Raw genomic sequence first — 137,559 nt, forward strand, 5'->3', positions numbered from 1 at the left:
ATGAAAGGCACGATATATAAATGCAAGTTGTTAATACATTATAAACTAATTAATATAGGCTAGTGCATTCAAAAAAATTCTGTTCTTTGAGGGAACAGCTTTCACTGTCACTGAAATTAACTGATTGCTCCCAACAATTAGGTTCAATAACAGCTGCTACACAGTGAGTGGACTGAAACTGTGATGTGAACCAAAGGTATTTGATGAAACGAACATTTGGGTAGGTCAGAACTAAAATGGGAACCTATAAAAAGGATGTGTTGGACATGTCATGTTTCTGGCAAGAGGTTGTTTCAGGTTATGCTGCCTGTGACAACTGCCTTCAGTGGTTCCACTTCAAGTGTGTACATTGAACAGATTGAGGAAAACGTTAGTGAAGGGAGCCTGACGATGTAAAACATGTAATTATACAACAGCAAAATTACATTTGTATAGTGCCTTTCACATCGGGAGGACGTCCCAAGGAGCTGGACAATCAGTGTTTTGGACCCGAGCTGGGGATTGGGGAGGGTGGAGACAAGGGAGGGGAAGGGGGGTGAAAGAAGGAATGGTCGAAGAGGAGGGTCTTGAGACGGGTCTTGAAGGAGGCAAGGGAAGGGGCGAGGCTGAGTGACTGCAGGATGCAGTTCTAGAGGGTGGGGGCAGAGTGGCTGAAGGCCCACCCACCAATGGTGGGACGGGCAAGGCAGGGGACGTGAAGCAGGCTGGAGCCCACTGAGCGGAGGGAGCAGGCAGGTTGGTAGGGGGTTAGGAGGTTGCAGAGGTAGGGGGGAGCAAGACCATGGAGGGTTTTGAAAGTGAGGACCAGGATCTTGAACTGCATCCTCTGTGTGATGGGAAGCCAGTGGAGTCGGGCAAGGATAGGGTCACGGAGCCTGGTGTGGGAGAATACACGGGCTGCAGAGTTGTGGATGATCTGCAGCCTATGCAGGGAGGAGTTGGGGATGCTGACAAGCAAGGAGTTGCATAGTCGAGCCTGGATGTTTTGAATATACGTATGAGGATCTCGGCAGCCTGCGTTGTGAGGCATTGGTTGAGCCGATCAATGTTGTGGAGGTGGTGGAAGACAGAGTGGGGCATGGCACAGATGTGGGGTATAAAGGATAGTTGAGGGTCAAACAAGATGCCAAGATTCTGAACTGGCTTAGTAGCGCGGAGGTGCATGCTAATTATAGAAGTTAAAAACCCAATGGAATACATGTTCTTCTGCCAATAAGAAATAATACAACGTTCAAGTAAGAAAATGCCCAAAACACCTATAACAATCTTAAGTCAATCTAAATACTTTGTTTATACATGATCCTCCCTAATCTATTACTGAAGTTACTATTTCTTTCCTGTAGTATGTGCCTGATCACTTGCCTTGTACAGTACTATATACTGAAGATCACAATGTTATTAGTTAAAGGAGGTGAACAGATGGTCAAGTGTTTTCGGTTTAAATTACTCTCCCAGACTGACACGTGATGTGCTATACAAATATTTTCTACCTAAAACTAAATATCCTTGTGTTTGAAGGATTGTGAATATTTTCCTATTGGAATCATGCTCTGGACTATTATAAACAGGAAGAACTTGCATGTATCCTGGAGTGGCTCTATTTATTGCAATGGCCTGGGAGTCCAATTAGAGTAGTTACTAGTCGGGGGGGACAGTGCTATCTGGATATTAACGCTTTAGCAGAAAAGTATGTTTGAATTGGTTCCTGACAGAATTGACCTGGATAGTCAAGGTCAATTTCCTAAATCACTTTTGCTCCCTTTCGAAGGAAAGCATCTGATACCACAAAAATAGGACTAATATCAGCCTTGTGGCATGTGGGCGCTGCTGCTTGTAACCACTCACCCTACAGCTGTTGAAGTGCCTTCTCCAGCCCCCTGTCATGATGCTGCCAACCTCTCATTTGCTGGCTAACAGGTTGGGCAATCGCCTTCCAAGCTTTTTGGAAATGCCCTTCTGTAACCTGCAGATCCAGATAAGCATCAAAAGAGGTTTGATGCTTGTTTTACACAGCAAAACAAAAGAAAATCAGAAACCAGTTCTGTGCATGTCGAGAGCACCTGCCTTTGACTTGAAATAAGCCCTGTAGCTCAGTGGTTAGAGCACTCGCAAGTGAGAGACCTGAGGTCAATTCCAGGCAGGGCAAAACCTTGGGCAAGTTTCCTTACTCCACACGCCTAATAATAATCCCTCCAAAACCAAAAACAATAATAAATTGGTCATTTTCAATCTACGACTGTTTGTGGGGCACTGCTGTGCGCAATTGGCTGCCGCGTTCGCCCACAAATATACAGTCAATTCACTTTACAGTGTGTTCTGTGAAGCGCTTTGGGACGTCCTCCCGACGTGAAAAGCGCTATATCAAATGCAAGGATTATTATTATTATTATTATTTTAACCCTGTGTTAGATCACTGGTTAATCCGCTTTCAAACGTGCAGTTGGACACATCATTCATTCAAAATGGGATTGACGTGTTGGGGAGGCTCCAGAGAAGATCAAAGAGGATGATCTGGGAACTTTCTCTGGAGGCAGCAACAACAACTTGCAAAATTCGTACTCACACACCCACACGCTTAGCATTTATGTACGTGTTGCACACCATTGCTTCTTCCCTGGATCTGAACAGATTGTAGCAGTCCCCCCCCCCACCCCCCGCCCTCCGTTCTGCTGTTAAGTTATTTCACCTAAAATAAAGGCAAACAGTCCACAACGTCGCAATACTCGGGAGGTGGAGAATATACGACAAGTTGTGGTTGGTTGGTTGTTGTTGTTGTTTCGGGGTCGTGTTGAGCAAACCCACTCAGTCACTTTAATGACATTATAAAGGCTTTATGATTAACCCTGGTTGTGGGACAGGGACCAGTGGCGGGGGCTCTGATCGGCCGTTTGCAGAAGAGCAAGCAGCCCGCAAACAGCCCGCAAACAACAGCCACGTTCTCAGCAGCTGCCACCGAAGAGCGGCTGTTGGAGACGGAGTGAGGAGGGGCGAGAGAGGAAAGACAGAGAGAGAGAGAGAGAGATAGAGAGACATCTTGTGTATTAGAGGATTGTGCAGTGTTATTGGAGAGGGAGAGAGGGAGGGAGGGAGAGGAGGAGGGATAAATGAATGAATGAATGACGTTGAGGGCGTTTCACAAATTACAAATTGCACTAAAATTAAGATTATTGCAAAGAGGCAAATGACAGGGAAGTGAGTGAGTCAATCAGTCAGTGAGAGAGAGAGAGAGAGAGTGAGTGAGAGTCAGTCAGTGAGAGAGAGTGTGAGTGAGAGAGTCAGTGAGTGAGAGAGAGAGTCAGTGAGAGAGAGTGAGAGTCAGTCAGTGAGTGAGTCAGTCAGTTAGAGAGAGTGTGAGTGAGAGAGAGTCAGTCAGTGAGTGAGAGAGAGTCAGTGAGTGAGAGAGAGTCAGTCAGTGAGAGTCAGTCAGTGAGTGAGTGAGAGTGAGTGAGAGTGAGTCAGTCAGTCAGTGAGAGAGTCAGTCGGTGAGTGAGAGTCAGAGAGCGAGTCAGTGAGTGAGAGTGAGTGAGTGAGAGAGTCAGTGAGTGAGAGAGTCAGTGAGTGAGTGAGAGTGAGAGTCAGTGAGTGAGTGAGAGTGAGAGTCAGTCAGTGAGAGAGTCAGTCAGTGAGTGAGTCAGAGAGCGAGTCAGTGAGTGAGAGTGAGTGAGTGAGTGAGAGAGTCAGTGAGTGAGTGAGAGAGTCAGTGAGTGAGTGAGAGTGAGAGTCAGTGAGTGAGAGAGCGAGTCAGTGAGTGAGTGAGAGAGAGTCAGAGAGCGAGTGAGAGAGTGAGTGAGTGAGTGAGTGAGTGAGTCGGTGTTGGCAGACGCGGTGGAGGGGATGATCCTGTCTCACTGGACGTGACGGAGCTGAAGCCACTTGACTGAGCCGAGGCCGGGGCTTGAGGGATGATCCCGGGTCACTGAGAGCCCCTCCTGTGGCTTCTCTCCCGGCTGGACCCCCCCTCCCCCGCCCTCTCTCTCTCTCTCTCTCTCTCCCCCTCCGCCAACACCCCTCACCCGGAGACATGGCCTATCGCCTGCTGCTGAGCGGCTGCCGGGCGGAGCGGAGTTTGCTGTGTGCCCGGCGCTGCTCGCTGCCCGCCCGCCTCCTCGCCGGCTGGGCGGCCGCGGGCCCGGGCCCGGGCTCGGGCTCGGCCGCGGCCGCGGGGCCTGAGCTCGGCCGCCGTGGTCATGGCAACCGGCCCCGCCGGGAGCTGCCCGCCACCGGCCTGCGCCGCCACACCGGCCCCGCGGGCCCGGCCTCGGTCAGCGGCCGGACTCCCACCCTCCAGCCCGGCGGAGGCGGCTTCCCCCCCGGCCCCGGGCAGCGACGGGACGACGCCGAAGAAGGTGACCGGACGAGGGTGACCTCCAGCCCCGCTCCCGCCCCCGCCGGTGCCCGGAGGCTCCTCACACTGGCTTACCCCGAGAGGTGGCCTCTGGCAGGTAAAGCTTTCATTGCTTCCCCCCCCCCCCAACCAGGAAAAAAAACACAGTCACTTCACTTTACGGCGTGTCCCTGTGAAGCACTTTTGAGACGGCGCTGTGTCAAATCCGAGGATTATTATCAATGATTATTATTATTGTTGTTGGTGTTGGTGTTGTCGTTGTTGTTGTTGCTGCTGCGGCGGCGGCCGAGGTTGGCTTTCTCCGGTCCTTTCCGTCCGCGCTCCTCTCCCGCTTCTTGTTCCCTTTCGGCGAAGGCGAGCGTTCGAACTGTTGGTTTACATCCCCAACAGATGTAAGAGTCGACTGCGAGTCCAGTCAGTGTCTGTGTCTGGTCAGGGTTACTCCCTTTTCTCTCACTCTCTCTCTCACTCTCTCTCTCTCCCCCCACCCCCCCACCACCCCCACCTCTCAGTCCAGAGGCTGAGAGCTTGTCCCAAAAAATACTTTTAATCAAAAGAATCTGCGTGTGAAGTTACTAAAAATGCCCCTCGGCTCTGCCCGCCAATGCGTTTCCACTGACACGGGTGTCGTTCGTTTTCCCGGTGACTTTTCAAAAGTTGCAGTTTGGGACCTGGATGCGGCGGTGGTTGGGGCAGAAGAAGAAAAATGCGGGGGATGGAAAAACACCCAAGTCGCTGCAGCGTTGGCCCCTTTGCCAAAAAAAAAAAAAAAATTGTTATCAGTAGAGGAGGAATGGTGATGCGCCCATCATAGATTTGCAACACAACCAGACCTGCTCCGTAGATTGTTCGTTGTGGACACACCTATTCCAAACAAAAATTCACGGAATGCCTCAACAGTTTGGGGTGATTGGATCCCAGTTCCAGTGTGAAAACGTCTCACATCTGCAACCGTACTGATAGCGTGCACTCTCTCCTCGATCTCGTCCCGTTTCTTGATGCTGATTCTGAACTTTTACAACCAGAAAAAAAATGTTGTCCACTCTCTTCAATCATTCAGAATCGCACCGTCAGTGGGAGGCCAATGAACAGTTTCTCCCCCCCCCCCCCTCCCTGAATAGTGGTGGATTACACTGTGTGATGGTCCGGTATTGCTTAATTTTTCAAAGATTCCAAGCAGAGAGTGAATAAGTAGTTCCTGTCTATAATGTCATAATAATAATCCTTGCATTTGATGTAGGACCTTATCACATCTTCGAGTCGTCTCAAAGCGCTTCACAGAAGGATAATCATTGATAATAATCCTGTAAAGTGAACTGACTCTATACTTTGTGTGTGAAACTTTACAGTATTTTTGTAGAGCCCATACTATATTTTTCAGTGGCCCATGAAAGTAACAAATTAATCTCCCCTTGTTTTTCTCTTTTCTCCCAGTTCCATGTTTGTGTCCCTCTGGCGTTATAGCCCTCCTCTCTACGGAATTTACGTAATAATCCTTGCATTTGATATACAATTGAGAAAACGAGTTTGCTCTTGTTCTCTCAACTGTATGTCAAATGCAAGGATTATTATTTATTTTTAATAATTACAAGAAAACTTGTGGAGGCATGGCAATCACAACTTTCATTGGAACAGTGAAAGTGCCGCCATTTAAACTTGTGCACCATACTTCTTTTAAATATTTGCTGTGGAGAGCCCAGCCTCTGTAGAGATCTTATAGAAGCGTAGATATTTTCAGTGTGGAACAAAGCCATGTGGCCTGCCGCATTGTGTTTGTACCACAGTTTTTTTAAGTCCCGCTTTTTATTAATCCCACTTTCCCATCCCATTCTTTATGTTTTTACTACCTTAATTTGCTTTCTCCCATAATATGCTGACCTGGTAAACTGGTGAGAACATTGACACATTTTTGTCCTTGTTTTCTGGACTAAAAGCAATGGTGTTTCATTGGTGGCCCGGGTTAGCCAGAGTTTAATAGATTTTACTTAGAAAAATATGGGTTAATAAACAGCCAACCCGGATTTGTTAAAGGAAAATCATGTCTAACAAACCTGATAAGAGTTTTCTTGTTGAAGTTGTATTTCTGACTGGAGGGAAGGTTGCAGTGGTATCCCCCAGGGGATCACTGCTGTTTTTGATCTATATAAATCAATGTTTATTCTTTGCTCATAACATTGCATTGTCAGACCAGTAACAATTCAATGTTTACCCCATAATGCTGTTGCACAAGTCAATGACGATACCCTGTAGCATAGATTTGCACAATATGAACTCATGCTTTAAAATAATTATTGAATCTGTCGTGTACTGGTGAGATGCAAGTTTGATCACCTACTTGACTGAATTCCCAGTCTTGGCATCCTTCCCTGGATCCATCCCTCTTCTCCAGCTACCGCCCCATCTCTAACCTCTCATTCCTCTCCAAGGTCCTGGAACAAGTTGTCGTGTCCCAGCTCTGCTCCTTTCTCTCTCGCCATTCCCTCTTGGAACCCCTCCAATCCGGCTTCCGCGCTGCCCACAGCACGGAAACAGCCCCGGTCAAAGTCACTAATGACATTCTGAACATCTGTGATCAGGGCTCTCTCTGCCTCCTTGTCATACTTGACCTCTCTGCCGCCTTCGACACTGTCGACCACTCCATCCTCATACACCGCCTCTCCATGGACCTGCCCTTGCCTGGTTTGATTCCTATCTCTCTCACCGTCTCCACCGTTGCCTCTTAACGGTTTCTCCTCCAGCCCTCGCACTGTCACGCCTGGTGTCCCCCAGGGCTCTGTCCTTGGCCCTCTCCTCTTTAATATCTATATGCTCCCCCTTGGTGACATCATCCGCAGACATGGGGTCAACTTCCAAATGTATGCGGATGACACCCAACTCTATCTTTCTGCCTCCACCCTCAACTCCAGGACCACTGCTGTCCTGACAGACTGTCTGTCGGACATCAAGTTTTGGATGAGAGCAGATTTCCTACAGTTGAATGTGAACAAGACTGAGGCCCTCCTGATTGGCTCACACCAGCGCCTCAGCACCTCAGGCTCTGGCAGCATCAACCTCCATGGTTGCTCACTACAACTCACCAAGCCAGTCAGGAACCTGGGTGTCTTGTTCGACCCTCAACTGTCTTTTCTTCCCCACATCCAAGCCATGACCCACTCTGCTTTCCCTCACCTCAGTAACATCGCCCGACTCCGCCACTGCCTCACCCCTCAGGCCATTGAAACTCTTGCTCCTGCCTTCATCACCTCCAGGCTCGACTATGCAAACGTCCTGCTTGTCGGCCTTCCCAACTTCTCCCTCCACAGGCTGCAGATATTCCAGAACTCTGCAGCCCGTGTCCTCTCCCGCACCAAACTCCTTGATCCTATCTCCCCCACTCTCACCCGACTCCACTGGCTCCCTATCCTTCAGAGGATCCAGTTCAAGATCCTGGTCCTCACCTACAAAGCCCTCTATGGCTGGGTTCCTAATTACTGCAAGGTAAACAGAAGCGTTTGGAGTAAGGAAACTTGCCCAACGTTCAGCCCTGCCCGAGAATCGAACTCGGATCTTCTCGCTTGTGAGATGAGTGCTCCAACTACTAAGCTACACAGGACACCATGATCAAGGGAGACCATCAATGCAATTCTAGGGATCATACTTTAGATTACAAATTAAATCAGGATTCTTTATACCTGCTGTCATGATTCAGATGATGCTATTCTGAAAAATCTGGGAGTTCTATTGCCCTGGCTACCTCTACCTGACCTATATTTATTGTATAATTGACTGATGCAATAGAACTTTGTACTTGGCTAACTTTTTATCTAAATGTTACTGTATCATAAACTTCATCATGTGGTTATTGCCCACTTAACTGTTGCATTGTTAAATAAATGAAGTAGATCCACTGTGTCCTGGGAATCGACTCCCCTCAGAGGTCCATGTAAATGCCCAATATGTAGGTTGGCCATTACTCCATTCCTTATCTCAGTTGACCAGAGGGTCTGTCTTACTGAGTTGTAATGGATAAGAGTTGTACCTTATTCTGATGCAATTGTTCTCTTTCTTTTAGCTGCTGTGGGGTTCTTGGGTGTTTCCAGCATTGTAACCATGTCAGCGCCTTTCTTTCTGGGAAACGTTATTGATCTCATTTACACGAATACCACAGGAGGGGATTTGACTGGTTCTCTGACCACTTTGTGTGCCATGCTGAGTGGAGTTTTTCTATGTGGAGCCGCTGCCAACACTGCCCGTGTCTACATAATGCATATATCAGGTAAAAAATGAGGGCAAGGAGAAAATTCAATCGTATTATCCAATAGGAGTGTGGGGGGGAGGAGTGCTGGTAATGGGAATTCAGGAGAGTTTCTTTGCAGCTCAGAGGACTCCAAGATTACATGCCTTACAATAGAATATTGCAATTGAGTCAATCCTGTGGCAGACTGGGTAGTCCGGTTCATGGTTAAGGGAGGTCTGCAATACTCTAAATTACTGTTGATAACGGATCAGCCAGCCTGATCATTTTAAACCAGGTGATGTGTTTCTATCCATGTCAGATATCCAGCTGATCAAAAAAAGTTCATTGTTTAATCAATTATTTTCATGTAACGTGTTTCATACAAATAGCCTACCACAAAATGATGCTTAGCAAAATACAATTTTCATGGTAAAAGTGAATTACTGTACTTACAATTAAATAGTTAGTGTGAGCGTACTTCACTTTACAATGTGTGTTGCACAGGATTAAATAGATGACTGATCTGTTTCATAGTTTGAACCCAGTTTCAATGTGGCACAAAGCTGCTTAATTAGCATTTATTCTGATATTAAAACATTTTAAAAGTAGTTAAAGCTACAGTAACAATCTCCACCACCTGAAAACTGCATTAGGCACAGAAAATACCTGCATATCTGAAGACTGCTTTTGCACAATGGACTCAAATGGTATCAAAGATTGCTATCTATTATGGAAGAATTGCGGGGAGTTTCATAGCCTCACATTCTTTCAGTGTTTGATGCCAGCTGCGCTAAATGTACAGTCAGGTTCTTGAATGAACTCCCTTTTAGAAGACTACATGTATGTACATGTATGGTTCACTCTCCTTCAAGTCCCGCCTCAAAATCTTCCTCTTCGACCATGCCATCGGTCACCCCCCTTCCCCTCCCTTCTCCTCCCCGACCCAAGCTTGGTTCTGAAATTGCTGTACACTGTCCAGCGTCTTGGGACGTCCTCCCAAAGTGAAAGGCGCTATACAAATGTAATCTTGTTGTATTGTTACATTTTATTTTTACATTGTCTATTTTGTACTGTTGTCTATTTATTTGTTTTTTAGTCAATAATATGTTGTTTTCCGTCAAATTTAATTCTGCTTCTTTCCTTTGTGTATGTTACAGAACAACAAATAATCAAACGTTTACGGACATCGTTATTTTCCTCCATCCTGTGCCAGGAAGTTGGATTCTTCGACAAGTCCAGCACAGGAGAACTGATAAACCGTCTTTCATCGGACGCTGACTTGCTTGGACGGTCAGTAACTGTGAACCTCTCTGACGGACTAAGAGCTGTAGCTCAAGCAGCAGCTGGTGTTGGCATGATGGTGGGTAAAGTGGGGAAAAGAATAAACGTAAATAATGACAATGACCCATATTTATCAAATTTCTGCAATATTTAACTCCTCACTATTAACCCTATTTGTCTCTTTTTTTAAAATTCAAATAGGCTTGTAATGCTCATGATGCAGCTTGCCACAGGTATTTTATTATAATTGTGCAAATTAAATCTTATTTGAATAACTTGAGGGCAACAGCCTTTTCTGTGCTTTATCTTCAATGTTATGTTTTAAATTTAACTTTCTTCCACAGCGATGGATATGCAAAATATGTGTTTTACTTTGATCAACTTTCAAGTCTTGTATGTGGATATTTTCGCTGGGACTTCCTATTTTATACTGTTGACACTGGGTGTGTACTGGCTTATATGTATGTTCAGAAGCTCATTTTGCATTAGTGCTTGGATTGACTTGGATTATGTGTTAAAAAACTTAATTCATTATTAGTTCTGATTCCTCTTCAATGTCGCATTAAAAATACAAGAGTGTACATGGTGTAGTGGTAATAAGCAATATAGCGAAAAAACAATTCTACATAGATGTATTCAAGGGGAAGCTAGATATACACATTAGTGAGAAGGAAATCAAAGGATATGGGAGGAAGTAAGGAGTGGGTAGAGACTCGTGGAGTATAAATGTTGACACTAGGAGAGTGAAATGGTCTGTTCTTTGACGTAGGATCACCTTTGTGATTTCTCAAATCATAAGATCTCTTTCAGACTACAATGGGGAATGACCACCTATGGTGCTTTGCATACCAAATTCACAGTAGCATTGTTGATGTGCTGGAAACTGACTGCCTGTCTCCTTGGCTACAGGAACATGAGGAAGAAGGGGAAAAAATTAAATGGGTGGGAAATAAAGATTTAAAAAAATTAAAAAATCAAATGCAAGAATCGTTATTATGCTGATAATTATTCTCTGCTAACTTTAAAATGTTTTCTTTGCAAATTTACTGTCATTGAGACTCTTACTACTGGGAAAATGTTCAGCAACATATTTCTTACTGACATCTACAGCATGTGTACAGAACAATGCTTAGAAAACCCATGTGATCCACAAATCCATAAATAAAACTTGACCACATTTAGCCTTTTACACAATATAATTTGTAATAAATCCTATTTATCCGATTGTTAATGGGATATTTCTAGTGCAGATTAACTTCCATGTTTACCTATTTAATAGCAGTCTTTATTTTCTAATTAATTATATTTTGTAAAGCGCTCTGTGACTTTCAATTTTATGTAAAAGATGCCATTTAAATGCAAGATGTTGTTGTACATTGGAAGTCAATTCTGTAAATCAAATTCAAAGTATACAATTCAAAAATGCTTTTTGGTTCCAAAATTCTTGTTTTTTTTTGTTGTTTTAACAGTTCTACGTATCTCCACAACTCGCCATGTTTGTCCTTGGTATTGTGCCTCCTTTGGCTCTCTTCAGTGTGTTTTATGGCAGATACATTCGCAAGCTGACTAAACTGACACAGAATTCACTAGCAGGTGCAACACAGGTAACTTATAGCAAGTGCTCTTCCAGCTAAACTAAAGATGTGTAGAGTATTTAGTAGACATCAGATTTAATACACTAAGGTCAACCGAGATTAGGAGTTGGGACAATCCTGATCTCGATGATGGTTTATCGTGTGTCACTTAGTTCAGAACTCCGCCGCCTGGATTCTCTCCCGCACAAAACTCCATACCCCCATCACACCAATCCTTGCCAGGCGCCACTGCCTCCCAATTACTGAACAAATCGATTTCATGATCCTCTCACTCATTTTCATGTCCTCATGCCCTTGCACCTCCCTACCTATCCGATTTGCTTACTGCTCCACCAAATACCTCTGCTTGGCCAGCTCCAGCTTCTTGTTTGTCCTTTGTCCCCTCCACCATCGCTGGCCGTGCCTTCAGCCACTAGCCCGAAACTCTGGAACTCTCTCCCTCAATCCCTCCGCCTTGCCCCCTCTCCCCACTTTCAAATCCCACCTAAAGACCTTCCTTTTTGATTGTGCTTAGGGTCACCTCCTCCTGCCTTCTCCCCATGGCGTGGTATCAGCCTCCGCCACTGTTAAGCCTCCAGGACACTACCCCACATGAAGGGCTGTAACTCAGTGGTTAGAGCACTCACCTCACAAGCGAGAGACTTGGGTTTGATTCCCTGCAGGGCAAAACCTTGGGCAAGTTTCCTTACACCACACACTTGATAATAATCCCTCAAGAAAAAAAATAATAAATTGGTCACTTCAATCCATGACTGTTTGTAGGACACTGCTTGAGCAATTGGCTGCCGCGTACTATCATTGGTAATAGTAACATACAGTCAATTCACTTTACAGTATATTCTGTGAAGCGCTTTGAGACGTCTAGAAGATGTAAAAAACACTATATCAAATGCAAGGATTATTATTATACTATATAAGGGTCCTATATAAATGGAAGTTGTTGTTGTTGAGAGATCCAAGCACTCAGTAATGCTGAATATTTTCTTCTGTAGCTTGCTGAAGAACGCATTGGAAACATAAGGACCGTCCGAGCTTTTGGCAAAGAAAATGTTGAATTAGAGAAGTACACTGAAAAGATCGATTATGTAGTGCAACTGGCCAGAAAAGAAGCAGTGGCACTGGCAGTATTTTTTGGAGCTGTAAGTACAATATTAAATTATTCTATAGCTGCGGACAAAAGGGCATCTTCCATTGAATTTTGGCACCCCTCATAAATAGCTGAAAACTGCATGCCAACAGTCACTGTGAAGTTAAGAATGTTTACTCCTAAACAGATAATATCGCCTGTGTTTTTATATTCAAGGGTGGAGGAGGTGGGTTGTTTTAATATAGCTTCTGTTGTAATTGCTAGGTCAGAATAGTTACTGAGTTCTTTTGGAGTGGCGAGTTATCAGGAATTTACTGTTTTTGGTTTCCTTTTAAATGTTATGGTTGGTGCACTCTCCCTGGAGGGATGCACGCTGCTTGCCTAATCCCAGGTGTTTAGGCAAAGGATAGCAAGGAACCAAGATTTAGTTTGGGCATCTTAGAGTGTGCATTGCTGGAATTTGACCAGCTAAAACCTCTTGCTTACTGCTGGTCCATCTAGGATCACCTGGCCCGTTTTATCTTGCAGGGTTAAATGGACCAGTTGGGTGTAAATAATCTGAGTAGGAAATCGTTGTACCATGGTCTTATTAAACTCAAGTCAACTATTTTCCCTTGCAGACTGGATTAACTGGAAACCTTATTATCCTCTCTGTGCTATACAAAGGAGGTCTGTTGATGAGCACTGCCCACATGACCATAGGAGAACTCTCCTCTTTCATGATGTATGCCTTTTGGGTAGGAATAAGTATCACAGGTACATTTACTGATTTAAAGTCCATTTTATATCATTCTAGTCCATAAGTATAAAAGCCTCTGAGTATAAAACGTTCTAAGAAAACTTTCTTTCAGTGACATGATGGGATTCTTTTTTTAAAAACACAGAAATATCCTTTGAGTTATTTGATCAACATATCGGAAACACTCTGATCAAGGATTATGTGCATTTTGACCCAAATTAATCATTTTTACAGTTCATGAGAAAAATTGCTCAGATGTGGATACCATTATAATCATTGGTAAGCAATTAGATTAATGTGATGATTCTGTATACTCCGGAATCAGGGTACTGGCATATGGGATGGTTTCACTAACACCAGCTACAATCAGTACCACACTCAATTGGTTAGTTTCGATGTAGTGTTAACTGCAGACTTAGCCAGCCATTTAAGCATATGCAGGTCACAATCGAGCCGAATCTGTCTTCATCCAACCTGCACATATTCCAGCAGGGTTAAAGAGTGGAGGCCTTGGCCACCCTTCTAACCTACGAACACTTAAACCAATTGTTATGGTCCTACTGCTGAGATCAGCTAACTAAGTACAGTATAGAGTTGAGCAATCCATCATCAAGGATCAGGGAACTGGTGAGTGCTTCTTACGTGAGAAGAGGTAGATCTATTCCGACTCTGCTATGACAACAACAACAAGATTTCATTTATAGAGAGTCTTTCACGTCGGGAGGATGTCCCAAGGCGCTGGACAGTTGGGTCGGGACCCGAGCAGGGGGGAAATGGTCAGGGTGAGGGGAGAGAAGGGAGGGAGCGAGGCAGGGGTAGAGAGTCAATGAGGCTAGTTAGGTGATCTCCAGTCAGTCTAGGGTGGAACTTGAACTCTGGTTGTAGTTTTACTATATTGGTATTGTCATTACTTTGCCGTTTATACTGGTTAGATGTTCTCTTTGCTTTTTCAACTTGGGTTCCACCTCTTTGGTGTTTGTTTTACACAAGAATTGTGCATTATAAATGTATTTTGTTTACTTTGTCAGGTCTAAGCTCTTTCTACTCCACGTTAATGAAAGGTCTAGGAGCTGGAGATCGGCTGTGGGAACTGCTTGACAGGAAGCCAGCGATGCCACTTAATGGTCAGTCACACAGTTCATTTATAAACACAGAAGTCGCTGGGAACACACAGGAGGTCAGGCACCATCCATGGAGAGAGGAAAATGAATTAACGTCGCAGGTCAATGACCTTTCGTCAGAATTAGCCTTAAACGTTAACTAATTTTCCTCTCTCCATGGATGCTGCCTGACCTGCTCTGTGTTCCCAGCAACTTCTGTGTTTATACCAGATTCCCAGCATCTATAGTACTTTGCTTTTTTTCCCCACACAGTTTATTGATGTTACTTATCTGATGCTTTGAACAAGGAACAGTTATGGGGGAAGTTGCAAAAGACAAACTTAACTGTTTAACTGTAATTCATTCCATCATAGTCAAGAAGTGCATTTAGAAGTCTTTCATGCAGCAAGAACTGTTAGAAACAACACAGGCTAAAAATTGAAAGCAAAATATATGTTGAAATCTAAGATGTGTATGGATCATTCTAATTCTTTTTTTCTCTCTTTGGTCTTCTGGGCCACTCGCGTTTCGCAATACAGTGTAAGTAGGTTGCTCTCAGAACTTTCACAATACAACTCCGAAACTAATTGTAGGAGACTTCTGGATTTGGGTATTTCCTTATCCTGTTTTATATTAATTCATTCTTCAAGGGAAGCTTGGCAGCATACCAGTATTTCCTTTTGAGTACTACATTTTTTTAGTCAGCTGACACCATGTGGAACCCCATCATCAGGCTTAAGAGTATCCAAACCAAACTTTAGTTCCATGCATCCCACCTACATATGGAAATTCTCAAATATTGGAATAGAATGCACACACTCCCTGAAGGGATGCATCCTGCTTACCTAATTCTGGAGAGTATTAGGTGCAGGTTGGCAAGAGGCGAGACTTGGGGATCTGTGTGTGTGTTGAGGTACTGCTGGAGTTTAACCAGTTAAAACTGCATATCGTGCCATTGAAAGTGCTGTCTTGCAAGCTCTCCAACTCCTTGTACAGTTAGGACCATCCTACCCGATAGGGCTTTGGCTTGCGTGGTTAACAGGAGCTCACCTTGAAGCCAGTTCAGCTCCAAGGAAATCTTGTTTACCTCCCTTTCTATTCCCCCTCACCCCCACTTACTAAGGAGAATTGAGGACAAAATCACAAGCTTCACTACAAGAGAATACACTTTACTACTTTACTTTTACATTTGTGTAGCTTGTTCTTCAACAAGAAAACTACATGGAGAAAATGTGAGATGTTTCATTCTAGGGTAGATTAAGAGCATCTTCCCTGCCTATCAAATTTCATCTATATGAGTCATAGAGTACTATTAGTGGTGGTTATGTAGAAATGCATGGCTCTGCTCCTGTCCTTCCTAAGGTGGGAAAGTATGTATTGACAAGTGGGATATGAGAAGAGAAGAACATTATGTACTCTACAACCTCTATCTAATTGAAATGATTTATCTGAATTGAGTCTATAGGTTATAATTAATGTCTACTTTTGTTTTGTTTTAGAGGGTATAGTTTTGCAGTCTGATCAGTTTAAGGGAGCTATCAAATTCCTCGGTGTCCATTTTGCATATCCAACCCGTAAGGAATCGCCAATCTTTCAAGGACTAGACTTGTCTATTCCAGCGGGTTCTATAATGGCAGTTGTGGGACCCAGTGGCTCAGGGAAATCTACATTGGTGTCTCTGTTACTACGATTATATGATCCTACTTCAGGTACGTTATATTATAACACATACCATGCAATCAAACAATTGATGTTCAGTATATATTAGCACACATTTTAAAAATCTAAACAATAAGATTAGTGATTTACTTTCAAATACCACCATTTGACAAATATTATAAAATAATGGTCCTTGCATTTGATATAGTGCCTTTTACGTTGGAAGGCTGTCTCAATACACTTCACAGCACTGTAAAATGTAGTGACTATTTTGTTGGCAAAACCAGCAAGTGATTTGGGCACAGCAATATCCTGTAAACAGCTACCTATAACTGCAACACTGTAACAATCCATAAATATAATTCATAAAAGTGCACCCAGATAGAAGAATTACTGTCTGCTAAAATATTGAGATTTTAATAATTTCAAAAGCTTTGATTTTTATTTTGCTTTTGTTTCAGGTGCCATTACTCTTGATGATCATGATACCAGAATATTGAATCCGTACTGGTTAAGGAAAAACATTGGTACAGTGAGCCAGGTATGTACAACATAGACACAGTTTTATTATTCAGATTATGTTGATAATTGTTCAATGGATTTTTTTTATTGCCTTATTAGGAGCCGGTTTTGTTCTCTTGTTCCATTGCTGAAAACATTGCATATGGTGCAGTTGATCCCTCCCAGCTATCTATGAAAGACATTGAAAATGCTGCCAAAATAGCCAATGCTTTCAACTTCATCGAAAGCTTTCCTGAGGGATTTGAAACTGTTGTTGGGGAGAAAGGCGTTTTACTTTCAGGTAGACTATAAAGCTTGCAATTGAAATTATTGTTGCAAGAATTTGTGGATGAAACTACTTTAAAAAGTTACAATAGAAAGTTATTTCAATTTGAGCTTTTGCTAATTTTGTTTCCTTGTCAGGTGGCCAAAAGCAGCGGATTGCTATTGCCCGGGCTCTGTTGAAGGTAAGACTGTTGATAGCTGGTGAATTAATATTTTGAAGGACTTTCCTTAGTGGTTTTAGTGGAGAGCATGACTGAAGGTAGTAGGTAGAATTTTAAACATCTGAAATGTAATTTTTTACTGTGCAAAATGTATTACAGAAATAATCAAAGAAACATGTCAATAAATAAAATGTTTCAATACAGCTCATTTAATATTTTTATACCATTTTGTTGGCTAGTCAGTGCATTTTAATGAGATTAAAACAAATTGTAGTTTCATTTTTTAAAAAAGTGTTTAAACTGCAATTTGCAGAAGGTCTTTACCAATGCTAAACCAAGAGAAAGCTTGATGGCATGCTCACTGTGTATCTCTGCAAGCAAACACTAAAAAGTTAATAATGATTTTAAAAATAAATTTGAGATGCTTTGACCCGGAAGGTAGAATTTCACATTCAAACAGTTCTTCATCCCAACTACAAATTGGTGTGAAATGGATTTACCGTAATTGTGTGAATAATTCTTTATCCTGTTTGTTTCTAAACTATCAAACTCTTTGGCACCTTGTTAATACTATACTAAAGATAACAAATATCTTATTTAGCAAACTATTGGGAGATTTCAAATTACAAAATAGTAATCAACTTAAATTACTCTATACCCTAATTTTCATGTATTTCATGTAATTCAAAGTGCTTCACAGAATTTACTGTAATGTATTGTCACCGTATTTTGTGGGTAAACGCAGGAACCAATTTGTGCACAACAATGTCCTACAAATAGCCATAAGTGAATGACCAATTTAATTTGGAGAATTGTTGGCCAGGATACTGGGAGAAACTTCCTTCTCTTTAGTAGAGATCTGTAACGTCCACCTGAACAGGTTGACAGGATCTCAGTTTAACGTCTCGTCCAAAGGATTGCACTCTCAGCATTGTCTTGGAGTATCAACACAGACTGTCTTGACATGGTGCTTGAACCCTCAAGCTTCTGACTGATAGTTTAAAGTTCTACCAAGTGAGCCAGCCTGACTTTCAAATATTTTGGAAGTAACTCATTCTGATGGTCATTGTATATTTTCAAAAAGGAAATGTCAGAAATCAAGAATTATTCAAGGCTACTAAGCACCTAATTATTTTTCAAAGCATATTTAAAACTTATAAATAAAAGATAAATTCTTAATGTAACATTTCTTTCTCTGCCATTTAGAACCCCAAAATTCTGCTATTGGATGAAGCAACCAGGTAGGACACTGAAGCCTTTATAAACTTGGCTCTGAAATTAAGATGCTTCGGACTCAGATACATTTGATAGTACTCTGGGCCGCTACCCTGTGTGAGAAGTGCTATATTAATGAAAGTTGTTATTGTTGATAGTCATTGATGCAAACATTTTCTTTATCGACGTAAATCAAAAGCCTTCCAGTAATATGAAAATCAACTGAAATAACATTGTGTGAAATGTGCAATTAAATCAGCTCTGGCTAAGATGAGTATTTTTCAATGTACACTAAATCCTCAGCTAGCCAGACCAATGGGTGTGGGAGTGGCGGGGGAATGATCTGGTCCAGTGAGCTGGAATTTCCGGCTAAGGGAAATTACAATGTCAGCACTTGCCTTTACTGACTTTGTTCACGGCCGAAATATGCCAGTAAATGCCGGTACCGACATTGTAATTGTTTGAGTCCCACAAGCAAGAGAGAGTGAATAAGCTATCTTCTGCTCGCAGGATTTGAATTGAGTCAGTCCATATCCCTGCCACTGAAGGCCAGCGAGGACAGGGTGTGGGTGGGTGGGTCTACACACACATGGGCCCACTGAATTTAAAAAACTTTCATGCCTGGTCCAGCTAGTTATGAATTCTGGGCACCGGGCTAGGTAAGTCTGGGTGCAGACCTGGTACAGAAAGTGGTCCTGAGGTTGTTTTGGGGATAGTGGAATGACTTCGTAAGATTTACAGCTATATTGGAGTCGAACCCATTTCAGCATTGCAAAATCATAATTGTGGAATGAGTTTACCAACATTTGTCTAGCTTCAGACACATTCATCACATTGTAACCACAGTATTATTGTTTAGCTCATTATAAAATGTGCTAATGTTTATTTTTAATCCCACCTTTAGTGCACTGGATTCAGAAAATGAGTACTTAGTACAACAAGCATTGGATCGATTAATGGAAGGGAGAACAGTGCTGATCATTGCGCATCGTCTCTCAACCATTCAGAACACAAATGCTGTTGCTGTTCTTGACCAGGGCAGGATAATTGAATGCGGCACACATAAAGAATTGCTTGCAAATTCCAATGGATTATTTCGAAAACTTGTGGAGAAACAAACATTTTTACAAGACAGTCAAATGGTTGCTTTGAATGCTTAAATGTGCCTTTGATTTTGTTTACACATTACAATTGCATTGCTGTTGAAGGATGCAGGTTTTAAATCTGTAATTTCCACACACTAAAGTGCATTCCTGATCTGAATTGTCTGGAGGTCCTTAACAAAGGCCAGGTGCTTACTTTAGGGAAAAAAATTGAACGATAATTCCAGCCACATTTTGGAGGCAAGTTACAATGTGACATCAGGAAAGTCCTAGGATTGTTCCCCTTCTTGGTTGATGGGAAAAGCATGGTGGGTGGGGGGTGCACACAGAGAATCTATGAAGGTGAAATAAAACTAGAAAGGAAAAACTTGAATGACCCAACATCTTCTGTGGAGTATTAAGAATTCTTTTTATATTTAAGGATTTATTGTAAAGTGCTGGAGAAATACATAAACTTTTTCAACATGGTACAGATTTTTGACAGGGCACTGGATCCGCCTGACACTATATTGTGACATAACGGCGATGTATAGACATTACTGTTTTTTGTTGAAACTGGAAAAATAAGTTTAGAGAATATGTACAGGTATGTTAATTTTGTGAAATTTAGAAGGATATTAAAATGTTTATTATTCAGTGAAGAAAATTTTAAACTATGAATATTGGTTGTTTATATATAGATATGTATTTTAAGTTTCTACAAAGACACTTTAATCCTCTGTGGTCTATAATAGCATTTTTACACCAAATAAATATATCCACATGTTTAAATTCTGAATGTGCCGTGAATAAAGTAATCTGTGGTTTGAAATTCCTCCAATTTTAGTGTAATCTTCAGCTTCAGTAAAAGAACAGAAAATGATTAGTAAAGCCGTGAAGACTGGTTTCAAAAGATAATCTTGCAGATGCTGTTTTCAGGAGGCTTTCAAAAACAGGGACAAAGCAAAGTGAATTGGGGAGGAAGCCAATGTTGGACAGGTAAGGTGGGGGACGTGAGAAGCAGCCTGGTGCCCACTGAGCGAACGGAGCGGTTGGGTTTGAGTGGCACATAGGTAGAGTGGAGGGAGAAACAACAACAACAAGATTCCATTTATAGAGCGCCTTTCACGTCGGGAGGACGTCCCAAGGCGCTGTGAGTATGAGGAAATCTTGATCTGCTGGCTAATTGGGGTGGGGGGGAGGCAACAGAGCTTAGTGAAGATGAAGGGAATGGGTGATAGGCCTCAGAGCAAAGACATTGAAGTGAAAACATAAGCGCTCCCGAGATGCTACCCTGCATGACGGGAGCTGTAAAAATGCAAGCTGTTAATAGTATTGGTTACAATTCATAATAATATTCCTTGGGTTTGACATGGCACTTTATCACGTTGTTGACTTAAAGCGCTTCACGGAATATAGTGTAAAGTTCAGTGACTGTGCTTTAGGGTGAACGCGGCAGTCAGTTTGTGCACAACAATCTCCCATAAACCACCATGGATTAAGAGCAATTTTATTTGGGGGATTGTCGGCCAGGACGGGGAGAAACTCCTTTCTCTTTTTGAATAGTGCCAATGGGAACCTTTATCGTTCACCTGAACAGGCAGTCGGGACCTCGGTTAACATCTCACCCGAAGGCCGGCACCTCTGACAAGGCAGGGTTCACCCGGCCCAGCACAGCACTGGTGTCAGCTAAGTCGGTCATATCTGTTGTGAATAGACCTAGATTCTCACTTTGCTTCTCTAACCTGGTCACACTGCGCTCTCTCTCTCGCTCTCTCTCTCTCTCGTGTCTGCTCCCTCTCCAACAAAATACTCACCATCCAAAAAACCTCATGGTCGACGAAAACATCGACATTTTTCTCCCTCGCTGTAACCTGGATGACTCCAAGCGACACCTTCCCCCTACAACAACAACAACAACAACAAGATTCCATTTATAGAGCGCCTTTCACGTCAGGAGGACGTCCCAAGGCGCTGCACAGTTGGGTCATGACCCGAGCATTGGGGGGAAATGGTCAGGGTGAGGGGAGGCCACCCCACCCCTCACCACCCCAGCTCGGGTCTGTCTGTCTGTCTGTCTGTCCAGTGCTTTGGGACGTCTTCCCCCCGACCTGAGAGGCGGTTTACAAATATAATGTTGTTGTTGTTGTTGACGCCTCGCGGCCACGGTTCGAATCAGCGGCGCCGTCACCACAGCAGCCCTCTGGCCGCCAGCCAATCAGTGATGCCGTTCCATGAACGCGTGCGAAACAGAACCAATCAGCGGCGCTGGCGCGGCATCGGGCGGCGGGCCGCGCATGCGTGCAGGAGCCGGGCAGAGCGAGCGAGCCAGCGCGCGCGCGCGCGGGCGGGCGGGCGGTTTGAGACGAAGCGGCTGCTGGGGCTGCGGGTTCGCTGTCGGCGCCATGTTCTCCCCGCGGGCTGCTTCGGCCGTCAAAAGGCCCCACTCGGGCTCGCTCGGCTCCCCCATGAACCGGAGCGGAGGGGCCTTCTCGGCGCCGGGACGGAGGAGCGCGACTGCGGCCGGCGCTTGTGTTTACTCCCCGGCCTGGCGCTGCTCCCTGGGGAACCGGTGAGTGCGGGAGGCCGGGGCGGCGGGACCCCGGAGCAGGCCCTCCTGCCAGAGCCGCACACACCCGGGGGGGTGAAAACCTCCCAGTGCAACAGCTCCTTACGTTATCACACACGTCTCTGCTGCCGGGTTTGTGGGGGTCCAGAGAAGAAACTAACCGTTCAGTGTAACGCATATGTACTTGGGAAGCCCTCCCCGGTCTTGCTCCCCACCTTCCTCTGCGACCTCCTAACCCCCTACCATCCCGCCCGCTCCCTCCGCTCAGCGGGCTCCGGCCTCGCCCGCCCCACCATTGGCGGGTGGGCCTTCTGCCACACCCTGCGGTCCCTCTGCCTGGCCCCCCCACCCTTGCCTCCTTCAAGACCCATCTCAACACCCTCTACGATCATGCCTTCGATCACCCTCCTCCCCCCCCCGCCTCCACTCTCCCCGATCCCGACCCCCGGGCTCGGGTCCGAAACACTGACTGTCCAGCACCTTCGGGACGCCCTCCCAATGTGAAAGGCGCTACACAAATGTTGTTGTTGCTGTATGTAGCATCTTTCATTGTTGTACATTGAATTTATGCAGCAGCTTTCAAACCTGCAGCAAATTGCATTTATATAGTGGCTTTCACCACAACCACAACAACTTGCATTTATATAGGAATTTTCACGTCAGGAGGACGTCCCAAGGCACTGGAGAGAGGATGAGTGCCGTGCAGAACCAAGTGCCTTGTGTTGATCACCCTCCCCGCAATCCTTGCCACCTCCACTGATTCCCAAAGGATTGACTTAAGGAGTCTTGTTCTAACCTTTTCGAAATTCCTTCTGCTCTGCTGTTGATGTTTGATTCAACATTGCATTTACATACTATAGCGACCTGCACACAGGATAGTGTCTCATGGCGCTGTTACTTGTAATGTGTTTTTGAGGTTTGCAGTTTCTGCATTTTAAGCAACTATTTATTATCCAGTAGGGTAGTCTTACAACAGGTGGGATAAAAGGTGTATGGGTGGTCACTCAACTCCTACCCCCATAACTGCCTCTGTTTGATTATTTTGTGCCTTCAGTCTCCTACCTATGTATATCTACTGGATATCAATAATAATAATAATCCTTGCATTTGATATTGTGCCATATCATGTATTCAAGGCATTCAAAGTGCTTTATTCAAGACAATCAAAGCGTCTCACAGAATATACTTAAAAGTGAGTTGACTATATATTTTGTGGGTGAAATGAGGCAGCCAATTGTGCCAATTTGTGTCCTACAAACAGTCGTGAATTTGGTGAATTTTTTTTAAGGGATGATTATCGCCGGAAAAGTGATCTGCCAGTCGACTAAAGGTGGTATCAACTATCTCAGGAATTTGCATATGTAGATGGGATCCAAGGAACGATGTTTGGATACTCTTTAAGTGTGGTGATGGTTTCTGCATGCTGTGCGCAATTGGCTACTGGTTTTGCCCACAAAATATACAATCCACTCACTTTAAATTTTGTGTATATACTGTATATTTACTGTACACCCTGTGAAGCGGTTTGAGATGTCTCGAAGACCTGACAAGGCGCTATACCAAATGCAAGGATTATTATTCTTATGTATATGATGCTATATAAGTGCAAGTTGTAGTATTTGAATACCAAAATGATTACTGCTAAAGTTTAATCAAACTAGGCCGTTGTCCAATATTGTACAATACAGAGAGGTACAGAGGAGTGGAAGGGATTTAAAAAAAAAGATTATTAAGATGAGTTACGCTTTGAACACTGAGCTGTGAGAAGAAGCTGCAGTCTGTGTTTCATTGGATAGAATGAATCAGTTGATGTGATTTACAACCTATAGTGATTAATTAAGTAAATCTTAGGGAAAATTGGTATGTTTTTCACTTACCTGTCACGCATAGCGGTTGTTGTCTCAAATGAATCATTTAAATGGAAATCTGGTCCATTCCTTATGACAATGTGAAATGGGTATGCATTTTTTAGTAAGCTGAAACCTAAAGTAATCTAGTTTGAGGTACACTTGGAGAAACTGAATGCTTCTTTCTCATTCCTACATCCTTATTTTCTCAATCTGCTTTCTTTCATAATATTGGTTTCAGAATTGTGACTTGTAAGTTTTGATGAGCATTATTTCTTTCAGGTCAACTCTAACCCCAAACAGAACAGCACAGTACCAAATGGTTAGTGACACTGTGAATTATGATATCAGGAGTTTTGGATCTTCTCTTCCTGTTAAAGTTATGGAAGCTTTAACGCTAGCTGAAGGTAATTTTTGTTTTTGACGCAATGATACAATGGTGTGTTGCATGAAAAAAAATTATTGCTCCTTATTGCCTCAAACCATCTCAGCAATTTTTGTCAAGTGTAATGATGGTTTTTATAGGGGAACATTGCAGTCAGTTATTCTTTCCAGTTTCTTCCTAGTTTTCTGGCTATAGTAATATTTAAAAGGAAACTATTTTCTACCATTTTGTCCTACAATCCTAAAGTTATAAAAGAGATGGATATGTTTTACTGTGACCTTAGTTGTACATTGTTAATGTCTTGCTCTTTAGAACTGCTTGTTGGAGGCATTTTGACAATTGCTGAGATGTTTTGATGTATAAAGATCAACTAATATGTTAGTTATTTTGGAAGGTAATTTATTTACTTATTACAGAAATGAAGCCATTTTAGTATGAAAGTATACAAATGCAGAAATTACTAAAGTTTTTTTATATATCCTTTTCTAGAGGATGAACCAATAAGTGTTAAAATAAGTGAAAGTGGATGGACATGGCTAGTCTCTGGTGAAAAAGTGATTTTCTGGAAGATTGGACAGATGTCTGTTACTAAGGTAATAAACTGCACTACACTTATTTTTCTTTGTATAGAAAATGGTGAATTTTATTTTAATTTTTCATGAAAATTTGATAAGTCAAGGAGCGGAATGAGAGGGTGCTGGTTCAGGGTTGCACAGCGGTAATTTCAGGACAGATACCCAGAACTAGAGGATAATTGACAACTGGAGCAGATTGCCAGTTTAGAATAGCTGTACTGATGATGATGATGGTGGAGTATCAGCTAAAGGCTGATCTAGTGCATCACATACTCTTCACTTGAGAAGTGAGAGTTGGATCTCCGCGGCCTATACCTCAGACTTACCAAACCAGTGTGCAACCCAGGTGTCAGGTTTGACTCACATCTGGTCCCTGACCAGGATTGCCTTCTTCCACCTTTGCCATTGCCCACCTCCAACCATACCAACCTCCAGATGGAGCTGAAACACTCGTTCATATGTTTGTCACGTCCTGACTCGTCTTCTCAAATGCCCTCTTTGCCGGCCCCTGCAGCTCCACTGTGCACAGGATCCAGCTGATCCAAAACTCTACCGCCCACATACTCATACGTACTAAATTCTGTACCCCCATCACCCCAGTTGTAGCCAGGCTCCACTGGCTCCCTATTCCTGAATGAATTGATTTCCAAGATCCTCACACTCGTTTTCAAATTCCTTCATGCCTTGACACCTCCCTACCTCTCCGACCTGCTTACCTCGCAACCCACAACCCACTGCCTCTGCTTGACTGGCTCGGGTTTTCTGCATGTCCCTCGAGCCCTCCGTTCCACAATTGGTGGCTGAGCTTTCAGTCACTACAGCCCAAAACTCTGAAACATTCTTCCTCTATCCCTCCTCCTTGCCCCGTCCTTCCCCACCTTTTCGACCGTATCCACGATCAGTGTTGCGTTTCGGAATGCTACCCTGTGTGAAGGGCGCTCTATAAATCAAGCTGTACAAATAGATCACCAAAGCTTTTTTCTATCCACCCCCTACAAAAACATCTACAAGGTTCTGAAATAATAGTCATTGAGCAATATAAACTGTTAACTTTATTGTCAGAAAGTGGTTTGTGGCCCATTATTCTTGGCTTCTAGATTGTGTTTTTTCAAAACTGTTTTAGAAAGGAGGAAATAAATAACATTTTAATGCAGCTAAATACAAAGCAAAAGAATTGATGCAAGGAATATAATGTCTCATTGGAACAGTATCTTTAAAAGGATAGTTATTATATGTATGCTTGCATAATAAAACATTTTTGTTGATTCAACTTAATGTTTTTTAATCCAACAGCTGTCTGTATGTAAAGAGTTGCAGTTACCACCCAGTGAATGTCTGTTTGTAGCAGATCTAATCGCTGTATCTTATCAGAATGAAAGCAGTTCTGTACAGGTATGTGTTGTTGATTTATATTAAAAGTAATTGGTGGCAATGGGTATGCCTAACTTTATTTGGAACTACAGTAGCTATTTATTGCATTTTTTTTAACAGCAATAACAAAATTACATTTGTATAGCACCTTTCACGTCGGGAGGATGTTTAAATATCTGAATTACAAAAGTATATCAGTAAGAGCAACAAAACTTTGCACAATCTTAAAATAGATCTTATATAGAACTATAGTCTTTTCATATAGGTATTCCCCCATATGTTTAATAGCCTATAAAATACCCTATATCTGAACTATCTTGAGTAGCTTGCCTTTTGCTTCTTGTGAGTTATGGGATTATCCTAACCCAGTGAAATAAGTACACATCCTCAATGTAGATCTTGAGTAGTTGGATTAAAATGCCTTTTCACCTTCCTTCATGATATGTTACTTAAGGATATTATCAATCATGATTGAAATGGTCTAATGGTTTCTTCTTTGCATTCTTTTACAGTCCTTGTCCGTCATGGCAGCCTCCAGAGAAGGGACAGTACGATACTGGCCCAGCCTAGCACATGAAGGATCATTCACAGAGATAACTGTTGATTTGGGTGGAAATGAGTGTGAATTTTTGATTGCTATAATGGTAAGTCATGGTTCCAGCAATCATTAAAGTAAGTGTTTGAAATAAATCGATCCAGCTTATTTTTTGTAATATTATGTTAGTTTTATCAATAGCAACATTCTTACATTTCTAGATTTATTTTCAAAACTTGGGGGATGTTCAATTATTCAGAATGCTGGCATGGGGTGTCCTCCTGATGCAAAAGATGCTGTGTAATTGCAATCTGTTGTTGTTGTCTTTAGCCTCCCTACTCGCATGGGGAAGGCCTTGCAAGGCCAAATGTGGTGACGTATGATACTCAAGGAATATAAACACTGGAATGAACTGATTCAACACAGACCAGGAATGAAATTGTGAACCTTCTTGGTCTGTCTGGTTCATTATCTCTGCTCTGCATTTGCTCTCTATGAGCGTTTCGGGTCATAAATTTTTGCCTGAACCTTTGAATCTCATTTAGCATATTCCAAATGCTTTGAAACCTAGCTAACAATTCTATGTTTTCTGTAATTCTAGGGAGGTGGATTTATTTTGGCTTCCCATAGCAACCAGTTGTTGCGATTAACACCAGATAGTTCAGGCAAAGTGAGTCAGCGTCCTGTGCAGCAGAGTCAAGGCATGCTATCGGGATTAAGTCGCAGAGTCTCATCACTTTTTGGTATTTTGACACCAACTTCAGATGTTGTGGTAAGATTTTACTATACTACAGATCTACACAACGCTGACTGGAATATTTCTTAATGTATTTTAATATATTTACATTATTGATTTTGTTCCCATAAGAAAATCTATCAACTTATTGCAATAATAAAAAAAATGTTTTATAAGTATGTATGGACTCCAATTATATAATGTATTTAATGTATTATGTGTTATAAGGTGAAATTAACTCTGGTAAATTTACCTTCCCCGTGACAGCTGAAGAGTATATTGTGGGATGAAGAAAATGAGTGCCTGTATACACTTACTTCTTCCAGTCTGAATAAATGGGAAGTGGATGAAACATCAGAGCGACATGTTCTCAGTTGGGATTTAAACAGAGGTTTGAAGGAATATCTGGCAGATGCAATCTGGGTAAGATGTAATGTCAGAATTAAGACTATTTTAATTTTATGTGAGTCATGTGCTCCGTTTGATTCGCTCCGTTGTTGATGGGCAGAATCTCTGCCGTGCCTCCTTCCTCCTCACCTTCAAAATTCACATTTGAGACCCAGTAACTGTGCCTCCCCCCCACCACCCCAGCTCAGACTCCCAGTTATCCATGTGATTTTGAAATGTTCCCACTCTTTTGGGATTTTGTGTTTTCAACCTTTCCCCATCTCTTCCTAATTAGAAGGTCTGAGCTCTTTCTAAAATCTACTACCACCTCCCACCCACCTCCAAATCTAGTACTTCATGTGGGTTGGCAGTATTCCAGAGCACTACTGATACATCACTGGCTGGACTTGGAAGGGCAGACCAGTCACTGAAGGCAGGAAATCCTCCCACTCAACTCCTGTTAACCCTGCAAGTCAAAGCCCTAATGGGTGGGGTAGCCCTTGGTGGACAAGCAACGGGAAAGCTTGCCAGACAGTGATATCAATGACAAGCTATGTGATTTTAGCTGGTTGGACTCCAGCAAAACCCCAACACACGCTCTAGGGTCCCCAAGCCTTGGCTCCTACCAACATAAGCCTAATGCTTTCTGGAATTAGGTAAGCAGGATGTGCCCCTCCAGGGAGAGAGTGTGCATTCCATTCCAACAATCTATCTCTGGAGTTTCCACGTGTAGGTGGGATGCAGGGAATTCTGAGTTTGATTTCGATACTTCTAATCATGGAGATGGGTTTCTGTGTCTGTCAGACATCCGGCTGACCCTCTCCCCCTCAAATAAAAAAGCTTAAATGAAGCGTAATTGCTGACTTTATGTTTTATGCCAACAGTTTAGCTCCCACTGCCGGTCACTGGCATGACTTCTGAATTGTAGTTTGTTTTATGGGGAGATGAAGGAAATTACTGTTAACCTTGCACATAAAGCACAGTGGTGATTTTTAAAAAACTTTTGTTAAATTTTAGGGTTTAGATGAAAATTTTGAAGCTGTTAAGGCTGGAGTCAAAGTTCGTTATCTGGATTTGCAGCTGAGCAAGTAAGTTATTGTGTATTGCTTTTTAATTGATGGGCAACATTCAAGTTTGAGCTAACTTTTCCATAGTAGACATTTCCATATTCTCTTAATGATGAAGGAATATCTGGAATATTAAGAGAAGAATGATTAGTATGATACCTAAGATGATCGATTCAGTTCTCATTTTCCATTGCCAGGTGTGTCACCTTGGCACAAGATCAGTCCCAATGATTGAGGAGAAAGGAAATTGAGGAAAAGAAATTTAATCATAGAATTATACAGCACTGAAGGAGGCCATTCAGCCCATCGTGTCTGTGCCAGCTCTTTGAAAAGTGCTATCTAATTCAGTCCCACTCCCTGCCCAGCAAACTTGTCCTCCCCGTAAGATTTGCCATTTTGTACAAATGCAACTTAGAAATGTCTCAACAGTTACGACCATCTTCAATTCCTTCCTCAACACAAAAGAGGCAAATTACACACACATGGTTTCAGATAAGTTTACTAACTGCAAAGAACCATTCAAAGCACTGTGTAGTTTTCTTTCTATTTGGGAAAGAGTAAGATGAAGAATAGCTCACTGTGAGAGTCCCGGCAAAATTGCTTTCTGTATATAATTGTGGAACCACTGACTTAGTGGAACCACTTGGGAGTTACAATACAATATAATACAAATTCAAATTTATATAGCGCCTTTCACATTGGAGGATGTGGCAAGGCGTTTGACAGTGCTGGCTTGACAGTGTTACAAGCATATTTGACATTTTGAGGGCTTTGGTGTAACTCCCTATAGTAAGTAATATTTAAGTCCAGCTTTACCTGTTTCAGCTTCGCTTGCAACCAAACGATCCAATATGGAATGTAGATTGACACACGGACAGACATTTTGTCTTTATTAGTATAGATAGATTATTATATAAAATTATATACATAACGGGGAGGGAGAGGGGGAAGGGCTAAACCCCAGCCCCAGGTGAGGCCCCAACTCGAGCCCCAGGCTTCACCCTCCCCGGCTGGTTGTTGCTAGGCCGTGGTGCGGAGGAACCCGGAAACCCCGTGGCCTTAACGAGCAAACTCCGACATGGAGCCGCCCAGGAGCAGCAGGAAAAGCAGCCGAGCGGCTGCCGACAACTCCGCTCGAGGCAACTCCCACCTCACTGCTGCCATCTTGTTTCCGTCGCTTGGCTTTGCCTTAGTGCATGCTGTGTGCTCCGTGACGCATGATGCCACAGCGCCACTAGGAGTCAGCGCGGCCACCAGGTGTAACTGTAGTGTACATGTAACTGCCATACATGTGTGATGAGATTTTATTTAATATAACTTATCAACGATAGGATATCCCCGAAATAAATATGCCCGTGACACTCCCCCATGCAAGACCTTTACGCTGAGGTATAAATCATGTCTATGTCAATTGGTTATTGATTCTTAGTGGATACACAGATACAAAGACATTACGTCTTTATTAGTATAGATAGATGACTAGAAAGGCCTTGCATATTAAATCCCCCAAATAAACTTAGTTATTCGCATCATTGTTGCTGGTTGGACATTGTTGTGCACAAGTTGGCTGCTGCATTTGCTTACAAAATCCATTCACTACACTTTATAGTGTATCCTAGAAGTGTTTTGATACGTTCTTGCAGTGAGAAAAGTGCTGCATGAAATACAGGGGTTATTTATTATTATAGTATTATTTATTATTATAGTATGACAATTTTTTTAAAGGGAACCTTTATGTTAGGAAACTTTTTGTCTTTAAATTATTTTACTTTTTTTTTAGGGATGGTCTTGTGATTTTAACAGCGACATGGAATTTGAGTGATGAGCCTTGCCTGATCTACTATACTTTAACCACTGTCCAGGATACAGGTTATCAGATATCTGATGACATTAGATTGGAGGTCACTGAATATGCACCAGAGTATCACGTAATGTAAACTTTGTGCTACTATTGTAAAGGACAAAATACTCTCTCCATTTGGTTCTAACAAACTCTCAGTAAAGTTGGCATATGTGTTATGTAGTATTGGAAATTAGGATTGCATCCTCAAGGTTGTACTACAGTTATTATTGTTGCTTTTAATTGATTGTACTATACAATTAGAATTTTTCAGACTGTATGACAATTGCTTCCGAACAATTAAACCCAATGAAAAATTAAATGTTTAATTCCCCACTATAGATAAAACGTCACTTGCTTTTTTCTTCACCCTGCTCCATCAGTCAGACTGAGAACTGATGACTTGTTCATCAAGAGATTAGGGCCTCACGTCATATGGATTCTTCGGACTTTCCTCCATACTTTTCTTTTTTGGAGATGTATTTTAAGACCTGAATTCAGAATTTAAAAAATTGCAGAAGCTAATGGAAGAAACGGTATTTGTAAGTTTGAAGGAGAGGTTTATCTTTTAATGCACTTTGTATTGTATCTGAACATTGTATTGGAACATATTCTCTGTCAAATGACGATGTTTGACTAATCTTGGATTACTTCCTTTAGCCAGGTGAAGACCTACCATGCAGTCGATTTCTGATACCTGAATTTTCTAATCCAGCTGCTTACTTGTACTCTTCTGATATAATTTTTGCATGCTGTACTGGAACTGGGAGGAGCTCCCTGCCACAGGAAAAAATAGTATTGAATACACCAGGTATAGTTTTCCTTGAAACATTTCCAATGTATAAAGCATGACCAAATTTGATTTGAAATTCGTATTCTATCATATTGACATGCTAGTTTGAAAAAGATGCTTCAGTGCAAGCAGAGGAATTGGATCCAGGTTGGACATTGGTGTCTTAACAAGTTGGTGATTCCAATTATTTCTGAATTTAACCCTTAGACCGTCGACAGGTCTGTGAGCAAACTGGTTCTGTACTCTTAATGTTCTTGCTGGGTCATGGATACAAATATGGTCTAATGAACCTATTGTCCTGTATATAGGAGTCCTGTAGCTCAGTGGTTAGAGCACTCGCCTCGCAAGCGAGACCTAGGTCCAATTCCCAGCAGTGCAAAACTTTGGGCAAGTTTCCTTATTCCACACGGCTGATAATAATCCATTAAGAAAAAAACCCAATGATAATTTGGTCACTCAATCCATGACTGTTTGTGGGACACTGCTGTGCGCAATTGGCTGCTGCGTTTCGCTCACAAAAAATACACAGTCAATTCACTTTACAGTATATTCTGTGAAGCTCTTTTGAGGTGTCTCAAAGACATGAAAAGCACTATTATCAAATGCAAGGATTATTATTAGGTTTCTTGCTGTACTTTCTAGCTTTTTGTTTGTTCAGTCTGTTCTGTTCTCTTCACAGAGAGTTCGCACTCAGAATAGTGTTAGTGTTGGTGATTCTGGGACGGGTAACAGAAATGTCAGTGATTTGAGGGAAAAAAGGGTCCAGTCCTTTGCGGCCCAAACCTTAAAATATTGCGAATTTTTGAAGTGTATTAATTAACTAAGTGATTTGTAATAGTAAGTAGCGTACCCTGTATGGAAACCTGGCAAACCTTATGATTCCTTGACCTCTGGGATTTTCTCATTGGTTTTACAGGTGATGGCATCTTGGGTGCTGGTAGCTGTGCTGGTTCACCAGTCATCTTCTGTAGAAATAGTGGGCTCCTTGCTATTGGTCCTAAAGAGAGTGTATCTACATTGCCTGAAAACATCGAAGATTCACTGGCCTTGGCTGCTTCTGAGGCAGCACTTGAGGTATGCTTCCTCCAGTTTCACAGTATTAGGTTTAATTGCTTACATATTTAATCCAAATGTTTTTAGCTGTAAAATTTTAATTTTAATGTAATTATACCAGAACAGTGTAAACTGCTTCCTTCCTGGAAACTACTGCCAAACGTCAACTAGTAATGCTTTAGACAATGTTAAAAGTTGACCAATTAAATTCTATCTTTTCCCACTTGTTCCCCCAATATTTTGCATTTTGGATACTGACAGTGCTCCTTGTAGCTGTTGCATTATTGTTGATTTACTGAAACATAAAGTCTATATTTTGATTGAATGTATATTGGGATTAAATTTAGTTTTTTCTTCCTTTAAGAGTGATGCAGGGCAATCCTCTTCCAGAATGGATGTTGTACCACACGAAGATAAAACAAAGCTGTTGAAAACTGCATTTGTGCTGTTTTGTAGGTAAGGTGAATGCCTTTGGTCAGAGCCATGACCCGCTCTGCCTTCCCTCACCTCCGTAACATTGCCCAACTCCGCCACTACCTCACCCCTCAGGCTGCTGAAACTCTTGTTCATGCCTTCATCACCTCCAGGCTCGACTATGCAAACGTCCTGCTTGTCGGCCTTCCCACTCCTCCCTCCACAGGCTGCAGATAATCCAGAACTCTGCAACCCGTGTCCTCTCCAGCACCAAACTTCGTGACCCCATCTCCCCTACTCTCGCCCGAATCCATTGGCTCCCTATCCAGTTCAAGATCCTGGTCCTTACATACAAAGCCCTTCATGGCCTCTGCGAACTCCTATTCCCCTAACAATCCGCCCGTTCCCTCCGCTCAGCCGGCTCTGGCCTGCTCCATGTCCCCCGACCACCTGCCCCACCATTGGCAAGAGAGCCTCTGTCCCCAACCTCTGGAATTCCATCCCCCAGTCACTCCGCCTCGACCCCTCCTTAGCCTCCTTCAAGCCCCACCTCAAGACCCTCCTCTTCGACCATCCCATCAGCCACCCCCTTTCCCCTCCCTTCCCCCCCCCAGCCCCAGCTCGGGGTCTGAAATGCTGTACTCTGTCCAGTGCTTTGGGACGTCCTACTGACGTGAAAGGCTCTATACAAATGTAATCTTCTTGTTGTAAGGCATGTTGTAAGGTTCAAAATCGTGATGCTAATTTCAGATGCAGGAGAATCCTGTTATAATACCTTTCAATACTGTGCTACATCACTTGTATAACACTTGAATTCTTTACTAAATAACATTTCCAATAAAAGTGGATCATTTATTCATATTGTGTGATGGTTTTAACATAATGCAGTAGTGCAGCCTCATGTTTTGGTCAACTTTGCATTTTAGACCAAAATCCCTGTTTAAAACTAATGTGTTATGTACACTGGAGAGGTAGATTGAAGCTGATTAGGTTTTTGTACACTGTGTTAAACTGAAGAGAGTTTGTTTTTCTGATATAACATAATTTTATTGGTTTAATGACAAATATTGAACCCATTCTGCTGCTGGTCTAAGCATTCCTTTGTTTATTTTTTCGTAATTGTGACATACAGAAAGGATGTCATTGGTGCACAGACCATGTTGGAAGACATGTTTCCAGAGGAACATGATTTGGAACAAGATGAGGACCTTAACAGTGCTGTGGCACAGATTAGCCTTGATTTGATAAACGATTATCCTGCATGTGACCCACGGTGGGCTGAGTCTGTACCAAATGGTAAGTAAGGTTTTGCCTAGTTTTACAGGAATGTTTGGGGAAACGATGTGTCTTTTCAAAAACAACACACCACATCAATATCCCCAGCTGTCTCTGCACACTGCATAAGATATCTATATCTGTACCTTCACTATATCAGTTACACAAATGGTTTCTTTTGCGACCAATTGGATATAATAATAATCCTTATATATATATTCCAGAAGCACATTCTACTTGTGTTGGGATAGCAAAACAACATACTTTTTATTCCCAAAAAATCATCATTGTATTTCTACTCTGTCATCTCTTGCTTCTTTCAGTGACATTAGTGTTCTGAGAATGATGGACAAACTTGATTTTCATGCTGTCTTTTTTTTGGAGGTGGGAATGAGTGTTTGGAGGAGTACACAATTAGGTTCCATTACATTATTACTACTGTAGAAGGAAATATTTTACTCCAGAAACAGTTCATACAGTTTAGAAGAACACATTGTAAGGTGATTATTTGTACATTTACAGATGGAGGTCAATTTAGCAACACCTCCCTTCTGCTCCTTCACCAGCTGGAAGATAAATTGAAGGCATATTACTGTTTCATGGAATTTCTTCAGGAGGTAAGTTGTGTTCCATTCTGTAAAAACAAAATAAAATAAATTCTGCATTTCTATATTAATTTCTTTAGCAAGAAATTGCTTTGATTATCACTACACTTGGACTTTAGTGTTTCATGTAAAATAGGTTACATGGAATTATGTAAAAAAATTATAACCCAGTCACTGGTTATTTGGCCCAAGTAGTCTGTACCAGTGTTCATACTCCACATGAGCTTCCATCCCTCCTAATCTCTTTTCCCATAACCCTCTGTTCCCTTTTCCCTCGCATATCATTGTTTCCTCTTAGATGTTATAAATATATCAATGGTTTCTTAAATTTCTTTTACAGGTTGGATTAATTAATCGTCTTGGCACGGTTATGGTACGAGGAATGCCAATGGCAACTCGACTTCTGCTTTGTGAACATGCTGAGAAGCTTTCTGCTGCCATAGTACTTAAAAACCATCACACCAAGTTTCCAGATCTCGTTAATGCTGCTATTATCTGTGCTTTGAGCAAACAAAATGAAGGTGTTCCACAGAATCTGACTCCAGCAGATGTATTCTTTAGAGAGGTTTGTTTTTTCTTGCATTTACTTTCTGTAAGGTTATTGTTTTTCAATGGTATGAGATGTAACTTGAGCCGATTTTATTGTAAAATACTGTTGAATGAACTATTGCTTAGATCTGTGTCTTACATAACTGTAAGATGTCTGTAACTGTTTGTGATGTCTTCTGTTAATTATTTACAGCATGAGATAAAGCTTGGTTCTATCTAATCTTTGCATTTGTTGTTGTGCATATAATGTTAAGATGTTTTAAAGTGTTTTAGAAAGCAAACATAATTGTCAGGTAAGGAGAATAACATTTCCAGGAGTTTGGATATACCCTTTGAGATTATTATATTTATTCTTCAGAAAGTATATTATAGTTCAGTCCTGCCTCCTGCCAAATCTATTCTTTATTGTCTTATTGTTGGGTAATCTGTAGACTTGGATTACAGTAGGGCAGGAACTCATAGCTTCAATTTACTCAGATTACCTGTGAGCTACAATTTGCTTCATTGCCTATGGCTAATTCTTCATGTCTGAAACGAGTAGTGGGGCATAACACAATACAAAATTACATTTGTATAGCGCCTTGAGAAGAGGGTGATCGAAGGCACAATCAAAGAAGAGGGTCTTAAGATGGGTAACAAGTACCAGTGGTGTTGAGGGCCTTGAAGGTGAGGATGAGGATTAATAAGTAAGGTGGTCAGGAGCCCAGGAAAGATGCTTGGAGAGTAATAATAATAATAATAATCCTTGCATTTGAAATAGCGCTTTTCACGTCTTCTAGACATCTCAAAGCGCTTCACAGAATATGCTGTAAAGTGAATTAACTGGATATTTGTCGGCGAAACGCGGCAGCCAATTACGCACAGCAGTGTCCCACAAACAGACGTGGATTGAAAAAATGACCAATTTATTATTGTTTTGTTTTGGAGGGAATATTATTAAGCGTGTAGAGTAAGGAAACTTGCCCAAGGTTTCGCCCTGCCTGGAATTGAACCCAGGTGTCTCACTTGCAAGGCGAGTGCTCTAACCACTGAGCTGCAGGACTCCACAAGTCTCCATACACTTGACAGATTAGCGTACACAACGCCAGGTTAATGTGTCACCTTTTTACTGACTTCTGAAGTACATTATTCTGAAATGCACCCATTTTATAAACTATTGTCCAATTTCTGTACAGGTATCACAAATTGACTCTGTATTTGAGTGTTTGCTTGAAGAGGAGGAGCACTTTCTGGAAGAGACTCCATCCACCTCTCTGGAGTGGGCTCAAACAGTTGTAAATGTAAACCACGTCTTGAAGGTATTGCTATTTTTTTTAAAAAGAAGACATTTAGTTGCTGCAGTGTATGTGTTCAGTTTCTCTAGACGTTGTACCTAATCTACGGCTGATTTGGGAAATGGTAGATGCTGAGCAGAAACTGGGTGATTCTCTCAGATGGAAGGAAAATTGTTAGCCAGTACACTGGGAAAAATTCCCTTCTCTTTTTTGAATAGTGTTGAATGGGACTGTTAATGTCCATCTGAACAGGCAGATTTGATTTGACATCTCATCTGAAGGTCAGCAACTCCCAACAATGGATATTACTGCACTGTCAGCCTGGACATCAAACTCAAATCCGAACATAGGGCTTGAATCCACAATCTTCTGATTCAGAGTTGAGTGCAACTAAGCCTGACTGACATGTAGTTGATGCGTACCAGCACATATTTTGAATATAGAGTAACTGTAATGCTCCTGACTGTGCTCTGGTAACTCAGCACAGGATGGACGCTTCATGGTTTGCATAGCTCAGTACAACACAATGCTGTATATTTATCTCCAGAGTTATGTGAACTACCCTCAGCATATACCCACCAATTTGGGGATATTTTAAGACATTTGGATTCTTTTGGTTCCGGTACAGGATATGTTGCAGGCAGCTGTCCACTATCGACATAATAAATGTTCCCTCTACAAGTCTGGAGCAGAGGTGGAAACAGAACCTGAATGTGTTCCTTGGACAGGTAAGGAAGACGGCATTGACACGTTTGTACATTCTGCAATGTATTTAAGAATTATTCCTTGCCAAATGTGTATCCTAGATTACAATTTACAGCTTAATCTTACAAGCATCTTTTTACTTTGTTCATTGTTTACATACTTTGTTTTCCTGTTTATATTGTAAAGCTTTCAGTGGTCCAGGTGGAATACGGAACGTGATTGTGCGGCAGAATGATATCATTCTAAAAAAGGTGTATCCCCATGTGGACACTTCATTGCGGAATACTCTCCTGGAGCAACTAGTAGCCCTGCTTGATTTCTACCTGGATGGCTATGTGTGTCAACTCAAGTCTGTCGACAAACCTGATAGCCAGGAAAGATACAGTAAATTGGACATGGAATATACGCAAAAACGCTCAGACCTTCTATCACCTTTACGTATGTAGAAAGAATTATTGTTTTAAAGTTTTCTATAATTGCATTCAAGTTTAAGTGGAACTTAGATTCTGTGACATTGGTATTTTGATACAAATGTATGATTTGGGCGACCAGCAGCTTACAAACTGTCAGCTTCCTGGTTTGGATCTCATTCCGGTTTGCTGGTCTCAGCCATGGCTGCATGGGGAGGTTAAAATTGCCCCGATTTGGGAGGATAATATCAGCCGGGTTTACTGGTCTTAGTCTGTCCTCAGCACCCTCTGCTAGTATGCATGTTTAGCAGCCAGGTGGGGACAGGTGAGGCTTGGCTATTGCTGCCTACAGTTGTTTGGTCTGCCAATACTCAACACCTTTCAACAACATTGCCAAAGGAAATCATTTTCAATATTATTAGCTTGTCAGTTGTATGACAACCTAGTTTCTTAGAACTTCAAAATCAGATAGTAGTTTTTTTTATTAAACTGCCAGATAAGCTTCAGATGAGATGTTGCTTCCAATAATGGCTGTAATAAACACCTCAAGAACACATATTGCAGAATTTATGCAAGTATTTCAGGGTTCCAGCACATTTGCTCACAAAATACACCCACATCACTTAAAGTCAATCCACTTGACAGTATATCCAGTGAAACGCTTTTGAGATGTCTTGACAATGTCATAAAGCACTAAATCAAATGTAAGGATTATTATTCTCCCCACTACCTCACATGAAAATGATGGGCTTGTCGTGCCCCTAATGATGGCACTGACTAAATACTTTGTTACTTTCAAAGAACATTCTAACAATATGTGAACTGCACTTGAATTCATAAAAACTAATCATAAAATGAGATCTTAAAATCTTATTTTCTAGTGGGGTATCTCATCTGACGCTTATAGCTTGATTTTCTTTCATATTAATAAATATAGCAACTTTAATTTTATGTTTTTAGTTTCTCTTGGACAATACCAGTGGACTGCTGCACTGGCAGAGAAATACTGTGACTTTGATATTTTGATACAAATGTGCGAACAGACAGACAACCAATCCAGGCTACAGCGTTACATGACCCAGTTTGCAGATCAGGTAGTTTTTCCTCTGGTGTTTACGTTGACCTTCAATATTATCTTGGTGCTGTATATTTTATATTTGTGATGTACAGCAAATTATGTGTCATCCTGCTGGGAAAATACTTACTAAGCTTCTAGCAAACCTGTAATGAAACATTTTTGCTTTTTAAAAAAATCTCATCAGAGTAACACAGCAATATGTAGAGCACCACTTCTGTACAGTTTTGAGCAGGCTTTTGATTTCCCATTTCAAAATTTGAGCCTGTTTATCGCTGTCATTGTTATATTTTCTCCTACTCTTCTGAGTGAAAGAGGGGAAAGTTGGAGGGGTTTGCTCAATGCCATTTTATGTGTTTTGTACACGTGATTTAACTTTGGAGTGATGTTTATTTTGTCAGCATGGGCAGTCTTTTATGTTTATTGACGATCATTCAACACATGTGGCTACTTGACTGACTCCCAAGTGAGTACCATTGACCTCTTTGGTGACCATCATAACACGTGGATCTTAAAAATGAATCACAAATGATGATGAGCCCTGATCATTTATTTATCCATCATTGCACAAATTTTGTTGTTCATGTATCTATTGTAAAAATAGAATACACATTGGAGGCCATTAAGCCAAGTTCTGGGTGATCTAGTTTGCATCTTGTGGATTATGCAATCATAAATCTGATTTTGTATTTGGAAACAACAACTTGCACTTATATTGCACTTGAAATAAACTTGCAATCCGGCTTATTTTTTTCAAGTATAATTCAGAAATCCACGCAGTTCAAACGCTTATTTTGTTAAATCATGGTGCATTTAAAAATTGTTTCAACTTGGATCAATACAAAGAGAGGAGAAGCTAATGCAAGTGCCTGGTTTCACAGAATTTTTCAGACTTCCTATTTCGATGGTATATGGAGAAGGGAAAACGAGGGAAGCTTCTGTCGCCACCAGTCTCCCAACATGCACAACTCGCCAATTTTCTTCAATCGCACGAACATCTTAGTTGGCTTCATGAGATCAATGTCCAACATTTTGAAAAGGTACCTGCTTTTTCTGTTGTGATTGACTGACCAAATATATTCTAGAAATTTACTAAATTTACACGCAGCTGTTCTGAATGTCCTCTTCTGGTAAATTGAATTCCTCAGTTGGTCTGTCTTCAAATTCATTTTTTTTTTTCTGTGTCAGTCTTTGGCATCTTACTGGAACCAATTATTTTTTCTTGGTTTAATGGGATTTAGCATAAATAAATAACATGATAATCAGAGGGATAATTTTGGCGTGCTCATTAGAGGGATGAAATGCAGGTCCTATTCCACACTTGATTCTCAACTTCTGTTAGATGGATGTTTCCCACAAAGGGAAATATTCTTGTCAACTTGGAGCAATACTGTTTTTGGCCTTAGCTGGAGTTATTGCATGGTGTAAAGGAATCAGAAGAATACAAAAAATTGGTTCCCTCAAATCTCAGCTCTAAAATGTTTGCTTGTTTTGGGTTTTATCTAATCCAGTGAACTCCATCTATGATGAGAATGCATTTACAAATGCGAGTGTAAATTAATTTAATTCTTGCAGGCTCATGAGACATTATTGAATTTATCAAATGTGGAGGTGCGTTGTTTTGCAAAGAAGAAAACCCTCCTGAGCCTCAGTAAACTTTCAGCATTTGCTTCAGATGTCCCTGAGGACTTTTTGCAAGAGAAGATGGAGGGTAAGATCTGGGTAGTTAATGTACTTTTGCTATTCCTGAAAGAGGTCTGGTTGTTTAATATCATGTTTTTTACAATATGGTTTCTCTGTTGTATATGATTTACAAGAGACTTGAAGCAAACTTGATTTATTCAGAGTTTCTTGTAACTCTATAGATGCAATCCGTAATTAGCTTTCAGAATCTCTGCGCATCTTTGCTTCTCAAATTTTCAATATTGCCTTTAAATATTACTTAATTTTTATGTTACTTAAATATTACTTAAATAAAGTTTCACTTAGTGTGGTAGGAATTTCTAGTTTGTTTTAGATATGTTAACATTAAAGTGAGTCAGCATGTTAATACTTGTGAAATGGAAAATTTGTATCCTGTTAGAACTATCTGTTCTATCGGTAGCTTGTCCTGAGTCTTTTTGAAATATTTTAGTGATGTGGTCCGCCCCAGGCTTGGCACTGAATTATCAGCTTAGACTATAAGCTTATGTCCCAAGTGGATCTTAAATCCATAATTTTCTGAGAAGGGTTTAAGAATCTACCAATTGAACCAGGCTGACACCTCGAATAAAACTTGGTGAACAAATAGTATGTAATGTAAGTGCTGGGGATCTGTATTCCTCTCTGACTAACCAGTTCTCTATGTTGTATTATTATAAGAAATGAATGAGCAAGAGCGATATATGCTTCATCAAGAGACTTTGCCAAAGGAACTGCTGGAGATGAAGATGCTCAATATGAATACCATGCCGGTCCTATCTGCTTCTCAGCTCATCTATGTAAGTGTTCCATCGAAGATGTAAATGTACAACAGGTTTATCAGCCCCTGGAGAAAGGAAAGTTGTATTGTCCTGGAGATATTCAAACATTAAATATTAGTGATGTTTAATAGCATTAGCTAGTGCCTGTAATTATTATTTGCCAAAAATAAATATTTAACACTGTATTCAGTAAACTACAATGAGCTGGACGGGGTGTCTTTTTTGCCATTCAACCTAACTGTTCAAATTAATTTCTGTAGCTTTACATCAGTGATGAAAATACAAAGGCCAATGAATATGATTTCAAGAAAGCCCTAGATCTATTGGAGTATGTTGAAAAGGTAAGGACTTTCCAAACCTAGCACACCTAGGCCTGAATAGAATGGACTTTATGCAGAATATGGGGGCTAGTGAACATGGGACAGGGAAAAAATTGCCTACGAATGCACAAGTCACTCCAGTATAGTTCTGTGAAGCACTTTGAGGTGTTTCAATAAAATTAGGCATATCAAAGACATGGTGCATATTATTTAACCCTTCAGAGTTTTTGTCAAAGTGACCATAGTTTGTTAACTAGACTGGTTACTAACTTTTGATGTCATCACACTTTACCGTTCCGTTTTTTTAAATAATATTTTCACTGAAAGCTGTAATTCATGATTTTCCTCAGTGAATCTTTGCTAGATGATACCAAATGCAAGTATTATTATAATGATGACTTGTCATTATTTCTTTACCAATGTTTAGAATAACAGGAGATGATCAGTCTGATTCATAAAATAATTGGTTCAGTCAGTCTGACTAGGTTTTTTTTTCTCTCTGTTGCTCCTCAAGGAGGAAGATCTTGACACGGATGCCCTAAAACTTGAAATCTTCTGCAGAGCTATTCAGCGAAACAAGTGAGCCGTTTTTTTTTGATCATTTCTTTAACTTTTTTTAAAAGTATTTGAAAGTACTGCATGTATATTGATAGATCCAAGATGCCAAATGCAAATGACTGTAAACATAATTAAAAGTTTTACTATTTCTCAGTGTGGCAATATTTCATTTATGATTCCAGATGGTCTTCTGATTTAAAGGATGACCCTGTTGAAGCTGCAAAGGAGACAATATTAATAAGGATTCTAGACAAATTAAGGAATGAAGGTAAGGCTAACTTTCTTCAGTGCTTTAAAACATCACAGTTACTCCATTTTACTCAATGAAGCGCTTTGAGATGTCTCAAAGACGTGATAAGGCGCAATATCAAATGCAGGGATTATTATTATTAACTATTAATCTTTTAGCAAAAGGTGAATTGCAATAGCCCTGTCCTGGGGTTTCTGGTTATAGTCCGTTCCCTATATTCGACCAGCACTTCTGGCTTGATTTTGGTTGCATTGCTAAATATGCCCAAAAGTACTAAAGCTCTACATCTAATGGGAGGAACCATGTGATGCCATCATGTTAAAAAAGCCATCAATGAATATAAAAATACTAAGCAAAGTATTCACTATATACCTAAAGTTTATTCTGCTAATTTAGTTTAATGGGTCTGTTCAATTAATTGTTCAGCAATTCTCTTCAATTAAGTGTTTTAGTTTGTGTAACAATTTTTAAAATTTGGTACTTGAACAATCAGCACTAGTCATTGTTCAGTGAGAATACATCAATTTTAATTTTGTCTCATCGTAGGAGTTCAGCTTAAAGATTACTTGCCACCGGTGAAGGAGCTGCTGAACGAAGATTATCTGGGAGCCCTGAGACTAAATTCATACTTTGAATTCCTCTTGCAAGCAAATTACGAACATTACATAGCGTTGCAAACGTGATTGTAACTTTTTGACTTCTGTCCGTGCTCCACTGGCTCTTTTGGATGACCAAACTACAATCATTAAACTTTTATATCATATAACATTTTATACAGTTTGAAATGTAATAAAATGTTCACATCCAATTTACTCAGAACATGCACAAACTTATTCCTTCCCCAAGATGGTGCAGTGCTACTGATTTGCAAGATTCAAGGTGTATCAATCTAGCTATTACAGTACATAATACAGCTATATACAGAAATTACTGTTCTGAGGTATGAGTATTCTTGTTTTTTGCCCTGAATTTTATGTATCCTTCACATTTTGATAACTAACCTTAGTCAAAAGAGAATGCATCAAATCCAATAAAACTATTTTATAATGCCTGATATACAGATTCTTATTCTGCTCTTTAGAACTAAGAAAATTGCCATTTACTATTAATGGAGCCCCATCTTGACATAACATAACATGTAGGAGCAGGAGTAGGCCATTCAATCATGGTTTTAGTTTCTCCAACCAGGGGAAACAATCTCCCACTATCTACTCTATCATGCCCTTTGATGATCTTACAGGTTTCTATAAGATCCCCTCTAATTCTTCTATATTCTAGAGAATATTGGCCCAAATTGGTCAGCCTATCCTCGAACTCATCCCCTTCATCCCTGGTACTAACCTAATAAATCTACGCTGCACCCCCTCCAAGGCAAGTACATCCTTCCTTATATAAGGAGACCAAAACTGCACACAGTATTCCAGGTGTGGTCTCACCAGGGCCCTATACAGTTGCAGCAAGACATACCATTCGCCTTCCTAATTGTTTGCTGCACCTGCAGACTAACTTTTTGTGATTGGTGTACAAGGATATGCAAGTCCCTCTGGACGCTAACACATTCTTATCTCTCCCCTTGACCAAATTTTCACCACAGTAAGGTGCCCATTAAAAACCAGAGCTACATCTGATATAAATAACTTTAATTATACTATACTTCAAATTACAATGTATAAAAATAGCAGATTATGTATAAAAATACAAATTATTTCATTTATTGCCCAGTATTTTACAATGAAATTAGCATTCCCAATCAATTTGAAATACTAAAGGAACTATCAACTATTGTGCAGCAGAGAACTGCTTTATCCACAGACCAGAAAACTGCAGGTCCACATTGGGCACGAGATATAGATATAAAGTTAATGCAGAAATGTCTGAAAACTGTAGTTGCATGGAAAGTTGCCAGGAATATAACTTCTACCAAGTGGCATGAAATGCCAAGATCTGATACAAGAACAGGGAGAGAGAAGTCAGATATGAGGATATGTTTGTATTTCAAACTCAAGTGTTTGAGAGACAGTGAGAAACGGGTAGAGAAAGCTAATACTGTATTCTAGAGCCTGGCTCAGTTGGTAGCATGCTCGCCCCAGCCAGGTTGTGGATTCAAGCCTCACATGGGACTTGGAACTCATATAGTCTAAGCCAGTGGGGCCAACCCAAGGGGGTGTTAAGAAATGGCCGAACATTCACACTAGTTTAGGTACGTATGTGTTAAATCCATATTTTGTTTCTAGTAGCTACTGAGAAGCAATATTTATAGTGTGGCCACAAATCAAAAAGTTGATCACTGCTGGTTTAATCTGACACTACATACATTGCTGGGGGTGTGGTGCATTGTCGAAGTTGCCACCTGGACATTAAAGACCATGACATTATTGNAAAAAGGAGTTTTTCCTTTGTCCTGGGCAACAATTATCCCAATGGCTGTTTGTGGGACACTGCTGTGCACAAATTGGCTGTCATGTTTGTCCACAAAATGGTCACTCCCCTTTACAGTATATCTTGTGAAGTGCTTTGTAACATCATCCCAATGTGAATGGTACTACACCAAATGCAAGAACTATTATAATTTATATAATTCTTTCACATTGAGAGGACATCTCAAAGGCGCTTCACAGGATATACTGTAAAGTATAATGGCTATTTTGTAGGTGAACGCAGCAGGTAATGTGTGCACAGCATTGTCCCACAAACCCTCCATGAAATGAAAGACCAGGATAGTGGGAGAAACTCCATTCTTTATACTATATGTATAGCAATAATGTATCTCCTGATTGAAAAATGTGTGTTCAGTATTGTACATGTCGGTTTTCATGTCCACAATAAGAAGTCTGATTCTACATTGGGCTCTTGTCTGTAGTTTGATCTAATTAAGTTAACGCATTCTCAATATGTAGGTAAAGTGGTTCAAAGTAAGGTGATGCTTGTAACTGGATCCAATTTTCAAGTCAGCAGCAGAATAATACAGTACTTACTAGTGGAAATTAAGCCTCCCACACCACCTGTGAAAGGTGTATGGGATCAATAGAATATCAAATTAAACCCAGCATTACTTGTTGAGCTATAGTTTAATTTAGATAAAATGTTTACGAAAATTTTGAAATGTCAGCCTGTTATACACACGGACCTTGAACAGATTTTCCACTTTAATATGAAACTGCTCATGGATAAAGGATTAAATGTTATCAGCAGAGAAATCCTGTTTCCAGAGAAACTCTGTGGTGTACTCATTGCCATGATCACAGCTTTCTTCACATGTGTACACAGCCAGTGTCCCCCAATCGATGCTCTCACCAAGACTATCAACTTTCAGGTAGTAAAGCAACTGGGGCATTATCTGCAAGATGAAGGATAACACAATGTCAAAAATACATCCTCAAATGGTTCTCAGTCAATGGAGTATTTTATCCATTAACTGTTTATTGCAGCTAATGTGCAGTGTCTCGTTCTCCATTAACTTTTTTGTACTATTTAGGCATTTCATGGGACATTGCTATGCACAAACTGATTACACATTCTACAAATAGTCACAACTTCACAGTAAAATCCTGTGAAGCATTTTGTGACAACAACATATCAATTAAAAGTATTACTATAGTCTACAATACAACTTCACATTGCCATAGTTCTGACCAGTAAAGACACTACCACAAAAATGATGTTAGGAAGATTTTCAGGAACGATGAGAACTTCCATAACTAAATTAATAAATGAGTATTCTCCAAATTGGTACAGAAAGGTTGTTCCGAATGCCAGCAGGTTCACAAATGCAACTGCTGACTTGAGAGCCTCAGAAATTGGCTTTCGAACAAAATTAAAAACCTTAGCCTGGAAATTCCACACGTATCAAGTCAAAATATTCTCACATTACATGCCACATTTTATACCCAATGTGAACATTTTTCTTCATTCACAATTACTGTTTCAAAGGAGTGTGTTGATAAATACCACTTTAAGTGTAAACCTTAGGTTTCCTCAATGTGTTTTTGTAAATTTCAACTGGTTTATCTTTAATAGCAAACACACCATTGCACAATTCTCTATCATTTATTATGTAGCCCTAATCTAGTTGTGATTATACTTTGACAGAATACATACTTGAAATTCAAATATACGTTTAGCACCACATGAGCAGTTGGGGATATCCGTATCTTTGGGAATATTTTCACCAGACACCCACAATGGACTTCCTCCTCTGCAGTAGCGGAGCACCTAGGAGATGAAACATTAGTCATGGTCAACACAGTGCTTGTTCAATGTATTTTGAAATTCTATCAAGCTCACTAAACCAATGAAAAAGTGACTTGCTGTAGCTGTCTTCCTCTATCAAGGCAGATAAAATAAAAATAATATACAGAGCATAGTTAAATACAAGGTATGCTCTTTGAGATGTCTAGAAGACGTGATAAGGCGCTATATCAAATGCAAGCATTATTTTACTTTAAAGCATACAAGAAAATGCTTTGTAACAATATTAGCACTGAATTAATATCAAATTATACCGAGAAGGTTTATATTTGTATTATCACCATTTATCTATTTATATTCCAGAGGAGCATACCACTGACATTTCTACAAGATGTAGGCATTAGCACTAAATATTTCCAAACCCTAACCCAATCATCATGTCTGAAATAAAGCAGCTGAATGTCTGCGATCACCTTTCCCCGGTTTCAGTGTCAAGTTCTTCCACTGTTAAATGCTCCGAGACACTCTCTCATGTGAAGAGTTCTACATAAATGCATGATGTTTTTGCTCACTTTATATTGGATATTTAAAGTCAATTGACACTATTCACACATTGAATGAACAGTACAATTGCAGTAAAATGTTTAAAACCTCTACATCCGGTGATTTGGATCAGCTAATTATACATTGTTTTCTTCTCTGAATCATTAACTATTGTATATAAAAAAACATTTATTTGTGGATTGTACAAATATATATAGATATAAACTCACTTTAAAATATATTCTGTGAAGCTCTTTGAGACATCTCAAAGTGATAAGGCGCTATATTAAATCCAAAGATTATAAACTGTGTTTGGGGGAACACATTAATCATTTAGAGCACTATAGCTAATCCAATGTCTGAGTAGATTTAAAGAACTACTTGGATATATTCCTGCCATTGCTGAAAATATCTGGCACGATACCTGGGCCTGCATAGTGATCTTAAGGGGTCTAGGATATATATATATTAAATGTACATATATTTGTAATTGTTTACCTGATCAGGCGCTAGTGCAATCTTCTTCTTAAATATATCAAAGATCTTATCTTCTTTCGTCTCGTGCTTTGCCATAGCCTCCAGTTCCTTATCGTCCATGGAACACGTCACAGAATCTGAACACAACCAGAATATTTACATTATTCTAAGAACGCTCTCTATTCTTCATTTGTTCATATTGGTTTCTCTTGTCAATAGCATTATAAAAGGATATTTTTATTGCCACATTAATATTAAAATCTGTGATTTGGAATGTAAAACTGTATGAGTTAAGGAAATTGAAATAGCATTAAACCATCCCCTGCAGAGTTGGATTTCGATGTGACCAATATCGAGTCTTTAGAACCTGTAAATCTGACATCGCCAGTAAACATTTCAAATTGAAAGTTGTGAGGGAGGGGGTGAAAGAAAGGAGCCTGCAGCATACATGCTCGGTTCTCAACACAAACTAATCTACCCTTAATTTTCTCTTCTACCTATTTTCTCGGATTTTTCAAAACTTTCTATTTTAATTTTGTACCGTAGAGCAGAATCCAAAATGTAGGGTAGTTAGACACTAGACTAGGCTAGGTTGTAATCCTATGAGCTTTCTATTACCTGGTTCTATGTGCTTTTTATGATCTTCCGACTTTTGATCTTCTGCACCTTCAGGAGTTGCAGTTTGTTCTTCCTCCAGTTCCATCACTAGTTCAAACTCTGGGAAAAGGAAGTTGGGCAACTGCACGACATCTTCTCCTTCACCTGTAATAAAACTCTAGTTTAGAAGGAAATTGGTTGGGTCCCTAAATTTGATTCAGGTCTCTCCCCATCCCAATCCACCTCGGAAAACCTCATAATGTTACACCCAACTTACTCTTCTATAGAAGCTGTGCTCTCCGCTACCTTGCCCACTATTCAGGAGAGCCTTGATGCAAAATATTAGCAAGGTTTGACCCAGAGACCATCATAGCCAAATCTGATCCCAGCCAACCCTGTCGTCCAAACGCGGTCTCTGGATAGTGACGGGGCTGAGGGTTAAAGGCAATGCCCCCCCCACCATACATAAGGACAGTTACTATAAGGTTGTCTCTGCTACTCTTTGATCAGCCGGGACATTACTCTCAGGGCCAGGGCTCAACCTCTAACATAAGGTGACCATACGTCCCTGATTTCTAGGAACAGTCTGAGTTGAGGGGGAGAGGCTTCAATCAGGGGGACAGAATCACCGGGGGCAGTCAGGTTTCAGTGAGTCCAAGAATGATGAAAATAATAATTCTTGCATTTGATATAAAAGTTTTCACGTACTCGAGACGTCTCAAAGAATATACTCAAAAAATTCACAGAAAATACTGTAAAGTGAATAGACTGTCTATTTTCTGGATGAAATGTGGCAGCCAATTGTTCTCATCCGGGACAGGGTCATGGATCATGAGGGCTTTATTTAAGAGGGAGCCAAGATTTTGGAAAGAAATACGAGTTGTTGAGCTGGTGGAGGGAGGGCTTTAGGTTCTGGGGGAGAATTGACTAGAGGGTGGCGGGGAGTTGGGAAGGGTAAGGATGTGGATGAAGGAATGGATGTTTGCCTTTCGGAGTGGGGGGGGAGGCCGGCTGTTTCCGGGAGAGTGGGCGATGGGGCAGTTGGGGTGGCTGGTTTGGGGTAACCATCGCTGAGAGCTACGATGGGCCTGGCGGAGGATGCCCAGGTTGGAGCACAGAAAGGCAGTGATGGGTCCAGGAGAGTGAGAAGGTGAGGAAGACGGTGGGAGAGAAGGACTGATTGGAAGTAGTGGAGTGTGGGGATTAGAAGGGGGAGCATTTTCAGGGGGAGGGGGCGGCTCGGCAGCCAAAATGCGCACGTGGAGACTGGGAGCAACAACAGCAACAAAATTACATTTATGGAGCTCCTTTCACGTCGGGAGGACGTCCCAAAGCGCTGAACAGTCAGATGTCGGGGCCCGAGCATAGGGGAGGGGTGGTGTAGGGGTGAGGGAAGGCAGAGAGGTGGGAGGGCGACCAAAGGCACAGTCGAAGAGAAGGGTCTTGAGACCGGCCTTGAAGGAGGCAAGGGAGGAAGCGAGGCCAAGGGACCGTGGGATGGAGTTCCAGAGTGTGGGGGCAGAGAGGCTGGAAGGGCAGGTCGGGCGGGAGACATGGAGCAGGCCGGAGCCCGCTGAACGGAGAGAGCGGGCAGGTTGGTAGGGGGTCAGCAGGTCAGGGGGCAAGGCGATTAGTGGGACCTGGTCAGCCCGCAGGCGTGGCGGGGGCTCGGGGAGACCGTCCGCACAGGGGAGAGACAGAGGGGATGGCACTCATGTTTCTGTTCTAAAACAGATACACTCATCAGAGAAACAGCCATTAATCCAACAAGTTTCCCAGTGCCGCCAGCAGCAGGAATTCTGGTGAGTTACATTTGTTATATGTGTCCCAGTATTTGATTACTATTAATAGTAATAACAATCCTCGCAGTCGATGCCTGATCTGTCGAAATCGTGTAATGGTCTAAGTCGTACCTCAGCCGGAGGTCCACGTCGCGAGTTTATATTCCGCATAAGTTTGACATAACTCAACACTTTGCCCAGGTTTCAGTCAGCGCTTCGGGACGTCCTCCCGGACGTGAGAGGCGCTCCGCAAATGCAGTTCTGTTGCCGCTGTCGTTGTTGTCGCCGCCGCTGCTGCTGCTGCTGTCGTCGTTGTTGTTGTTGTTGTTGTAAGTCGTATTAAATGCACGGTCCCAACTGATACGACTTACGTGAACGTTTGCTGCGTGGGTGACCGATCAAGCGTAGTGACTGTGCATTTTGTGGGCGAATGAGTGAACACGGTGGACCCCCCCCACCCCCGAGCCCCCTCCCCCGAGCCCCCCCCCCCCTCTCTCTCTCTCTCACCTGGGGGCCGCTGACAGGCCTCCCGATGCCCCGCTCTCCAGTGGGCCGCCTGGTGCTCTCTGCCGCAGTAGTGAGCCCGGCGGCAGCGGGAGCAGCTCTTGGGGGCGGCGGCGCCGCACACGCGGCACAGCTTGAGTCGGGCCTCGGCCCCGGGCGGCGGCGGCGGCCGGGCCCCGGGGGGCGGGGGCGGGCGGGGCGGGTAGAAGGGGTTGTGCCGCGGCAGTTGGCTGCGGAGGGCGAGGAAGGAGCGGCGGCCGCAGGCGGTGCGGCGGCGGCAGCAGAAGAGCAGCAGCGCGCGGTGGAAGGCGCGGGGGAGGGGCCGCGGGGAGTACACCTGCAGCAGGAAGAGCAGCGGCTCCCCGCAGCCGCCACACCGGAGCCGCTCGGGGCCCGGCAGCGGCCCCAGGCTCAGCCAGGCCGGCCGCCCGCCCACCTTACTGGGGAACTGCGAGCTGCCCAACCACCCCGGGCCCGCGGCCGCCTCCACAAACCCCAGCTCCACCCGCCCCGAGCCCGAGGCCGCGGCCTCCCCCTCCTCCTCCCCCTCCCGCCCCGGGATGCCCACCGCCGCCTCCTCCCCCTCCCGCCCCGGGATGCCCACCCCCCGCCCCGGGCTGCCCACCCCCCGCCCCGGGCTGCCCACCCCCCGCCCCGGGCTGCCACCGCCGCCGCCTCCTCCATCACCATCACCATCCCCGACGCCGCCATTCCCGGGGAAGCCGAGCCCGGGCCACGTGTCCACCACAAATCCTCTTCCCCCCGACCAGCGGCGGCTGGTGATTTTGGTTCCGGCCGCGAGCGAGTGAGTGAGTGAGCGAGTGAGTGTCTGTCACTGTCTCTCCGGCTGACGTTGATAGACATTGGGGGCGCCTTTCACACCCGGAGACTCTCTCCAAAGCTCCTCACACAGGAGCAGTCAGAGCCAGAGCCAGAGTCGGGGCCCCCACAGTCACACATGGCCCCCAAGCCACCCCCGGGGCCCCGCGTGACTAGTTTAAGGATTTCAGGTCTTTCCAGGAGTCTGTTGTCTGTCGCCTCGCCGACCGCCGCAGACTGAATTGCCGGCGGACTTCAAGCCGATAATAATAATAATAATAATAATAATCCTTGCATTTGATATACCGCTTTTCACGTCGGGTGGACGTCCCAAAGCGCTTCACATAACACACTGTAAAGTGAATTGACTGTATATTTGTGGGCGAACGCGGCAGCCAATTGCGCACAGCAATGTCCCACAAACAGTCGTAGATTGAAAATGACCAATTTATTATTGTTTTTGGTTTTGGAGGGATTATTATTAGGCTCTGTGTGGAGTAAGGAAACTTGCCCAAGGTTTCGCCCTCTGCCTGGAATTGAACTCAGGTCTCTCGCTTGCAAAGCGAGTGCTCTAACCACTGAGCTATAGGACTCCTCCAGATGGTAAGTATGAGTAAGCATCTTAGACGCTTTGAGGGGAAGGAGATCGCTTTCTGGACAGATCGATGCCCGCGAACGAGCAGAACGGAGAGGAGCGGTAATGGAACTCCCTCAGGAGAGACCAAGGCCAAAGGGACCCATCTTTTAGTGATTTGCCGTTTGGCTAACGAGGCAAGACGACCCTGAGAAAAACATTCAAGGACAGGTCCAGAAGGGACTTCTTTCTTCCTGTAATCGTCGTTGCGTTGTCCAGCTTCATCGAGCGGTTTAGTCGGGTTGAGCTTTTCTAGCTCTGTTTGGTTTTCTGTTCACCACTGAAGAAACGAGGAAGGTTATGAAAGAAGGCAGTCTGGAAGAGCGATGCAAAAATCTGGCGCTCACAATGGGTGCTATTTATCCATCTGACATAGCACTTGAAATTCGTGCGACCGTGGACACTTATGCGGTAAACCTTTCCTCCACACCACTTGATATGCTTCATTATATTTACAAAAAAAGACTTCTAGGCCTTTATCATATTGTCTGCATTGCTTTCAGATTGCTGTTGATGGTGCCTGTGACAACTGCAATTGCATCAGACAAAAGAAGCTGTTCCCGACCGAAATTGATAAAGGACTATTTAAGGTCAACTGTGTTGCAAGACCATCTAGTTTCTGAGTTGTCATACAACTCATATACTGAATTAACATCGGTGTTTCAAGACCTTTATAATCGTTCAATGTCATTTACTCTTGCTTTATTTATCGCTTATCAACATTTTGTCAACTATTTTTATATTACCTATTGCAAACGTGCCTTTTCACGATCGGACGCGAGCGGATTTGACACCAGATTATGTAGGTAGTATTTAGTATCTTCGTCTAGTAAAATGTAGGGGTCCGAAACTGAACCTTTGTAAGGGACCACCGCAAGACATACGCCACCCCTGAGCAAGCTGAGGGGGTGGGAAGGGGAGGCATGACTGAAAGCAGTCAAAAAGGTATATTTTGAGACATGCCTTCAACAAGGGAGAAAGGGAGCAAGTCAGGGACTCTGGGATGGTGTTCCAGAGAGCGGGGGCAGAATGGCTGGCAGAAAGTGGATCGAGTTCAAGAATCTGTCCCATCTTTAAATCCATCTACAGTCTTTATTCCTCCCCACCTCTGTGTCCACCTCAAACTTGAGCAAACTGGTAATAATAATAATAATAATAATCCTTGCATTTGTAGTTCCCTTTGCTCTATCCATTTCCACCATTGGGGGTTTGGATACTCCTAAACATGGTTAAGGGTTTCCACATGTCAGACAGAGGTTCTGCAGCTCAATGTTAGAGCACTCGTCTCGCAAGTGAGAGACCTGGGTTTGATTCCCAGCAGGGCGAAACCTTGGGCAAATTTTCTTATTCCACACACCTGATAATAAACCCTCAAGAAAAAACAACAATTATAATTTGGTCACTCAACCAACGAGTGTTTGTGCGACACTGCTGTGTGCAATTGGCTGCCGCATTTTGCCCACAAAATATAGTCCATTCACTTTACAGTATATTCTGTGAAGCGCTTTGAGACGTCTAGAAGATGGGAAAAGCACTTTATCAAATGCAAGGATTATTATTATTATTATCTGGCTGACAAAACTTTTTACAGAAAGGAAATTTCCCAAACGGAATCAGCAATTTTGCATTCCATCATCCCAAGTTTGCCAATACTTCTCACTTAAACACTATGCAGCTAAACGCAGTGGGTGAAATTCAAGTGTGAAATTATGGGCAGAAAACTCCCATTTTCACTTTAATCACAGTCCAGGTCATAAATATATAAATTATTTATTGCACTGATCTGTGCAGACTTACACGTACAAATACACTCTATACAAAAATATGAAAGTACAGTACCTGGTGGTACCTGAACAATTAAAAAAATGGAATACCCTGAGAACAGGAACAATAGCCTCCAGACAGGTAAACAAATCACAAGCACGAAAAGATCACTACATGCTCCGGCATTACTCAGAACAGCATAAACACAATCAAAGGAATATTATTTAGATAAATAAATCAAGCACATGCTAGACAAACTGAGCAATGGGCAAAACAATATCGCTGGGTCTTCAATAATTCAAATGTCTGCGGTGATGATCAGGTTTGTTAAATGTAAGATACTGCTATTTTCAGACTCTCACTACTCATACATTCACAGCAATGACAGTACATTTTATACACTTGCAAAAATGTGGTACCTCTGATCCTACCAGACAAGCTCGCTCTCTCAGTTGCCTGGAAAACAGTTAAAGTAACAGTGTGGTAATTGATCCTCCTTTAGGGTCCTATGTTTGTTTCTAAAACAGATGTGCACAATTTCTTCATGTGAAAAATGGAATATTGCACTGGTAGCGCTGTGTTTCTCGGGGTTTATGCAACAAATGAATAAAAACCTCAATTACAATTAATGTGTACTTGTGTTTGTGAGTTGTATTCACAAAATAAGCCCAGTAATACACTTACAGCATGATTTTTTTCAGTTAGTGTCTGTGCTGGAGCACGTTCTGTACTTTATCACAGACTCATTGAGATTGTTTTACAAACAAATTTGTGCATTCAGATCAACACTGGTCTATGTTGTCGGCAGGAAGCGGGCATTGCTCAGGACCATGCAGAATAGCACCGCATGTATTCTGATACCCAAGGTTCCTGAGGTCTGGAAGGTGTTTTTGCTGGAGGTTCCGGACGACGAGGTGGACATTTACACTGGCGCTCAGCCGAACGTGCTCGCATCTTTTTTTCCACCTGTCGCCTGTTCTTGGCACGAACTGCAGAGTCGTAAATCTGTAAAATAATAGGAAAGTTCTCTACAACCTTAAGTGTCCATTTTCATATTGTTTTGATGGCCACAAATCAGACAGTCACTGCACTTTTCAGTTATCCTGTGAAGCGCTTTGGAACGTCCTCATGTGACAAGTCCTATCCCAAATGTAAGGATTATTATTAGATTGGTCCTGGAAAATTCCAGATACTAGATTGACTAGGTAAACCATACTGTGGTAGCGCCTTGGGACGTTCTCCCGTCGTGAAATGTGCTATATAAATGCAATTTGTTGTGGTGGTTAGATTAATAACTTATTCCCCAACGTCAGAAAAATGCTCCATACTTCAGCAAGGCTACATTTTCCAACTCCAACACTTTGTGGCCTCTGTGGGTGAAGCTGCCAATGAATGATTGAAGAATCACTCAAGCAACTAACAGATACAAATACATCCCCTGAAAACCTCATTATGATCAGAATCCAACTTCAGAGGGAGAACTGAATACTGGACACCTAGATGTTGTGCTCCCTGTTAGAACAATGTTTTCCTAACAACTCAAAAGCCAACAAATATACCTGCAATTTCCTGATCAGAAACTATAACCATTACCATCAAACTATTACCCTGATTATTGAAATACAGAAAAAAATCTTTACTGATCATTTCACCCATACCTGGAGTTAGATGGATGTTAAAGATCTCAAATCAGGGGAAAGGGGGTGTTTTACCCAGTGTCCTAACCAACAAATAGGACAATTGCTGTGCACAAATTGGCTGCTGTGTTCGCCCACGATATATAGTAATCTTGGGAAGTGCTTTGAGATTTCCTCCCAAGTGAAAGGCACTAAAGCAAATGCAAGGATTAATTTATTCAGGACGGAAGAAAGACTCACCTCTCTTGAAGTTAATGCATTGATATTGTATGTCTTCTGACAGCCCACCTCACCGTCTTTCCCTCCCCAGCCATACAATGCAAACGGAGGTTTGGTTTTCTTCACAGTATCTTGTGCTGCTGCCAGCAGTGCAGTTCTTGGTGACTTTTTCAGGCCTCTGCTTTGTGACGCCTTCTTAATAGCACAAAGACCGTCAAGAATGGGCTGAACAACTGACGTGTTCTTTGTCTTAGGTTTGATCTGTTTGAGGTTTTTACCTTTTTGATCCGCTTCAAGAATCTTTTCTTTTTTTTCGAGGTGAGGGAAGGTGGGGGGGAGGAAGAAAAAGAGGAAAACAATTGTTGTCAACTAGTAGTTCAGGTTTTCCATTGTGCAAATATCCCAACTTATCTCTACCAGTGTCACACAAAGAGTAAACATTTAACGTCACATTGAGAGATTCTGGTCCTAGTAACATAGACGTTCTCCCTATATGGGTGACTCAAACACTTTCAAGAGTAGTAACAACACGTGACGGCCCTGTCAATGGGTCACGCGTGTGATAATGACAGGTCGGCGCTCTGGTGTATCTGCCTTTAATTTCCTTAAGTCGTGGCTCTGTAATGGCCACAGCACAGAACAGACAGATGTCTGATGGGTGAGATCACTCAGCCGACTTGACGCCAAATCTACAAGATGGTAACATCTCAGCTCGGCTCCCACCCCCAGGTTGGGTGCCAAGCCAGGACTGTCAAGAGCCCTGGGATACCTCCTGATGTGAAAGGCGTTATATGAAACTGACCACCTGCTCCCTCGACCCATCCCTACCCCTCTCCTTACCTCCCAGCTCCACCTCCTTGCCCCCATACTCACAGACATCATAAACCTCTCTCTGTCCACTGGCACCATTCCCACCCCTTTAAAAAAAGGGCGTCATCACTCCTATCCTTAAAAAATCCTCCCTGGACCCATCCCGGCTCTAAAATTACCACCTCATCTCCAACCTCCCTTTCCTCTCCAAGATCCTGGAATGAGTCGTTGCTTCTCAGCTTCGCTCCTTCCTCTCCTGCCACTCCCTTCACGAACCCCACCAATTGGGATTTCCTGCCGCCCTCAACTGTCTTTTCTACCCCACATCCGTGCCATGACCCACTCTGCCTTCCCCCACCTCCGCAACATCGCCCAGGACCGCTGAGGACCTCATACACACATTCATAATATAAAGGCTCGAGTACATAAATTCCCTGCTTGTTGGCCTCCCCGACTCCTCCCTTCATAGGTTGCAGATCATCCAGAACTCTGCAGCCCTTGTCCTCTCCTGCACCAGGCTCTGCGAACCTATCCTCACTCGACTCCAGTAGCTTGCCATCACACAGAGTATATGGTTCAAAATCCTGGTCCTCACTTTTAAAGCCCTCCGTGGCCTTGCTCCCCACTTACCTCTGTGAATTCCTAAACCCCTATCAATCTGCCCGCTCCCTCCACTCAATGGGCTCCGGCCTGCTTCACGTGCCCCGCCTCACCCGCCCCACCATTGGCGGATGGGCCTTCAGCCACTCTGCCCCCACCCTCTAGAACTCCATCCCGCAGTCCCTCCGCCTTGCACCCTCCCTTGCCTCCTTCAAGTCCCGTCTCCTTCGACTGTGCCTTTGATCAACCTCCATTCCCTACTGCCCTCCACCCTCCTCAATCCCGACTCCCAGCTCGGGTCTGAAACATTGACTGTCCAGCGCCTTGGGACATCTGACATGAAAGACGATGTACAAATATAATTTTGCTGTTGTTAACTCTGTATTTTATTTTATCGTATCTCTATTTTATCGAGTGTCCGGCACCTGTCTGGAGTGATGAATAAAGCCACCATATTGCACCATGCTAACAACACTAATAGAAGCTATATAACAACAACAGAAGCTTTACACCACTGTATTTAGCTTAGAGTTATATTAGCATGTGCTTTGCTGTTAGAGACTGGGCTGATCTGGTGTCACTATTGCCAGTCACTACATGTCCCTCCTACATCGCTGTTCCCTGAAGTAGATAGCTCTGCAATGCAGTGACCCTGGGGTCAGCTGATCTAAGAGCTCCCTCAAGTTTCTGTCAGTATTGGACCTCCTGGACCTCATGTGGGTGAGGTCTTACCTGAGGAACATGGTGGTGGCGTGAGATCACGTTTCAGACAATTGCCCCTGACGCTGGCTCCTTCGGGCGCTGGAGGTTCTTTCTCACTGGGTTTGGGCTGTGGCTGCTCAGGTCGAGGTGGCTCAGGCTGAAGTGGTTCTGGCTGGGGTGGCTCAGGCTGCCTTATCTCTCTTGCTGACTGCACTGGTTCTGGTCTTGGCTGCGTGGGTGGCTGGGGGACAGGAAGAGCGCCCGTCAGTGCCACGCACACTTCTTCCTCCTCCTTTTCCTGCATCTTCGGAGTCGAATCGCCACTGCTAGAGGTGGAGCTATCCTGCCAGCCATCCCACAGCCAGGGGTTATGGGCTTGCTCCAGCAGCCGTCGCATGTTGCGGTAATGCACCATGTCCAAGTAGCAGCTGAAGAACGTGTCCCACTTGGGCTCCTTGAATTTCTTCATGTACTCACTCTTGATCCGTTTAGCTACCATGATTCCACAAGTGACCACACTTTCCACGTGCTCACCCAATCGCCCTCCTCACGCTTGCGCACGCAGGTCCTCACAGGCACCTAGGTTTAACCCCAGCCATTTGCCAACTCCTCTGTGCTAACAGAGGACACAGCTCTCTCTCCTGCTGGCGTTCTGGTCCCTGTCGTGCCTGTGCTGTGGGGGGAGGCACGATAATATTTGATTTGGTGAGAAATGAAGGGTATTCAAAACATTGCTCAGATTCACAGATTCTAAATAATAGCACAGATCGGAGAGGTGGGGAGATAGTAGGATGTGGTGAAATTTGATAGTGAGGATCTTGAAATCTGCGACATTAAATATAGAATGGTCCCATTAAACCCTCCTTCCAGCTCTTATCAATCTACTCAACAACAACTTTTATCTGCAGCGTGGCCTTCATGCGGGATAGTGTCTTGGGACTCATCAGCCCCTCCTGGTAAAGTATGAATTCAGCCAGGTTGCTGTATCATTGTCATGCATTTATTTTTCTTTCTCAATGCAAGGATGGTGGCTTGAGGCCCCGACTCTGGACTCATTTAAGAAACCGTCTGATGCTGCAATGGGAAGACATGGGTATATGGGTGTGTATTTTAGAAGCATGAGATTAAATGACTTGAAAAGTTTTTTTTTGCTGCACCTCTCTGTGACCTGAGTGGCCCTATTGTTCTCTGTTGAATTAAGGGACCTGACATTCTTACCCACGAGCTGCAGAATCCCAGGACAGCGTTGGATTAATCAGGTTTATGATACGCTGAGAGTTGGGCTGAAACGCCGTGAGATTTGTTCTGTCCTATTCTGGTGATGGAACGAAAGCTTCTCCGTGTAACAGTGAGAGGTTCTGTGACCTCATTAGGGTCAGTGAACATTCAGATCTCGCTGTAAACTGGCCTCAGTACAGCTGAATTTATGGTCACAGAAGGAAAGCCTATTGTGAGCACAAAATAATTGCCCCCAAGCAAATTGAAGAGGGTACCTCTGATTGAAGTACTGTATCTATCAGTGAAGTATCTGCACCCTTGATGCTGTCAAGACACTGGGCTAAATTACTACACAATTGACTCCTGAAACAATGTGGGAACTGCGCCACTTTTGCGCCCTGGTCTGGTGTCAGGCAAATAGCAGCTTGACACAACCTCTTTCTTTTCCTGGTGTTTCCTCACCTGCCCTAACTTACTCCTTTCACAGACATGAACACCAATCGAAGCCTCCGAAGCCTGTGGTTCTTACCTTGTTTCTCTTTACAGTAACCCTAGCTGTGAAGCTCAGCATACTGACAGTTAAATGATTCCAGGAGTACAAACCAGGTGTATTCGAAAAACACTGACATTTATTAAGTTGTGTATTTTTTGAACATGTGGCTCACACAGAAACAATGGGTTAAATCTTTTGACTCTTTAAGAAGAGTCATTTCATTCCAAAAGACTGGTCGGTGGGTCGAATTCCACAGAAATAACATTTGAATGTGCAAATAAAAGCTGTTTAATCACAGGGTAAAAACATGTCTTATTTTATTAAGATAAACATTCTTGTGTCCAATGTCGGATTGATGTTCAAATTCTCACCCTGGCAAGAGAGTCAGCTGTGCTCAAGCCACCGGGACTTGATTGGGCTGATGCTAAAATTTAACCTGATCAGAAATTTTGAGGCCTACAATAGAACCTGGAGGTGTAATGTTATAAATAAACAGCCAGAACATCATATACCTCCAGCATTAAAATAAAATAGGTTCTCCATCTATGCAAGTTACATATTGTCTATCGAAAACCAACAATCGAGCTCGATTTGAACACTCTTCACTTAAAAGTGCCTTGTGCCCTAAACCACAGCTGATATTTACTATAGGTGGTTCATCAGGCTGGAAGAGAATATCCATCTAACGGCATACACGTTTTCCTTTTTTTTAAAAAAAACTAAACACGTTTTATTAAAGAGAAAAATTGTTTTTTTTACAAGTGTAAATGTAAATCGTCAAATACCTTTTTGCGGACTGAGTTTCTAAAGAATTCCTCTTGTGGCCATCTGTCATCTTATGTGTTTACAACTGACTTTCTCATTGCTTTGCACTCTCTAGCACCACACAGTGGCATTGCTTTGGGCAGCAAGGTCTGTTTCCTGGTGATATTGTTCCACCAGTGTCTTAATAAGACTTAATGTAACAGGGATGCACACGATCTCTCTACATGGGTGCCTACTTTTTTGCAATGCCTTCTAATTGAAGAACGTGACACTAACAACAACAACTTGGATTTATGTAGCGGCCTCCACGCCGGACGGTGTCTCAGAGCGCTTCACAATAACGGATCCTGGTGCTGAGCCAGGGGGAGGGGGAAGAAAGTGATCAAAGGCGCGGTCGAAAAGAAAGGTCTTTAGCCGAGACCTGAAAATAGGAAGAGAGGGCGAGGCGAAGGGAGTGAGGAAGGGAGTTCCAGAGCCTTGGGGTGTAGTGGCTGAAGGCACGGCTGCCGATGGTGGAGCGGAGGACTCGGGGGACAAGGAGGAGGCCAGATCCGGTGGAGTGAAGGCAACGGGCACTGTTGTGAGGACAGAGGAGGTCAGAGAGGTGGGGGGTGCAGAGGAGTGGAGGCATTTGAAGACAAGAGTGAGGATCTTGAAGTCGATCCTCTCTGGGACAGACAACCAGTGCAGTGGGGCAAGGACTGGGGTAATCAGGGAGCGGAGTTTGCTACGCGTAAGAATGGGGGCGGCAGAGTTTTGAAAATCTGGATTTTATGGATGGTAGTGGAGGGGAGACCGGTGAGGAGGCATTTGAATAGTCCAGCTGAGAGGTGACAAAGGCATGGACCAGGGTTTCAGCGGCTTTCGGAGAGAGGTATTGGCAGAGACGGGCAATGCGTCGGAGATGGAAGAAGGTGGTGCTGGTGAGGGACCGGATGTGGGGGAGGAAGGATAATTGGGGGTCGAACCTGACGCCTAGGTTGCGTACGGGTTTGGAGAGTTTTAGGAGGAGGTCGGGTAGGTGGAGGAGGTGAGAACCATGTGATTTAAGACGCTGACGAGAGCCAAAAAGTATGGCTTCCGTCTTGTCAACATTTAGTTGAAGGAAATTTGTGTTCATCCTGCTCCTGATGTCTGACAGGCAGGCGGACAGAACATCAGGGGACCTGGGGTTGCAAAGTGACGTGGAAAAATAGAGTTGGGTGTCTTCTGCATACATGTGGAAGTGTACCCCATGTTTGCAGATAACATCCCCAAGAGGGAGCATACAGATTAGGAAGAGGAGGGGGCCAAGGATGCATCCTTGGGGTACCCCGCAGGTAACCGGGTGAGAGCGGGAGGAGAAGCCGTTTGTGCAGATGTACTGCTGGCGGATTGTGAGGTAGGACTCGAACCAGGCGAGTGCGGTCCCACTAAGTGGATGACGGAGGAAAGGCGGTGGAGGAGGATGGCGTGATCGACTGTGTCGAAAGTGGCGGAGAGGTCCAGGAGGACAAGGAGGCAAAGGGAGCCCTGGTCACAGATAGAGAGGATGTCGTTTGAGACTTTCACAAGCAGAGTCTCTGTACTGTGGGCGGAAACCAGACTGGAGGGGTTTGAAGAGGGAGTGGGAGGAGAGGTGTGCGTGGAGTTGATTGGTAACAACGCGTTCTAGGACTTTTGCGTGGAAGGGCAGGTTAGAAATAGGGCGGTAGTGGTTAGGAATTGAGGGATCTAGGGAAGGTTTTTTGAGGAGGGGCTGATGACATCAGTTTTGAGGGGGACAGGGATTGATCCAGAGGAGATGGATTGGTTGATGACCAGTAGTGGGCAGAGGAGGGGGAGCTGGGTGACCAGCAAGTTGGTGGGGAGGGGGTCGAGGCAGCAGGTGGTGGGTTTCATTGAAGCGATGGTGGGTGAGAGGGAGCAGGGAGAGGTGGAGAGGAAGGAATGTAGGACGGGGTCGTGGTAGGAGCTGATGATGGGGAGGGTGAGGGGGATGGAGAGGGGGTGGTGGTGGGTGACAAGAGGCAGGAGGATGACGCTGCCTGGCGGATATTATATATTTTGGTTGAAAAGAAGTCCATGACCTCCTCGCACTTGTCATTAGATGTGAAGATTGAGGAGGCCTGAGGAGCGCACGGAGGAAGTAGTGGGTGGTGGAAAAAAGGACTTTGGGATTGTTTTTTTGCCTCCAAGATGATGTTGGAGTAGAAGGCCGTTTTTGCACAAGTCAAGGAACGGTGGTAGCTCAAGTCACAGTTGGTGGTGAACTGTCAGGCCAGTAAGAGGAGAACGAGATGAGGAAGTGGTCCGAAATGGCCTTGTCCACTATGCTCAGGTTGGAAATGTCAAGGCCATGGTGATGACACTAAGACTGTAACTTAGAGCTAAAAATGTCTTCTATGGTGAAACAAGAGAGCATTGGGATTAAAAGATCTGCCTACGGTCACCTCCCCTTTCTCCATGATTTGCCATCAAATTAGACCATTGTTAGGTGCTCCAAGACACCACCCCATATGAAGGGTGCTATATAAATGCAAGTTGTTGTTGTAATAAACTGGTGAAACAGGCTTGGTAGGCTGAACGGACTTAAATGAGTCTTCCTATTTGCGGACTTCCTATTTCCTGTATCTTCCTATAATGTACGGTGACATCTAATATTTTAATTGGGCAAATCTGTGGTTGTTTGCCGCCTTGGGCACAGATTACTGTGCCTTTTAAAGAATAGTTATCTGTGTTTAAAAGAGTTTGGAATTTTCTTTGTTCTGAAACTTACCAATGACTGATGCGATGCTGTAATTTGTGTCAAAACATGTCATAGAAAATAGGATCTCATCATTGTGTAGGTCATTACCTCAATGAGAATGATGCAAAGCTGCTTAGGCTATCCTCTGTTATCTTTAATCTTTGCACGTGGAAGATTCCAGGCTAAGTAAAAAGTAATTCAAACCCTGTGGTGAAAGAGTAGTGTGCTATCCCACTGCACCACCCAGGCCTCTCTAGATTGGAACATATTAAAGAATAGGTGCTCAGAGTGAACGGTTTCTCATATTAACAACTAATCACAGGATTGAAATGACCATCCTTAATCCATCAGTGCTTGGCCAGTGTGAGGGTGTAGACTGTGGGCATGAGGACCATCTGACCAGACAGGCAGAGACTAATTACTACAGGGGAAATTTCCCATTGGACAAGTCCTCCCCAACTGAGGACAGGATTCCAACAAAGTCTGAGAGGTCAAGGCTGTTTAAAAATAATCTCACAGTGTTATTCACATCTAAAATCAGAAAAACTAGTTGCTAGTTCCTAATTCTGCTGCTTTGTTGCCATATTCTACCTCGGGCTCTGGATGCCATGAACAACCATAGAATTGTTTTTAGGAATTCACAGCACAGAAGAAGGCCATTCAGCCCATCGTGTCAGGCAAATGTCAATCTCCTATCAGCCAGTATACTGACCAGCAATGGGACCGCTGGGGCCTAATTCACCCAAACTAACACTTGGCCCATCTTTAGCTGTTCTGGCCTTTAGGATTATAGTACGAGGATGACATTTAGCTAAAGAAACAGATCTTTTTCTTCTTTTCATAAGCTGCAAAAAAAAAACAAAGTGGACTGGGTTAGTAACGATACTTCAATCAATGAGACTCTTTTAGATTCTTGTCAAGCGCTCCGGGACACCATATAAATACAAAATGTTGTTGTTGTGGTCATATAGTGAGACTGGTTGTTTAGTGATGCTAGTTACGTAGTGAAGCTGCTTATATAATGAAGCTGCTTATGTAATGAAACTGGTCTCAGCATAACAATGTATTTCCTTTCACAACGATACTAGCCTTTGCAGATAATTGTTGTACCAAGCTTAACGGAGGTGCTATTTGAGGTTGATTTAAAGTCATCTCTTTCCTTTAAGAAATACTGAAGGTTTGATCTAGGACTGTGTTCTCCTGTAGACAAAATCAATATCCATAGCATAAACCTAACTTCAAATCCAAATCTCAGTTTGGGAAAAAAATTCATACTACTCTGGCTGTCTCTTGTCCGGTTGACCCATGAGTGGCATTGACCGTATCAGTGCAATTACATTTGTATAGAGTCTTTCTTTACATATAGATGCAAAAGGGTGACTTTGGGACAATGAGAAAGAGAATTGGAGCATGTATGTTTGCAATGTTTGCTTATTATAACAGAGATGTTTTCATCAAAATATGAAAAAATATTATGAATAATGATGAACCTTGCATTTGATATAGTGCCTTATCAAGTCGTTGAGATGTCTCAAAGGGCTTTACAGAATATTTTGTAAAGTGTTCATATATTAATACAGAATATATTGTAAAGTATAATATATTGTAACATATTCTTCTCTTACCCTCGTTGGTGCAGTGAGTCTGAGCTTTCTCTGACACTTTCTCCGAGCTCTCAGTTGGACCTGCTGCAATTTTGTTTTTTTTCCCACTTTTCCTCTTTGTACCCAGGCCTGGTATCAATACACATGACTCTTCTTGAGTCAGCAGATATTTTGCTTCTGGCTTACTGGGGAACTGTTCCGGGAAAGTTTTGTAAACTTATGTTAGTCTAGAAAGAGTTTTTTTAAAATAAAGCATGTACAGTGTATGATTGAGGGGAATCCCTCTCATTTAAAAACTCCCCCTTTTATCATAGCCTTGGCCTTCTCTTTTTGTGTTGTGTCAATACTGTTTTTGTGCAAGTGCTTGATGAGATTGGGAGAACTTTAGGGAACAACAGAGGAGGACCAAAAAATTGATCAAGAGGGAGAAAATAGATTACGAGGGCAAACTAGCAAAGAACATAAAAACAGACTCCAAGAGTTTTTACAAATATATAAAGAGGAAAAGGCTAGCGAGGGTGAATGTGGGTCCATTACAGGCAGAGACCGGAGGAATTATAATAGGGGACAAAGACATGGCAGAGTCATTAAACAAGTATTTTTCTACAGTCTTCACCGTAGAAGACACTGGAAACATACCAAAAATAGAGGACCAAGAAGACAATGTTAGCGAGCAACTTAGGGAGATTAACATTAGTAAAGAGATGGTTCTAGGTAAATTGTCGGGTCTTAAAACCGATAAATCCCCTGGACCGGATGGCCTGCATCCGAGAGTTTTAAAGGAGGTGGCTACTGAGATAGTGGATGGCATGTCTATAATCTTCCAAAAGTCTGTGGATACTGGAAAAGTTCCCATTGATTGGAAGATTGCAAACGTAACTCCACTATTTAAGAAGGGTGGGAGAGAAAATAGGGAAAACTATAGACCAGTTAGTTTGACGTCAGTTGTAGGGAAAATTCTTGAGTCCTTAATAAAAGACGTAGTTATGGGATACCTGGAAGACCATAAAAAGATTAGGCAGAGTCAACATGGCTTTACAAAAGGGAAGTCATGCTTGACTAACCTTTTAGAATTTTTTGAGGATGTATCCAGCAGGTTGGATAAGGGGGAACCAGTAGATGTGGTATATTTGGATTTTAGGAAGGCATTTGACAAGGTGCCACACAAAAGGCTGTTACTCAAGATCAAGGCCCACGGGATTAATGGGAAAATATTAACATGGATAGAAGAGTGGCTATCGGGTAGAAAGCAGAGAGTAGTGATAAACGGATCATTCTCGAATTGGCAGGATGTAACTAGTGGAGTGCCACAAGGATCAGTGCTTGGGCCTCAGCTATTTACCATTTACATCAATGATCTGGACGAGGACATTGAATGTAATGTGTCTAAATTCGCGGATGATACTAAACTAGGTAGCAGAGTGAGCTCTCAGGATGATGCAAAAAGATTGCAACAAGATATAGATAGGCTAGGGGAGTGGGCAAGTAGGTGGCAGATGGAATTCAATGTTAGCAAGTGTGAAATTATTCACCTAGGTAGCAAGAATAAAAGAACAGATTATTTTCTGGAAGGGGAGAAGTTAGATAGTGTTAGTATTCAAAGGGATTTGGGTGTCCTTGTACACCAGTCCCAAAAAGTTAGTTTGCAGGTGCAGCAAGCAACTAAGAAGGCGAACGGCATGTTAGCGTTCATTTCGAAAGGTTTAGAATATAAGAGTAGGGAAGTCTTGCTGCAACTGTATAGGGCTTTGGTGAGACCGCACCGAGAGTATTGTGTGCAGTTTTGGTCTCCTTATTTAAAAAAGGACATACTTGCCCTAGAGGGGGTGCAGCGTAGATTCACTCGGTTAGTTCCTGGGATGAGGGGACTGACCTATGAGGATAGGCTGAATAAACTAGGGCTGTATTCTCTAGAGTACAGAAGAATTAGGGGGATCTTATTGAAACTTATAAGATTCTTAAAGGGCTGATAAAGTAGACACAGAGGGACTGTTTCCCCTGGTAGGAGAATCTATAACCAGGGGTCACAGTCTTAAAATTAAGGGTCAGCCTCTTAGAACAGAGGAAACATTTCTTCACTCAGAGGGTAGTGAACTTATGGAATTCACTACCCCAGAAGGCTGTAGATGCTCAGTCCTTGAACATTTTCAAGGCTGAGACTGATAGATTCTTGAAAAATAGAGGGATTAGGGGATATGGGGATAGGGCAGGTAATCAGAGTTAGGTGAGAAGATCAGCCATGATGTTATTGAATGGCGGAGCAGGCACGAAGGGCCGAATGGCCTACTCCTGCTCCTAATTCTTATGTTCTTATGTTCTTATACAGGAAACAGTTGTAAACTTAAACACTGAGATTTCTCATGGGTTATTTATAAAAGAAAAGCACCTGAATGTTGTCCGTGTAAATGGGTCTGAATGGATCTATGGCCAGATCTTCTTCTTCATCATATTTTAACTGCTGATCTTCAACTCTTTTCTGTTTCCTTCTGAATAATAGAGAAATCTTAACATGGTTATAACCCACTTCTCCCAATGGTGAGTAACCTTGTTTTAACAACACACCAGGGCCCCTCTTCTTTGGGTGCTTTTTTTTTTGAACTGCTGTGTACAGGGGATTGCTGTCTGTGGAGGACAACAGGCCAGGATTAAATAGTGTATAGTGTAGATGTGGGGGTAGATTTCTACTTTCTAATCTAATATACAGTATTTATACCACTTACTCTGCGAATGGCTGCTTCTCTTCTTGGTATGTCCTCTGTTCCATTGTGCTTGTTGTCATTGCTCCTTTTATTAACTCCTAACAAGTTAACCCAGCTTTCATTCTTTCGTCAGAGGCTGAATTCAGTTGCATTCACCCCAAAATGCAACAAAGCTCCTACAATGGATAACGTTGATAAGTTGGGTCAGCTCCAAGGAGACCCCATTTACCTCAGCCCCACTCCCTGGCGAAGGATCTGAAAGTGGGGCAGAAAACCAGTAAGTCACATCTGCTGATCTACCAAATGAAATGAGTTGCTAAATAAAAGACTTACAATACAATTTACACTAATATAGCACCTTTCACATTGGGAGGATGTCCCAAACCACTATGATGGTGCTGGCTCAGTACCTGAGCTGAAAGTAGGAGCCGAGTGGGATGGGGAGGGGAACGATGACCAAACACACCGTCAGAGAGGTACAATGTGAGACGTGCCTTGAAAGAGGGAAGGGAGCGAGTCAGAGGGACCTTGGAGTTGGAGCTGGGTGGATTTCCAGAGAGCTAGGACAGAATGGCTGAAAGCCCATTTCTCAGTGGTCAGATAGATAGATACAGTACATGCAGCAGGCTGGTACTTGTTGGGTCAGTCAAGTCAGTAGGTTGTGCTTCACCGTTAGATCAGTTTGACCTTCTACCAGAACCTGCTGACATGAAGTAGTTGGGGTTTGTTGAACCAGACACACATGGGGATTCAAAGTCTTGCTCATCTTGTACTGTCAGTAGATGTATTAGACATTACCAAAGCTTAATGCTCATTACATCACAACCCAGGTACTAAGTGTCCTGGGAGAGACTATATGTAGGGATATAGACGTATGAGGAGGTCATTTGGTCCATGGAACCTGTTGCACCAAGTCTGCAGCAAATCGCTTTTATTAGATCGCAGCAATCTTTTAACCCATTTTCCTACTTTCCTTCATATCCCTTAATACCATTACTTCTAAAGACTTCGTAAGAAATGCAATGGGATGGTGATAAAGGAAAAGGACAGGTAAATCGGACCAAAAGGATTGCATTTTGAAAGAGCCACCATAGACACAGTGTCAGATGAAAATGCAGGCAATTTTATCTCATTATTTTATTATACTTTCCTATCGTCATCCCATTACAGCAGCAAACTGTTTACATAGAAATTACAGAGCGGAAACAGGCCCAATTAGACCATGCTGGTGTTGAAACTCCACCCCTCTTTATCCTCTCTCCAATATACCCCTTTATTCCTATCTCTCTCATGTATGAATCAAGTTTCCTCTTCCATATGATGGTGACTTGCTTCATGCTGTGTTCAATACTTGTATGTTTGCTGTTCGTATGAAAGCCTCCATCACTCTGCCTAGTAACCCATTCCTAGCCACTTGCTTTGTTTGTACCCAGTCAGTCTGCACACAGTGTGTGTCATTCTACAAGCCTCAGATTGAAGGAATCTCTAGATTAAAGATGATTAAATACACATTGCATTGGGATTTATGATCATTTGTGCTGGGAAAAGTCCAGGATTATGATAATAATAATAATTCTTCCATTTGATATTGTGCTTTTCACATCTTCTAGACATCTCAAAGCGCTTCACAGAATATAGTGTAAAATGAATTGACTGGATATTTGTGGCGAAATGCGGCAGCCAATTGCACACAGCAGTGTCTCACAAACAGTCATGGATTAAGTCACCAAATTATTATTGTTTTTTTAAAGGATTATTTTCCCTGGAAAAGCAATCCGCCAATCGACGAACAACCTCCTACTTACTGCTAGGTAAACAGGGGCGTGTAGAGTAAGGAAACTTGTCCAACATTTCGCCCTGCTAGGAATACAACCCAGATCTCTCGCTTGCGACGTGAGTGCTCCATAATGCTCCATCTATTATGATTCATAATAGATGTGCCTCCTATTTATCTTTTTATTTAATTTTTCCCAACACTTTTCTTTCTGCCGTTTCTCTCCTCCCCCACTTACTGACTCCATTCCTGAGTATGACTCCTGGATCATCCTCAGTTACATGTTCCAAGTGGCCATTATACATGTGTGGGACGTGGCAGTGAACATCAGTAGTCTATTAAATAAATACAGTTTCCAACTACAGGGGACACACCATAGCTGAGCACGATACATCACCAGGCGAAATACAAACACCATTCCAGCAGGGAGTGTTGGTTAGTGATCAGCAGCTGGAGGGAACTGTGACTCATTTCACCTTCCCTCAGCTGATGCCCCTGCTGTTGCTCTGGTTAAGATTGGCTAACACTAATGGCAGATTACCTGTGACCTTCTTGGTCTGTATGGCCCAGCCTGTTACCTGAATTCATTTGCTGAGACAGTGGGAAAGCCAGTTACACATCTTTTAAAAGATCTGTATCGTTCTTAACTGACTGCCTGGTTGTTGGAGAAGCCAATAAGTGCTTGTGTTTGGCATTGGTCTGATGTTGCTGCACACATCGCCTGGGTATTCCTTTCTCATTTGCTCTTTGCATCAATAAGTTCTCAGTTCAGCTCTGATATACCAGGTCACGGGATTCTGAGTATCAGAAGGCAATTCAAACACGGAGACATCACAGCCAAACACAATGCTCTGCCCTCACCTGACGCCCACCCACATGCACCTCCCAGCAGGAGTCTAGCGAGTTCCCTCCCACCCTCCTTAACCCAGGTCACTAAATCCACAATCCTTGTTGGATGAAAAACTGCCTCCTAATTTTACTCCTAAATGACATAGCTATAATTTTAAGATTACGCGCTCTGGATTCCCCTACCAGAGGAAATATTTTCACTGTATGGTAAATAGTTTCTTTGTATTCTCTGTCTTCTGGTATGATCTCTTTCCGGATGCATAGAAGTGGCATTGCCCCAAGGTCAGAGTGTCATACTCCAATTACTGGCACAATAATAGTAAAATAATAATCCTTACATTTGATGCAGTGCCTTATCATATCTTCGAGATATCTCAAAGAGCCTCACAGAATATACTGTAAAGTGTAGCGACTGTGTATTTTGTGGGCAAAACACGGCAGCCAATTACACACAGCAATGTCCCAGAAATAGTTGTGAATTGAGTGACCAAGTAATGTTTTAAAAAGGGATTATTAACCATGGAAAGAGATCTGCTAATCAATGAATAAGTGGATTCCTACTTACTGCTAGGTAAACAGAGGCGTGTTTACCCTAAGGTTTCGAATCAAATTGAAAAAGGATTCCGTTTTTATAAATCCTTTCCAAATCCTGTTATAAATACCAGATTTCTGACCCCAACATTGTCAAGCAAATGTTATTTAGAGTTACGTTCTAAGAGTTTTGGTTTGCTGCTGACTGCTCAAATGCAACTTGTATTTAACATCCATCAAGGTATTGTTATGCAGTTAAAACAACCTGCCATCAAGACCTGTAACATTGCCTCTTTTGGAATTGGAATGAATAGCTACTACAGCTAAATAAAATCCCATCTGTGTATCCTAATAATGTTTAACATTAATACTTTATTGATGTTAATAATGGTCAGAATAGTTGAACCAAGGGGTCATGGACTCAAACTCCCAAGAGGTAAGTTAAATACTGCAGATTTTCACATTTAACTATATTACACACAGAGGGGTGAATAAATTCAAGAGAGATGAGCTACTTGGTAAAGAAATTGATCGAGGGTTAGGAACGATAAGCAGTGTAAGATCCTATTTGTAACTTTGGGACAAGCCAGATGAATTACAATAGTCTTTTCCATTCCTGTACATTCTCATATTCCTATAACCTATCCTGTAGGGATTTCAACTCCAGCACAACTATATATGTTAGAATGATAATGAGAACAGGGTTCATATATCATTCTGACTTAGCAATATGTATATGCAATATATTACTAATCTATAAAGCACTTTGAAACATATTCCAACATGAAAGGTGCTTTATAAGTGCAGTTGTTCTTGTACTGCATCAGGACTAGCAGGTTTTAGATTGTACGACAGAAAGAGAAGATGAATCCACCTTATTAAGCCAGTCTGGAACCTTGGCATCTTGTTTGACCCTCAACTGTCCTTTCTACAGCACATCTGTGCCATGACCCTCTCTGCCTCCGCAGTCCTGTAGCTCAGTGGTTAGAGCACTCCAATTCCAGTCAGGGCGAAACCTTGGGCAAGTTTCCTTACTCCACACGCCTAATAGTAATCCCTCCAAAACCAAAAACAATAATAAATTGGTCATTTTCAATCTACGACTGTTTGTGGGACATTGCTGTGCGCAATTGGCTGCCGCGTTCGCCCACAAATATACAGTCAATTCACTTTACAGTGTGTTCTGTGAAGCGCTTTGGGACATCCTCCCAACGTGAAAAGCGCTACATCAAATGCAAGGATTATTATTATTATTAACATCACCCAGCTCTGCCAAAGTCTCACACCGCAGGCTGCCGAAACCTTCACACACACATTTATAACATCCAGGCTTGACTATGCAAGCTCCCTGCTTGTCAGCCTCCCCAACTCCTCCCTCCATAGGTTGCAGATCATCCAGAACTCTGCAGCCCCTCTCCTGCACTAGGCTCTGTGACACTATTACCCTCTCCTCACCCGACTCCACTGGCTTCACATCACACAGATACAATTCAAGATCCTGGTCCTCACCTTGAAAGCCCTCCATGGCCTTGCTCCCCCCTACCTCTGCAACCTCCGAAACCCCTAACAATCTGCTCGCTCCCTCCACTCAGTAGACTCCGGCCTGCTTCATCCCCTCCTTGCCTCCTTCAAGACCCAGCTGAAGACCCTCCTCTTCGACCGTGCTTTCGATCACCCTCCTTCCCCACCTGTCCTCTACCCTCTCCAATCCCGACCCCCCAGCTCGAGTCCAACATTAACTTTCCAGCACCTTGGGACGTTCTCCCAACATAAAAGGCGCTTTATAAATGTAATTTTGTTGTTGTTGTTGATGGTCCCAGGGCCATCGCACCAATGTGACAAGAAGGTGAGCGAGATAGAATACTTCTCATCATCTAAAGCTCTGTCGGTACACTCTAAAAACAAATTTAAGTGTCTGTTCAGTATCTGCTTTGCTTGCAATGCTATGAATATGATACAAGATAAATCTCTCACCTGCAATGTCTCCTTCATCTACTTTACAGTAATACTTTTTTAAGTGTCTGCTTGTTTCAGTTTGTCTGTAGACACTGCTTGCTATTTACCTCAGGCAATAGTTAAACAATGCATCAATACAAACCAGTTTGTCTTGTATAATAAAATCCAGCATTTACTTACGGTTCTCCCCAGTCTATCCAGCACGTTACCTATTTTGTGACTAAAGGTAAAGGGGAGCGGAACAAAGTCACTGTGTATTTGTCTTGCAGGTGTAAGCTAAACAGATCACCATAGAGGCTGTTCACCACCCTGGAAACATTAGTCATGATTGTATGAATACAGATTGTCTATTGGTTCAAACGCACAGTAGAAAGCTCAATGCAGCCTTGGCCTCTTTCATAACAAGAGATGTTTGCTGTGTCTGAAATGAAACACATCATCCAAAACAACTTGGAAAAGATCCAGTTCTACAAAAAGTCATGGGAGAGAGGAGTCAATCTTACTGTCAGACAGGTTCACTGTCTTTACATAATGAATGGTGCACGAGAAGCCACATTTGTGCTTCATTTCAATACAAAATAGTTTGTCAGTGAGAAAATAAGATATTAAATGAATATACACATCAGAGAGGGAGCCTGCTACATGATATGTAACCAGAGCTGGCACTTAGGAGGCCGTGCATAGTGACAATCACACCTCTACTGCAAGCTGTGAATGCTTTCCAACTGCTGTGAAGGCTTTTGCACATCTAGAATTACAGAGACATTCATTTAAAACCTCATTCTGTAAAAGTGTGAAGCAGCTTAGTTCTGAAACTCAAGTTGCAGTTCTATGTGAAAGTGAATGCAATGGCTACAACTTGCCTCTCAAGCCAAACTCTGGTGCTTGTGAAACTGTTTACCAAACTGAATCTTCAAAGACATTCTTAAATTTATTTGGCAAAGAGAAAGGAGTTTCCTTTGGGTCCTGGTCAACAGTATCTCCAGAGTAATTGGTCGTTTACTTTCTGGCCATTTGTGGGATATAGACTGGGCGCTAAGTCAAATGCAAGTATTATTAATTTAAGATAGTAATTGGATAAATACTTGAGGAAAAATAATTACGAAGGGTACTGGGAAAAAGCAAAGGATTGACCTTGCTCATGTTGAATGAAGAAAAGCTCAGCCACACTGTTATCATTGATTGGCATTATAGCAAAGATCACATCTGACATTATTTTTTCAAATCAAGAGGTGTTAAGGCATGCTAAAGTATTAATCTCTCACACACTCACTCATATGACTGATAATCAGAAGTGGGAGTCACGGGGGATAAGGATTCTGCTGTTCAGTGGAAGTCACAGAAACTGCTACTCAGCCTTCGTAACTGGCAATGAGAAGAAGTAAGCAGTCTAGTTGGATTGAAGTTCTCAGTTTAATCTGTGCTAAATTGACCAATCTTTCGCAAGACAATAATGGGGTGGGGAGTGGGCAGGAGCAAGATGGGGAATTGTGCTCAGTTCCTCTTGGCTGAAAATGGAATATTTCTTTTATTGATCACTATTAAGGGTGTCTCTCCTGGTATCATGGCCAAAATCCTTCAGAGAAAATTAATCATTCACTTCATAACCGTTTATGGATGATTAATGTGCAAATTGACTGCTGTATTTGCCTCCAAATATGCAGTCACATTCAAATCATGTGAAATGCTTTGAGATGACTCGAAACATGATCAGATGCTATATCAAATGCAAGGATTATTATTATTCCAATTTGAGATGCAATGTAAAACGTTTCCAAAATTCTACAATCCTTTAAGTTTAAGGGTTGGAATTTCAGGCCTGAGATGGGGATTGGATCAGGCTTGGCTGTGATAGCTCAAGGCCAGGAGGGTATGCCTAGCCTGCGATCTGCTAAAAGGGATAATTGTAAACTGGGATGCCTACTTTGATGACTGACAGGAAAAAGTGAAGGTCCCTTATCATTAAACACATTTTGTTGGAACTAAAATAGTAATCGCTCCAAGTGAGTGTGAAACTGTAACACCAACCTCTGAGGAAGAAAAAGGGTAAAAGACTTTTACCAGATGTTAACATATCCTTGAAAACTTGCATAGAACAATCAGATTCAATTGTTAATCTATATTTGGGTATCTCACTTCCTATGGATTTTCACTTCTGTTTTATGTAGCTTCTTCATCTCAACGGCTGGTGTGATCTGGTCCCTCTTGCTTTTACTGTGCGGAACAGTATATCACTTGAGCAATGATAACTTATGAATAAGCCTGGGGAAGTTGTTTTGATTTTCTGGTCATCATATTTATCATATGCTGCTGTTGAGTTATAATATTACACCAATTAGGAAGTGTGTTTGAGTTGAAACCTATTGGCCAACTATCTCATACTTTGTCTTTGTCATCTGGGCTTTCAAGAGCTGTTCACTCACTGTTGTTTGTGCATTTTAGTGATGAACCAAATAGGCTTTTTGGATTAAATAGACAGAGAATGACACAAAATTTACAGCACACACAGAGTCAACTCGGCCTACCATATCTGTGTTGATACTATCTTCTCAGATCCCAATCCTTTGCTCTTTCCCTGTGTATTATTTTTCCTCAAGTATGTATCCAATTACTTTTGAAATGTTGTTATGGTCTCAGCTTTAACGTCCATCTGTATTAAGGCATTCCACATTCTAATCATCCTCTATATGAAGAAAATGTCTTTTAACCTCGCTCTGTTTTATTCTGGTGATACTCCTCTATGCTGTCTGTTTACTGACCCACAGATCAGTGGAAATAGTCGCTCTATCATCAATTTGAAAATCTATTAGATTCGCATTCCAATATAAATTATTTATTTTTTAAAATTATCTTGTACATATCTACTGAGGTTAAAAAAAACTTAATTTGGAGCAAGATGCCTTGTAGAAGTTGCCACCAAGACAGCAAAGATAGAAACCATACATTTGTTACGTTTTTAGTAATTTGACGCTGACTAAAATAAAGTCACCAAAAATGTTGCTTTTGAAACCCGAATGTTGGTTTCACAGCAGCTTCTGTGGCAATGTCCCAGCTTTACTTTAGTGTCTTCGTGTTCGGATAAACTGTCTTTTTTTGTTGTGCAATATTCCTAATTGCTCAAAGGACTTACTTCCCTTTGCTGTATGTATGTTCTTGTATATACTTGGCTTTTCAAAGGGTGACTGGTTGTGTTTAGCAAACCTTAATTTGTTTAGGGAAGGAGAAATGTTTTTCCAGCACAGTGACTTAACACTGACATGTTGTGTTCCAACTATGTTTCCATCATTATTTTGTGCTTGTAAGCAAAAGAGATACGTTTTATGACTGCCTTTTAAGATAATGTCTCTTTAATTATCCACAATATTTTCAAATAGACCTGACTCTTATTGAACCTAAGGTCTCCTCTACCCTCAATAAGCAGCACAATTCTGCTAACCATAGTTTAATCCTCCAGCAAATTTGGGAAATACTCACATTTTAATTCAAGCCTTGTGATGTTCACGCCTTGTGAAGTTTCGGCTAGTATTCTTGTTTCAGCCTATTCTTATTTTGTCCCAAGACCTACCTCCACACCTTCAGACAACTTCCGCCCTCTTAGCTCCCAACCCTCCCAAATCAAGGGGTTTGCACTGAACTTTTTCCCAGTATCCCGATCAACCATCATTCATATGAATTGATCATTCACTTCAAGGATGTTTGTGGGATTTGCTGTGCTCAAATTTTCTATGTAGAGTAGTTATTCAAATCCTTCTATTTACATTTCTTCTGAACTTGAGCCTACCACCTGGTTGCAGTTTGTGAAAATGTTAAATATATTATTATAGCTAACATATTGTATCACCATGAACACTGGTTTCCATAATCTCTTTGTGCGACTCACATGCCTAATCCCTGGTATCAGTTTACTTCCTCAATGCTGTACCCTCTCCATTACAGTGTACAGTGACCCAATGTACACAGTACGTAGGGTGAGGCCAGACCAGTGCTCTAGCTAAACACCTCAAGATCATGTTTGCTTTCTTCACTACTGAATGGTGTGATACAACAACTTGCTTTGTTGTTGCAGCAATCTTTGTACTGGGTAGCATGTTGGATCATTTAACAATGGAGTAGTTTGACGCTGAGCTGTGAAAAAGGGGAGGTGACTGTAGGCATAGTCGAAGAGCAAAGTCTTCAGGTATGATTTGGTTGGGCAAAGAGGGGCAGGTGGGAGGGATTGAGGCAGACAGTTCCAGAGGTTTGGGGCATGGTGGCTGAAACCATGGACGCGATGGTGGTACAGAGGGGTCGAAGGACAAGCAGTCGGCTGTGTTAGCTGAGCGAAGAGAGTGGGCAGAGGAGTGGGGTTCGAGTGTATCAGAGATCAGATAGATGCTAGGGCATGAAGGCATTTGTATGCAGTGGATTCCTCTGAATACTGTACTCAATTAGAAATAATAATCCTTAATAATCCTTTTCTATTCCTTTATGTCAGGTAAATACTGTAACTGCGAGCAAGAACCCAGCACATTTTGATGATCCCCATTTCCTACTTTCTACCACAACAGAACCAAAATAGAAATGATCTCAATGCTACTAGAAATAACACAGGTTACAACCAGTCAACGATCTATGCACAGATACTCGGATCTTCACTTATTGCACTCTTTTATTTAATTTACTTTGCACAGTAATAATAATAATCCTTGCATTTGATAGAGCACCTTATCACGTCATTGAAACAGCTCAAAGCGCTTTGCAGAATATATTGTAAAGTGGATTGACTGTAAATTTTGTGGGCAAAACAGGTATAAGGCGGGATCTTGATGTTCCAGCCCTTCCTCAGGCAACAAAATAAGTACAATCAGTACAAACCAGATAATGTGCAGTAGCGGTGTTGTAAAATCTATGCTCATTAATTGTTTAATAATATTAATCCTTGCATTTGATATAGCGCCTTGTCACATATTTAAAACTCTCAAAGTGCTTCGCAGGATCACTGTAAAGTGTAGTGAGTGTGTTTTAATAGGCAAACATGGCAGTCTATTTGCTGCACATCAATGTCCCACAAACAGCCATAAACATATCAGAGAGCCAGAATATCAATTATAAACCTGGACACTACAGTAAGCTGATAAAGTACAATCATGCTCCTTTCTGTTTTTGTAAATCTTATTTGCCAGCAAACTCCTTTACTTATTCAGCAAGTATTTTCACTGACTGATCTGTGTCGGACTAGATTTATCTCGTTCATAACTGAGCTGCCTGGTGTTAAATGATTCCTTAATTGGTCATTGCACCCGCTTTGGTAGGAGAGCTGCCAACTCAAGTTTATTCGCAGGCTGATTAGTATCTGTGACAAAAGCATTCCCAACAGGTTTGAACCTGTCCTTTCACTTGTTCAGATCCTTAGATTGAGCAAACTCTCACTCCCAGTCTTGCTCCAGACTATTCAAAACCAGTGCTTGTGAGAAGGTTTGCATGCAATGAAAGTGCAATGCAAAGTAAATACAATACAATTTACATTTATATAGTGCCTTTCATATCAGGAGGACAACTCAAAATACATTCACAGTAATATTACCAGGTTCTCCCTAGGCTGGGAGGGTGTATAGCTCCCGAACGCATTCCAGAGACCTGTGCCTTTGACACCAATGCCTGAATTCCTGAATTATCCAAGCATCCACTTGCCTCTTGTGGAGCGACTGGGTGGGGTTGAACCTCTGTGACTGCGACTGTCTGGAACTCTACATCTCCATTTAGCGTTTTGTTTTTCACCACTTTTCATGTGCGTCCAAATGCTCTGATGCAGTCTGTGAGTACTACTTCAACCTTTCACATTGACTTATTATGTCGACTTGCAGTGATAGCCCTTATAGTCAGCCATCTACTGTACGATTAAATCAGATGTGATTTTCAGACTTTTATTTTTCCAGTCTACAGACTATAGTCTGTATATAGACTATAGTCCTAGGGCTTGTACAGATCTTTTGTTTCAAGCATGAATGTTGTAAATTGGTAGCCAGGTAAGTTGTCTGATCACTGGGGACAAATTGCACTGGACCTGGATTTACTCTATCTTATATAGCAATTTTACAACATCTAGAATTTTGCAAATGTACCCTTAATTTTGAAGCTGTTCATTTAAGAACTGTGGAAAACCCGCTGCAGAATTAAGACTGAATTCAACAATTTACTAAATGCTGGACTCTGAATTAATACATAAATAGAGTAAAGCTAGACCCAGATGGAATTTCTGTCCACCTGTCCCTTGGGGGCACTTGTAATTGCCTCAGTAGAAGAGCGAGCATATTCGATGACTTGCTGCGAGTTCTCAGGCATATCTGCTTCTGTAGAAGTGTTTCAGGTGAAACGCGGCAGCAAATAGCACACAGCTAGTGTCCCACAAACAACTGTGGATTGAATAACCAAATTTTTTGTTTTAATGTCAACAAGCTTTATCGTCAAGAGCAGCAAGGAACTGGTTTTTCCACATTGGAAAATGATTCTAATAAACAGTCAACATAGTCAAGCAGGTTCTTACTACATTCAGGTCTGGGCAATCATTGTCATATCGAAGCAATGTTGCAAAATAAGACAAGAAAGATAGTTTTGTGAAATAGCAACTGCTTACTGACAGTTATTGCAAAATATAACAGCAAGAAAATAACTTCTCTGATGTATACCACATGAGTACTTAAAGAATAATATTGTACTAATGTGTTAACTTAATTTAATAGGAACACAAGTATATACCTGCAAAGTCCATGCTTCAACTCGCTCCCTCCCTTTTGACATTCAAAGCCCAACTCAAGACTTTGACTGAATTTTCAGTCATCTTTAGCTTCCACCAGCAACATGAAGAATTAGATAATTAAGAGTAATTCCCTCTTTACATGTATACATGGTGGTGGTTGTACATGGTTAGCACAAAATACAATTTAGATCCCAGCATTAAGGGTTCAGGTAAAATTTTCAACCTGACTGACCCGGCTGTTCCCTTTGCTCAGCAGGCACTGACCCACTTCATGTCCTCCACCCCACCTGCCCCACCACCAGTAAGTGGGCTTTCAGCTATTCTGTCCCTGCCACCTGGAACTCCCTCCAAGTTGTTCCCTCCTCTCTTTCAGACACGTCTCAAAACATACCTCTTTGTCCAAAACACAAAATACTGCAGATGCCGGAAATCTGAAACAAAAACAGAAGTCCCTGGGAACACTCAGCAGGTCAGGCAGCATCTATGGTGAAAGGAAAGTGGAGTCAATCTTTTGTGTCCACTTCATTAGAACGAGTCTTTGACCGCACTCTTGATCATCTTTCCTTTGACCATCTATTTGGGTCCCACCCCAGCTAGGTATCCAGCCAACTGTGAAATGTCTTCCCAACCAACATGAATGGTATTATAATTGTAAATTTTATTGTATTATTGTGTTACAGGGTTCACCCACAATTATATAGTCTATTCATTTCACAGTAAATCCCATGAAGCACTTTGGGACGTCCTTCTCACATGAAAGACGCTATACCAAATGCAAGGATTATTTATGATAACTATTATCTTGTACTCGGTAGCACGCTATGTGGTTTTAGCTAGTGAAACGCCAGCAGTACTGCAACAAACACTCTGGGGTCCCCAAGCTTTGGTTCTTGCCAATTTCTGACTAATAGTCTCCGGATTTAGGTAATCAGGATACGTCCGTCCGGGGAGAGAGTGCATGTTCCATTCCAGACACAGAAATTTCCATATTTAGGTGGCATATATGGAATTCTCAGTCTGGTTTGGATACGCTTAGCATGATGATGGGTTTCTGCAAGTGTTAGACACCCAGCTGACCAAAAAAATACTTGGCTTATATCACATTGCCTGGAAACCTATTGGTCTCTAGTGGTCGTTCCTTGTGACTAAGATTAACATTGCTCACCCTTTGATCTCCATAGCTGCTCTGTCCCAGCATGCTGATTCAGACTATTTTCCTGCTATCACCAATGAGTACAAAGTAAAGTGACGCAGTTAGCCTGGATTTATTTAACATTGATATTGTCCCAGTTTTGAGCATGTTGGGTTTGGAAGGTGAAACCTGTGAGGTAGAGTATCTCTCTATGCGTGAAAGGTGCCATTTATGGCAACAAACTATACCATTGTCCAACGCTCCCCATGTGAAGGGTGCTATGTAAATGCAAGTTGTTGCTTTTGTTGACTCCAAATTAATTTCCAAGATCTGCAATCATGCTGGTTGGCTGCTGGAGTCTCATTAACAAAAAGTCAGGCTTGATTTTCATGGAAAGGGCTGAGGAACTGGGAATAATAATAATAATAATAATAATCCTTGCATTTGATATAACGCTTTTCACGTTGGGAGGACGTCCCAAAGCACTTCACAGAACACACTGTAAAGTGAATTGACTGTATATTTGTGGGTGAACGCGGCAGCCAATTGCGCACAGCAATGTCCCACAAACGGTCGTAGATTTAAAATGACCAATTTATTATTGTTTTTGGTTTTGGAGGGATTATTATTAGGCGTGTGGAGTAAGGAAACTTGCCCAAGGTTTCGCCCTGCCTGGAACTGAACTCAGGTCTCTCACTTGCAAAGCGAGTGCTCTAACCTCTGAGCTACAGGAGTATATAGCTTCAGGAGAGACCTATATAGGCTTGATGGACTATATATATATATGCAGCTGTTATTCAATAGAAGAGGAAGTGACCATGAGCACCACATCCAGCTTGCAAGTCTTAACAGATTGTGCTTCTTTTTGCTGTGCTGTTTTGCAGTGTCTGAAAACATCATCTTCCCTACCCATCATCCAAGGCTTGGGGACCCCAGAGTTTGAGTTGAGGTACTGCTGGAGACTAATCAGCTAAAACTGTATAGCTTGCCATTGAGAGCATTGTCTAGCAAGCTTCCCCGTTACTTGTCCAGCTAGGACCACCCGACCTGTTAAGGCTTTGACTTACAAGGTTAACAGGAGCTGAGTGGGAAGAATCCCTGCTGCCAGTGACTGGTCTGCCCTTCCAAGTCCAACTAATGAGCCAGGTTGGCTGTATTGTCATCAGCAGTGCCCTGAAATACTGTTGACTCTCCTGGCTCAGGAACCGGACTAGCGAGACAACCCAGAGAGTAGGCTGGATTCTGACATGCCAAACATGCAATCTTGTGGCAGTTCAGCCCCAAGGAGTATAAACTGTGGATGGCTAGAGCTTAAGGGTGCTGAGCCCCCCCAAATCTATCTACAGCTCAACTCTTTAAGGGGTGCTGGGAGGGGAAAGCTCTGTTACCTGAGGAGCACAGCCAATCCTCTGAGCAGTCACAACCCATAGCACCCACGGGTCCCACTTGCCCACGTCCCAACTCTGCAGTGGCATCCGCCCGCTTCCCATCTGGCAGGCTGCTCATCAGGGCATCCTCAGCTCTGACTGGCTGATGGACCTATCGGTCAAGCCTGTCTTAAGGGGCCCAACCTTTTAAATGAGTTTTATTCAGCCCCCACACCAAGAATATTTTCACACACCGCCTATGCCAAGGGGATCCTGCTTACCTCCCCCACCCTCTCCCCCCACACCCTCCACCAGTAGGATAGCCACTGGTTGGTTATTAACTATCTGACAAGCATGGTTTTGAGCCCTCACTAGGTGGATGACAGTTACCATGTGCTGAAAAGCATCTGTGACTGTAATGAAGTGAGATCAGTCTGATAGTTTGTTAATGCTTCTGCTCCCAGAGTGTGGTGAGAATGTGAAATTCACTCCCGGAAGCTGTGGTCGAAGCAAAAAATATCTATATATTTAAGAGAAAACCTCATGCATACACAAGGGAGCAGGGAAGAGAGGGGAATAGGAGGAGAATAGAAGGGGTGGGGGCTCATGTGAAATATAAACACTGACACACACAAGTTGGGCCGAATGCCCTGTTACCATGCCGAATCACTATTTAATTGTATGCAATAAAAATTACAGTTATTAGTAGAGGGTACAGTTGATAATGGAATGCAACAGTTCATTGTTGAGCACAGTTGAAGAGCAAAGAGCAGCAAAACTGGATTGTTTCTAATATTATTAATAATAATCCTTGCATTTGATACAATTTCTGGTCACAATGACAGTCTATCTAGTATCAAACCATACTCTTCGGTTTTGTCTTGACCTCAGAGATCAAGCTAAAAGAAGAAGCTTACTCAAATGCAAAAGATAGTGGGAATTCAGAGGCCTGGAAGAAATACAAAGGGAGACGAAGAAAGTAATAAAAGGAGCAAAACGGGAGTGTGAACAAAAACTTGCAAGGGACATCAAAACCAATAGTAAGAGCTTTTATAAATATATCAAGAGAAAGAGAATGGTAAAGGCGAATGTGGGTCCATTAAAGACAGATACAGGCGAGACTACAATGGAAAATAAAGATATGGCTGACTTGCTAAATAAGTACATTGCTACAGTTTTTACAGTAGAAGATGAGGACGAAATACCAAGCATACAAAGGAAGTAAGTCAAAAAGAAATACTTAATAAACTAAATATAAATTTAAAAAATGGTGATGGAGAAAATAATGAGACTCAAAATAGGCAAATCTCCAGAACCTGACAGTTTCCATCCCATGGATTAAAGGAAATGGGAAAGGAAATTGCAGATGCATTGGTCATGATTTTCCAAAGCTCACTAGATTTGGGAATTTTGACCTTAGATTGGAAAATTGCCAATGTCACCCCTTCAGTTAAGAAGGGAGGGAGGGAGAAACCAGGAAACTACAGACCTGTCAGTTTAACGTCAGTTGTAGGGAAATTACTGGAATCCATCATCAGGGACAGAGCGACTGAACATTTGGAGAAGTATGAGATTATCAAAGGGAGTCAGCATGAGTTTGTAAAGGGTAGGTCGTGCCTAACTAATCTAGTTGAATTTTTTGAGGAAGTCACTAAAATGGTCGATAAGAGAGTGTCTACGGATGCCATTTACATGGACTTTCAGAAGGCATTTGATAAGGTTCCGCACAAGATTATTAGCAAAAATAGAAGCGCACGGAATTGGAGGTAACTTTGTGACGTGGCTTTGCAATTGGTTGGGAGGCAGAAAACAGAGGGTAGGGGTTAAGAGAACGTTCTCTGATTGGGGGACGTGACAAGTGGTGTTCCCCAGGGATCTGTTCTGGAACCTCAGCTTTTTGCCATACACATAAATGACTTGGATGAAGAAATAGAAAGTTTTATATCAGAGTTTGCGGATCACGTTAAGATAGGAGGCTCAGCAAGTAGTGAAGATCAGAGTAGGAAGTTACAGAGGGACTTAAACAGATTAAGAGAATGGGCAAAGCTGTGGCAGATGGAGTTCAATATAGAGAAGTGTGAGGTCATCTACTATGGACCGAAAAAAGATAGGGCAGAATACTTTCTTAATGGGGAGAAATTAAGAACTGTGGAAGACCAAAAAGATTTGGGTGTCTATATCCACAAATCGCTAAAAACTAGTTCCTAGGTGCAAAACATAATCAAAAAGGCAAATGGTATATTGGCCTTTATCTCGAGAGGCCTGGAATACAAAGGGGAAGAAATGATGCTTCAGCTGTATAGAGCATTAGTCAGACCCCACCTGGAGTACTGTGTTCAGTTTTGGGCACCACACCATGGGAAAGATATATTGGCCTTGGAGGGGTTGCAGCGCAGATTCACCAGAATGTTACCAGGCCAAAAAGGGTTAAATTACGAGGAAAGGCTGTGTAAACTTGGATTGTATTCCCTCGAGTTTAGAAGATTTAGGGGTGATTTGATAGAGGTTTTTGGGATGATAAAGGGATTTAATAGGGTAGATGCAGAAAACCTATTTCCTATGTTGGGGAAATACAAAACAAGGGGGCATAGTCTTAAAATTAGAACCAGTCCATTTAAGAGTGAAATTAGGAAGTATTTTTTCACTCAAAGGGTGGTAGAAATCTGGAACTCTCTCCCCCAAAAGGTCGTGGATGCTGGATCCATCCACACCTTCAAGAAAGAGATTGACAGATTTTTGGTAGGTCGGGGTATTAAGGGATACAGGGAGAAAGTGGGAAATTGGATTTGAAATTCTAGTAAAGTTATAGATCAGCCATGATGTAGTTAAATGGCGGAACAAGCTCGACGGGCTGAATGGCCTACTCCTGTTCCTATGTTCCTATATAGAACCCACCAGACTGCTATAAGGAAAGGCTGTGAGATACACAATACAACACAAAATTACATTTATATATCGCCTTTCATGTTGGGAGGACGTCCCATGGCGCTTGTAGTCAGGGATTTGGATCTGAGCAGTGGCGAGGGATCTGGATCAAGGAGCGTGGAGGACGGGGATGGTAGGAGGATGGCTGAAGGCACGGTTGAAGAAGAGAGCTTGAAATGTGCCTTGAAGGAGGCAAGGGAGGAAGTGAGGCAAAGGGAATGTGGGATGGAATTCCAAAGGGTGGTGGCAGAAAGGTTGAAGGCTCGACCGCCCATGGTGGGGCGGCCGGGGCGGGGGATATGGAGCAGATTAGAGTCTGCTGAGCGGATGGGGTGGACAGATTGAAAAGAGGTTAGCAGGTCACAGAGGTAGAAAGGGGCAAGGCCAAGAAGGTGAGGATTTTGAACTCTATCTTCTAGGAATGGGGAGCCAGTTGAACCGGGTGAGGTGATGGGGTCACGGAGCCTGGTGTGGGAGAGGATATGAGCTCTAGAGTTCTGGATGATCTGCAGCTTGTGGAGGGAAGAGTTGGGAAAGTTGACAATCAGGGAGTTGGCATAGTCGAGCCTAGATGCGACGAATACATGAATGACGGTTTCGGCGACCTGAGGGGTGAGGCAGAGGCGGAGCCAGGCGATATTGCAAAAGTGAGGGAGGCAGAGTGGGTCATGGCATGGATGTGGGGGAGATAGGATGCTTGAGGGTCGAACAAGCCGCCAAGGTCGACTGTTCAGGGTTATCATTGCTTTCATCTGCTTATTTTCAGTTATAGCAAAATTAGCCATAAAAGTTGCAGTATTAGGCATATCGCTACTGAACTCTATGCCTATTTCTGCATGCTGCAGTGGACATGCATTTGTTTGTCAGAGTGAGAGATTGTGCCTGGACTGTCAATTTGATATTGAAACTATTTATTGTTTCTCTCCCCCTCCAACACCCCCATCCGCACCAAGCAAGATCACAACCACCGAAAGGAAACACTTGCTTTTTGTGGTGCGCAAAAGGATACCAGAAAGCATTGTTTCCCAGCAAGGTATTCTGGTATAAATAGCTAGATGGTATAAATAGCACACAGTGACTGAGGAGCACCTCAGCAAGGCTAAGCAACGAGTTCCACCAGGCTTGCCTTCACTGGTCGCATTCCGTTCGTGTTTTACAATATCATTGGGGCTCAACGGTGCTGTAGACTTAAAGCAGGAAACAGCTGAGGCTTCACTTTACAGTGCAGCATCCTGACCAGAAAACATGGCTTTAACACCCTTCTTTTCAGCAGCAGTAAAGCCAGCCCCAAAGCACTAGGAGAGTTGAAAAGTTTTTTCCACTTAAAAACAGAGCAAGAAATCCCACGGAACCTATTTTCCTGCAGACGACCTTTTTGTTTCTTCCAGTGGTAATAATTCCAGTTTCAAGAACTCAACGCCTTTATCCGCAACAGGAACGGGGCTTTGGGGTCTATTTAATAAGTGGCCAGCGTTTCCTGTTCTGAAGATCTTGCATCTTGCGCAAGAGAACACAAAACCAAACTGTTTCAAGAGAGTGGGGGGTGAAATTGCAAAGTTAATTTGTATTCTAGGAGCTACGAATTAGGTCAACAATTGATAGAGGAGGAAAGTAATTCTGATCTACTGAAGACTAAAGATATATATTTTTTTCGATTGGACCAGTTTACTGGATGTAGTGACCTTCTTGCAGGATACCCACTGCAGTGGGTGAGTGATCCTCCTCCACAGCTACAAAGGAAGATTCTATTCATTGTATACTTTTGTGAGAATCTGAATTGACTCAGACTGTGTAATAACAGCTTGGATTTATACAGCACCCTTCACGCAGGATAACATCTTGGAGCACTTCCCAAGGATGGGATCGGATACAGAAGGTTGGAGGAAGGAGAGAAGTGACCATAGGCAAAGTCAAAGAGGTAGGCTTTAAGGTGGGATTTAAAGACAGATAGAGGGGAACGACGACGACGACATATGAGGTAGAGAGATAGAGACTGCAGTTCCAGAGGTTAGGGGTGTAGTGAATGAATGTTCATAGTCCCCACGTGGGAAGAAAAATGACGTGGTGATCTTTGCACCTATAAACAAGGTATTCACACTGAGAAGTTGGCTCAGTTGGTAGCACTCTTGCCATTGAGTCAGAAGGCTGCGGGTTCAAGCCCCACATTGTTGGGACTTGAACTCACATAGTTTATAGGTTAAGATGAGACTCCAACGTGGTGCTTGGGGTGGGGGAGTGGGGATTGAACTGTTGGAGGGGCTGTCCTTTGGATGAGATGTTATACTGAAGACTTGTCTGTCTGTTTAGGTGCATGTTAACGTCCTATGGCATTATTCTAAAAGAGAAGGGAATTTCTTCTGGTATTGTGGCACTGAATGTGGGGAAGAGAGAGAGAGGTAGCGCTTTGTATGAGTGAAAGAGAGAGAGAAAGATGACACTGTGTGTGGGAGAGAGAGAAAGGTGGCACTGTGTGTGGGGGTGGGTGGGGGGTGGAGGAACTGGCTTGTTGGGGCAGAGGTGTAGCTGTTCTATGCCTTTTACTAAAACAAAATGTTGAAAGAAATTTATAATTTTGATTCCTTACACTTTGACAGAATAATGAAATTCCACTTCATACATGTCTCCATTACATTGTTGACTCACTGCTAGCTGTGGTTTCATAATAGATATGAGCATTGGTAGGACTTAACATGACCTGGACTTTCCATAGGCTGCTGTTATAGAAAACCCCAGCGTTTTCCAGTATTCACAAACAGACAGTAGTATGCGGAGGCATAAATGGAATATACTGTAGTGTGTAACTAAGAGGCTCCACCTTTCAGTGGCTTCTGGTGGGTTTATTCAGTCAGTGTCATGTGATTTACAGGCGCAGCTGTGGAGTTGGTTAGAATGCTTGCTTAATAAAGAACAAGTCAGCGATGTATTCGCACATATGAGTCAGTTTGTGAGTGAGAGGTAGCAGCACGTTCTCAGATCAGGTATGTCTTCTATATATTCTTCAGTTCTATTCATGCCGAACACTTTTGGCTCAGGTCTGTGTTTTCAGAATGACTTGAATGTCCAATAAGTTGTCTAACAAAGGCTTTGGGAATTGAATGATAGTGTGGTGCAGTTAGGGGACTTTGTTCTATTGTTTGTCTGCTGGGTGCTATGAACATGTGCCAAAGAGTAGGATTTTCTAAGTTGGGAGAGGTGGGTGGAGAACAGGAGAGTCTAAGCTTTGTTTCAGAAGAGTTATGATATGGACTGAGTATTGTTTGATAAACCTTGCATTTGATATATCATGTCACTGGAATGTCTCAATGTGCTTTGCAGTGTTTACTGTAAAGTGCAATGACTTGGTATTTGTAGGTGAATATTCAGCCAACATTAGACTCAGGCGGGTGAGGAGAACAAGGCACATTGGTCATGTTTTGCCTCTGTACATCCCATTTCTCCTGCTCCTCTTAAAAAATGATAGCTGTTTCCTGTTCTAAGATAGATCATTAAAGGATCGATTATCTTTTGAAAAGGGTGTTTGAGTGGGTTTTGTGAGTGATGTCTGTGCAGGGAATTATAGTACTCATTTGTTTTTGCATTCTGTATTCATGCAGGTAATCTTTAAATACAGGGTGGGGTAAGGATCTGAACCAGTAGTGAATAACCTTTTTGCTCAACCAATAAAGTAAATCAAGAAATATTCAATCAAGGAAAAAATGGAAAAAAAAACATTGCTTTGAAAGACTCACCTAGACTAATGTGAATGTTCAGTGGAGGGGAGAGCGGGGGGGGGGGGGGGGGGGGGGAGAGGGTGGAGCACTTCTTGACTGCTCTGTGGGCCAGCCCAGCCCAGGAGCCATCGGTTGGCCACCACTGCTCTAAATAACCTTCTGTCTCTTGACTCACGGAATGAAGCTTGAAGGCAACATCTGGAATGTCGTTGTCAGCAAAGGTAGAGTAAATCACGGGCCTGACCAGCGGCCCCAGCCAATTAGCCCTATTCACGGGCTGAAGGTAGGGGGTAGTGGCGTAGGCAGGTGGGCTGGGGTTCCCCACAGGATTGTGGAAGGCAGCAGGAGGGGTTTCTCCAGGAAACTGAGAGCGAGCGTGAGACGTGGAGCTGCACTGGCCCCAGCCCCAGGGCTCCAATAATTCAGAATCCAGCTCTGGTTGTCAACACAGTAACAGAGAAGGAGAGTCACTATCAAAGCACAATTAGAGCTCCCCAGTTTTGAACAATGAGCACTCAGAAGGAAGAAGGAGACCAGTCAAAGACTTCATAGAGGTGTCTAAAATTTTAAATGACAATGAAAAATTAAACCCAGATCAATACTTTAGGGTGCATCAAGATACTAGAACGTGAGGTCATGCATTTTGAGTTATAAAGGACACCAGACATTTAAAAAGAAGCTTGATTCAGTGTTGGGCTGGGGGGCATTGGTAGACTGGGTGTTCTGGAGGGATGAGATTGGATGGGCTTAAGTATTTTCTTGATCCAGACCAATCCTGTAATGCTGTGACCAGTGAAGCATTCAATGCTTTGTTCTGGGGTTTAAAAAGAGTTTAATAATCTGAGTTTAAGAATCCTTGCATTTTGTTGATATAGCGCTGTATCACGTCTTCGAGACGTTTCAAAGTGCTTCACAAAATATACTGTAAAGTGAATTGATTGTATATTTTGTGGGCGAAACGTGGCAGCCAATGGCATACAGCAGTGTCATCCCACAAACAGTTGTGGATTGAGTGACCAAATTATTATTATTATTTTTTTGAAGGAAGTAAGGAAACTTTTTTTGTGTAGAGTAAGAAAACTTGCCCAACTTTAACATATCTTACAACCATTCATTCTCTTCCACACACACTGCCCTTTGTGTATTGTGCATCATGTTTGCCTTGCTGAGGGAGTGCTGGTCAGGCCAGCAATGCAAGGTGTAACTCTGGCCTGCCGGAGCTGCTCCTGCAGTCATACAATTAAGTAACAACTCTTGTGGATTGTTTCTGTGTTCCTGCCTGATTCCATTCCACAATATCAATGGGAAAGGATCCCACTCCCAACAGCCCCATGCTAGGTCCAAACTGTTTTTTAAGCTTTCAAACAGAGAGTGTAGAGCCTCCCAGATTAATTGGTGCCTAGATTGCATGTGCAAATCTTGCTTATTGGCCAGCGGGTTTTCTACCTCCAGGTATTACAGGCAGTAAGAGTTCTAAATCACGGTGATTTGGTTGAAGGGCGATATACACCTTAACTGTTCTTAATCAGCAATGATGCCAATAATAATGATAATAATCCTTGCATTTGATATCGCTGCTTATCAGGTCATCGAGGTGTCCTAAAGCGCTTTACAGGACTTTACTTTGAAGTGTAGTGGATGTGTATTTGTCAGCAATTTATTTGCAGCAATGTCACATAAGAAGTAATGAAGTAAACAACCTTTTTTTACAATAATAATCCTAGGGTTTGGTATTGCACCTTTCACATCAGGAGGACGTCTCAAAGTGCTTCACAGGATTTTACAATCAAGTCTAATGACTGCTTTTTATTGGTAAAGTTTTCTCACTAGGTAAAGTGTGGATTATGGGTGAAGTCATTTGATTTATTGTACTCAATCTTTTTGTTGTTGTTCTTGTTTTGCAGCAATAATGAAAGATCGACTAGAAGAATTGCTAGAGATTGCCAAATCGTATCAAGTGATAGAAATTGAGGATGACTGCCCGCAGGAAGCTTTTGTATTTGAGTGCGATCACATTCTGCAAGTGCTCTACAAGCAAGTACAGCAGATCCGAGAGGAAAACCAGCGTTTGAAGGTGGACGTCAGGCGCCTGGGGAAGCAGAACACTCGCTTCCTGACCTCCATGCGTCGTCTCAGCAGCATTAAGCGTGATTCCAATTCCATCGCTAAGGATATAAAGAGTAAAGGTGAGAGCATTCATCGACAGCTGCAGGACATGACCTCCTTCATCGATGAGATAGAGAAGAGATACGGGTCAGATTCAGCTATCGCTCGCATTGCGCAGTCCCAGCAATTTACCCTTGTGCGGGCGTTCCACGACACGATGCTTGACTACAACACAGAGGAGATGAACCAGCGGGAAAACTGTAAAACACGGATCCAACGGCAGCTGGAGATCATGGGGACAGATATTTCCAACAACGAGATCGAGGATATGATGGAGCAAGGCAAGTGGGATGTCTTTTCCGGGAATCTCCTGAGCGACGTTCGAGGAGCCCGGTCCGCACTCTCAGAAATCGAGCTACGGCACAGGGAGCTTCTGAAGCTGGAGTGCCGTATCCGAGAGGTGCACGAGTTGTTCCTGCAAATGGCTGTGCTGGTGGAGCAGCAGTCTGAGACCCTGAATATCATTGAGTTGAACGTGCAGAACGTCCAAGACTATGTTGGGGTCGCCAAAGTGCAGATAAAGAAGGCCGTGGAATATAGGAATAAGAATATCTGTAGACAGCTCTTTTGTTGTTGTTGCTCAGGTTGATCTGTGTTCATATTCTCTGTGTCTGGCTGCTGGCAATCATCTTCCCAGGAGATTCACAATGTACTATTAAGAACCTGCTTTCTCAAGGCTTTCTCAACTTGATATAAAACTTTCATGTTGCAATCAAACACAGTTCCCTTTAGCTCCAGACGTCCTACTATCTCTGTGTGAAAGATTACCACCAGTCGTAGCAGATTTGTAACACTGGTTTATAACTGAAGCCAGTTCATCCTTCCATTAACCTTGGGAGAGTGACAAGAGAATTAATAACAGCAGTTTACTGTGGGGAACTGGTGCATGCTGGCTTGTGCGTGTATGTATCTCTGATTTGTATGTTGTGTATATAATAATAATCGTTGCTTTTGATATAGCTCTTTTCATGTCTTCTCAACATCTCAAAGCGCTTCACAGAATAAGCTGTAAAGTGAATTGACTGTATATTTGTGGGCGAAACGCGGCAGCCAATTGCACACAGCAGTGTCCCACAAACAGTCGCGGATTGAAAATGACCAATTTATTATTGTTTTGTTTCGGAGGGATTATTATTAGATGTGTGGGGTAAGGAAACTTGCCCAAGGTTTCGCCCTGCTGGGAATTTAACCCAGGTGTCTTCGCTTGCAAGGCGCGTGCTCTACAGGACTCCACCATTTTATTGTGTTGTTATGAAATGTATTGTATTGTCATTTTCCTACCCCTAAATATTGAAAATGAAAGGAAGAGCTATCAATGGTCTGAGATTTAAGTATCTGTCTTTGGACTGAACCTAGTCCTTTTTGCATTGTTGTTATTGTTAAATTCTCTGTTAAACTGTCAGGCAGGAGGGAATGTGCATCTTCCCATCCCCTGCCCAATAGTTCACTTGCTTTGATCGAGTCTGTTGTACTGAGACAGGAATTGGATTATAACTGTTCAGTTTGGGTGATTACGCTCGACCTTTTAAGAGCAGAAAAGGACATATATGTGTGTTCTCTATGTGTGTGGTTCTCTGGATAGATGTGTGTGTGTGTTCTCTGGATATATGTGTGTGTGTGTTCTCTGTGTGTGTGTGTTCTCTGTGTGTGTGTGTGTGTGTGTGTGTCTCTCTGGATATATGTGTGTGTGTTCTCTGTGTGTATGCGTTCTCTATGTGTGTGTGTGTGGTTCTCTGGATATATGTGTGTGTGTGTTCTCTGGATGTGTGTGTGTTCTCTGTGTGTATGCGTTCTCTATGTGTGTGTGTGTGGTTCTCTGGATATATGTGTGTGTGTGTTCTCTGGATGTGTGTGTGTGTGTGTGTGTGTTCCCTAGCTTATGCACGTTCACTTTCTCTTTCCCTCCTCTACATTGCTCCCCTTTTTAAACACCAGATTATAGCAAGAGCTTCAGGAGATCTCCCGATGTTACAAATTCCATATAGAACTTGTCAGAAATTACACATTTGTGAAATTCTTGACAAAGGGAATTTTTTTATTTATTCAGAATTCTTCAAAAAGATACTGTGTTTGTGGTACAAACAGGAGCTGAGTCTCTCAATGCCTTTTCAATCTCGAATTCCACCTCAACCTCTGACGTAATCTTCAATCTCCAAAACCAGCACGTACACATGCCATTCAGTCCAACTAGTCCTTGCTGGTGTTTATACTCTATTTGAGCCATTACCCCTCCTATTCCCCTCTCCTATATCCCTCTACTTCCTCTCCCTTGTATATGCATTGAGTTTCCTCTTAAATAGGTTGTTGCTTTCTGCTTCCCCCACAGCTTCCAGCAGTGAGCTCCATATTCTCATCACTATAAGGATGTCTCTCCTAAACCCCTTATTAGATTTGCTAATGGCTAAATTATATTTATGCTCTCTTGATTTGGATTCACTGAAAAAGTGGAAACGGTCTATTGATGTCCACCTTATTGAATCCTTTTATAATATTAAACACCTCTCTTATGTCCCCTCTCAATTGTCTCATCTCCAGAGAGAAAAGCTCCAATCTGTCCAATCTTTCTTATAGGTGTATCCACTCATCACTGGTAATATTCTAGGAAATCCAGTGTCAGTGTGTGTTTGCTTCATGTCAACAATCCTGTAGATATATTTAAGATACTGTGCCAAGCACATTTTAGCTGGAAAGGCTGGAGCAAAATATATTGGAGAGAGGCATGAACTATTTCAGGAACAACTTATACATGTTATTTCATTCTGCTTTGTTTCCATTGCTCCCCAATACTGTATAATAATGTTACATGTAAAAATTTGTGCAAGACTGATGTTATCTCAATCTACGTCTTTTTTTTGGAAAAAATGCTTTGAACTGGAAAGACAAATGTCGGAGAGTGATTAGAATGATGGATCGCTCCACAGTCAGAACATTGATTTAAAGAAAAATTTTAAATGTTCACTGATTGGCAATGTGACAAAATGAATTGTGAGAGCAATGGGATTACTTAAAGAGCATTTATCATATTCATTTATCATATGCCAGAGAAGGGGACAAGTGTTTGGAGTGTATGGTAACAAGTTAGAATGACTGTTGCCAATAACACAGTAACACACTTCCTCTTTTTGCCTTTCACATTGGGTACAGCTCAGGAAGGATGAGATCAAATTGGTCGAAGATCTTGTGATCTTTTCAGTTCAACATTGTGACTGTGATGTTCCCTGTTCTCTCAGAAATGTATAGTTTCACATCTTAATGTGGTGCCCTGTGGAAACATGGGATTCCAACCCATTTGCCAGTCAAAACCATAACAGAATCCACTACCAAATAGTGTTTTCATACAAGAACTTTGAGTACTTTGGAGCATAATGGTGTATTATTGTGCCTTATTGTAACTTTAATTTCATATTATGAACAGATTATCTTTATTAGTAAAGGATTTTGTATTCAAACTTAAAGAGTCTTTGTTTCTTTACCAGCCTGCCTCCTTCTCTCACGTCAAATCCTGCCACTGAAGCCATCATTCATGCCTTTGTCATCTCCCATCAAGGCTTTTTGAATGAACTCTTTGTTGATCTACCTAATTCCACTAGCCACAACTCCAGCTAATCCAAATCTCACCGCCCACATCCTGACCTACACCAAACTCCATGTGCCTATCACCCCATCTTTGCCAGGCTCAACTAGTTTCTTGCTCCAAATGGATCTATCTCAATGCTCTCATCCTCACTTATTAATCTCTTCATGACCTAACACCTCCGTGTCTGTCATTTTCTTCTGACATGTTCTCGTGCTTGCCCCCAATGTATCCCCTCTACTCGTCTAACTCCAGTGTATTCCCCTATCCCTTCCTCATCACCATCAGTGGCTGAACCTTCATCTACTACTGCCTAATTTCTAAAACTCCTTCCCTCAACTGCTCCGTCACTCCTCTCTAACAATGTTTAAATACCACCTAAAAACTTACCGCACCTATGGTCATTTCCCCATTCCCCCCTCCTCCTCCTCTCCTTCTCCTTTGCTTCCCAGTGTTTGAGAAGCACTTCGAGGCATTGTTCTACGTGAATGGCACTATGTAAATGCAAGTTGTTATTGTTGATCACAGTGCCTTTCTCATCGGGAAGATGACTCAAAGTGCTCCACCTGTTGACTGGGCACCTGAGCTGGGGGTGGGAGGGTGGAAGGGGAGAGCAAAGGTACCCGAAATTGCGGTCAAAGAGGGAAGTTTTGAGAGATGCTTTAAAAGAGGGAAGAGAGGAAGTTGGATGGACTCCAGGATGGAGTTCCAGAGAGTAGGGGGTAGAAAACTGATACTAATAATAAGATTGCAAGGAACCTGTCCCCAAATCATTCACATTGTGTTTACAGTTTAGTGCTGCAATATGACAACAATAATCCTTGCATTTGTTATAGGGCCTTATCCATTCTTTGAGACGTCTCAGAGCGCTTCACAGGATATACTGTGGGCGAAACGAATGAAGTGTTGAAGCTGCCTCCAGAGACCATCTCCCCTGGCACATAGGTCACTGGGTACCTGAGACTGCGGATGGTCTCTCCCACTGCCTCTGGCTGCATCAGTCACCACTGTTTTTCTGGCTGGCAATGGGTTGGGGAGGAGGGGGGGGTGGGGAAGGGGGGCAGTTTGCTGGTTAACGATAGGGCTCTTAAGCCTCAATTCTGCACTGACCTGCCTTCAACCCCGCAGGGAATTGACCACAGCCAGAAAAATCAAGACACGATTCAAAATCTAAAGAGAGTTTGTATAAGGTGTTGTTTCACTGTGAGCTGCTGCCAATTCCTCTGGGTTTGCGATCCTCCAGTTTTATTTTCGGTATAGCCTGCTCCGTGTGGAATTGGTACTGCAATGTGAACCCGAAATCACACAAGCCTCTCAGGTCAAGTCAACAGTGAACATCAATTACCTGTAACAAGACACCACTTTATATTAATGAAACAGCCTGGCTCTTTTTTAATAGGCCTATACTCAAGAGGTTTGACACACAATGACCACAATTCCCTCTGGATAACAAAGAACTTATCTTTCTTTGGTGACCTAAGAAACTCCTCAGGGCTCTTTCTTGGGCTTAAAAAATGTGGTACTATCTTCTAAACTTCAATCACGATCATTTAACTCCTTAATTATGGCCCAGCATGACTTTATTGCATGAATTCCGTCCTTGTGGCAGAGTCCTGTAATCAGTGGTTAGAGCACTTGCCTTGCAAGCAAGAGACCTGGGTTTGATTCCCGGCAGGGCAAAACCTTAGGCACATTTCCTTTCTTCACACGCCTGATAATAATCCCTCAAGAAAAAATAATAATTTGGTCAATCAATCCATGACTGTTTGTGGAACACTGCTATGTGCAATTGGCTGCCGAGTTTCACCCACAAATATACAGTCAATTCACTTTACTGTATATTGTGAAGCGCTTTGAAACGTCTTGAAGACGTGAAAAGCTCTAAATCAAATGCAAGGATTATTTATTATCATTATTGTAAATGCTTTAGGACGTCCTCCTGACATGAAAGGCGCTATAGAAATGTAATTTGTTTTTGTTGTTAAGATTAGTGTGCTGTTATATTAGTCCTAAGTACATCATGGTCAAAACTTGCTGGCTTATGAACAAATCTTCAGTGGGAACATGCTTCTTTCAGTGTACAGTTTTTTTCACCAAAATTCAAAAATGCTTGTCTCTTCGAGGTCAAACCCGCAGGTGTACATGCCGATAACTCTTATCTGTGCTGTGCTCAGATGGTAACTTGCTTTGTTGCGATGGCACTTCGCAAAAGCAGTCTCACTTTTGGCATACCCATATCCTGTAAAAATTCAGGAATCCAGCTGCAGAGTTAGAGTGTAATGTTGAGAAATGAGCAATTTTGACCTAGAAATATAAAAGACACTGAGCCAAGGTATGCACTATGTAGCACAGCCAAGAGAGATTGTAATCTCAGATGTGCCTAAGTGCCTCAGGGGAGATTTTAAAAAATCTTGAGAATGCAGTTGAGGAGAGTGGAAATGTGGGAAATTACTGGTTTTTTTTTTAAGAAAGACGATAGTCTGAAAATAGCTTCTCCACACAGTGGCAGAGACGACACCGACTGATCTTTTGTTCATATTGACTAAATTAAATTCATAGTAGTTAAGCACTCTGAAACGCTACCCCACATGTGGGGCCCCACATAAATGTACGTTGTTGTTGTAGTGGATACAGTGACCCAAACACTGGGATCTGTAGAGCAAATACACACTTTCTTCAACAAGTTTGAAGACATTTGGCTAGAAATGGATATACCACTATTCCAGTACTGACTCCATACCCTGCCATGTGTTGGACCTGTGGAGTGAACAACAATCCCAACATCTGCTGGTTGATCAAGGTGCCGCCTCTGGAAATGGCACCAGTCCTCCAGGAAGCCACTTTATTTTGTCTGACCTTGTAATTATGACCGTCTTCGGGAGGCAGAGTGTTTAGAAGACCTTGGTTCACCTCTCACACCCCTATGCCATCACCCACTGTGATGTCAAGTGCCACAACTTCTCTGTGCAAGCAGTCCAGGTCCCTTCCTTCAACAATGCCGGTCAAGATGAACAGCCTTAGCAGTAAGAGGAAGGAGAGCAGGGGGACAGCGATGTGCCTTCTCGCAGCCCCATGGAAACTTTGATGGAGGAACTAATGATGTTTTTATAGCAACAAAGAAGAAATCAGCCAGGTTGTTGCCAGTAATGAAAAGACTATCATGTGTACATTAATTGAAAAGTACCTCATGTGACCTCCTGCTGAGTTTTCTTTCCAAGTTCTAAGAAAGTACTTCACAGGACACTTTTATACTTCACTGTACACAGATTTCGTCCCTGGAATGGACGAATGGCCCTCCACCCTATAGTTACCTTACTCGAGGCGCTGGCCATTTACACCTGTGACATCTGTCCTCTGTCTTTACTAATAACAGGAGCTCAACGGCATTACAATCTAGTATAGTCTTTCATTCTAATCATTTAGACAACAACAGCAACAACAACTTGCATTTATATTGACTAAATTATATTGCATTTAGTTAGGTCTATTGGTGCGATGTCTTACATTAAAAGTGAAAGTGGTGTGATAGTTGTAGGTCGAGATGTGAGCAAGACTTTGCTCCTTGTACGAGAAAATGCCTCGTTATGTGTAAATATGCATTTTCTTTGATTATTTATTAACATATATATTTCATATATCCTCTGGGGTTGAGGGTGGGGAGAGGTAAGTAGGATCTCCTTGAAGCTGATCAAAGACCAGCCAGCCTTGCTCACGTCAGCAGGACTTGGAAGGGTGCAGACTAGTCACTGGGAGCGCAGATTCTTCCCAGGCTCCTATGGCTCCCCATCCCCAGAGGATCAAGCTGAAGATCCTCGTCCTCACTTTTAAGACCCCTCCTACCTCTCTGACCTGTTGACTCCCTACCAACCTGCCCGCTCCCTCCGTTCAGCGGGTTCCGGTCTGCTCCATGTCTCCCACACGACCCGCCCTACCATCGGTGACCGAGCTTTCAGCCGCTCTGTCCCCACACTCTGGAACTCCATCCCACGATCCTTTCTCCTCGCTTCCTCTCTTGCCTCCTTCAAGGCCAGTCTCAAGACCCTTCTCTTCGATCGTGCTTTTGGTCACCCTCCCACCTCTCTGCCTTCCCTCAACCCTACACCACCCCTCCGCAATGCTTGGGCCCCGACACCTGACTGTTCAGTGCTTTGGGACATCCTCCCGACGTGAAAGGCGCTCTATCAATGTAATTTTGTTGTTGTTGTTGTATTAACTTTGCAAGCCAAAGCCCTAAACAGGTAGGGTGCTCCTAGCTGGAGAAGCAGTGAAAAGCTTGCAAGACGATATTTTCAATGTACAAAAGTACATCAAGTTTTCCTGTTAATGAAGCCAGTGACCTAGTCAACACACCTACGTATTGTGAGAACAAGGTTAGATTTACTCAAATGATACACTTGTGGGTTTCTAAGTATACCTTTGACTTACAGGGATTTCCCCAAAACTGTTCAGCTAGTGGAAAACGCTAAGTTACAAAGAATCTGCACAGAGAACACGCCTTATTTCACAGTGCACGGTAATAATAGGTTTCAGATTGAGTATTTTCCAATTCCTGATATTGACAGCAGCAGTTAGTACATTGTCAAAATATATATTCATTGAGTGTCTGTCAGAAACCATGGGGTATCAAGAAATCATATTTTATCTTTGAGAATTATGTTACTACTGATGAAATGTTTGAGTTTCTGGATTCTCGTGCAATCTAAAAGCAAAACAAGACCAAAGATATTTACTGCAAGTTGGCACTGAGCTCATAGTCTAGGCTGATGCTTCAGTGCAGTGCTGGGAGGAGCGCTTCATTGTTGGAGTTGCTGTTCTATGAATGAGGTGTAGAATTGAAGTTCCATTTGCCTGACATCAGATGGATGTTAAAGATCCCGTGATACTATTTGAAGAGAAGAAAGTTTTTCCCAGTCTCCATTTTGAGGGAGGAGTTGGGGTAGTACGAACACTGGAGAAGAATGAAGCAAAACAAAGACAAGGAAAGGTTTTCCGATTAACCAAATCAGAATCAGTCTTGTTATAAGTTTTCTTGGTCGTGAATGTACAGTGTGAAACTGAGGAGGTCCCGTGTTCAATTTCCAGACTGTGCTGAGTGATATCAACCGTGGGTTGCAATAGGGGAATTAAAATGGATCACAATGCCCCTGGGTTATAGAGAGGAAAATCATAATAATAATAATAAAAATAATAAGAATCCTTGCATTTGATATAGTACCTTATCATGTCTTCAAGATGTCTCAAAGCGCTTCACAGAATAGATTGTAAGTGAATTAACTGAAAATTGTGTGGGCCAAACTCAAGGGTTTTTACTCATGATCACTATTCAGCAACCCCTCCCCACCCCCCTCCCCCACTGGAAAGTGCGCATTTGCACATAGGGAGAAGGTCAGGATTAAACACACCTGTGGTGCTTCTATGATCGAAATAGTCTTCTTATCCCAACGCATTCTGGGGTCTATTGTGAGGCGATCACTGAAATACCAACCAGGACTTCCCATTACAGAAATGTAAAACAAGACTTGCTATTTTTAGCTATTGGCATCTGACAGCATCACTTTCTAGGCTCCATAGATAAAGAATGGCTACTTCGGAAAAGCATCATGGAACAATACCCCAGCATGAATAACAATATTAGGATGTGAAGAAAAATTATATTTAAGGGTCTGGGGTAATAGTAAAGGAATGGGATTGGTGATGTAGCCCTAATGGGAGAACTTACACTATCATGGGAATAGAAGCTTTTCTATGATTGTCTAACCTATGATTTTAAGGAGGTTTTTTTCAACCCCCTATGTAAATCCCAGAAAGAATAGTGCACCATGTAAAATAATAATTCATGTGTTTGGTATAATGCTTGTAACTTCAAAATATTTCAATGCTTCAAGCTTTCAGTCATTTTGCTCCTAGTCTCTGGATGTCCTTCCCAGAATCTCTCCCACTAGTTCCCCTCCATCCACACTTTCACAACCTGCTTCAAGACTTAACTCTTTGACCGAACTTTGGGTTATCTCTCCCAACACACACCTCCGCTTGGCTGGTTAGCCAGTTATATTGAGTGTTTTGAGATATCCTCTCAACGTTGAAAGGCGCAATTAAAATGTAAATTGCATTGCATTGTAAACTCTTCAAATGTATCTGCTGTTGTGTGTGTGTGTGGGGCGGGTGGGGGTGGCGGGGATGCATTTTAGGCAAACAATAAGTTGCATGGGGATTGTATGGAGAGGGGCTGCTGACGTTTGTGACGGTTAAAACCATCCCAGGCTCTGAATGTGGCAACGATAGAAACAAGAGGGTGATCATTGTGACAGGGCAGAGCTGAGTCTGAAAATAAGACTTTATACAGTACAAACAGCAGCATTTGTATCAGTTTGAAGTGTCAGATGTGTGGGTTGATATCACTGACGAACAAACTGTACACAAAGAAGCAGGAAGGAAGTTGGTTTGTGCTGATCCTTCAGAATGACAACATAAATTTAGAGGCTCATGACTGTGCTGAACCCTCGGTTTTTAACCCATGGTGTACTGAAATCCTCCCCTCTAAGCAGCAACCTATACACATTTTGGTATTCAGTTCCATAGGCAATGAATGTCTTATTGATGCAATAAGTTCCGTTCTTAGGCGGAGGGGGGTGAGTAGGGGAAATTGGCAGAATAGGGGAATTTACTGTGTGTGCCAGCCCACACCTTCCTCCGCAACATTAAACAGCATTTTCTTAGACATCTGAATGTCCTTCTAGTGCTAGGGTACTATGCTATCTCTATGCTCACTGTAAGGAGCTCCATGCACAAGGTATCAACATAATTATGCATGGCGTTATTACAGTTAGAGAACTGTTTTATTTGGTTATGATGTTTTATGTTCCTTTAATTTTACTACTAGCTCTTTTATTACACATTGTTCCCCTTAAAGCAATACAATATATGTGGGTCAGTTTAAACCTGGAGATCTAGTAGGATCAGTGAATATCATAGATTCAAAGAATTATACAGCACAGAAGGAAGCCATTTGGCCTATCATGTCTGTGCCAGCTCTTTGAAAAGAGCTATCCAAATCAATCCCATTCCCCTGCTCTCTCCCCATAGCCCTGAAAACTTGTCCTCCCCAAATAATTGTCTACTTCTCACTTAAAAGTTGTTATTGAATCAGCCTCCACCACCTCTTCAGGCAATGCATTCTAGATCCGAACAACTTGCTGTGTGAAAAAATTTCTCCTCACCGCTCCTCTGTTTCTTTTAACAACTATCTTAAATTGGTATCCTAGGGTTACCGACCCACATATCAGTGGAAACAAAAGGGTGATCACTGTGACACTGTGAATAGGTAAACTTACAGAACTGGTTACCAACATCAATTGGCTTTGTGCAAACCCTGATAATCATAAGCATTGTTGAGCACTCCTCCTGCACTTATTAAGTTTGGCACTCCCCTTTCACTAGTATAAGATTCAGTTTTACATCCAGATCATAAGAAATTTCTATTAGGCCAATGTTTTTGGTCTGCTGAGTTTCTGACACATGGGAAATATCATCATCATACTTAAGACTGAGTTTCATGCATCCCATCTATACATAGAAATTCCCAAGGTATTTATTGGAATGGAAAGTACACTCCCTCTCTGGAGAGCTGCATCCTGTTCACCTAAATCCAGAGAGAATTAGGCGCAGGTTGGCAAGAGCCAAGGCTCGAGGACCCCAGAGATCTTGGCCCATTTAAGTTCACTCACTCTTTAGTTAACATACAATAACAACAACAAATTACACTTTAGTGCCCTTCACGTTGGAATGAAATGAAAAGTCAGGGGTTTTTGGACCCGAGTTGGGGTCAGGAGGGGTGGCGTGCTGGGGTAGAGGTGGAGGGTTGGTCGAAGGCACAGTTGAAAAGGAAGGTCTTTAAACAGGACTTGAAGGAGGCAAGAAAGGGGGGAGATGGAGGGATTGTCGGATAGAGTTCCAGAGTGTGGGGGCAGAGATGCTGAATGCTTGACCGCCAATGGTGGGGGGGGGGAAGTGCGGGGGACCTGAAGCAGACTGAGCGGAGGAAGCGGACAGGCTGATATGGGGTTCGGAGGTCAGAGAGGGCTTTGATGGTGAGAACGAGGGTTTTGTACTAATTCTCTGAGGGATGGGGAGCCATTGAAGCCGGGTAAGAATGGTGGTGATTGGTTTGTGGAGCCTGGTGAGGGAGAGGACATGAGCTGTAGAGTTTTGAATAATCTGCAACTTGTGGAGGGAAGAATTGGGAAGTCCAGCGAGCAGGCAGTTGGCATAGTCAAGCTGTTCGAACAACCTGTTCGACCCTCAACTGTCCTTCATCCCCCACATCGTGCCATGCCTCGCTCTGCCTTTCCCCACCTCGCAAATTCCCTGCTTCCCTTTCAATCTCTTTCTCTTGGGCCTTCTGTGGCACTGTGTTCCACACTCTCCAAAGATAATAAAAATTTAATCCCACTTCTATCTGGCTTAACTGTAACATTAAAACTATATTCGGTAGGTGAAAACTGAACTGCTATGTCTCGGTTTTACATAGTGGTTTTTTTTTCAGAAGTGTTAGAACAGCCCTGTCAACCAGTGTATTTTTGTTTAAAAATGTGGTCACTGTTAGAATTTCTAATGAAGTGTTGAGTGTCAGCAGTCTATGCTGCCGCTCCAATACCACTTATGGATTCTCTAGTACAATATAGAGTTCCACATGTATATTTTTCAGAAGCAGTATTTGCATTGTGCAGCAGAGCTTATAGTGGTATTTACCCTGATACACAAATAGGAGCATTATAGGTTTGGGACGTCTTCCTGACATGAAAGGTGCTATACAAAATGTAACTTTTGTTGTTATTATTACATTAATAGGCAGACTGGTGATTGAGGCTGAGTGGCAGTACAAGCCCCAGTGCTCTGTGCTGCAGCCAGTGTTGCCAGAACTTAAAATACTGTATGTTTGTCACCCGAAGTTCGTAAGGTTGTGTATACACCACCAAATAGTGCGAAGGAGATAGACGAGCAAATCTGCAAGCAGATTTCAGAAAGATGCAAAACCAATAGAGTAGTTATAATGGGGGACTTCAATTATCCTAACACAGACTGGCAAAATAACAGTGTAAAGGTCAAGGAGAGGGAAGGATTCCTGAATTGTGTGCAGGATAACTTTATGGATCAGTATGTTTTCAGCCCAACGAGGAAGCAAGCAGTGCTGGATCTAGTTCTGGGGAATGAAGTGGGCCAAGCGGAGCAGGTTTCAGCAGGAGAGCATCTGGACATCAGTGATTCCAACCTCATTAGGTTCAGAGTACTTATGGTAAAAGACAAGGAGCATTCAAAGGTGAAGATACTCAACTGGAAGAGGACTAATTTCAGTGAGTTAAAAAGGGACCTAGCCAAGGTGGACTGGAAAGCAAGATTGTCAGGTAAAATAACTAACGAGCAATGGGAAGATTTCAAGGAGGAGATAGTTCGGGGACAGAACAAATATATTCCCACAAAGGGGAAAGGTAGGGCATCCAAACCTCCCTGGACAAATAAGGAAATTGAGATTAAAATAAAACAGGAAAAGGAGGCTTATAATAAATATCAGGTCCAAAATACAGAAGATAATCAAATAGAATATAGAAAGTACAGAGGAGAACTGAAAAAGGAAATAAGAGGGGCAAAAAGATTGTATGAGAAAAGATTAGCGGGTAACATAAAAGGGAACCCTAAGGTATTTTGTAAGCATATAAAGAATAAAAGGTTAGTCAATGGTAGTGTGGATCCAATTAGGGACCAAAGAGGAAATCTTCTTGTGGAGGCTGATGTACTGAATGAGTACTTTGCATCTGTCTTCACAAAAGAAGAGGATGCAGCCAATGCCACAGTATCGGAAGAGAGGGTAGAGAAATTGGATAAGATAAGAATAAATCGTGAGGAGGTATTGAAAAGATTGTCGGTGCTCAAGGTAGATAAGTCACCCGGTTTGGACGGGATGTATCCTAGGTTACTGAGGGAAGTAAGGGTGGAAATAACGGAAGCTCTGGCCACAATTTTTCAATCCTCCTTGGACACTGGGGTGGTGCCAGAGGACTGGAGGGTTGCAAATGTTACTCCCCTGTACAGAAAGGAGAGAAGGATAAACCCAGGAACCTTCGCCAGTCATCCTAATGTCAGTAGTGTGAAAACTTCTAGCGACTATAATCCAGGACAAAATAAATTTTCACTTAGAAAAATATAGCTTAATAAAGGATAGCCAACACAGATTTATTAAAGCAAATCATGTCCAACAAACCTGATAGCTTTTTGATGAAGTAACAGAGGAGGTGGATGAAGGTAGCGCGATTGATGTAGCTTATATGGATTTTCAAAAGGTTAGAGTGCCACTAAGAGACTTGTAAGAAAAACAGAAGCCCACTGTATTAAAGGGGCAATGGCAGTATTGATACAGAACTGGCTGGGAGACAGAAAGCAGAAGGTGGTGGTGAATGGTTGTTTTTCTGACTGGAGGGAAGTGTGCAATGATGTCCCCCAGGGATTGGTATTGGGAACATTGCTGTTTTTGACCTATATAAATGACCTGGACTTGGGTATAGGGAGTACAATTTCCAAATTTGAAGATGATACTAAGCTAGGAAAAGTAGTAAACAGTGAGGAGGATAGTAGCAGACTGCAAGAGGATATAAACAGTCTGGTGAAATGGGCAGACACGTGGCAGATGGAGTTTAATGTGGAATTAAATGTGAAATGATGCATTTTGGGAGGAAGATGAGGAGAGGCAATAGAAGCTGATGGTACAATCTTAAAGGGGGTGAAGGAACAGAGAGACCTGGGGGTTCATATAAGTAACTCTTTGAAGGTAACAGGACAGGTAGATAAAGCTGTTAAAAACGCATACAGGATATTAGGCTTTATAAATAGGGGCATAGAATACAAAAGTCAGGAAGTTATGATGAACCTACTGTGTTCAGTTCTGGGCACCACACTTTACGAAGGATGTCAAGCCATTGGAGAGGGTGCAAAGGAGATTTACCAGGATGTTACCAGGAATGAGGGACGTCAGTTATTAGTAGAGGCGAGAGAAGCGAGGATTATTCTCCTTGGAGTAGAGAAGATTAAGAGGAGACTTAAAAGTAGTTTTCAAAATTATGAGGGGATTCGATAGGGTGAACAAGGAGAAACTATTTCCACTGGAGGGTGGGTCTGTAACCCGAGGACACTGATTTAAAATAGTTGTTACAAGAAACAGAGGGGAGGTGAGGAGAAATCTTTTCAAATTCGGATCTAGAATAGATTTTCTGAAAGGGTGGTGAAAGCCGATTCAATTACAACTTTTAAGAGAGAAGTAGACAATTATTTGAGGGCATGTTTGCAGGGATATAATAATAATAATAATATAATAATCCTTGCATTTGATATAGCGCTTTCCAGGTCTTCTAGACGTCTCAAAGCGCTTCGCAGAATATGCTGTAAAGTGAATTGACTGTATATTTGTGGGGGAAAACGCGGCAGCCAATTGCACACAGCGGTGTCAGAACTCCACATGGGGAGAGCGTGAGGGAGTGGGATTGATTTGGAAGCTCTTTTCAAAGAGCCGAATGGCCTCCTTCTGTGCTGTATAATTCTATGATTCTATGATTCTATGAAAGTCAACCAGATGCGAGCCCCAAAAGTAAACCAATATGATGCGTTGCGTAGCAGAGTGGCCAACTTGGGGTAGTGCTTTTGAAATTGTATAAGAAAAGATCTTAAAAGTTCTTTTAAATAAAAAAAATAAAACTAGGCACCCTAGTTTTGTGGAGTCCTGTAGCTCAGCGGTTAGAGCACTCGCTTTGCAAGCGAGAGACCTGAGTTCAATTCCAGGCAGAGGGCGAAACCTTGGGCAAGTTTCCTTACTCCACACAGAGCCTAATAATAATCCCTCCAAAACAAAAAACAATAATAAATTGGTCATTTTCAATCCACGACTGTTTGTGGGACACTGCTGTGCGCAATTGGCTGCCGCGTTCGCCCACAAATATACAGTCAATTCACTTGACAGCACAGTCCGTGAAGCGCTTTGAGACGTCGAGAAGACGTGAAAAGCGCTATATCAAATGCAAGGATTATTATTATGAATGATGATGATGATGATGATGATTACCCGCCCAAAGCCGTTCTATCGGGCCCCGTTGCAGCAAAACGCGCCCGGTTGGGCGGGATCCCGCAGCCTGTCCCGCCCACAGCAGCTGCGGCTCGCTCAGGATTTTCAAACTTGGCGCCGGCCGCGGGGCCGGAAGCGGAAGCGGAGGGTTTATAGCGCGCCTATGGCGGGTCCCCCTCCCTTCTTCTTCCCTCCCGGTGGGGGGGGAGCGGGGACTCGAGCCCCAGAGTCGCCCCACCCCCTCCCCCCCCCCCCCCCCCCATTCAGGCCCGGTTCAGCCCCGATAAACCCTCCGACACCGTCTCACCGGAGGCCGCCGCCGCCGCTGAGAGCGCGGGCGGCGGCGCGGAGGGTGATGGCACCATGTTCCGGGAGCTCTGGTGTCTCCCACCAGGATGGCCGAGTGGTTAAGGCGTTGGACTTAAGATCCAATGGACATATGTCCGCGTGGGTTCGAACCCCACTCCTGGTATAACGGAACCTTTTTTAAACACAAAATTCAGCACTTTTTCACATCCTTTTTTAATCCCATTTTAATTTACAGGTCGTTTCTTTTGCCACCGAGTTAATAACAGCGCAGCACACGGTACAAAACGGTACCGTATACTAATGCACCGGATCTGAGAGGTTATTCCCCTTTCGCTGCTTTTTTTTCCTGTCTCTCTCCCCAAAAAAATCCTATGTTATTGTCATCATAACCATATAATAATAATAATAATAATAATAATAATAATCCTTTTGCATTTGATGTGGCGCTTTTCACCTCTTCTCGCCGTCTCGAAGCGCTTCGCAGCACAGACCGTAGAGTGAATGGACCGCGTGTTTGGGGGCGAATCATATTAATAATAATAATAATAATAATAATAACAACAACGTCGATCCAATTCACCCCTCGTGACCTCTGCGTCGTTTGTACGGTCTCGTTTCGCCACAAGAGCACCAAAGCAAAAACCCCGCGAGTAATGTCCAGCAGATAGGTAACCTGCACGGGAACCGCGAGGTGACGCGTGTGTTTGTTTTGTTTCATTTTATTTTATTTTATTTTATTTTACTTTATTTTTTTTTATTTTATTTTTATTTTTATTTTTATTTTATTTTATTTTATTTTATTTTTATTTTATTTTTATTTTTATTTTTATTTTATTTTATTTTATTTTATTTTATTTTATTTTTATTTTATTTTATTTTATTTTATTTTATTTTTTATTTTATTTTATTTTATTTTAATTTTTATTTTATTTTATTTTATTTTATTTTATTTTATTTTATTTTATTTTATTTTTAATTTTATTTTATTTTATTTTTATTTTATTTTATTTTATTTTATTTTATTTTATTTTATTTTTATTTTATTTTATTTTATTTTATTTTATTTTTATTTATTTTATTTTATTTTATTTTTATTTTATTTTATTTTATTTTATTTTATTTTATTTTTATTTTATTTTTATTTTATTTTATTTTATTTTTTTTCTTTTCTTTTCTTTTTTTTTTTTCTTTTATTTTATTTTATTTTTATTTTATTTTATTTTATTTTATTTTATTTTATTTTATTTTTATTTTATTTCACACACACACAGAGAGAGAGAGATAGGGAGAGAGACTCATTCGCACCCGGTTGTGTACGTTGCACGAAACGCACACGGTGGGGGGGGGGGGGTTGCATTCAAGTGCACGTTGTTATTTTGGGGCCCAAAAAAAACCCCCCATGAAACCGTGTGGGAACTTGAAAACACCCGTCAATAACGCGGAGCGAAATAGAGCGATAGTTTGGCGGCTCTCAGACCCCCCACTGAGCTTCGGTCCCCGCCATCACCTGTCTCGAGACGCGACACCACGTCGCCTCGTGCAGGAGGCACTGCACAGCAGCCACTCACTCACTCGCTCGCTCGCTCACTCACTCACTCTCACACTCACTCACTCACTCTCACTCTGTCACTCACTCACTCACGCACGCACGCACTCACTCGCTCGCTCGCTCGCTCGCTCGCTCGCTCACTCACTCTCACACTCACTCACTCACTCTGTCACTCACTCACTCACTCACTCTCACACTCACTCACTCGCTCACTCACTCACTCTCACACTCACTCACTCACTCGCGCACTCACTCACTCCCTCACTCACTGTCACTCACTCACTCTGTTACTCCCTCACTCTGTCACTCAGTCTGTCACTCACTGACTCACTCTGTCACTCACTCTCACTCACTCTGTCACTCACTCACTCTCACTCACTCACTCTGTCACTCAATCAGTCACTCTGTCACTCACTCACTCACTCACTCACTCTGTCACTCACTCACTCACTCACTCTGTCACTCACTCACTCTTACTATCACTCACTCCGTCACTCCATCACTCACTCACTCACTCACTGTCACTCACTCACTCTGTCACTCAATCAGTCACTCACTCACTCACTCTGTCACTCACTCTTACTATCACTCACTCTGTCACTCACTCTTACTATCACTCACTCCGTCACTCCATCACTCACTCACTCAGTCACTCACTCACTCACTCACTCCCTCACTCACTGTCACTCACTCACTCTGTCACTCCCTCACTCTGTCACTCAGTCTGTCACTCACTGACTCACTCTGTCACTCACTCTCACTCACTCTGTCACTCACTCACTCTCACTCACTCAATCAGTCACTCTGTCACTCACTCACTCACTCACTCTGTCACTCACTCACTCTGTCACTCACTCACTCTGTCACTCACTCACTCTTACTATCACTCACTCCGTCACTCCATCACTCACTCACTCACTCACTCCCTCCCTTCCTCACTCACTCACTCACTCACTCACTCACTCACTCACTCACTCACTGTCACTCACTCACTCACTCTGTCACTCAATCAGTCAGTCACTCACTCACTCACTCTGTCACTCACTCTTACTATCACTCACTCTGTCACTCACTCTTACTATCACTCACTCCGTCACTCCATCACTCACTCACTCACTCACTCACTCACTCACTCACTCACTCACTCACTCACTCACTCACTCACTCACTCACTCACTCACTCTGTCACTCACTCACTCACTCTGTCACTCACTCACTCTGTCACTCACTCACTCTGTCACTCCCTCACTCACTCCCTCACTCACTCACTGTCACTCACTCACTCTGTCACTCACTCACTCTGTCACTCACTCTGTCACTCACTCTGTCACTCCCTCCCTCCCTCCCTCCCTCCCTCCCTCAGTGTCTGTGTGTGACAGGACCTGCTCTGAGCAGCCAATCTGTAAAAGGTATCGTAGTTTACAGTGTCCTAATGACAAGAGCATTTGCAGCACAAATAAAACTCAGCCAAACAACCAACAGGTCCGACCACTAACCCACAAACAACGACAACCTCGTGACGAAACATGATCCCAGCATGTTTTCCGTCGATTCAGTGGTTCCTGAAACATCTTCTGAAAGTGAATGTTTGTACTTACATTTAGGAGGGGCTCTGGCCCCATTTCTAGACTATGGCATCTTCAGCATCCACCAGCTGAGCGGGCGGTTAGGCAGCTGCCCCTCTCACAGTCACTTAGAGCTGCCAGTGAGGACAGGCAAGGAACCAGAAGGTGATGCTTTCTGCTTTCTCGCTCTGCCTCTGGCAAGTGTTGAGCTTCTCACTCCCGCGGGGGAGAGGGAGGGGGCCTCCTCCAGGGTGAGCGGATGCATTTCAGCCACAACAATATACAGTCAATCCACTTTACAATATATTCCGTGAAGCACTTTGAGACGGCTCAATGACGTGATAAGGCGCCATATCGGGATTATATTGTCCATGTAGGACCTGGGGCATGGATGACTTACACTATGGAACCTGACTGTTATTCTGTTTTAATCTACTTAAAAACAAAGGTTTACTCACTGGGAGCAATCAACAGGTGGTTTTATTTCTTTATCCTGCATTATAATTGATCACTTAGAGCCAGTTTGATGCCTTCACAGATTTTGTTTTGCAAATAGTCTAAGAGGTGACCTGACGTTCATAATACTAGGTTGGGTGAGCAAATTAAATTGAATTGTTTGATTTTTTGGGGAGATATAAACACACAAGTTAGGTATTAACAAAATAGTTGCTTTATCGATTAATGCAATTATTGATACTATAGACAGCCAATTACCTGCACTAATTGGATTGGCTTTATTGCATTATGCATTATGAATAAGCAAACACTGCGGATATTTGAATATTACACAAAATGCAAATTGGCTACACTGCTAACTAAATAATTGTTCAATCAGGAGTTATATTGTTACTGTATTAACGGTATTTATACAAAATATGTATGCAAAATAGTAATCCTCGCATTTGATATAAAGCCTATACAGCTGACTCTTTCAGCACTGAAAAAGATAAAGATCCCCAGAAATGTTGTTATGGTAACAGAGTGCCTTCACCTGCACAGGGGTCCAGGTCTCAGTGAACACAGGCAATTTGATGAAAAGTGCAGAGTTGTCAGCTTTTGTGGAATACTCCCAAAGCAAACAGTGACATCTGGTGTTTATAGGTTCACATCACAGTGAGATGGGATCAAACTGTTGATTCTGTCTGTCCTGCATCGTCATCAAGGAGTCCTCAGGAGCCCATCTCTTTGGTCACTCAATCCACGATTGTTTGTGAGACACTGCTGTGGGCAACTGACCTGTGCATTTCAGCCACAAAAAATATACAGTCAATCCACTTTACAATATATTCCGTGAAGCACTTTGAGACGTCTCAATGACGTGATAAGGCGCCATATCAGGATTATATTATACCTCTAACCTCTGGAACTCCCTATCTCTATTTCTTAGTTTCACCCCTCTTTATTTTGAAATCCCACCTAAAAGTCTACCTCTTCAACTGCAGCTATTTTCACCTTCCCCTTCTCCCTTGCTTGGAGTCCAATCCTGCCGCTCTGAACCACCCCGAGATATTATGTGGAGGGTGCTATATAAAAGCAAGTTGCTGTTGCATAGTCATCTTCAAAGCTCTCTTAAAGTGGTATCTCTTTGACAATACCTCTGGTTAACATTCTCAAATTCCCCCTCTCTTCTTCCCTGCTCACCCTTGTGGGACATTCTTCCTCTGTGAACGGACTAGGGTAACTGCTTTTGAATGTGCAAGGCGCTATGTCAACTGCAAGGATTATTTTTTATTTATTATTCATAAAAAGGATTTTTTAAAAAGAAGCTGCACAAACATGAGGAGTCAAATGTCTTTTCTGTGTTGAGAGTTTATCTTTCTATGTTTCTAACATTGGTAGAGTTATGTTTCTTGAGAAATGAGGAACACAGAACAAAGATATACAAACAGTAAACATAGTAAAAGAGGCTTTCGCTGTAAAACAATCTTTTTGCAAACTCGGAACAACTACTTAACCCTCTTAAATTTCCTCAATTTCACAGCAGCAGCCACACATTTACTCTGTTCAGCCCCTCATCTGTGGAAAGGTGTTTGACCTCTTGAAATCCTGAAAACTATAGAGAGAGAAAAAATGATGAGATGGGTGGGGGGAAGAAACAAACAGACTTAGCTTAAATGCCAAAGGAATGCTATCAGTAGTTGTGTTCATCATAACTGTTGCTTTTGTGCAGATCTCCTGTGAAAACTCCCCATGGAGTTGTACGAGATAACAGCTAAATGTTAAATCAAGTGGGGGATTGCTTCTGTTAAGCCATGTTGAGGAGGCTTCAAAAGTCTGGCTGGCCAAGTGATTGACTGCTGTTGGGGAAAATGTGCATTTTTCTTTATCTAGCCAATAAGTGGCAGCAGCCACACACTTACGTACACTACAAGGCTGCGTACCAGAGTTTAGACGATAATAATCGTTCCTTTAACCTAGGGCTGCTGATCATTTCCCAATTCTCAAATAAGTCTCCTTGTGGTTGTAAGTAACATATTGGAGGGTTGCGAGTGAGTAATGAGGCTGTAATGGAGACCTTGATTCAGTTACAGTCTCACACACGCACGCCGACATATGCTATGTTTTATGGTAAATGCTAAGCCTGGATTATTTTCATAGTCATTTACCTTTTGATCTCTCCTGTGTCTAAGGAAGCTTATCCTGAAGTTATTACTGCAAAATAACTGTATTGCCTCATCTACATGGGAAAATTATGAGAGAATTATTGCTATTTGCAGTTGTGATGCAAAAGTTGCAGGAGGTTTCAGACCCTCCCCCACTTCGGTGTATATTACATGACATGTTACTTAACACTTTTTGTAAAATATGTAATTTCTGAATTTCCAATTCTACTTGGTCCTGAGTCCTGTAGCTCAGTGGTTAGAGCACTTGCCTCAAAAGCGAGAAACTTGGGTTTGATTCCCAGCAGGGCGAAACCTTGGGCAAGTTTCCTTGCTCCACACGCCTAATAATAATCCCTCAAGAGAAAAAAACAATAATAAAATTGGTCACTTCAATCCACAACTGTTTGACTACCACGTTTTGCCTACAAATATACAGTCAATTAACTTTACAGTATATTCTGTGAAGCACTTTGAGACGTCTAGAAGACGTGAAAAGCGCGATATCAAATGCAAGGATTATTATTATTATTACTATTACTTGATGGTATTAACCAGTGTAGCTGTTGCGATTGTCCAAAGTTGAGCTTAGCTCTGGGTGAAAGAAGAGGAAAATCAGCTAGGGATGCTGAGCTGATCACTATCCAGAGACTGATGTAAGTGAGTGCTCAAGTATACATACTTAGGTCTAATGTATGGCATTCGTAAAACAGACTCCATAGACCCAATATGAAATTTACAGCACAGAAGAAAGCCATTTGGCTCACCATGTCTGTGCTACGGCTATGAAAGAGCAATCCATTCAGTCCCATTAACCTGTTTTTTCCCCATACACTTACAGTTACTATTGTTCAATAATAAAAATTATAATAATCCTTACATTTCGTAGAGCGCCTTTCACAATAAGAGAATATTCCAAAGCACGTCACAGGCTTTACTGTAAAGTGATGTGTTTTTGTGGGTGAATATGGCAGCTAGTTTGTGCACAGTGATGTCCCAAAACAGCCATGGAGTGAGTGACCAATTTTATTTGGGGGATTGCTGGCCAGAACACAAGGAGAAACTCCCATCTCTTTTTGAATAGTGCCATGGGATCTTTTGCCCACTAAATATACAGTCAATTCACTTTACAGCATATTCTGTGAAGCACTTTGAGATAGATGCCTTGAAAAGATGTGACAAGGCACTGTATCAAATGCAAGGATTAATATAATTATCTTTAACATCCACCTGAACGGGCAGACAGAGCATCTGAAAGACGGCACCTCTGACAATGCAACACACCTTCACTACTGCATTGGAGTATCAGCTTACACTATGAGTTCTAAATCCTGACGTGTGGCTTCAACCCACAACCTTTTGACTCAGAGGCGAGAGTGCTACTGAATGAACCAGCTGACATATAACTTTAGAAATCTAGTACCCTCTTGAAAACTGATATCAATCCCACTCGATCTTTATTCCACATTCTGAAAACTTTCTGTGTGTGTAAAAAAAGACCTTGGTATACAATTGTTTGTTCCTGGATTGAACTTGTTGCACTAATCGTAACTTCTGGTGTGCGAATATCAACACCCGAGATTCACAAAAAGACAAAAAAAATCCCCAAAGCTGTCAAGGTCAGAAGAAAATCTGAAGAACAAAAAAATGGGGAAACTGCAAATTAGAGCATTGAATTCTTTTTGTTAGATTCATATGATTTAGGACTGAATGTCCTCTCCCCCTTCTGTCCTCAGTGGAGAGAAAGTACATCTATACCCCAGTAAAATAAAAAGCAATCAAATGCCTTCAGGAAAGAAGAAGGGAATGGGAGACACAAGTCCACTGAGTAATTGCACTGACATTTGCTAACTGCTTACTTTCTGAATTTATGACTTCTCACAACCACTCATTAAAATTCTCTTCTGTGACTCGCTGTCAGCTATCTATTGCCCTGTGTTTATGGATTGAGGAATGACATTCATCTGTGAGATATTTTTCTTAGCTTATTTGTATATATCACCAGTGCTACCTTGTCCTTCATTACCTGAGGGTGGCTGAAGGGACAAGGCTGCTGTTCTTGAATATACCAGTACTATTACCAGGAACTGCTCAGCTTTCTAAGTGATCGGATAATAATAATCATAATCCTTGCAAATTACATTTGTAAAAGCGCCTTTCACGTTGGGAGGATGTCTCAAAGTGCTTCATAGAATATACCGTAAAGTGAATTGACTGTATATTTTGTGGGTGAAACACGGCAGCCAATTGCGAACAGCACTGTCCCACAAACAGTTGGAAAGCGATCTGTCAATCGATTAACAACCCAGGTTCCTTTTTATTGTCCTGCAGGTCCTCTCGCTTGCAAGGTGAATGCCTCTTGCTTGCAAGGATGAACTTGAGCACTTGTGTTTTTTAATCAATCCAAATTAATTGCAAATGTATTTCACCAGNAAAAAAAGGCTTTCAAATTGACTGATTTTAAGAATTGACCAACATTCTACACCATTTAAAATTTTACAACAGGATGAGACCAAGAGAAATTTCAATCTCAAGAGAACTATAAATTATTTCCACGTCTACCCGGATGACACCCAACTCTATCTCTCTGCCTCCACTCTTGACTCCAGGACCACTGATGTCCTGACAGACTGCCTGTCAAACATCAAGTCCTGAATGAGAACCAACTTTCCATACCACATTGCTTGACTTTGCCTCTGCCTCACCCCTCAGGCCACCGAAACACTCATACATGCCTTCATTACATCCAAGCTTGACTATGCCAACTTATCGGCCTTCCCAACTCTTCCCTCCACAAGCTGCAGATCATCCATACCTCTGAAGCTTGTGTCCTCTCCTGGACCAGGCTCCATGACCCCATCACATCCACCCTCACCCGGCTCCCCTTCCCTCAGAGGATCGAGTTCAAAATCCTCGTCCTCACCTTCAAGGCCCTCCATGGCCTTGCACCCTCCTACCTCTCCGACCTACTAATCCCTTATCAACCTGTCGGCTCCATGTCCCCATCTGGCCCGCCCCACCATTGGTGGTCAGGCCTTCAGCCGCTCTGTGCCCACCCTCTGAAACTCCATCACACATTCCCTTCACCTCGCTCCCTCCCTTGCCTCCTTCAAGGCACACCTCTTAGCTCTTAGACCGTGGCTTCGGCCACCCTCCTACCTTCTCTGCCTTCCACTCTCCCTGATCCCACCCCCACCTCCTCCTGGCTCGGTCCTAATCCCTGACTGTTCAACACCTCGGGATGACTTCCCAACGTGAAAAGCGCTTTACAAATTTTGCATTGTATTTCTGAAAGTCTGTTGTCCATGTACTGTAACTACAACAACAACAAAAACAACAAAATTACATTTATAGAGCGCCTTTCACATCAGGAGGACGTCCCAAAGCCCTGAACAGTCAGCTGTCAGGGCCCGAGCATAGGGGAGGGGTGGTGTAGGGGTGAGGGAAGGCAGAGAGGTGGAGGGAGACCAAAGGCGAAGAGAAGGGTCTTGAGATTCGCCTTCAAGGATGCCAGGGAGGAAGTGAGGCGAAGGGACCGTGGGATGGAGTTCCAGAGTGTGGGGGCAGAGAGGCTAAAAGCCTGGCCACCGCTGGTAGGGCGGGTCGGGCGGGAGACATGGAGCAGGCTAGAGCCTGATGAACGGAGGGATCGGGCAGGTTGGTAGGGAATCAGCAGGTCAGAGAGCTGGAGGGGGCAAGGCCATGGATGGCCTTAAAGGTGAGGATGAGGATCTTGAACTCGAACTATTACTGTTGTAAAGTATATCATGAGGACAATCCAACAGATTTACAAATATTTTGTGTTTTTACTTTGTAATTTGTTATTGTTTGATTGTTTTTGTAATTTGTTTGATTATTAGTGTAGGTGATGAGGTTGGTGCAGTTATATGTTTATAAATATACATAAATAATATTTACTTCAAATACTTGGAAATTGTAACTATAATTTCCAAAGTGCTGCCCTTGTCACAGAGCGCTTGTCACTTTGTTCCAATCCTATCATTTATTACACAACTGGAGTTGGCATAAGTACCATTTGCTGGTTAATATTTTGAAACGTTGAGGCTTCTGTAAACAGAGTTCTGTAAAACACATTTTCTGAGTTTGGAGCTAAAATTCTTGGAAAGCAATCTGTTACTGTACACTTGCTCAAACCAATGCTGGATTCTGTCTTCCTTATCTGAATTTACACCTGGTGTCATTATCACTACCTCAAGCTCAGGTAGGTGGGTTTCACAGATGCCGGCACCCTTTGGTACCTATCCCTGGTGACATTCCTTCTGCCTGAGCCCGGAAAGTGATTGAGGGACTGACTATGTTTGATTTTGTGTCTGGAGGGGGATAGACGGTGATCACATTTGCCCTCTTTGCAGCACAGGGGTTCGAATTGAATATCATTAGTTGTGGAAACTCTGCTGGACTTTTTTTCCTCTCACTCCTCACCCCCCTCTGGGCAACGAGGCCAGTTTTTAGCATCTCCACTGCCACCTCAAAGGAGACAACCTAATTTAATAAAGTCTGGGAGGAGCACATTCCAGCAGAGGTCAGTGGCCAATGGTCAGAAGAAGGAATCTGACTGTTTTTCTCCTCTCCCCTTCCTAGTCCGGGTGAGCTGTGGGCAATAGTAGTCTTTCCAAGACCTCTATTGCTGCTCTGGTTGAGACTAGCTAACACAGAACATGGTCTACTATTATGCCCTATTGTGTGGAAGTAAAGAGGCAAATGGAGATTTTTATTTCCATATGTCAGTGACGACAATTTTCAATATATACTTTAGTATTTATAATAATCTTTACGTTTGGTACAGCACCTTTCATGTTGGGAGGTGTCTTAAAGTGCCTCACATTATTTACCACAGAGTGTAGTGACTGTGCAATTTGTAGGTGAATGCATTTTGCCTTTGTATTTAAAACGGGTTACGAGAATCCAAACTCACACTGAGTCTCTGTGAGATCTGTGACTCACCACTGAAATAGTTTCATTTGGCCTCATCTGTTACTACCACAGGAAGCTGGGCTGCGGGGAATGTTACACTTTAGTTCTGGAGGACTAAAGAGATTAGTGGAAAAAGTAATTTGTCTCTTGAGCTGAAAATATGATAACATATTTCCACAGCTCCCCATCCTGTTCCCCTCACTTAACCGAGCACTTGTGTGATGTAAAGTAAGAGGGCACTTTCTTCATCGAAAAGATTGTCCGGCAAACCTTGAGTGAAAACACAACGTTAAATAATAGATTTGATAATTATCAAATAGGTTATCCAGCATGTTATGAAACATCAAATTTTCCATCTAACTGCTTCAAAAGAGTGTCCACAGGGATAACCGCCCACAGACAGCCCTGCACCCCACCCTCTCCCTCCCCCCACCCAGGAAGGCTCTGCTAAATAAGTTGGTAAAGGCAGAGCTCATTGTGTGTTTCAAGAGGGAAGTAAGAAAGTTAGACATTCAAAAGGAAATGGAGATAAGGCAGGGCAGTGGGACTAAATGAACAATTTGCTCTGAGAGCCTGTGCAGATTTCATGGGCCGAATGGAAGCTTTCTTTGCTGTAAATTTCTCTAATTCTAGGAGCTCGGACACTGAATTAAAATATTATTAATGTGTTTATGTAAGGAAACAGAGCAGCCTTTTTTTGTGCAAGATGGGATGAGCAACAATTTATTGGGTTGGGTAGCTCTCTATTGGTTTGGGTAGCCTTGTATTGGATTAGTTAGCCCTGTATTGGGTTGGGTAATCTTGTGTTGGGTTGTGGAGTCCTGTAGCTCAGTGGTTAGAGCACTCGCTTTGCAAGTGAGAGACCTGAGTTCAATTCCAGGCAGAGGGCGAAACCTTGGGCAAGTTTCCTTACTCCACACAGAGCCTAATAATAATCCCTCCAAAACCAAAAACAATAATTAAATTGGTCATTTTCAATCTATGACTGTTTGCGGGACATTGCTGTGCGCAATTGGCTGCTGCGTTCGCCCACAAATATACAGTCAATTCACTTTACAGTGTGTTCTCTGAAGCGCTTTGGAACGTCCTCCCGATGTGAAAAGCGCTATATCAATGCAAGGATTATTATTATTATTATTGTGTAGCCCTGTGTTGGGTTGTGTAGCCCTGTATTGAGTGGGTGGCCCTGTATTGGCTTGGGTAGCCCTGTGTTGGCTTGGGTAACCCTGTATTAGTTTGGGCAGCCCTGTGTTGGGTTAGGTAGTGCTTTGTTGGGTTGGGTAACTCTGTGTTGGGTTGGGTAGCCCTGCGTTGGCTTGGGTAGTCCTGTGTTGGCTTGGGTAGCTCTGTGTTGGCTTGGGTAGCCCTGTGTTGGGTTGGGTAGCCCTATGTTATTTTGGGTAGCCCTGTGCTGAGTTGGGTAGTCCTGTGTTGGGTTGGGTAGTTTTGTGTTGGGTTGGGTAGCCCTGTGTTGGGTAACCCTGTGTGGGTTCCCCGTGTTGGGTTGGGTAGTCCTGAGTAGCCCTGTGTTGGGTAGTGCTGTATTGTGTTGAGTAGCCCTGTGTTGGGTTGGGTAGCCCTGTGTTGTGTTGAGTAGCCCTGTGTTGGGTTGCCCTGTGTTATGTTGGCTAGCACTGTGCTGGGCTGTCCTGTGTAGTGTTGGGTAGTCCTGTATTGGGTTGCCCTGTGTTGAGCTAGGTTACCCTGTGTTGGGTTGCCCTGTGTTGGGTTGGGTTGCCTTGTGGTGGGTTGCCCTGTGTTGGGTTGCCCTGTGCTGGATTGCCCTGTGTTGGGTTGGGTTGCCCTGTGCTGTGTTGGATTGCCTTTTGCTGGGTTGCCCTGTGCTGGGCTGGGTTGCCCTGTGCTGAGTTGGGTTGCCCTGTGCTGGGCTGGGTTGCCCTGTGCTGAGTTGGGTTGCCCTGTGCTGGGCTGGCTTGCCCTGTACTGTGTTGGGTTGCCCTGTGCTGGGCTGGCTTGCCCCGTGCTGGGCTGGCTTGCCCCGTGCTGGGCTGGCTTGCCCTGTGCTGGCTTGCCCTGTGCTGGGCTGGCTCGTCCTGTGCTGGGCTGGGTTGCCCTGGGCTGGGTTGCCCTGGGCTGGGTTGCCCTGGGCTGGGTTGCCCTGGGCTGGGTTGGGTTGCCCTGGGCTGGGTTGGGTTGCCCTGGGCTGGGTTGCCCTGGGCTGGGCTGGGTTGCCCTGGGCTGGGTTGCCCTGTGCTGTATTGGGTTGCCCTGGGCTGGGTTGCCCTGTGCTGTGTTGGGTTGCCCTGTGCTGTGTTGGGTTGCCCTGGGCTGGGTTGCCCTGTGCTGTGTTGGGTTGCCCTGGGCTGTGTTGGGTTGCCCTGGGCTGTGTTGGGTTGCCCTGGGCTGTGTTGGGTTGCCCTGGGCTGGGCTGGGTTGCCCTGTGCTGTATTGGGTTGCCCCGGGCTGGGTTGCCCCGGGCTGGGTTGCCCTGTGCTGTGTTGGGTTGCCCTGTGCTGTGTTGGGTTGCCCTGTGCTGTGTTGGGTTGCCCTGTGCTGTGTTGGGTTGCCCTGGGCTGTGTTGGGTTGCCCTGGGCTGTGTTGGGTTGCCCTGGGCTGTGTTGGGTTGCCCTGGGCTGTATTGGGTTGCCCTGGGCTGGGTTGCCCTGGGCTGTGTTGAGTTGCCCTGGGCTGGGTTGCCCTGGGCTGTGTTGGGTTGCCCTGGGCTGGGTTGCCCTGGGCTGGGCTGGGTTGCCCTGGGCTGGGTTGGGTTGCCCTGGGCTGGGTTGGGTTGCCCTGGGCTGGGTTGCCCTGGGCTGGGTTGCCCTGGGCTGGTTTGGGGTGCCCCGGGCTGGGTTGCCCTGGGCTGTATTGGGTTGCCCTGTGCTGTGTTGGGTTGCCCTGGGCTGTGTTGGGTTGCCCGGGTTGGGTTGCCCTGGCTGGGTTGCCCTGTGCTGTGTTGGGTTGCCCTGGGCTGGGTTGGGTTGCCCTGGGCTGGGTTGCCCTGGGCTGGGTTGCCCTGGGCTGGTTTGGGGTGCCCCGGGCTGGGTTGCCCTGGGCTGTATTGGGTTGCCCTGTGCTGTGTTGGGTTGCCCTGGGCTGTGTTGGGTTGCCCGGGCTGGGTTGCCCTGTGCTGTGTTGGGTTGTCCTGGGCTGTGTTGGGTTGCCCCGGGCTGGGTTGCCCTGTGCTCTGTTGGGTTGCCCTGGGCTGTGTTGGGTTGCCCTGGGCTGGGTTGGGTTGCCCTGGGCTGTATTGGGTTGCCCTGGGCTGGGCTGGGTTGCCCTGGGCTGGGCTGGGTTGCCCTGGGCTGGGTTGCCCTGGGCTGGGTTGGGTTACCCTGGGCTGGGCTGCCCTGGGCTGGGTTGCCCTGGGCTGGGTTGGGTTGCCCTGGGCTGGGTTGGGTTGCCCTGGGCTGGGTTGGGTTGCCCTGAGCTGGGTTGGGTTGCCCTGGGCTGGGCTGGGTTGCCCCGGGTTGGGTTGCCCTGGGCTGGGTTGCCCTGGGCTGGGTTGTCCTGGGCTGGGTTGCCCCGGGCTGGGTTGCCCTGGGCTGGGTTGGGTTGCCCTGGGCTGGGTTGGGTTGCCCTGGGCTGGGTTGCCCCGGGCTGGGTTGCCCTGGGCTGGGTTGCCCCGGGCTGGGTTGGGTTGCCCCGGGCTGTGTTGGGTTGCCCTGGGCTGGGTTGCCCCGGGCTGGGTTGGGTTGCCCTGGGCTGGGTGGCCCTGGGCTGGGTTGCCCCGGGCTGGGTTGCCCTGGGCTGGGTTGCCCCGGGCTGTGTTGCCCTGGGCTGGGTTGCCCTGGGCTGGGTTGCCCTGGGCTGGGTTGCCCCGGGCTGGGTTGGGTTGCCCTGGGCTGTGTTGGGTTGCCCTGGGCTGGGTTGCCCCGGGCTGGGTTGGGTTGCCCTGGGCTGGGTGGCCCTGGGCTGGGTTGCCCTGGGCTGGGTTGCCCCGGGCTGTGTTGCCCTGGGCTGGGTTGCCCCGGGCTGTTTTGGGTTGCCCTGGGCTGTGTTGGGTTGCCCTGGGCTGGGTTGCCCCGGGCTGTGTTGGGTTGCCCTGGGCTGTGTTGGGTTGCCCTGGGCTGGGTTGCCCCGGGCTGGGTTGCCCCGGGCTGGGCTGGGTTGCCCCGGGCTGGGCTGGGCTGGGTTGCCCCGGGTTGGGCTGGGTTGCCCTGGGCTGGGTTGGGTTGCCCCGGGCTGGGCTGGGTTGCCCTGTGCTGGGCTGGGTTGCCCTGTGCTGAGTTGGGTTGCCCTGTGCTGGGCTGGGTTGCCCTGTGCTGAGTTGGGTTGCCCTGTGCTGGGCTGGCTTGCCCTGTGCTGTGTTGGGTTGCCCTGTGCTGGGCTGGCTTGCCCCGTGCTGGGCTGGCTTGCCCCGTGCTGGGCTGGCTTGCCCTGTGCTGGCTTGCCCTGTGCTGGGCTGGCTCGTCCTGTGCTGGGCTGGGTTGCCCTGGGCTGGGTTGCCCTGGGCTGGGTTGCCCTGGGCTGGGTTGGGTTGCCCTGGGCTGGGTTGCCCTGGGCTGGGCTGGGTTGCCCTGTGCTGGGTTGCCCCGGGTTGGGTTGGGTTGCCCTGGGCTGGGTTGGGCTGGGTTGCCCTGGGCTGGGCTGGGTTGGGTTGCCCCGGGCTGGGTTGCCCTGGGCTGGGTTGGGTTGCCCCGGGTTGGGTTGCCCTGGGCTGGGTTGGGTTGCCCCGGGTTGGGTTGCCCTGGGCTGTGTTGGGTTGCCCCTGGGCTGGGCTGGGTTGCCCCGGGTTGGGTTGCCCTGGGCTGGGTTGGGTTGCCCTGGGCTGGGTTGGGTTGCCCTGGGCTGGGCTGGGTTGCCCCGGGTTGGGTTGCCCTGGGCTGGGCTGGGTTGCCCTGGGCTGGGCTGGGTTGCCCTGGGTTGGGTTGCCCCGGGCTGGGCTGGGTTGCCCCGGGTTGGGTTGCCCTGGGCTGGGCTGGGTTGGGTTGCCCTGGGTTGCCCTGGGCTGGGCTGGGTTGCCCTGGGCTGGGTTGCCCCGGGTTGGGTTGGGTTGCCCCGGGTTGGGTTGGGTTGCCCTGGGCTGGGCTGGGTTGGGTTGCCCTGGGCTGGGCTGGGTTGGGTTGCCCTGGGCTGGGTTGCCCTGGGCTGGGCTGGGTTGCCCCGGGCTGGGCTGGGTTGCCCCGGGTTGGGTTGGGTTGCCCTGGGCTGGGTTGGGTTGCCCTGGGCTGGGCTGGGTTGCCCTGGGCTGGGTTGCCCTGGGCTGGGCTGGGTTGCCCCGGGTTGGGTTGCCCTGGGCTGGGCTGGGTTGCCCCGGGTTGGGTTGCCCCGGGCTGGGTTGCCCTGGGTTGCCCTGGGTTGCCCTGGGCTGGGTTGCCCTGGGTTGCCCCGGGTTGGGTTGCCCCGGGCTGGGTTGGGTTGCCCTGGGCTGGGCTGGGTTGCCCTGGGTTGGGTTGGGTTGCCCTGGGCTGGGTTGCCCTGGGCTGGGCTGGGTTGCCCTGGGCTGGGCTGGGTTGCCCTGGGCTGGGCTGGGTTGCCCTGGGCTGGGTTGGGTTGCCCTGGGCTGGGTTGTCCTGGGCTGTGTTGGGTTGCCCCGGGCTGGGCTGGGTTGCCCTGGGCTGGGCTGGGCTGGGTTGCCCTGGGCTGGGTTGCCCTGGGCTGGGTTGCCCTGGGCTGTGTTGGGTTGCCCTGGGTTGGGCTGGGTTGCCCCGGGTTGGGTTGGGTTGCCCCGGGCTGGGTTGGGTTGCCCTGGGCTGGGCTGGGTTGCCCCGGGTTGGGTTGCCCTGGGCTGGGCTGGGTTGCCCCGGGTTGGGTTGCCCTGGGCTGGGCTGGGTTGGGTTGCCCTGGGCTGGGTTGCCCTGGGTTGGGTTGCCCTGGGCTGGGTTGGGTTGCCCTGGGCTGGGCTGGGTTGCCCCGGGTTGGGTTGCCCTGGGCTGGGCTGGGTTGCCCTGGGCTGGGCTGGGTTGCCCCGGGCTGGGTTGCCCCGGGTTGGGTTGCCCTGGGTTGCCCCGGGTTGGGTTGCCCTGGGCTGGGCTGGGTTGCCCCGGGTTGTGTTGGGTTGCCCCGGGCTGGGCTGGGTTGCCCCGGGCTGGGTTGGGTTGCCCCGGGTTGGGTTGCCCTGGGCTGGGTTGGGTTGCCCCGGGTTGGGTTGCCCTGGGCTGGGTTGGGTTGCCCTGGGCTGGGTTGGGTTGCCCCGGGTTGGGTTGCCCTGGGCTGGGCTGGGTTGCCCTGGGCTGGGTTGCCCTGGGCTGGGCTGGGTTGCCCTGGGCTGGGCTGGGTTGCCCTGGGCTGGGTTGCCCTGGGTTGGGTTGCCCTGGGCTGGGCTGGGTTGCCCTGGGCTGGGTTGCCCTGGGCTGGGTTGCCCTGGGCTGGGTTGGGTTGCCCTGGGCTGGGTTGGGTTGCCCCGGGTTGGGTTGCCCTGGGCTGGGTTGGGTTGCCCCGGGCTGGGCTGGGTTGCCCCGGGCTGGGTTGCCCTGGGCTGTGTTGGGTTGCCCCGGGCTGGGCTGGGTTGCCCCGGGCTGGGTTGCCCCGGGTTGGGTTGCCCCGGGGTGGGTTGCCCTGGGCTGGGCTGGGTTGCCCTGGGCTGGGCTGGGTTGCCCTGGGCTGGGCTGGGTTGCCCTGGGCTGGGTTGCCCTGGGCTGGGCTGGGTTGCCCTGGGCTGGGTTGCCCTGGGTTGGGCTGGGTTGCCCCGGGTTGGGTTGCCCTGGGCTGGGCTGGGTTGCCCTGGGCTGGGTTGCCCTGGGCTGGGTTGCCCTGGGCTGGGTTGCCCTGGGCTGGGCTGGGTTGCCCCGGGTTGGGTTGCCCCGGGTTGGGTTGCCCTGGGCTGGGCTGGGTTGCCCTGGGCTGGGCTGGGTTGCCCCGGGTTGGGTTGCCCTGGGTTGGGCTGGGTTGCCCCGGGCTGGGTTGCCCTGGGCTGGGTTGCCCTGGGCTGGGCTGGGTTGCCCCGGGCTGGGTTGCCCTGGGCTGGGTTGCCCCGGGTTGGGTTGCCCTGGGTTGGGCTGGGTTGCCCCGGGCTGGGTTGCCCTGGGCTGGGTTGCCCTGGGCTGGGTTGGGTTGCCCCGGGCTGGGCTGGGTTGCCCCGGGCTGGGTTGGGTTGCCCCGGGTTGGGTTGCCCTGGGCTGGGTTGGGTTGCCCCGTGTTGGGTTGCCCCGGGCTGGGTTGGGTTGCCCCGGGTTGGGTTGCCCTGGGCTGGGCTGGGTTGCCCCGGGTTGGGTTGCCCTGGGCTGGGCTGGGTTGCCCCGGGTTGGGTTGCCCCGGGCTGGGTTGCCCCGGGCTGGGTTGGGTTGCCCCGGGTTGGGTTGCCCTGGGCTGGGTTGGGTTGCCCCGTGTTGGGTTGCCCTGGGCTGGGTTGGGTTGCCCCGGGTTGGGTTGCCCTGGGCTGGGCTGGGTTGCCCCGGGTTGGGTTGCCCCGGGCTGGGTTGCCCCGGGTTGGGTTGGGTTGCCCTGGGTTGCCCCGGGTTGGGTTGCCCCGGGCTGGGTTGCCCCGGGTTGGGTTGGGTTGCCCTGGGTTGCCCCGGGTTGGGTTGCCCTGGGCTGGGCTGGGTTGCCCCGGGTTGGGTTGGGTTGCCCTGGGCTGGGCTGGGTTGCCCCGGGTTGGGTTGCCCTGGGCTGGGCTGGGTTGCCCTGGGTTGGGTTGCCCTGGGCTGGGCTGGGTTGCCCCGGGTTGGGTTGCCCTGGGCTGGGTTGCCCCGGGTTGGGTTGCCCCGGGTTGGGTTGCCCTGGGCTGGGCTGGGCTGGGTTGCCCCGGGTTGGGTTGCCCCGGGTTGGGTTGCCCTGGGCTGGGCGTTTGATTGACAGCGTAGCGCGTCACGTGAGCGGCCCCGGGGACTGGCAGCCGCAGGAAGGGAAGGTGCAGTCGGGTTGGAGGCGGCTGAAAGTTTGGGAAAAAAGTAGAGGAGAGAAGAGCAGCGCAGCGCAGGGAGGTCGGGGCTCAGGCCTGGAGTGTGTGGGAGGAGGTGAGTGTCTCTCTCTCTCTCTCTGTCTGTCTGTGTTTGGAAAGTTTCTTGTGTTTGTTGGCAGAGAGTCGGGACACAACCCGTCTGCAAACACAGCACTGGCTCTGCACTGCACTACACTACACTGCTCTACAGGGCTGCAGCCTCTCCCTGTCTGACTGTCTGTCTGTCTGACTCTCTCTCACTCTCTCTCTCACTGGGGGGGGAGTGTAAAGCAGGTAAGTGAATGCAATAATAATACCTCCACCGTCTGCATACCCCACCACCCCCAAAACCTCTCCTAATCTCCCAGACAGACAGACAGACAGAGAGGGACAGGCAGTAAGAGGGGCGGGTTTGCTGCCGCTAACAGCTCTGTGGAGTCAGCAGTGCGGAGCAGAGAGAGAGAGAGAGAGGGAGAGAGGTCCCTGTGTAAGGACAGGGCTGCTGACCTACACAGTTGATGTCCTGCAGTGAGCTCTGCAAATGTGTGTATCTCTGGCTCCTGTGAGACGCCTTGAGACGTCTCGCTGACACGGTAAGGTGCGATATCAAACGCGAGAATTGCTATTATTATTTTCACCATTTTTATCTTGACCTTTCATTTGTAAGACTGCTGTATTTCTTCTCCTATTCTGTTTGTAGTTACCACCGTGTGTGTGTGTATGTATGTATGCATTCCACAGCTCATATCCAACTCATAGTTTTAGTGGTCTCTGATTCCTTCCCCACACCCCCCACACCACACTTTTCTGTTTAAGAGAAATTGCTTTGCTGAGACTAACACTATCCATCATTCCGCAATGTCCCGGCTGAACTCGTCTTGTTACAACTATTACAGTGCAACTCGAGTGCTGTGTTCGCTTGTTGCATTATGCTGTAATGCAACGAGCAACCACAGAACTCGAGTTGCATTGGCCCCTACAGTGCAAGGATACCAGCAGGGTTGAAGGGAGCAGAGAGTGGTGATCAGAATATTGGGGCACATAGGTAAGGGGTTCAGCAGTTTTGTAGGCCAGGGAAGAAAGGAATTAGAGTAGGAGATGTTGTAGTTGCAGGTAACATGGTGGCTAGTGATGCTGGGGGCAACGGTGCTTCCCGCATTGGGACGAATATGGCTCGTTCCTCTTGCAGTTCTGCTGCTAAAACTACAAGATGAACGGGCAGCTGTCAGGTCTATGGAGTCTCCTGTCTCTTGGAGCTGTAAACTTTCAGATCACATCCACCGTGATGCTGAAATTCACTATTACAATTGAATTGAAATTCAGTAATAATGCTACTAAGGTGCCTGGATATCTTTCCCTGTTGCAATCAACCCAAAGCTAAACTAACCGATTTTAATAATGAAGCGTAAAATATTTTACCTGTCCTTGCCATTCTTTCACTTTATTTTCTTGTTGATTATCTCTATACTTCACAGTGTTCCCTTTATTTTCTATCTATTCACTTACCAAATACACATAGTGATATGACTTCACAGTATATCCTGTGAAATGCTTTGAAACATCTTGATGACATAATAAGGTGCTATATCAAATGCAAGGATTGTTATTTCTAACCATTTTAACCATTTTAATATCTATTAATTATCTATCACTATAAAATAACTTTTTTTTCCTATTCTGTCTCTGGATGCCATTGTCCTTTTTGGAAGTAAGAGCAACTATTTTTCCAGAACTTTTTTTGTTGGTTGAACAATGCCTTATCTTTGCAGCCACAAAACTCTTGAGATTGTCTTGGTAGCATCCCGATTGGTTTTAGATCAGTCATTTTGGTCATAAATTTTGCTGAGTTGTGATTCCAGCAACCTCACAATACAGGGATAAGTAAGCATCATTGTTTTAAACCTTACAGCAAGTAAGATTGTGAATCAAGGGATCACATTAAAAGGTTCAGTGGTCCCAAATCAGAATGCTCATGTCTACTGCTCTATAGGGTCCGTCCTCCCAGGGAGAGAATGTGGATTCCATTCTAGACACAGGGAAACTTTCATTTTCACAGTGGCATGTGGGTATGGAACCCAGTCTGATTTGGATACTTTTAAGCTTGACATGGGTTTCCATATATGTCCAACAAGTGGAGTCCTGTAGCTCAGTGGTTAGAGCACTCGCCTTGCAAGTGAGACACCTGGGTTCAATTCCAGGCAGAGGGCGAAACCTTGGGCAAGTTTCCTTACTCCACACAGAGCCTAATAATAATCCCTCCAAAACACAAAACAATAATAAATTGGTCATTTTCAATCCACGACAATTTGTGGGACACTGCTGTGCGCAATTGGCTGCCGCCTTTTGCCCACAAATATACAGTCAATTCACTTTACAGCATATTCTGTGAAGCGCTCTGAGACGTCTAGAAGACTTGAGAAGCGCTATATCAAATGCAAGGATTATTATTATATATAACACCTGACTGACCCCAAAAAAGGTTAACTTAGAAATAAAAGGAATGTAAAAAAATGATGCATAACTTTGAATTCTAATATAATGCAATTCTTAGTATAGCAGTTATCACGTCGTCAATGTCTCAAAGTGTTTTACAGGATATGTAAAGTGGTGTAAATGTAAGCATTTTGTGAGCGAACGTGATAGCCAGTTTGCGCACATCAGTGTCTCGCAAACAGCCAAGGAGCGGATGGACCAATTTTATTTGAGATAAGAGTATTGTATTTGCGATGAGGGTAAAAGCAATTTTTGGTGACATTGTTGACCAGAGTGGCCCTAATTGCAAAGATCCCACTTTGAACAAGAGATTTGGAAACTGCACTTCAGGGTTAACAGTTGCACAATACATAAGGTCCCTGATGCCATCTATAATTGATGTTCCTGTAACTGATACATGTTAAACCTGCTTGTTTTTCTGAAGTATGTTTTCAAATAAATAAGTTATGTGTTGATAGAATCAGCTACACTTATTTTATTGAAGTTACGTTGACAGAGTAAATTTCTTTTGTAGTTTTTTCTTCATCGCTCACCTCCCCCCATCCCCCCACCCGAGTCCAAAAAACATTTGGAACTCAGTAACTAGATTTTAATTATTAAAGATAATGTAGTGAAGGTTGCTGTACATGTCACGAGCTTCGCTTGTTTCTGCAATTCAAAATGATTCAGTTTGTAAGGGAGAGGAACCAAGCTCACGTTTTTAAAAGCAAACGCTCGTTGCTCCTGTGACTTTGCCTTTTCACTGGGCGGTGAAAGTGCAGTTGTTGATGTGTGGTTGCATTTGTGTTTCATGTTGGATTGAAGGCATCTTGGAATCCCAGGGTATAAAAACGTTGCACTGATGTTGAAAAGAAGGCTTACATAGGTTTTGAAACCTGTACAAAAAGGTTCTGGGCTACAGATTCTGATTTCAAAGTACTTGGCAAAATTTCTTCTGAAAGCTTTTATCTTGCGCCAACTGACTTATTCTCTCCTCCCCCTTCTTGTGTCTTTCTATTTCTGCTTGTTTTGTGTTTATTTCTCTTTCTTAATTTTATTTTCCACCCACTGTGAACTCTTTTACTTAAATCTTCTGTTTGTTGCTTTCCACAGTATTGATCTTGACTATGTGCTATGAAGATGTGGACTGTGTGCGCGTGTGTGAGCGGGGTATAAATCTTGAGGCAAGTCGTGTATTCTGGCGAGTGATCAGGAGTAAGAATTCCAGCTGGCTTTTTAAAAAAACTTTTCTCAAGTTCAGGCGGCTGAAACCAATTGTAACTGTGATTGTCAGGACTGAGGTCAGCTGATTCAAACACAGTCTGGGGACAATAATTGGGCACTTTCTGGCCTGTTGCCCTGAGTTTCTCAATGAACTATCGGGATTTTGGAACAGGAACAGCAGCAGCCTTGAGTGTTGATCTTTCTCCCTGTGTTAAGGTAATTATTATTTGAATCAGAGCATAGGAGTAAGAATAGGCCATTTGACCCATTTGGTCAAATGTTACTTTTTCTTTATGTCTCTTCTCCTCTGGCATTTAGAAGTTATTGTAGATAAAGTAACATCTTCCTTGGAAAAAATACAGGCTTCATGTTTGAGCCAGAAGTGACATCAGTCTTCCTGCCTTCTCTCTTGCCCGACCCTACCTACCTCTCGTGATCTCCTCTTATCCTACTTCTGAACCCGCACTCCCTTGACTTTGTCTATTCTGGCCTGCTCCATGTTCAACCCCTTGCACCCTGGCATTGTTGGGTGAGCCATCAGCGATACTGTCTTAAACTCTCCCTAAATCTCTCTGTCTTGCCATCATCGCCCTCTCCATTTTCACATCCCTTCTAAATAAAACCATCTCCGACTGCCTACGATCAACTCCCGCCTAGCTCTGGTTCCCATTCCATCTCTGTGAAGCACTTTTGAGATGTTTTAGACCAAGAAGTGTAAGTTGTAGTTGGTCTCTTCCTCCACTGGACTGTTAGTGCCATCTTCTGCTTTATATCCTCTTGTGACATGTCGATGTGCAATGGAAAGTTGTGCTGGCTGGGTGAGTGGACGTCACTGCTGTGATCTAACCTTGCTCGCTCCTAGGGTTGTCTTGTGTTTTCTGGTGTTGAACCCCGTAAGTAAACATGGGTGAGACTTGCTGCATCTCTTGCCACTTTTACCTTGCAGAGCTGCTCCCAACAGCATGCTGGTATGTTGAGATAAACGGGTCATGGGTTAGCAGGTGGTTTGCTCAACACCTCTGGTGGCAGTGTACAGTAAATAGAATTTTTTTGTTTGTGGCTGCTACTTTTCTGACAGCATGTGAGCTGAGCCATTTCTGCATGAACCGTCCCACCATGGCCAGTGTCGGGCTCTGTCAGAGCTCAGGATGGCTAGTTTCATAGAATTGAACGCTGCAGCACAAAGACAGGCCATTCAGTCTGTCAAGTCTGGTCTTTCTTCACGTGAGCCATCTCGTCTAATCCCACTCTCCTGCTCTATCCCTGACTCTTTAATAATCTTATTTTTCCAAAGTAACAATTTAATTCTCCTTTAAAACAAATTCAGGCACTGCTTGCACAATTTTTGGAGGTACCTTGACACACGTGTAAGCCCATCACAACGTTTAAGAATATTCAAATCGAACAGAGCAGAACATAAGGATGACACCTACATATGGAAATGTTTCTGTGTTGAGACTGGAATGTACACTGACATGTAGGGATGCATTCTATTTACCTAAATTCCAGAAATTCTTAACCGCAGGTTGACAAGAGCCATGGCTTGGAGACTCAAGAGTGTGGGCTGGATTATTGCTGGAGTCTGACCAGCTAAAAACCACAAAGCTTGTCAATGCAAATACTATTGTCAAACTTCACTGTGGTTGTCCAGTGAGGGCCACTCTACCTGTAAGAGTTTTGACTTGCAGGGTGAACAGGAGCTGAGTGGGAAGAGTCCCTACTCCAGGTAACTAGTCTACCCTTCCAAGTCCTGCCGATTAGCCAAGTTGGCTGGACTATTATCCACTGTGCCCTGGAGTACTGCACACTTGCCCGACTCAAGAATGCAACTACCGCCACAGAGGATTGACTCGATTCTGCTATTCTGTTACCAAATTAGTCACCACAACGACAGTTCAGCTCCAAGAAGAGCCTGCTTACCTTCCATCCCAACAGTCTGATTAAAATTAGATTCAGAGAATCATTGAAAGTGTACAGCACACATGGAGGCCATTTGACCCATCCTGTATGTAGTGTTGCTTGTTCCTCCACTGTCTACTAACTGTGCATTTTCAGTTCCTTCGTTGTGTGTGCTCCTGTGGAGTGTGCCCTGGAGTGTCAACAAGACCAGTTGTGCAGCGCTGAAGCTCAGGATATTGCAGAGCTCCACACAGCCTGGTCTGGTGGGTGGAGTGCAGAGCTCTGAAGAAATACTGGAGAGGCTTGAAGTTGCCCTCTGGGTGCAGAAGTTCAGCCCAAACTTGCTGGTTACAGTGTTTTGTTCACTAACTGTCATGGAATTCCAATCAGTTCGGCAGAATTAGGGTCAAGTCGCCATGTGACATATTGGGTGACACTTGAGAGTGGGTGGGGGTGGGCGCCTTGTGGGAAGAGAAGAGTGGATTTTGTTTGCAATACGCGTATTTGTTGCTTGTGACGTGAACATTGAAGGAAGGGCCTTTTTTTCCTTTAAAAAATGAAACTAGTTAATGAACTGAAGCATGACTGTTGTTGGGAATGTGCGTGGTTCTGGTTATTAGCACAATGGCAGCCTCCTGTTACAGTTTATTTTAACGCGCACACAGTGCTTTCATTTGCATCAACTGAAGGGATGGTTAATGGGTGATTCAGGCAGAACTTATAACTGATGAATGGCTCGATTTATTTCTGTGTGCATGCTGCTGTGATTTTAATGAAAAACGGGTTTAATATGGGGTTGTGGAATAATTTGTGGAACTTGAAACTGTTGATACCATGTGGTATTTGGTTATTGTTGTTTGATACGGTGACCAATGCAGGAGGAATTTAAATTTCTGTAAACCTGATTTATTTGGCTCGATAAAACAAATCTCAATTGGTTTGAAGACATGAAGTAAATACTTTTATCTTCCAACATAACAATATATCATGTTGCCACTTGAAACCCACATACACAGTAGTCTAAGATGATACTCTAATGCAGTGCTACGGTTGTGCTCCAGGTCAGAGGTGCTGTTCTTCGGATGAGACGTTAAACTGACGTTCAGGTGGGTGTTAAAGATTCCATGGCACTATTCGAAAAGAGAAGGGTGTTAATCCCAGTGTCCTGGCCAACAATCTTCCCAAATAAAATTAGTTACTCACCCCATGGCTGTTTGGGGGACGTTACTGTGTGCAAATTGCCTGCTGTGTTCGCCCAGAAAGTACATAGTCAATCCACTTTACAGTATATCCTGTGAAGCATTTTGAGACACCTTGGCAGTGGTTCTCACAGTACAGGGTTGGTGACTGAGGGGAAAGAGAGAGATGCATTCTGTTTTAAATGTAAATCAAATCGATGTTACTTTTGAAATTGTGGGTATTTGTAAAAAATTTGATTTCTGCCCTTTCTTCCACATCGCTATATTTCAGTGGGGAGAGAGAGTAGTGAAAACTTTGGATTTATTTCCACAAGGATTTCAAGAATTGTAATGGTGGGCGTGCAGATTTTTTTTTACTGTGTTTGCTTAGACTGTGGGAAATGTCTAGCAATACAGTTATAAACTTCCAAACCAGCAGAGTAGTTTTTGAGTAACCTAACGGCAGGGCGAGGCACAATACTCGTGGTTTCAAGTCAGCAGTGGGAGTAATTTGAGATGATGAAGAACATCACACAGAGAGGTATTGTGACTTTGTAAGTGTGACTATGTGTTGTATAACCGTACCATTTCATTTTAGTGCTGTGAGTAATGAGTTTGTTACTTGTAAACAGATGATCCTTGTTTCTCGCAATGGGTCTGGAGTTTGGCTGGCAATCAGATGCCAGTGGGGTCTCTGTTCCTTGAGTATGTGTGTCTGTCCTATGAACAGTGTATTGACAATGTGACCATATCAGTTGTGACTGGAGGCCATACTAGCTTCACTGAGTCATTGTTAACTGGCAGTGAGCAGCTTTCTTACATGGTTGATAAAGCAGAGAAGTGCTTATTCACAACAACAAATTAATTGCATTTATACAACGCCAATCACGTCTGTAGGATGTCCCAAGATGTTGGACGGTTGAGGGTTTGCATCCAAGCGGAGAGTTGGATTTGGATGGGATAGGGACGAAGGGAAATGGGAGGTCAGGGAGATAGATGACCAATGGTGTGATTATAGCAGAAGATCTTGAGACAGACCTTGAAGGAGATGAAGGAAGGGTTGAGATTTAGGGACTGATGATCTGACGACCCAGAATATTTTAGTGTGGGAAGCCAATTGGTCAAAGGACTGCATCTCGGGTTACAGAAGCTTCATAGAACATCCTCACTGCAGCAGTATTGGCGTGGGGGGGTGGTTGGGAGTGGTGTTGTAACAGTTCTATATTTGCTATTTTTGACAAATATATAAGATACTGGGAGAGCTTTCAAACACTTTTGTTTCTCTAACTCAGTATATATGTACTAAATCTGTTTTATTGTGTGCACACACTGAGTACTTAACTGATACCCTTTTGGTGCCTCTTGCATGAAGATCAAGCTTTTCCTGCAAATGTAAAATCTTTAGTGATGTTTTGTTTTTGTCGTGCCTCCAGTTTTATCCATTCTGTGTTGCATAGGCAACTATTAGTAACTTAGATATTGACAGAAGCTTCTGGTTCACTATCTCAACTGTGGAGTTAAGATACATTTTTAAATTGCATTTGCCCTTCTCCGAATATTTCTTTTAAGTCACAATTAGAGTAATTTAGTTCTTGGACCAGGGGGAGGAAGTTCTGCAATCTGCTTCCCAGATTAATCAATGCAAGATCTAAATCCCTAGTATATCTTTCCTCACAACCAGTTTGCACGTCACTCTTCCTGCCTACGAACTTCCCTTTAACTTTAAAGGCTGTTTTTTCCTCTTTGGATGGTGTATTTGTATTGTAAGTGGGAATAGAGTTATGGAATAAATTCCTCCCTCCCCCCCAACTTGTGTGGCCTCAGTATTTTGATTTGGTCTTTTGTCCAGTTCAAGCCCCATTTTTCTAAAACAATAAAACTAATGATATTATGTATGAAGAAAGACCAGAAGAAAAATGTTTGAAGTGGGAGTTCTGAATACTAATTTGAAGTGTCCTGACCTTTTAGCTCAGTCCTCTTGAGGACTAAGGGCTGCTTGTTTGATCCTCTAACGATAGTACATTTTATTTAACATTTATTCTATTTCCTCCAGACCAGACAATGGAGCATTTTATTCTTGAAAGCTTTTCATAATGGAGGCAATGGTTTAACATGGGGATAATTGCCAATGCGAATATGCAAACCGTGCAATAAATCTTTACAAAATGTTTTCTAAGTGTAAGACTTTACATGGTTATTGACTTGTCTATTTTCCTGTCTCCTCATTCTTTCCAAATTGCTTAGGTCCTGCGGACCCAACCAGAGGCTTTGTACATGAAGGTGGTTTGAAGTGGAAGGACTGTGTGGAGTTATCGGATACAGTGGTGTATTAGGTTCCACGCGGGAGGGGGATACAGGCTGTGGAAATCACAGCACCGTTCCTGATGGCGAAGGTTGCGAGTGGAGGAAAAGATATTGAATCTGGAAGTCTGGGGAATGAGTTCAGCGATATCATCCGATGGAGATCAGGTATGTCTGGGGAATTTTACATTTTCTTAGGCATTCTACATCACTGCTTCCCCTTGAGAGGACCAGACTACGGATCAACTCTTATCGTAATGGGAAAAAAATAACTAATTATCCATCCTTCTGAAACAGGAGTTTGGTTTGCTCCCTCTGCTGCCTGCTTGCTGCCCCCACGATCAATCCAGAGGCACTGTGATACGATGCAGCATCCCGATGCTGTCCTGGCTTTGTTTCGGTTGATTTGGAGTTCATCGAAATCACTTTGGCTGAGGAGCACCATGTACAGTACGATTAGGGTCTGAACCATGAGTGGAGCCAAGTCACCCTCCTTTGTATCCCAGAAGCAGCAATATGTTGTGCGCTAATTGTATTCCAGACTGGGAGCTGATTTATGCAGTGTAAATGGGAAATGGTGTACAGGAATTGTTTGCTGGATTGGAAAGCCGTAATCCATATGGTTGTAGCTGTTTCACAAAAACTCTGTGCTGAGGGAGGCATGTCCACTGGGAGCCCTGTATTCTTAGCTGTTTCACACAGCTGACTGAATTACTCTCTTGGGAATGAATATTCCATTAGCTTTGCTTTACTGCTGACAATACTCTTAATGTGTTCAGTGTTTGTTTAATTTGAGCAGAAACCACGGCTACTCTGTACTTAATGAACTTTAGAATTATAAGTGTTTTACGTTACGGGGTACTGTGGTGAGTGCGTGTCTGATCGCAAGCTTTGATTTGGTAATGAAGGTGAACGAGGAAGTTTCTTTCACTGTTCGTCACGTGTTGCAAAAGAGAGGAGGAACTTTACTAAGCTGTGTGATACACAATGTAACCCGATGGCTTGGAGTTCAGGCCTTGTATTATCAATATTATCTTAAACTAAAAACTCAAGTACAATTGCACGAAATGGCAATTGTAGCAGATGCCTTATGTTCTGGAAATAACATATTAGACACAATTCAGACAACTCATTCCGTGCACTACAGACTGGTGTCGTTTTCAACATCCTACTAATAATTTACCCCAAGGGGATTTTAGTGCGGATGGATTTTTTTTAGTGCCACGGCCAATTAAACTTTTACAGTTGAAGTATGCTAGTGTTTCCAAACACCTGTCACGAAGGGTTTTAACAAACCAACTTCACAAAGGATTGTGAGGTATCAAGTGATTCCCAAAGTATTGAAGTAAAACACAAGGCAAATGAGGGGGAGAAAGAATCCTCATTGTTCTGAAATTTGATAACTTTATGATTCATGTTTGATATCCAGCTATGTAATTTTTATACTTGTTTATCAAATGATGTTCAATAGAAAATGCTGTGCATTTCTTTTTCTCTCTCTTTCCCTCTTTCTCCCATGTCCCCTGCCCAAAGGTATTGAAGTTTGCAGTGGAGAAAAATCCAGTTATCCTTCTGTATTTTGCCCAAGTAACCATTCTTCATATGAAAGCCCTGTCCACGTTGGCAGGCTATGTAACTTTAGGGGCATCAGAGCTGAGCCTGATCAAGCAACAGCCACACACATGCATTTTCTTGTATGAGCTGCTCACGCTGGATAGTGATCAGAAGTAGGAACCCTGCCTTTCTCTCTCACAGGCTCAAGGTATTGAGACTTATTGCTTTCACTGACATTCTTGGTGAGATCAGCCAACTCAGCACAAGAATGTGTGGGGTTTGATCCTTGGATTATGACAACTGAGCAATCAGCAAAGGACATTCTGTGGCTGAAGTGCCTTACCTTATCAAAACCAAACATTACTGCAGGTGATCTGCTCGCCAGACGTTTAGTTGCAGTTTGCTTTGCGCAGACATATTAGCAAAGCTTGCTTTGGGCAATGCCTTTTGCTGCACAAAGAGCTCCATTCAGAGTGGAGACAGTGACACTTGAGCGTCTCTTCGTGCAGTCATGACTTAGCCAACAATCCTCTTGATAGTCATTCACCTCATAGCTGTTTGGTGGGCCATGAGGTGTGCAATTGGTTGCCAAGTTTGCCTACTAATACAGGCATTAGACTTGACAACAATTCCCTGCAAAGTGCTTTGAGACATCTCAACACTAAAGGCGCTCTATCAATGCATGGATTATTATTTTCCAAAAGTCCCTTTTCATTTTTCCCGTGCTCTGAGCCAGTGACTAGCTGCGTTAAGCATGTTATGCTGTTGCGTGGACTGAGGTGTCACTGGTATGCACAGGGCCCTTTAACCAGTCATCCCTCTGCCTAAGTAATAGTGGTGCAGTCCTGAGAGCCCCACTTGAATATCAGCTGACTTTATGCTTGTTTCCCCCCCACCCCCTCCACCAGGATCTCAGTGCTGTGATTCAGCCAGAGGGCTGGCTGCAAGAAGGCACCACTGAATTTCTGAATATGCACAGAACGTGGGCCATCTATATATAATTGGCGTAGATGTATTTGTAACACAATGAAGTTGCATCGCCCACATTGGGTGCCAGAAGCATGGGAGGCACCTTGCTGTTCGGCAGTTAAGTCATACAAAGTCTACAATGATACTTGAAGCAAATTCACATCCATTTCAGATCCACTGAAATAGTACAATATAAAGTCAGGTAATTATCCTTCAAGGCACAAGCAGGACTAAGAGAAAAGTAATCTAATAACCGAGGGTGTGGTATATTTTGCTAATCCTGGAACTAGGGCATTATATATATTAATAACAGTGCTGCAGGTTTAGATTTTTGCATAAAAAGAATGTGTTCTGTGCATATGTGCTCAATTGCCCCTCCTAACTAAGGCATGCTACTGGAGTGTGTGCTCCTCCCAGATGGATTTCCTTCCAGTTTTAATTCAAGACTATTATCCAGCCTATTAATGCCATTTCTTGTTTGAGCTGATGGAGAGATGCGCCAGGCTTGTGGGAAGCACACCTGGTGGGCTTTCCCTTCATCATCTGTCTTGTCTGCCATCTTTTAATTATGAATGACAACAGCAACTTGCATTTATATAGTGTCCTTCACCCAGGATATCATCTTGGAGCACTGAATCCTTGTGTTGGATACAGCACCTTATTACATCCTCGAGATGTCTTAAAACGCTTCACTGGATTTTATCGTGAAGTGTAGTGACTATTTTTAGGCGAACGCGGTAGCCAATTTGTGCACAACAAAGCCCGATAAGCAGCCGTGAAGTGAATGACCCAACTTTATCTGGAGGATTGTTGGGCAAAACTCCCTTCTCTTTTTGAATAGTGCCATGGGATCTTTAACGTCCACCTCTACAGGCAGATGGGGTCCTGGTTTAATGTCTCACCTGAAGGGTGGCATCTCTGACAGTGCAGCACACCCTCAGCATTGCATTAGAGTGTCAGCAGAGACAAAATGAGTTCCAGGTCCCGACATGTGGCTTGAACCCACTACCTTCTGATACAGAGGCAAGAGTGCTACCAAATAAGCCACACTGGCCATCGTAATAAAACGTTCAACATAAAATAGGGATAAAGAGTAACCTTTTCTGACCATAAGATTGCGTTACTTACTATTTATTGTGTGGAAGCATTGTGCTAGCGCTAGTGTGTAATGATGCCTGTCAGCTGTCTTTTCTTTCTCTGCCCACCCATCCCCTTTTCTGTTTGGGGAACTATATTTACTTTTCTTTGCCACGCCCTTATGTTCTTATTACCAATCCCCACTTTTCTATGTTATT

General features: G+C 43.8%; 5 protein-coding genes and 2 non-coding genes across 8 annotated transcripts; 5 read left to right on the forward strand and 2 right to left on the reverse strand.

The window, feature by feature from the left end:
- Positions 1-4,021: 4,021 nt before the first annotated feature.
- On the forward strand, positions 4,022-20,065 carry abcb10 (ATP-binding cassette, sub-family B (MDR/TAP), member 10). Its single transcript, XM_042333126.1, has 13 exons — positions 4,022-4,442; positions 8,397-8,600; positions 9,719-9,921; positions 11,312-11,446; positions 12,430-12,576; positions 13,145-13,280; positions 14,292-14,387; positions 15,863-16,072; positions 16,484-16,563; positions 16,644-16,824; positions 16,947-16,990; positions 18,176-18,210; positions 19,089-20,065. Exons 1-13 carry the CDS (start codon positions 4,022-4,024, stop codon positions 19,342-19,344), a joined length of 2,148 nt encoding a protein of 715 aa, XP_042189060.1. The 3' UTR covers positions 19,345-20,065.
- Positions 20,066-21,620: 1,555 nt separating this feature from the next.
- Positions 21,621-43,375, forward strand: nup133 (nucleoporin 133). Its single transcript, XM_007894460.2, has 26 exons — positions 21,621-21,838; positions 23,965-24,089; positions 24,557-24,660; positions 25,936-26,034; positions 26,526-26,657; positions 27,150-27,320; positions 27,552-27,707; positions 28,689-28,759; positions 30,519-30,666; positions 31,239-31,389; positions 32,288-32,445; positions 32,789-32,880; positions 33,971-34,134; positions 34,636-34,730; positions 35,059-35,283; positions 36,443-36,565; positions 37,170-37,269; positions 37,433-37,684; positions 38,617-38,750; positions 39,613-39,771; positions 40,307-40,442; positions 41,093-41,211; positions 41,454-41,534; positions 42,028-42,092; positions 42,254-42,339; positions 42,868-43,375. Exons 1-26 carry the CDS (start codon positions 21,672-21,674, stop codon positions 43,002-43,004), a joined length of 3,450 nt encoding a protein of 1,149 aa, XP_007892651.1. The 5' UTR covers positions 21,621-21,671; the 3' UTR covers positions 43,005-43,375.
- Positions 43,376-43,944: 569 nt separating this feature from the next.
- pdcd2 (programmed cell death 2) lies at positions 43,945-51,122 on the reverse strand. Its single transcript, XM_042333127.1, has 6 exons — positions 51,099-51,122; positions 50,415-50,994; positions 48,148-48,291; positions 47,551-47,666; positions 46,420-46,533; positions 43,945-45,658 (listed from the first exon to the last, which is right to left on the reverse strand). The coding sequence occupies exons 1-6, from the start codon at positions 51,120-51,122 to the stop codon at positions 45,497-45,499; spliced, it is 1,140 nt and encodes a 379-aa protein (XP_042189061.1). The 3' UTR covers positions 43,945-45,496.
- Positions 51,123-53,615: 2,493 nt separating this feature from the next.
- ccsapb (centriole, cilia and spindle-associated protein b) lies at positions 53,616-60,206 on the reverse strand. The gene is made up of 4 exons (XM_007894459.2): positions 60,093-60,206; positions 57,627-58,269; positions 55,506-55,789; positions 53,616-54,633 (listed from the first exon to the last, which is right to left on the reverse strand). Exons 2-4 carry the CDS (start codon positions 58,093-58,095, stop codon positions 54,451-54,453), a joined length of 936 nt encoding a protein of 311 aa, XP_007892650.2. The 5' UTR covers positions 58,096-58,269; positions 60,093-60,206; the 3' UTR covers positions 53,616-54,450.
- A 25,610-nt stretch (positions 60,207-85,816) lies between these two features.
- On the forward strand, positions 85,817-90,942 carry stx11a (syntaxin 11a). 2 transcript variants are annotated; one of them, XM_007894456.2, is made up of 2 exons: positions 85,817-86,291; positions 89,988-90,942. In XM_007894456.2, the coding sequence occupies exons 1-2, from the start codon at positions 86,231-86,233 to the stop codon at positions 90,836-90,838; spliced, it is 912 nt and encodes a 303-aa protein (XP_007892647.1). In that variant the 5' UTR covers positions 85,817-86,230; the 3' UTR covers positions 90,839-90,942. The 2 variants fall into 2 exon arrangements, with proteins under 2 accessions (XP_007892647.1, XP_007892648.1); XM_007894457.2 differs by lacking the exon at positions 85,817-86,291 and adding an exon at positions 87,210-87,351.
- A 15,373-nt stretch (positions 90,943-106,315) lies between these two features.
- trnal-uaa lies at positions 106,316-106,398 on the forward strand. The gene has a single exon. It is a non-coding gene; the product is annotated as a tRNA-Leu (tRNA).
- Positions 106,399-112,190: 5,792 nt separating this feature from the next.
- trnal-caa lies at positions 112,191-112,262 on the forward strand. The gene has a single exon. It is a non-coding gene; the product is annotated as a tRNA-Leu (tRNA).
- The last annotated feature ends 25,297 nt before the right edge of the window (positions 112,263-137,559 follow it).

The sequence above is a fragment of the Callorhinchus milii genome, unplaced genomic scaffold (assembly GCF_018977255.1).
Source record: "Callorhinchus milii isolate IMCB2004 unplaced genomic scaffold, IMCB_Cmil_1.0 Scaffold3, whole genome shotgun sequence".
Taxonomy (NCBI): domain Eukaryota; kingdom Metazoa; phylum Chordata; class Chondrichthyes; order Chimaeriformes; family Callorhinchidae; genus Callorhinchus; species Callorhinchus milii.

What these genes read in the sequence shown, in the direction of transcription:
- ccsapb (XM_007894459.2), bottom strand. Translation starts at nt 58,095, where the DNA reads ATGGTAGCTAAACGGATCAAGAGTGAGTACATGAAGAAATTCAAGGAG. An exon ending in GCCACCACCATGTTCCTCAG is followed by an intron (nt 55,790 to 57,626) that starts GTAAGACCTCAC and finishes TCGAAAAAAAAG; the next exon opens with AAAAGATTCTTGAAGCGGAT. An exon ending in ATGCATTAACTTCAAGAGAG is followed by an intron (nt 54,634 to 55,505) that starts GTGAGTCTTTCT and finishes ATTATTTTACAG; the next exon opens with ATTTACGACTCTGCAGTTCG.
- pdcd2 (XM_042333127.1), bottom strand. Translation starts at nt 51,122, where the DNA reads ATGGCGGCGTCGGGGATGGTGATG. An exon ending in CGGCGTCGGGGATGGTGATG is followed by an intron (nt 50,995 to 51,098) that starts GTGATGGAGGAG and finishes CCGGGGCGGGAG; the next exon opens with GGGGAGGAGGCGGCGGTGGG. An exon ending in TAAAAAGCACATAGAACCAG is followed by an intron (nt 47,667 to 48,147) that starts GTAATAGAAAGC and finishes GGTTGTGTTCAG; the next exon opens with ATTCTGTGACGTGTTCCATG.
- abcb10 (XM_042333126.1), top strand. Translation starts at nt 4,022, where the DNA reads ATGGCCTATCGCCTGCTGCTGAGCGGCTGCCGGGCGGAGCGGAGTTTG. An exon ending in CAGCTGGTGTTGGCATGATG is followed by an intron (nt 9,922 to 11,311) that starts GTGGGTAAAGTG and finishes TTGTTTTAACAG; the next exon opens with TTCTACGTATCTCCACAACT. An exon ending in ACATTGGTACAGTGAGCCAG is followed by an intron (nt 16,564 to 16,643) that starts GTATGTACAACA and finishes TTGCCTTATTAG; the next exon opens with GAGCCGGTTTTGTTCTCTTG.
- nup133 (XM_007894460.2), top strand. Translation starts at nt 21,672, where the DNA reads ATGTTCTCCCCGCGGGCTGCTTCGGCCGTCAAAAGGCCCCACTCGGGC. An exon ending in CGCTGCTCCCTGGGGAACCG is followed by an intron (nt 21,839 to 23,964) that starts GTGAGTGCGGGA and finishes TATTTCTTTCAG; the next exon opens with GTCAACTCTAACCCCAAACA. An exon ending in AATTTTTGATTGCTATAATG is followed by an intron (nt 26,658 to 27,149) that starts GTAAGTCATGGT and finishes CTGTAATTCTAG; the next exon opens with GGAGGTGGATTTATTTTGGC.
- stx11a (XM_007894456.2), top strand. Translation starts at nt 86,231, where the DNA reads ATGGGATCGGATACAGAAGGTTGGAGGAAGGAGAGAAGTGACCATAGG. An exon ending in CCATAGGCAAAGTCAAAGAG is followed by an intron (nt 86,292 to 89,987) that starts GTAGGCTTTAAG and finishes CTTGTTTTGCAG; the next exon opens with CAATAATGAAAGATCGACTA.